Source organism: Anarhichas minor, unplaced genomic scaffold (assembly GCF_050575085.1).
Source record: "Anarhichas minor isolate MPS153535 unplaced genomic scaffold, ASM5057508v1 ptg000003l, whole genome shotgun sequence".
NCBI lineage: Eukaryota > Metazoa > Chordata > Actinopteri > Perciformes > Anarhichadidae > Anarhichas > Anarhichas minor.
Window position 1 is genome coordinate 10143421 of NW_027466449.1, and position 134080 is coordinate 10277500.

At 39.8% G+C, this 134080-nt stretch overlaps 4 protein-coding genes across 4 annotated transcripts in view; 3 read left to right on the top strand and 1 right to left on the bottom strand.

Annotated features, from left to right (window-relative positions):
- The first annotated feature begins 17746 nt into the window (after positions 1-17746).
- On the top strand, positions 17747-72703 carry oprl1 (opiate receptor-like 1). The gene is made up of 5 exons (XM_076091433.1): positions 17747-17940; positions 56547-56634; positions 58778-58960; positions 60023-60113; positions 72159-72703. The coding sequence occupies exons 1-5, from the start codon at positions 17747-17749 to the stop codon at positions 72701-72703; spliced, it is 1101 nt and encodes a 366-aa protein (XP_075947548.1).
- A 20819-nt stretch (positions 72704-93522) lies between these two features.
- Positions 93523-97350, top strand: LOC142950865 (Ig-like V-type domain-containing protein FAM187A). The gene is made up of 5 exons (XM_076092532.1): positions 93523-93720; positions 94663-94940; positions 95384-95746; positions 96438-96664; positions 97124-97350. Exons 1-5 carry the CDS (start codon positions 93523-93525, stop codon positions 97348-97350), a joined length of 1293 nt encoding a protein of 430 aa, XP_075948647.1.
- A 19685-nt stretch (positions 97351-117035) lies between these two features.
- Positions 117036-121476, bottom strand: LOC142960584 (uncharacterized). Its single transcript, XM_076102492.1, has 16 exons — positions 121454-121476; positions 121319-121374; positions 121085-121236; positions 120612-120884; positions 120462-120530; positions 120204-120374; positions 120036-120132; positions 119744-119952; positions 119240-119599; positions 119034-119148; positions 118746-118951; positions 118524-118641; positions 118268-118440; positions 118099-118178; positions 117895-118013; positions 117036-117810 (listed from the first exon to the last, which is right to left on the bottom strand). Exons 1-16 carry the CDS (start codon positions 121474-121476, stop codon positions 117659-117661), a joined length of 2373 nt encoding a protein of 790 aa, XP_075958607.1. The 3' UTR covers positions 117036-117658.
- Positions 121477-131861: 10385 nt separating this feature from the next.
- rgs19 (regulator of G protein signaling 19) overlaps positions 131862-134080 on the top strand; it is a 26246-nt gene continuing 24027 nt past the window's right edge. The window contains exon 1 of the mRNA XM_076097096.1: positions 131862-132164. Coding sequence (XP_075953211.1) covers positions 132108-132164 — 57 coding nt within the window. The 5' untranslated portion in view covers positions 131862-132107. The remainder of the gene's footprint in view (positions 132165-134080) is intronic.

Genomic DNA, 134080 nt, shown 5'->3' on the forward strand with positions numbered 1-134080 from the left:
ACTTAATAATTTGTTGCTGGTATTACACTTGCATCTGGGTGTATTGCAACTGGCCTCTGTAACACACTGAATTGCTGAATTGAACAATTGGCTCAAATACATCGGACATTTTAAAATTGCCTTATTTACAGTATCTCTGTGGTTTATTTCATCCAAATCCTTGACAATTGCTTGATAATACATGGCGAAATAAATCAAGGTCCAACAATTGGCATTATTACTGGCTGCATTCTGTTTGGTCTGCAAAGTCTGCTATCAAAAGCATCTGTTGCCTGGTATGACTGTACCAATCTGAAATGTCTACCAAGAAAAGGATCTCAAGATTTTCCCCGGGGCGCCTGTCATGGGCAGCTCACTGTTCCCTATAAACAGGGATGGGTCAAATGCAGAGACAAATTTCCCCCTTACCGGGATGAATATAGTATAATAATAATTAAGAAAAGATTGTTTTCCCTGCTAAACGTTTGTATTGTCATCGCAGAAAAAGCCTAATTGTAACTAAAAACAGTGTGACATTCACCAAAATTGGGATTGAAGCACTAGCACACTTTTTTTGCAATTTATCCCCAGTATCCCTATTATTAACTCACACACTCCCTTTTTTCCTCTAGTTTACATTCAGTGAGAGACACTTGGCATCTATTGTTTGAGTGTTTTTGTGTGAGTTCTTTCTTCACAAGTCTGTCTTTGTGTTCATTTCAATTCAGCATGCTTATTCTCAACTCATTTGGAATCAGTTACTTTGGAGGAATGACTTACAACATTGACATTGCAGTTGAGGATGTAATTGTCTTTCTCACTATTACTCTCCTGTCATCGTAGTCTTCTCCATGGACTCATCCTTGTCTTTATCCTATACTTCTCTCTTCTCTCTCCTCTGCAACATAACACCGCCTCCAGCCCTTAACAGCTGGTAGTGTCTATTTTCAGGAGTATTATGGACATCTGGGGATACGTCGGTGTTGTGTTTTAATAACCCTGCTTGTCAGAATCAATCGAGATCTCATCAGACCGAATAAAAAGTGACAGGGAGACGTTTAGAACCAAGAACTTGTTTACACCTGTCTGGTAGCTGTCCAAGACAATCCGCTAAACTGTCCCGGGTCAGCATTCACCTCATTGCTTCGCCTTCTCTCTCAGATGTTTCTCCCTCTCTGTTACTCTGTATGAATGCTCATGTTGCTCATTGTCATTTTTGCCAAATTGTTTCTGGCTTCCTTTCATCTTTCCTGCTGTGCTTGAGGCAACAGCTAATTGAGCGAATCTGAGGGTGTTTTGTTGTTTTGCTTGAAAGAAGGCAAAAAAAACAAAAACATTCAACACTTCTAAATGGAACAAATAAATTGTACAATTTGATTTTATTTGGACTACTTTATAGCGGCACACTGAACTGAAGGTTTATTTTGAAAAGACTATATGCATGTGACACACGGAAATTGACACTTGTCGAACGAAAAATGAGGAGTAACTTTTTGTAAGATGAACCATTTTTTTTTCTTGTTATTGTAACAGTGAGGACAATGACTCATTTCAGAATAGCTTTATTGTAACTTTAGCTGCCATTGTCACAAGGGACAGACCCTGTAAGTAGTTATTACCAAATGACGTAGTCACATCTGGGAGGAGAATAGATTACGTATGCATTTACACCTCTTCAACATCTGGATAGAATGTGTCTCCCAGGATTCCAATCTGCCCAAGATGTGTTAAGTGACGAAGTGTAAAAGGGCTCTTTTAGTTTGTATTGGGATAACAGCTGCCAGACAACCATCTTTTCTTTCTCTGTCTTTCTCTTTGCTATTTTTCTCTCTGCAACAAAATCCCATCCGGGTTTTTCTTTTTTTCTGTGCCTTTTATGCATTGCATTTAATTTCTTTAACGCTTTGATTCTTGGGAGCAACAAAACACACAAGCCTCTCTCTCCTATAAAAAACAATCCATAATGCAATGAGTTCCAATAAAGGTAAAACACTCTCCTATTGTCCTCTCTTACGACCGTCCTCTTTCAGTAAAACACTCCTGCTCTCGGATTCCTTTTTCATTATCCACCCCACTTGAGTTGCAGCAGCAATAAAACGGTCTGTTAGTTTACTCTCTCTTTCTGTCTTGGACAAATAGTCTCTTGACCCATCTTTCACTGCAGCATTATGTTTTCTTCCTGAACAGCAGAAGCAACAAAAACAGTTGTTTCCCGTGTCCTTAACTTCAGTTGTGGAAAGTCTTTTATTTTCTTATGTATTTTCTTGTCGTAGGAAATCTTTAAAGTTGAATTACTTCACCAAGGTATCCACACAGCCAACTGATACAATTTTGCCATATGTGCGTGTGTGCCCTAATATGGTAATCAGTTTGAATGTTGAGGCATCCCAGACAAATTTAGCACCAACGCAGAAAACAACAAGCTACATCTCCAGGCTGCAGGCCTTCTGATAATCCCTCCACTCTGCTCTTCCTTCTTTCTCTCTGATCCTGTCTCCACCTCCCTCATCTTTCGCTCTCATTTCATCTATTCAGTGCTTTTTCCTGCGGCATGTTTACAACCTGCAGACATTATAATATTTTGTTTCTTTCTCTATTTGTCAATCTTAATGCCTGATTTTATTACTGTCATCGTAAGCAAACAAGATCATACTTTTACTGCATTTCACACTATGAGCCACTGGGTGGTAAATATGCTGGACTGATTTATGGTACATACTGTATGTGTGAATGGAACCAACATAGTTTCTTGCTCTGAAAGATGGTGGAAGGAGTGAAAGGCTGAGGGTGAAATTAAATCAAATACATATCCGTATGTGATGCGATAGGGTCTTCGCATCATTTACTGTCAATCAAGTCCAAACCCTCTGGATACATAGGCTTCTTGTAATATGTCTCTTATCCAGTGTACTAAGACCTGGTGTTTAAACATTGCATAGAAAGGTATTTATTGTAACTCCAAGAAGAATCAGTCCACACGCAGCCCACTAATCCAGGATGATGCCACAGGCAACACTTCAGCTGCCGTCGAGCACATTTAACACTGAAAGAGTCTGAGAAGACTGATGTTTCATAATTAATAACCTATTAAATACAGGTGTGTTCACTTCTTCACTTTGACATAAGGAAGACCAGCTGTGGCATTTTGCCTTCATCCATCTACCATCTAAACAGCTTTCCTAGACTACTGCGATTTCTGGCCATATTTTGATTGATTTTCTGCCCTGTGCTTCTAGGGTCCATTACCTTTATATTTACTATTTTGTCAAATAGTCTTCATCTTGAATTAACTCTATTTTATTCTTGTTTATGTCTGGGAAATGGGTTCCTGCAGGACTAATTAAAATGATAGGGACAGTGTGTAGTATTTTGGGTGCTATATTAAAGAAATGGAATATAATATTCAGAACTATTAGTGTATAATCACTTGAAACTAACATTGTGTTTTCGTTAAACCCTTCATATAGGGAGTGAGTCCTCTTTCCGGGGTCCGCCATGTTGCACCGCCATGTTTCTACAGTAGCCCAGAACAGACAAACCAAGCTCAGGCTCTTGCAAAAGCCTTTTTTCAAGTTACCTGAAGGCCACCGTAGTTATCCAACACAGGAGTGAAGTAACATGAGCCTCCTGGCAGTAACATGGTTCGCACTCTGCTGCTCAACTTACTGCAGTCTTGGAAAGGGAGCAGTGAGCGGAGAGGTAATCGGTTGTTGGTAATCTGCAAACACACCGCTAGATGCCACCAGATCCTACACACTGTCCATTTAACCTAAAACACCAAGGAGGCAGGCTGATGTCTACCAGAGGGATTACCTATGTTGTAGATGTCAATGGACATCAGACAGACATTCAGTGAATGCAGAGCTCCCTTTCTGAGACCAGAACTGGATCTCACGTCTGCAATCTGCTGTAACACAAGAATATAAGTTAAGCATTAAAACCAATTCATAAAACCCTGACGTTCTGGCTTCCCCGTCTGAATCGTGACAGGGAACACAAATATATAGTTCAGCTTCTTGTTTTCCTCTTACCACCATGCATTATCACTCCTTTCACTCCACTACCAGAATTATCAGATTTTAAAACGACACAATATTTTTCTAATAACCAGTTATCAGACCATTCACCACAGTATCTCTCTAGCAGTCTCTCCTTGTTAATGGGTTTTTTCCCATCTCTCTGTCATGAATAATTTACGCAGTTATGCAAATATAAGTCACAGCAATACATTAAAAAAGGGGTCAAGGCTACAGTTGGTTCTTAGCAGTAGTGTACTGGAAGCTGAGGGGGCTAATACATTGTTATCCTGCTATTGAAGTCAATACAAATCAAGCTGATCGGTGGAAACCAGTAGAACTAATTCACTCTTGCTTCCTGCAAGTATATCATTGCATATCGTGTACCTTCATTTGTAATATTTTCACTATATAAATTGAGATATATGCTGCCGGTTTTAGCATTTACATTTTGCTCCAGTAGGACACCACTAAAAAATACAACGCGCTCATTGTGTGACGGTTATGAAATGTGACATTTGTGAAGTGAATTATCTTGACATTTTGCATCTTGTCAACCGGTGGCAAAAACCGAATTATCTCCGAATTCCTTCGTCCCCTTTGTTCAGTTCTCCTCCCAACACTTGTCACTCATGTTGATCAACTGTCAAGTTGCCTCATACTGAGGCAATTTCTTGAAAATGTGAATTTTAGATTGACAAAACATTATTATAAAAAAAAAAATCATACTAATTCTTCAATATTTGATCGTAAAAAAAATAAAAGTTGAGGTTATCGTTCATAAAAACCCATAGAGTCCCATCCTTGTGCTTGAGCTAGACACTGCATCTTTGTCTACTCCCCCTCTGCACTTTAACATGTCTCAAATGCATGTAAGAAATGCATATTTATGTGATGTGAAATAACTCATACACAGCTTAATATCATGTTAATGGCCTTGAGGAGTTGCAGTGTTTATTACACGTCACAGTGTGATGTAAAACAGAATAAACAACATGCATATTATTTCACTGTTTTTTTAGAGCCTGCAAAGTGCAATGTTTGTCCTGAAGGGCTGGGGCTAAGGCACAGGATTGTTAAATCAGAGTAGAAATTAGTCTTCAGGAACATTTCTGTTGTGCAGATTTGACATTTTTAGTGTGGCATAGAGGTTAGCTCTTTGCAGGGATTCAGACCAAAAAACAAGTCCTGTGTTACAACAGCACGGGGGACTGCATTGTTGGGAGCATGTTAAGTTGGGAGATACACCAAATTCGCCAAACCTGACTCGTACGTTATCTCAATCTGAGCGTGTAGTATTAGCATTTGTTTATATCTTAGTTAAGTGATATAATATCATTGTTAATTAAACACATTTTAGTTCATTATTTTATTGTTTGTATAGTTAAGTAAGGACTTCAATTCTGCCACAGAGTAATTACATTAATTGGCCTTTTAAAACCAGTGTAGAATTCAGCAAAGATTGTATTCTGCAGCTGAGGAATCAGCAGGACATGCTGTAGCTGCCTGCTCACTGTTCAGTTCACACGATGACTGTAATGAGTTGTGTTAAATGCTTGATGAAGATATTTTACACAGTGCTTTTATGTAAGTGTTGCAACCCAGTTAGCTTTCTAATCGTATTTCTCTAAAGGCTGGAGCTGATGCAACTGTCTGATATACGGAGTCTTTTATCTGGTATGTTGATGATGCACAATAAGCTTTAGTACATATTTAATGCAGGTAGTTAATAAAACACAAAATACTATATTTGTTATTACGCTATATTAGAGTTGAGGATTGGATTTTATAGATGAAGTTCGGATGAGTGACAAAAAATGTATAGTAGTTATTTCTCACTGACTTCCTGTTGTCACATAGGATGTAGACTGAAATACACACGTTTTCATTAAGTTAAATGTGCAACTACATCAAAATAAACGGCATTTTCTTTTTATTGTGACTGCAATTGTTTGTATAATGCTAAATTATACAGCTGCTGTGGCCTAGAAGATGAACATCAGAATCATTCTACATTTTATATTAATTGACACCTGTGAAACCAATTACAATTATTAAATGGGATTAATTGTTATTGATGGATCTCTTTGACTGTCTTCTGATATGTAACAGATTCATTTTTTAGTAAGCAGATTCTGGAGATAGTTTAGGTATCTGTTCTCTGTTCTTGTCTTCAAGTGACACAGTCAGATGAACCAAACATTGATGACAGATGCCATGTTCTTCTGCCCAGAGAGGAATACGATTGGACTTGAGGGTAACATGGTTATTGATTTCCCCACATTGGCTGACTCATTTGTCATGCATTTTGCACTGATTAATGCCACATTTGACTTTATCCAGAAAGTCTTGACGGGCCTGAAGGACAGAAACCTGCAGCCCCGGATGCTGAACCTTAAAAATTATGTGATTGCAGGAACTGTATGATGATCAATTTATTTTTTAAAAGACAAAAAGTGTGTTGATAAAACTACAGCTTTGCTTCCACTAATTGAATAATGGGGTTGCATTTACTCCACTTGCTCAATTGCCCCGTCACCTATAATGACAACTGTGGTTGGTTAGTTCACAGCTGTAGTTAATCAGCGTTAAGTCTGTGAGTTGACTGTCTTTTTGTTCTTATGTGTTTTTTTCTGCATTATTCTAGTTTAAATTAGAGTTGCATTGGTCAGATTTTCTGATAGTTTGTGTTCCATCTTTGCCATGGCCACTTCCACAATTGCTGACATCACATGTATACCCTGCCAGTATATTCATAAATACTTTATTCATATTTAAGACGATAATATAAGAGATACATTAGGACAAGGTTTGAGGTCGGGTCAGCAGAGGTCCATCTGTTGATTGTATTTAATGAGTCCTCAGCACCAATTAATAAACCACACTAAAGCGCCATCTTTTCAGGGAGAAAAAAGATTCGATATTTCTTGTTTTTTCTTTTTACATCTGTACCCAATCCAACTTTGTCCTTGCTGCTACCATCTCATCCACATTGTAATTACTATTTTCTGGTGTCTTTTAAAGCAAATTGCAGTTTAAAAAAAAAATTATTATTATACTATATTTATCCCCGTAAGGGAGAAATTTGTCTGTGCATTTGACCCATCCCTGTATATAGGGAGCAGTGGGCTGCCTATGCATTGTTACAATCATTAACAAGTCAAACCAGTATGTACAAACATTCAGTATACCTTCAGTAGCGTGTGTAAAACACATAGAACACTAGTAATGGTGTGCTAATGTACTTCGGTAATGTTAGCTCCACTGTTTTTTACGTAGAAACATAAGGTTTTACAAACGTATAGCTCCTTTCAAACTACTCCAAGTAACGACCAAGGTAATACCTTTTACTTATGCCCCAGGCACAACATTTAACCATAAATTCACAAAAGCAGCCTGACATGTAAAAAAAAAGAAAGAAAATGAAACTATTGCATTAGAGTCTATGGAGCAGAACCGGATAGCTGTTGGACTGTGGCAGCCAGCCAAATGCTACACTATGATTGCGTTCAACAGGAGGGACTTAGCAAAGGGGCAATTTTTTCTCAGCCAGAACCTGCTTGTTTTTGTGAACTGAAGGACTTAATCTGATGCCAGAAAGTGAACCCAGCAGAGAACCCTGAGGAGTCCTGACATTACTGCTTGACCAGGCATCAAACTGTCACAGTTACAGCTAGGAAATCATTTAAGACTCTCTCTCTCTCACACACACACACACACTTAGTTCTACACACAATAATTAATTACCAGCAATTTGGCAGATTGGGTCGGCTAAGGTCTTGAAAACAACATATGACTTATGTCACTGTGACAGTGATAAAACACTGCTGACCTCATCCCTGATTCACTTTCTTGTTTGGTTATTTATCTTTGTCCTGTGAGTAAGTGGTGACAAACAAAGAATGTAATGTGATGCTAACTTATTTTCAGGCACCTTCAGTGGAGATTTATAGAGTAAACTCTAACAAGAAGTTTGTTTTAGTGTTCCTTTGGTACAATAAATGACAACTTTCTCTGTGTGTGTGTTTGGCTGACTTCCTTCTTATATATAATCTTGTGTTTTGGTGTTAGGCTGCTTATTTCTTTGTTTTTGTGCACATAATACAACAAAAGAAAAGAGAAGATACATACAATAGCCAAAGAAAATGCATTGGTGAGTTAAAAAAACAAAACTGAGGGCTTGTATAAGGAACCAACCTAACATTAAAATAATAATAAATACTAGAGATAGAAAAGACTAAGGAAGAAAGAAAAACAAGGATTGCAATAAGAAATATTTGTGTGGTTTTCATATATTGTATCATACCTCATTTATAAAGTACTGTACTCATCAAAGAGAAGTTGTTTAATCATTTCATATTAAACAGCAATATAAGATGGGCAAACAAATATAAAACCAATCTATGGTAGAATGGTCACCAACTGGCTGGGATTCTCATACTGCCCCATTATTTCAAATTCTGGAGTTTTTAAACATATTTGACATAAATCAACTTCAGATAGGTGCTTTATATTTCAATTTCTTTGCAAATCACGACCCATTTCAAAGTGTCTTTGTGACCAGGTCTCAGATCCATTGTTATCTCACCAGATCTTCTGATCTTCTATATACAGTCAGTTATTCGGGCCTAACCTCAGCCAGTTTTCACTTCGGTACAGCTATGTGCAACAGCTTTCCTACTTCACTTCACAGTCGCGCCTCATTTCTGATTGAAAAAGACCAATCTTAATCATAGTTTTTTTTCTTTACAAGATATGTCTTACACTGTATAAAATGATATTTATAATATTTATATATATATTATTTATTTATTTTCATTGGTGAAGCAATGTGACAAAAAAAATACATAAAGTGACAGACGTAAGAAGACAGACGTAAAGACAAAACACCTTTTTTTTTATAGAATTTGGAGAATTAGACCTGCTCTTATCATGGCTGCCACTTAAACACTTCTGAGTCATTTCACTTAGTTAGGAACCTTCCTATAAGCCAAAGCAACTATTCAACAGCAGCCTAAGTAACAAACAAGTAGCTCCTGCAAGCTGTTAATAACTTATTTATTGTTCCAGCAATAAGGACGTGATTTCTGTTACTTAAGCTTGTTTCCATCAACTGTTCATGTGTAGCAGGTACCACTTTTGTGTATTAAGGAACAGTCACATCTCACTTGTGTTATGGGAATATTCATTCTGTTTGACAAGTTCAAGCATACAGTATGTTTTCTGTTTCCTTCTCCAGCCAACACATTCTCATCCCAACTCAAAGTCAAATACTGCAGCTTGGTCAGTGGCACTAAGCTTTGAACCTCGAGCATCAGTTTTGGACGTGTCAGGGACGGCGTGTCAATATACGCTTGTTCCATGCAAAGTGTCTTTTCCAATATATAACACACCGTACACAGTGTAGCCTACAACTTGCTCACTGTATTTATACATGACCTATTTTGGCCAAAATGTTTCATTGGAGACAGAGAGCTAATGTGAAAGGTAATGTGATTAGAGTAAGACGTTGTAGGCCACTACTCTGATGTATGCATGTGTTCCTCTTTGGGTTCTGCTCTAAACACCAGGATCAAACACCAGGATCAAACATCAGGATCAAACAGTGTTAATACATACAAATGATTGCACATGCTGGATATAAGAATGTCAGAATGCACTCTCACACACACACACACACACACACACACACACACACACACACACACACACACACACACACATACTCAAAGAGCAGTTTGCATTCCAGACCCAAATACACATACAAGATGGGTTACTAGTGCAGAGAAGAAGAAAAGAGAGGGGGTGTTGAGAGACCCCTCATCGATCTGCCCGAGGGAGAGAGAGAGAGAGGGAGAGGGGGAGAGAAATCAGTCAAGAAAAGAAGAAAGCAAAGCGCAGTGCCTGGCTGCATCTTTATCGCAGCAGACCCCTCCTCTCTCTTCCCCCTCCTCTCTCTTCCTCGCTCCCTCTCTCCCCCTCTCGATCTCTGTCTGCCTGCCAGCTGATGCTGACTGGAGGTGAAGCTGTTCCTCTCTCCCCTCGTCATCCCGGTGAAAACCTGGACGGACTGACGGAGATTTTGGATTTTGACACCGACCAGCTTACTACCTGATGACAGTGGGAGGAAACTGCGAATTTAAAGAAAACAAACCCAAACCAAGAAAGAGAGAGAGAGAGAGAGCCGGTTGGATAAGACAGTGCCCAGTAACGCAAGGGGGGGGTGGGGGGGGGGGGGGGGACCAAACAACTTCCAAACCGTTGTGTCCTCTGGGCGGTCTGCGGGGAGCTCTGGAGCGGTTGCCACCAGAGAGGTAAGACAATGAACAGCCTGCCACGAAGATGCAAGCACGTGCACGCAGCCTTTATGTGCATATATGTACATATGTGCGTGTGTGCCCTGGATCACAACAGTGCGCACTGCGCTCTGTCCATCTGCACTCCGTCACTGTGTTTATGTTGAGCTGAGAGGCTGCCATAACACACTGTATAGATGGCGCTTGGCGCGGCGCGTGCGTGACGTAGATGTATTTTCGAAGTGTTGGATCTTCGCATTAATGCGTTTGCCGTGCGTGTGGTACGTTTAAACGTGTTTATACTAAATCGCTTCATCTTGCGTTTTAGTAGCAGGTTGCATTGCGAAGAAATGGGAAGTTTGTTGCATTGAAGCGTGTACAATTCGAACACCTGCTCCGATTGAGATTCATCAATTGTGTATGAGTGTACCTATGTGCGTGCGTTGCATTTGGGGGTCTTATGTGAAGTGGAGGCTTTGCTCATGGGCTTTTTCGAAACACTTTCTCATTGTGATTTTACTATGTGTGTGCATATGAGTGGGTGTGCGAATCTTGTGTTACTACTGAGAGACGTTGCAGCAGATCTGTATGGAAGTGTGTTAATGTCAAAACTGCACCAATCCAAGGCCAGGTCTATGAGCGCTCACACAGATCAGCGTTGTTTTTTTAACAGATTTGGAGAACTTGAGTTGTATAGGTGCATTTTTTTTGGTTAACAGGTTTTAATAAGAGGTGCCCTATCTTAACTAATCAACAGGCTTGAATTTATTTCACAGATAACGTATCCACCAGGAGCAAATGACCTGATGTGACTTAGAAGGTGGAGTCGAACAGAACAACGATTGACATCCAGGTCAAACCCAGTGGCGTTTTGCTGTCAGGTGAACTTTGCATGTGAGGTACATAAATGATGAGCTAGCAGTTTGAATGTCACATAAGGAAGGATTTTCACGCATAATTAGTAAAACAATTCAATTCTGTCCTCAAACATTTGATATACTCATGACATTTTCCTCACATGTTCTCCAAATAACAAATGTGACCCCGAGTGCTTCATTTTGTTTTGAGCTTTTTGCACAGCTTGTGCATCATTTGACTTCCATAGCTTTGTAGTAGTAACTTTATTAAAAGCAAGTCTTGGCCTAAAAGAAGAAATGTAGGAAACAAAACAAACATAGGCAGCCAACTTAAAGTCACAGTTTTAGTTTGTTTGACTGAAATGAAATATGGATAGATATTTGACCAAACGATCCCAGCACAACAGCTACTTCGGCCTACCTGCGATTTTAACTAAACATAAAATCTCAGATTTCCTCTACAACACATCCCATTTATGATTTAATATTTGTTTTCCTCCTTTAAAACAAACTAGGCCTTGACAAGTCTTTACTCATTGTCATAAATCTGTAGATAATCAACTTTCTATAATTTGGAGCTGCTTTTAGGTCCTTTATACACCGGGGGCGTGATGAGGGACCAAAACGATTCATACCATGAATGACGACAGTCTCAACACTTTATCAATAAAAGGTTTGAATACTTTTGCGCAGGCAGAGGGCTAACTACCAGGATCCTTAAATGACTCAGAGCTGCATCTGCTTTTATTGTGAAAGGTAAGAACAGAAGGTTTGGATCTGGTATGTGCTGCCTTTGTCAGGATTGAAAGGAGTAATATAGTTTGCTCTCTTGGTTTGGAGCCTCCATGTTGGTGTACAATACATTGTGCAATTTGAACACGTCTGTACAATGTGATTGTTTGATGCCTTTAATCAAGGTGCAAAAGCTCAGTGAAATGGACCTTTTCCCCCCAAGAAAGTTACAACGGCGTAGTATTTGCATTCACATGAAAAAAAAAGCCCCCAGTGTGTAAATTCCTTAAGAGTTAATGTCCATGTTGGCTTGAATGTCAAGCTTTTAACAACACATATATACACCATTCGACACATATTCAGGCAGCTCAGTTTGTGATTGTTTGTGATTGTTGTTCTGTCTTTTCATAGACTGGGGGTTGTGCTTTAGGGGTGTGCAAAAATGTCTCATTTAAATATAAGATCACAACCATTGACTTTTGTTGTTGTCTCTGTTCTTTGTTTCACTGCCAACTGTATGTGTCATGTGTCAGCCAGGTGTGCCCTACAATATATTGTTATTGTCAAAACCGATGTGTTAGGGGTACTCAATAATACTTTTTTTTGCATCCAGAGGGTTGTATCAGCTACACAGTATGACACAATGTTAATCTGAGCAACATGCAGAGTTAAAATCAGTGCAAAACAAGCTTATTTTTGCAACAGTACAAACAAAAGCAGTGTAGGACATTTGTTATCAGTGTAGGCCAACCATTTGCCGCTACATAGAAAAATTGGACCAGGACTGTCTTATTTATATAACTAGCCATTTAGACCACCATGAATAAGCTGGAAGGTTGAAAACAAGCAGAGACTACACCTTCCTCCAGAGTTTACCTGAACTGTATGAGCTTATTAACAGCTGTTTATATTATAGGTTTCCTCTGAGGGGGGTTGGGGAGCCTGCAGGTATCTACCACAAAGGATTGTGAATTATTGCGTGTATGTTTAGTAAGTCATATTTAATAACTAACAATTATTCCATTCTGACGGTCCCTCTCAGTAGACGTTCACACGATTTGTGCTGTTTTGTGTTCCTACCGAACTCATTCTGGGTATTCTTTCTCATCAAATCTCATTGAGGGTCTTTGGCTACATTCAGATCGCATTGGATGAAGAAATGCAGCCTCCTCAGTCATTTGAAGAGACCAGTATGGAACAAAACATCAGTCATCCTGCAAAAAAGTTGAACCCATGGCTCAATGTTTTGTGTTGTGGTGGGCAAGCTGACTGGATAAACAGGACACTGCAGGGCCGTGATTAGGGCTGTCACAGTACCACCAATTTGGTTTGTGATACCAATACCAGTGAAATTCCACAATCCTCAATAGCCAAGGCTATACTACGACTAAAAACAAAACAGTAACTCCCATGTACTTCAACATACAGTCCTTTATTACCATTTGCATACAAGTTTTGCCAATTCATTATTAATAAGTGATGATAGACCTCAAGTTTCTTGCTTAAAACTAAATTTTACAAGAATACATTTGAACAATGATGATAATGTAGTCATTTATTTTACCCTGTACTCGTTTTTTTACTGAATAGAGCTTGAAGGCAGCATAATGTAACTCAATGCAACCTCTGTTAGCTCCGTTATTTCGCCAAGCAGGACTGTTAACGTTCTATCAATTTTAAGATGCATTTGTTGTCCTCAATGCAGCATTATCAGGGGATTCTCTATTTTTCTCGGGGCGATGGTTTGAGGTGAGATTCAAGCCCTAATCCCCGGTACCTACGGGGTACCTGTGGTACTGGAGAAATATTTGCATTATGACATTTAGTTCTTGTGACATCCCTGGTCTAGATGTATTCTAGGGCTCTACACCGTAGATTGCAAAGTTACCAACAAAAGATAATGCTGTTTGACAACTTTACAAAAAGCAGCTCCCTTACTCGACAACAACAAAACTTACCTGCTAGCTATAATATTCAACTCTTTCCTGGTGCCTCTGCCGCCTGGGCGGTAAGCTATAGGTTTACATAGGTTTATAATAGCTATAGGTTTACATAGGTTTAAATGTGATACATGACTCAGCATAAAGACTCCAAACAGACAGAGTATAATGAACAGGGATGGTTTACCTGGATGTCCCCAGTTTTTCAAATTCTCACCCCAACTTTCTACGACCATAGCAGTTGATGAAAACACCACACGACACGCATGAATCGGAGAAGACATTCATTTATTGAAATAGCACAATTGCCACCTGAGTTTGAAAACAATGATAAAATACAACAATCAATCAGAGTTCATGTTGCTCAATTAATTGTGTCATTTTGTTGCATCCTCTTGCATGTATTCACATTACCATCCGGATCCACATTATATTTTGCAGACATTTTGGCTTCCATAACATGTCGTCTTCTAGAGGAAAGAAAACATCCAATGTACACCAGTGTTTCTATGACCATTTGCGTTTTTAGATTTGTCCTATGTTCACAAAAAGTTAGCATAAGATAATGCCTCATTTGTATTTTCATACATATCAATACAAGTCATCAACTCGGTCATTTTCAAGGTGGTATCAATCAGTTAAATATTGTTTTACCCTATTCAGCTGTAGTCTTGCAAAATGTAGGCAAACACAAATCTAATCTATATTTAAAGGGCTTTTTCTTAAAATGAGTTTTTTTTCTCACACTCCAGCACTTACATACACCAAACCTTCCAGTAAATAGATTTGAATGGCTGTTGAGAGTATTTTCTGATTTATGGATTGATACAGAGATATATAAATTGATCTCAGTAAAAAAACAAGGATTTTTCCGCTGGCTTCATTCAATGTTTATATTTCTCTTCTACAATTTTGTGCAAATAAGCACATACAATTATAGAATTCCAGAATTCATGATAATTGCCTTAATGTAAGTGCAGTGGTGAAGTTGATATCCGTTTTTTTTTTTACCCTATTCATCGGTAGGGTCTCCCCTTATAACTCAACGTTTGGATGGACAAATAATTACTCAAAGTACTTAATAACCTCTATACTCTATACAGTCAGCAAACACAGAACAGTTGCTGTAGCTCTACTTTCCTACATGACACCTTGCTCAGTAATACGTCAGTCTCATTAGTGCTTCTTTGTCCTCTCACACATGGTAGAGATGCTACAGTGGCCCACCCAAATTGCAACTGCAGCCTTACATGGCCACACTTGAGGCTCAAGTTTAACTGCTTATTCATCAAAGCTTAGGCAGCTAAAACACACACACACACACACACACACACACACACATACACACACACACACACACACACACACACATGCTGCTGCTGCAGCAGAGATGAAACCCGCAAAACAAAACACACTGTCTTAGATGTGGATGTGAGAAGGGAAGGAGGAAAGGAAAAAGAGGTGTCAACGGGAAGGGAGAGATGAGGAAGAGATAGAAGGAGGAGAAAATAATGAAAGAGAGATATTAGAGCATATATAACCCATGTGTATTGAGCCTGGCAGAAGCCCCGGGGAAATTCAGCAGCACAGCAGAGTTACTTTGCTGTTTTGATTTGATGAATATTCATGATCAGGCAGAGAGAGAGAGGGAGGCAGCCTGGTTCATGGCAGCATTTTGATGTGTTGCTAGCTACCAGCTAACAAACGGAGCCCACATATTACATTTGTTCAGCAGTATGAATAGATTGGATGTTGTGCCCATTGGTGGATGTTTCCCAATTCACTCTGATTGGTCGAAACAGTGGACCATTTAGAGCTTATTAAGTGGGAATCTTTTATCAAACCTTGTGTACTGTATCTCCTCACTTACCTTTTTACATCAAAGGCAGCAGATTAAACCGGCAGGAGCTAGTTGTCGTGAACAGCTAGATTGAAATGTTTGGCTCTCTGCAGTTGCTATCTGCGTCAAGCCAAAGGTTGTTTGTGAGGGATAAGACACATCCCTCTGTAACAACAGTTGTGTGAGATGCATTTAATTAAGTATTATGCTCATTTACTGTTTGTAGGTTCAGGTTGGGAACATTAATTATGTTGCAAATAAAGGTGGTGCTTCTGCTTTCCCAGCCAAAAAATGGTAATTAAACATCTTTGAGTTGTTCGTTGTCCAACGTTGAACTACTTGCATACTTTGAAAAGTAAACCTATTAACATTTGAGGAGCAATTCAAAAGGATTAGATTCAAACACTACATGTGTTTGTGACCAGTTTTAGGAACCAGTGGGCTTGAGAGCCTACGGCCGCACACAGAGGTCAGAAATTAAGAAATGTGTTGTTGGAAAAAAAAGTATAACACAGACCTCTCCTTTAAATGGAGGAAACAGTTTTTGTTGGTGGTAGATATTCTTTTGTCTTGCTTTCGAATAATTGCTGATCTCTCTCTCTCTCTCTCTCTCTCTACTGCATCAACACCCATAAATATTGATGTCATCCCCCCCTCTCTCTCCCTCATTCTTTCCATAAGTCTCTCTCTCTCATACATCTTGGCGTTAACATATTCCTCAAGGGGCAGTGCATTAATAGCAAATTTGATGCTGCCAGCTCCTCTCCTCCTTTTTTGCTGTAGTACTCATTCTTTCAGTTTCCTAAATCCCTCAACTTCTTTTCTACCTTACCGTCTACCATCTAATCACTCTTTACCATCTCTTTTACTTCATTTCCGTGCTCGTCAAGCATCTTCCTTCCTCCCTTACTGTCTTTTGGTCCTCCTCTTTTTGTGCTCTCCTACACATCCTTTTTTTTCCTGTTCATATTTCAGACCCTTTTTACCCTCTCTTCTTTACTCTATTCTCTCTAGCCCCTCCTCTCCCTTTTGTCTGTCCTTTTCCTTTCATTCATCCACCCTACCACTGAATACAGCAACCTTTATTTACATTTAGCCAAGCAGGCAGCAGTGAAGTTAACGTTGATTTCTCGAAACCATGAAGATGATCTTTCTATGACCTTAAACCACTGAACCACAATAATATCACAAACACATTGTTAATATATTGGAGCTTTACCTTTATTAATAATTGTGTTCTATCATCAAAATAACACTTTGATTAATGGCATTGTGGCATGGCTCGCTAGTTTCCTCCACTCTATGTTTTTAAAGAGAGCAGCACACCCAATAGTGATGTCCCAGGACCCAATAGTACACTGCAGCAAGGTGAGAAGTTCAAGCAACCATAACAAATGATCCTTTGCTAAGCCCCTCCCCCTTTGGTAACTGTTGCTAGGCCTGTCAAGCGTTCGCACTTGGCATGTCAATATGGCGTTTTCAACAATATCAGTGAGGTATATTCCAAAGGAATAATAGTTCTGAAATATCAGTGAGAAGTAGACAGAAAGGACTATTTGAGAGATACTTTCACAATATAATTTGTTGGCGAGTATTGTGAATAAAGAGGCCATTGAAATGGGGGGAAAAGCTCAGCAGTCCCAATGAAAGCTTCAGACACCCCGCGTCTTGTCTAGCGATCGGTATCTTTAGGATTTTATCGATACTACCACTCTTATCTAAAGTCTAGCAGCTGCATTCGAACAGTGTTGAAAATTCCAAGACTGTTTCTAACCTCTGACCACACCCAGCATCACTTATGGGTGTGATCTCAATTGCATCTTCAACATCTCCCAGTAATGTCACAGGGGCTAAGAGTACACCTGTACATCACTGCAGCAATGTGAGAAGTTAAACCACTTGATATCATGGAGTGTTAAGTTACTCTTTAATTTGTACCCACAATTAAATGCTGGTTCAAATTTACAATAAAAAGTGAGTCATTATGGCCTCATTGTTTACACTAGCTTTATTATGACACTACATGTGACACCACACTTCTTCCTTCCACCAGGTGGGTTTAAAACGTCCTCGTTCTCGGTCAGAGATGGAGTACTCCGACGACTTCCTCCTTGCTGAGCTGGGCCACCTGCAGCTCTACAACGACTTCAATGGTACCTACTACAATGAGACCGAAGCCTTACTGCCAACAGGCGTGAAGGTCACCATCGTGGTCGTCTACATGATTGTCTGTGTCATCGGCCTGGTCGGGAACTTCCTGGTCATGTATGTCATCATAAGGTAAGGAGAAGATGAATTTCTACAGGCGCAAAAATTAAACCTGTTTAAACCTATAACACTAGCGTCCACAACATTCTTGAAACATTCGCCTGTTCAACAAGTTTAGTTTTGAGACATTGGAGGTGGGAATGGAGCAGACAGTGGCTGTTGTATCCACTGCGGCGGAGGCATCAATGATAAACATCATCATGCACTCGTATGAATGCGAGCACATACAATTTTAACACGCACGCTCACAAAATAGGGTCGCATATGCAACCGTCTGAAGCCTTGCTTTGTTTTAAAGTGACAGTGTGTCGGACTTTATGGCATCTAGCGGTGTGGTTCCATAAAGCAACCAACTGAATCATCCCCCTTTTCTGTCTTTCTTCAACTATTCCAATAAAAGCAATTAAAGCCCTAGAAAACCCCAAAAATCTTTAAAAAAAACGGTGGTGCAATACTGCGTATCCACTCTCTATGTTGATATGAACGGCTCATTTTAACTTAACTGAACACAACGATACTTAGTTCCTGGTTATTATTCAATACAATATTCTGTTTTTTGCTTATAGATCATCCTAAATCCTACACACTCGACCGTTAACGTTTCAAAAGCCAAAACCATTGATTAAGAAAAAAACATTAGTTAATGTTCAGAAGTTGCAGCATGAGAAGGTATCTGGCTCCTACAAAGTAAGTTTGCGACCACTCAAGGTTTTCTTTTAAAATGCACAAGCCACCCTCAGCATGTGTCTACCTGTTTGTGTATACACATGCCCTGTTGAGTAGATATGTGTCTTTTGTCTGTGTGTGTGTGTGTGTGTGTGTGTGTGTGTGTGTGTGTGTGTGTGTGTGTGTGTGTGTGTGTGTGTTTGCAAATATTCTCTGTGGATTTGATTTGAAAAAAGCATAGTTGAACATCTGGAGTATTTGTGTGCACTCATGGTTGGCCTGGCGGACAGCTGCTGTCTGCTCATGTATGTCATGTTAAACCAAAACACTATACACACTGAATAGGTGTGTACAATGTGTACAGTGTGTGTGTGTGTGTGTGTGACTTTGTTGTTGGAAATCTGTTGCTCTGTATTTAAACTCAATATTTGTTTGTGTGAGACAGACGGCTGAAAGCTCTGTCCTTGCTTCTTGTTTTCAAACTGGAGACTAATGGCGGCGTTATGGAAATTTCTCCCTAAAAATGGTTAGCTGTCCATTTTATATCTACGTGTGTTTTTGCTTGAGAAGCAGTAGCAAGCGCTTGGACCTGAAGTGGAGAGAAAATAATTATATGTTAGAAATGTGAGCTAGTGTGTGTGTGTGTGTGTGTGTGTGTGTGTGTGTGTGTGTGTGTGTGTGTGTGTGTGTGTGTGTGTGTTTTTGTGTTAGAATGCTGTCTCCATATTACCTCCATCGTTGTAGATAATTACTATCCTTGTTAGACCTGTTCTCACTCTGACATCTACATGGAGTTCTGTAGATAGACATATAAGTTATGCACACATAATGGGAATCATTCCTTCTGTCTCCACCTCTTTAGCATTCCCACCCACATATACTCACACACAACATTTCACTCACTGGGGCGACCTTAGCAGCGGCCTTGGTTTAATTCCAAACCGCAGACTTTTGCTGCGCGTCATCCGCTCTCTCTTTCTCTCCCTCCATTTCTGTCATTTTCCAGCTGCTTGCATTAAAGGCAATAAAAGCCCTAAAAAAGAATCTTCAAACCAGAAGCAACAAAAGCTAAATTGCATTAAAAAAAACCTAAGCATTGACACACTTCTGAAAACACACACACTCACTCTCAGGTATTCAGTCAACTGGCTTTCCTGCTTAACCATAATGTCAGCTCTCAGCCATTGCCCACAGTGAAGATGGCTGCCCTCGACAACTTGCCCTTGTCAAGGGTGTCAGAAGGAAGCAGCCTCCTCATGTAAAGCAGGTGGAGGCTAAATAACATCATATCACTAAGCCTTCTGTGCATATTTTGCAAATTTAAATCTCAAATATTCACAAATACTAGCGACTAGATTTGAGCTGTGCAAACTGTGTCCACCCTTTTGGTCAGAAGTTTTCTATCCATAAACAAAGAAGCGTTTTTATAAAAAATGCCTCTGTATTGGCTGCCCAACACTTGATCTTGAAGTTGATCATGTTTTTTTTTCCTTGTGTATTTTATTTCCTTATGCTAACATAAATTAATGTATTTAAGGTAGTTCAATACATATAACACGATATAAATCTGTAATTCAATGAGTAAAGCTGTGGATTGCTGACATCTGATTAGCACTGTATTAAAACATGTAATTGAATCACACACTGTAAAGCAAAAATTAAATCTGAAGATATGTATGTACAATATGTATACATCACTCCCCAGGTAAGTTACACTGGTTTTCAGAGGCACCTTAAAGAGCTTGACACCCTTGGAGAATTATCTCAGACTCAGTGCAGGTCTGAGCATCAACAGAGAGCTCTGAATTTAAAGATATCCAATTATCACAAAGACTTAAAGAATGGGACTCAATGGGACTCTAGTAGATTCGGTATTAAAGTGATGGGTTGTGGGTAATTGCCTTGGATGGACTTGCATCTTATCCAGGAGGTATGTATTCAGGAGCCCAAGTACCAAAACAGTAGGCTGCCCAACCAACTCTCTTATTCATGTAGAGAGTCAGCAGAGAGAAAGAAAATGAGATTAAGTGTAAATTAAGTCTGCTTTCACTGTGCACCAGATGTGCCATTTGGATGCAGTTTTTAAGAAATAATCACAGCTAAGAAAAGTCTGAGTCATTTTTTTTGAGGCAGATGGGAAGAGGTGACATTTAACCTACACAAGCGCAAGCCCACACACTCACAATCTACTACTACTGTGTGCCGATAACAATTTTTCTTTTTACATAAATAGGCAAAACTGCTCTCTACGAGTTACTGTGTCCTGCCGAGAGACCGTTGAAAGATATAGCAAGATATCGCTCAAAGACGTCCAAAGCGACGTTATGAATTTTGTAGTTTGGGTGCATTCTGTTTACTGCCACCATCTTTGTCAATTACTAAAGCTGTACAATCTTAATTTGGCCAGCAGGGTGAACTTCAGCAGGGTCAAGCAAAGGGAAACTCACAAGCTTACTGGGATAGTCTGAGACAAATGTTATTCAAGCAAATGTGCCACAAAGTATACCAATTCTAAAGCCTGGTTTCTTTTCTCATTGAAGTAATAACCCTTTAATCCATTTGAGGGTAGTCTACCAAAATAATATGTCCATTGCCCATTTTCTCACTGTTGGGGAGTCTTATAAATGACCTCAAGTGATGTAATTTGAGGCAGAAATTGAGTGTGGTTTGAGAAAGAAGAGAGTTTGCCAGACTTCTGGTTTGAGGGTACATTAGCCACTACTAGCGTAACACCTCAGAATTACATTCTGGATAATGTAGGCCCCAGGTTTTGACAAGGAACAGGAATGAGTGCAATAAAAAAAAAGTGATATCTCTGCTGCAACGTTTTGTTTTTTAACTGTTTTTTGTGATTTCTCTGTGAGAGCTGATATAGCTCAGAAAGTCATTGAAATGAAGTGGCTTTGAAAATCCAGATGCTTTAATACTACATGTTTTATACTACACTTACTATACTATACAATTACTATACTATACAATGCTACACTTTTTTTGTCTGTATTGGAAAGATTGATTTTATGTTAATAATACCTCCCTAACTTGTCTTTGTCCTTTACACTGTGCACAGTGTAAAGGACAAAGGCACAATTTAGTCACTCTTTAAGCCAGATGGAATTATGTGACATTCAACCCACAAAACAAATTCACACCGTAATTAATAAGTTACTGTAAAATGTCTCTACTCTTGGTGGAGCTATGGATGAGAGAACAAAAGACAGGCACAGGCTTGTGCTGTTCACGTGTCAGGTGTGACAGAGCGAAGCAGGGACAGTGGGAGGCCGGCAATTTTAGAGAGCAGAACAAAGAGAAGTTTGACAAAGACACGGAGGAACTCTGGGATTTGTCCAGTGGGTGGTTCGCTTTGATATCGGGCCCCAAACAGAGATGGAGATGGATTGAAATGTGACTGAGACAGCTGAAGCCTAATGTTTAGCTTGGCTTAACTTTTGAAATCATTCTGTGGATTTTGTCCCCAATCTTTTACACTGTACTAATGTGGAGAAGGGATGAATTCAGGACCAGAATGGACTGGAGGAATAATAACAGCTCGAGGTACATTTGTCTTGTGTGTGTGTTTTGACAGACTTGAAAATATCCAAACCATTAAACATTCATTGCTATTTCGTCAAGGGATTCTAGCTCATCCATACAGCATCGTCAGCAGCTGTTTTGCATTTTCTCTCCATTCACTTTCTATCAGTGGGAATAATCTGAGTTACATCAGAGGATCTTGTTTACTGTAAAATGACCTGAACGCCGTCCTCTGGCAGCAGCAGCTTTTTGATGCTTGGTAATACAGTTTAAACCAGGTCACTCGTTTAAAAAAAAGAAAGATTAGCAAGGGGTTTTAGCAATGAAACTCAGTAAAATAAACAATAATTTGCAACCAATATATGCAAATGTGGACACACAAACTGTGTGTGGCTCGAGTTTTTCTTCAGCAAAAAACTTGAAAATCAAAGTGAAGGTGTCTTTTGGAAGGGAAGAAGAAGAAAAAAGTGCTATTCTTCACGGATAATCCATAAATCTTTGTTTAAATAGCAGGGTTGGTGACAGATGGTAACCGATTGGGGCTGACAGCAGCTGTCCAATCCACCACTTCCTTGTAAACAATAACAAGCGATAAAAGGCACGGAGGAAAAGCAATCGAGCAGCATTAATTGAGGTTGCATGTCTGTAGAGAAACTCCTCTCACAGCATCTTTTTGCTTTTTGTTTTCCCAGACATGCCCTAGTGCTTTGACAGCGCTGCAAGCTTAGCGTGTTTCCCGCGTCGAGTGCTGTCAGAGGACAGTAGAGGAAGAAGAGTTTTAACTTCCAGCAGCAGAGCACCGCAGTGCAGCCGTGTTTTTGGCTCGTAGCAACAACAACAGCTAAGAGCAGGGATTTCTACAAGCATCTGTTTAGTGCTACAGGCCCAAAAAAAGAGCAGGTGGACCACAGGGAGAGATAAACATCATGCTGAATTAAGCAGAGAGCAGCCTTGAGCCAGAGAGAAGAGAGGATGGCAGGATGAAGCTGTGTCTACACGGAGCAGGGTTTTCTGTTTTTGTTGAGAGGGAAAAAACTGCAGGAAAGGATTTTTGTAAGGGGCCTGTTTCCATAACAACAGACCGATCCACGTAGTACGTTTTAGGACATCGTCGGGCCTTAGCATCAGTTCTGAGTCGAGTTCTCAGAGCTGATACTGAGGCCTAATGATGTCATCATTCCTTGGAGCAAAAAAACAAAAAAATCAGGCAGTGAAAAGAAGGAACACAAATTGTGAAAATCGAAGGTGTCATCCAACTGAACCAACAGGCATTGGAACCAACAGGCTCAGAGGAATCTGCTGCTGTAGACCATGTAAGGTGAATGATAGTTGGAGCACTTTCAAGGCTTGGATGATGAAACACTTCTTGTTGAATAATCAGTACAAACGATGAGCAACTGCCTTAGCAGACATCTGGGTCCTTTGATAAAAGTATAAACTAGTAAGTAAATGTACTCATTTTAAACCTAGTTTTGCTAATCTTTGATTATAACACATTTTAGTTTGAATGAATAATTGTACTTGCAAGCCAGCCTAAACAAGTAATCAAAAAAGTAACGAGCAACTTTATTTTTTACAGCTCTGATCTTCTGGCCTGCTTCTTCTCCGTTCAAATGGTTGCTGTTAGACATGCTTTCTTAGATAAAACACTGAAATAACTCAAACCTGGCCATAACATAAATCTTCTTTATAGTATTGTTAAATTGTCAAGGAGATTTATTTAAATATTGCCTCCAAATTACAGCTGTGGAGGAGTGTTTTGACAAGCATGTTGTGCTTTTACAATAAAAAATTACATGACAAGTGTCTAACTATGACAGAGCTCTGAATGGCTGAGTTTTGTGTGCATTCTTTTTCTGAGATTTAGTGGGTGTGAGGACAAAATACAAATCAGAAATAGGCACAGAAGAAGGATGTCAAGTAAATATGTATTGTCCCTGGAGAGCACTGTACAGCACACCAAAACAATTAAGGGCCGTATACTGATTGGCTAAGTTGTCAAAACAAAATCAGAATATTGCTGTTTTGTCCCATTCGAATCCCCAGATTATGAAAACATACAACCAAGTAGAATTTGCTACAAAGGAAGTAAACATACTGTCAACTGTATTTAGGAAAATAGATGGAGGGAGGATAAAGAAGATAAAGAAGGAAATGATTTAAGGTACAACGTACATCTTTCATTTTCTTCCTGGTTTGCTCATTATCAGAACATATTAGCATGAATTAATTCATGTTAACTCATTGTTTATATGCATGTCACCAAGGCCTTTAGTGTGTGTGTCTTGAATTCGCTGCTCTATGGTGTTAAAAAATAGAAAAGTATTTCCAAACTCAGCTGTTTGATTGTAATCTTGGAAACATGTCCAGACTTTCAGCAACAAAGTCAGTTTGTGTCAGATTTGACCATCTGCTGTGGAGCAAATTCTTTCTCTCTCTTTTTCTTTTTTAGAATATTGTTTTTGCCTGTTTGCCTTTATTTGATAGTGATAGTCAGGGAAGGGGGAGAGAGCCTGTGATAATCTGACAGTTTTAGGTGAACAAATGTCACAATAGTAACTTTCATGAACTGAAAACACACTGTGAAAGGGTTGAAGATCTAAGACTCAAAAAATATATAACACCAAGACCAGACAACGCCGTGTTAGCAAACCTGTCAATCACAAGGGTGCCCGCCCTAATGTGTACCCTGCTTTATCAGCTGTTATACTCAAAATTCAACCACAATTTACTAAATGAACATCATTCTGTATTGAAGAAGTATTGTCATTTTTCTCATAAACTTCCTTACAATTTTACTTATTTTTGCAACCTGGAGAATTTGCATCCTGCTGGAAAAATGCTGAAACAATTATTTTTTTAAACTGCTGCCTGGGAATGACGTGTGTAGTGTAACTGGAGCTGCAATGTTGGAGGGTTGAAGCAGACGTTTTAGAAATAAAAGGGATTAAGTCCGCTCAGGTGCTCTCTGGGTACGCATGAATATAAATGTAAAATTTAAGTAATTTAATGACACGGTCTGCGTTCCTCATATTTATTTTTCGTATAAAATGTATTCCGACCTACGGCCAACCGCAGAAGCCTTAGTGAAACTAATCAAGCCTCCTCAGTTTGGTTATCATGCACCAGCTGTTGAGCCTTTTGGTAAGTGCAGACCAGGTTTTACTGCACGTGTTTAACCTAAAAATGATTTGACGCGATATGACGCAGTGAGCTCTCCTCCTCTTACAGCCGCATTGATCACATGGTAACAGCTAGCAAGCAAAAACTAGCAGAAAGAGTTATAAATTGTGTACTTTCCTTCGGGCTGCTATCTGCTGGTTAACTGAAATATAATATATTGATGTAGATGGAACAGAGGCAAAAATAGAGAGGTCAATAAACAGAGAGAAGGAGAGACAAATAAAGGGCGAAGTGAAAAATAGATATGAGATGAAAGAGATAGGGTGCATCCAGTGTCACATTATCTGATATCCTCTCATATTTGTATCTCTTCTATAGTTGCCTTTACTAAACAGAATGTGTGTGTGTGTGTGTGTGTGTGTGTGTGTGTGTGTGTGTGTGTGTGCGTGTGTGTATAATCTGCATTCACTGAGAGCCATTATGATCCTCCTGATGAAATCGGTTTATTCATTAGTTTGTTCCTTGATCCGTCGCACAGGTTTCTCTGCAACATCACTTCTTGATTCTTATCAAATTGGTAAATGCTGCTTCTGCACATGTACATGTCACTGACTGGTGATACACTTTCAGGTGTATAGTTAAAAAAAAATAATGAAGAAATAAATAAGGGTACATCGTTTATTATTTAACATTTTGTATTCGTAGGGGTGAAAGTAGATCAAAGTTCTTGCTGGTACTACCACCCTTACCTTAATCGCTTCATATCATTCCTCCCCCCAACCCCAGCTTCACGCATCCCTAAACACATGAATTAAACATTTTTAGACGCTTGTATTGTGTAGAAAGAAATAAGAAACACTTGACATTATTATTTATTGAAATGGTTTTAAGTGCCACAGAATAATTCGTGAATATTGACAAAACCTTCCAAATAATTTGTATTGTTTTAAATTAGAAGAAAATTACAAGAAAATGTGTTAACATCAAGAGTTTACAAGCATTCAGGAAGTAAACACCATTATGCCAGTAGAGTAAACAAAAGGGACATAGCTTGTTTGACCTGCTGTCTCTGTTGTTGGAATGACACTGAATGTCATGAAACATCATGATCTTATTGTATCATTTATGTTTTTTTCCCATCTTACTTGGGAGATCTTTGTAAGAAACGATTGCTAAGAACCCCCAGCATTCGATGTTTTTCAGTAAGCTAACGAAACTATTTTGGAAAAGCAGCAGGCACATAAAAACCTGTTGGTTTGTGCTACAGGCACAAACACACTGACACTGGAACAACAATAAAGCAATTTATACTAGGACGGTGCAGACAATGGTGCATTCATGTCCACCTTGGATGGTCTCATTTCCGAAGTTCGAAAGTCATTCTTCCAACTTTTGGTGTGTTCATGAGCGTCGTGTTCATGATGTTTTCTGGTTTGAAATGCGATCCTGACACGTTGGATGTGGGTTTTGGCGAGCAGCTGCTGCCCCCTCTTCTCGGTACTGCATACTAACTCGTTTTCATAACAACTCTTAACATACTAACACTCGGTCGGGACCCTTGGAGTCACATTGACATTAGGTAGCCGGTCAAACTATGTTTGCTTGACTATGTCCCCAGTAAACATTAACATTGTTAATTAATCATTTACATGTCAGGTCACTATGCACTTTACTCTCCCTGTGCATTCATATGGTCACACTCTGCCGCTATTCATTTTATCTGACTTTTTTTTTTTTTTTTTTTAAAGATGTTATTACCAATGTTGTTCGACTTCTAGCCCATTTGTATTCAGGTCACCTTCCCCTTGCTGTACTGTATGTCTTTGTTCTTTCGTGTATTGTACTGTGCCTTACTGTCAAACCAATTGCTCCTCGGGAACAAAAAAAAGGATCAAATGAAAGTTGCAAGATGGGTTAACGTGTAAAGCCAGAGGGGTTGGATGAGGACTGCTGGCTCGTGTATGTCTGTGTGAATTCAGCAGCGATGCAGCATTCTGTACTTCTTGGAGCTCTGATCTTCTGGCCTGCCTCATCTCCATAGCAACAGCTACTGGGATACATGATTTCTTAGAAGACATGTCTAAATAATTCAAACCTGCGGCCATAGTATAAACCGTATTTTTAGTATTGTTAAACTATCTAGAAGACTCCAGATGTTGTATGGTAGCCAAGTGTAATTATGTCCATATTTCAAAATTCCGCACCAAACTATTTAAATCCTCGAGGCAGCGTGCCCTTTATGTAACAATGCACAAAGTAAGTGTGAGTCAAACAGACTGCTGGCTAGATTATATGTGTGTTTTCTGTGTGTTAGAAAGAAGACCTGTCATCTCATATCTTTGACAGAGAGCGAGAGAGAGAGAGAGCGAGAGAGAGAGAGAGAGTGAGAGAGCGAAAGAGCTATACCTATTATGTTATATCTGCTAGTCCTTGACCTTGTGACTTGAAAACTCTGCAGCTAGATTGATGGCATGTGTGTGTCTGTGTGTGTACTTGAACATCGACCCCATCTTTGTGAGGACCAATTAGACCTCGACAGTGAGAACTTATTTTGAAAAGTGATTCAGCCTGTACTCGCCTTCGGCCGTATCTTCAGAGGCCTGTTTGAGGGTTCAGACTCGCTTTTAAGGTTCAGGTTAGAGTTAGGTTTTGGTTAAGGTAATGGTTGAGGTTGTTCTCACAAGTATATAAGTACAGGGTTTTGTGTGTCTCTGTGTGTGTGTGTGTGTGTGTGTGTGTGTGTGTGTGCGTGTGTGTGTGTGTGTGTGTGTCACAGGCTAATGACTGTGCCTTCCTCCTTCATAATGACCACAGTGAATTATAAGGCCATTACTCTGCACTGCAAATTAATCTGTTGTACTGAGAACTGAGTGTGTGTGTGTGTGTGTGTGTGTGTGTGTAATATACACCCCAATATAGCTGGTTGTCATATAACTTCTGTGTTTATGACACAGACACACTCTCATCTGCATATTTTCGGGGCATGCACACTCTTTAGCCCTCCCTGTAGCTCTTCCTTCTGTCTTAACCCTCTCTCTTTATTCATAATTTAATTCCAATCCACTTCATTGTAGTTAATGTTCAAATTAACAGCCTCATCAAAGTGCCTACATACATAATATGGCCATTATATGTATACATTAAATCTTTGACACTTTGACGACATTGTGCAGGGTAAATTATCAAACACATGAAAATAAATACATTCTTATTGCATGCAAAACTACTTAAATGGTTGTGTGATTCATATGCCATTTAGTGAGAGTGGGCTGGACAAGTTCCTTCTAAATTCTGGTCTTAACACTGACTTGGCAGTCAGAGCCAGGCTTAGACCAGTCGGTGAAACCCGCTCCTGAAACTCAAAAGAATAGCAACTCCTTCTAAAAACACTGGATATTCAGGACAGCTCTCACACCTTCAAGGTTGTGCCATCAGGGCGACTGTGACTCAGAGGTAGAGCAGGGTTGGCCTTCAATCAGATGATCGGCAGTTCCACCCCCGGCTCCGCTTGTCCAGTCAACGTGTGACGAGATGTGGTATGAATGTTTAGTTAGAGTCCTGATGGGCAGGTGGCACCTTGCATGGTAGCCCCTGCCATCAGTGTATGAATAGGTGGGAACAGGTGAATAATGACATTTAGTGTTAAAGCGCTTTGAGTGATCGGAAGACTAGCAAAGCGTTATACAGGTACAAGTCCATTTCCCTTGATAAACAGTGTCCTGCAGTCTGAAGTTATGTCTGAGGTGATTGGCAGGTACTCTAAATACTTGTGCAGCATGCCTAGTATGTACCCTGAAGAGTTAGTTCACTTTGTATTTAGGTGGATGTAATTGCATTGGTGCCAGAATAGGGTAGAAAAGGGTTAGTTGCCCCAGCTTTCAGGAGTTAGGGTAATATAGTGGTAACGTCTAAGCCAGGTGGTACAGTCACAGAGGTTTGCCGATAAAGTCTAAGCCTATGGCTTCTGACATGTGGGACCATTTTCTAATCATAATCAACTGCTGTGTAATTTAAATAAAATCCAAGTGACCTGATGCAGCCGTTTTCTTGCAGATTTGGCCAAAGCAAGATAGTGCAAATTCAAAGTATATCGTTGGGCATCTCAATCAGATTCTGTGTCCCGTGGCTCCTTTTAGTGAGCTCCTGAAAGCACCAGGCACTTAATGAATGTCCCATTTATCCTTAACTGTCACAAGATTAAAGTTCCTTGTATAAACTTTGAATAACCAAAACCCATGAGAACATTACAAAGGAGCTTTAGTGTCACAGATATCTGATTGAAATACTCTGTTGCATATTCTCTTCCCTTTCTACTTAATTTATATACTAGACAGATGTTCAAATGATTTAAAGCAGTTGTGACTTCTTAATATTGAATAATTAACTCTTAAATGATCTAGTGGAAGCTGTCCTAAGCTGAGTAAATTACTTTTTTGTTATTTTTTGGGGATACACTGAGTTTTTTTGTGACTCTTCAGTAATGGTAATGGTATCTCAGTAACTATTAGGTGGATTACCATGAAATCAATTGGACAGATATTCATGGTCCTCAGAGCGGGAAAGGCAACCTAATGACTTTCATGATCTCCTGATGCTTTGGCCAGTAACCTATTCAAAGTGTTCAAGTATTCAGTGGAATATCGCGACATCCTCTAGGTGGATTGGCAAAAAATAAAAAAATAAAAAAATAAAAAAAATTTCTACAGATATTTATGATGCCAAGACAATGGGCATTATACATAATTTCCATAATCCTATCCTACATCTCTTTTACGGTTCTGTGACTGATTAAACTGTCTTAACTGCACAAACCTGTCCTAAATTGCTATGTTCAGCCTGATGAACGTCACCTCTTCATGAGGAGGTGCGCGCTTGAGAGATTTGACCATTAGCATAATCAACAACCTTAAAATTGCCTTATAAGGCTACCTTTGAAGTTTCCAAAAAGTTCCAAGGTTTGTTTTACTCGAGTAAAATTAAGATTTTTCACAGTCTAGCTTCAAACCCTGTAGACAGAAATCAGCAGACAAAAAGATTAAAAAAAATATCTGCAATGTCTGTTGATCCAACTATTGGACAATATGAATACAACTGACAACGTTGTGTCATCAGAGCAGCGCCGTCCTGTGATACAAATGAAGAGTGCATGTGCTGACATTGCTCTCTAAAGCAAAGCGACGGTTAAGGAGACGTATCAGACTATAGCCTACAGCAGGGGATGTTACACTGTCAGCAGCAGAGTACGACACTAGACAGAGACCTGCATGAACACACAGTGGCAGCTGACTGAGACACAACTGAACTGAATTGTGTGCCAAAATATGCCACTCAAAATTGTAAAATAATTCAAAAAAAACTACTCTAATTCAAAAAAAACTACACATTATATTTGTTACTTTTGGTATCAAATTTAAATTCGAAATCATTCAGATTAAGGCTTTATGATTCACAGGTTAAACAAGTGGCAGACTATCTATACTTGACTTGTAAGATAGATCAGGACCCCTCATGAATTCTGTTGTAAGAGAAAATTCAAAGAATGAGAAAATGATGAATACCACAAAAATAAAGTATTTTGGGGCCCAATGGCATCATGTAACAGACAAGGCAGCTGTAATTCCACGGTTTGGCCACAACCAAACCTGGCTTGGCGCTCTTCCTGGGGGCTTGGGCGAACCTGGTTAATATCGCTAACATTACTTCACATTGACAATGTGAGCTCGTACGCTGATTACCATTTAGCTTTAATTACATCCTCTCACTGAATATGTTGTCGTCTTTTCTTTTCCCAGCAAGGTATGGGTGTGTCTGTGAGTTCGGTTTTGAACGTCATCTTCCTGTATTGAAATGTCATAAAAGGCTCCCATTAAATAAGACATCTGCTCGTCCTCAGTGAGGGTGCAGTTAATGAGAATCAAACTATAGCTGTGATACTAATGAGGAGCCAGCTGTGATGAGAAGTACAGTGCTTTATATTCATCTTCAATTGCCTTTTCTTCCCTCTTGTGCATGATAGTTAAGTGTTATGATGATCATATGGTCTGAAATCAAGTCCTTTGATTAAATTCAAAGTGAAAACATTAGCTTAAATGGCTTACTATTTATCAATTATTCTGGAAATATATTTCATTAATATCTGTCCGATTTATCTGTCGTCTTGGTCTCTCCAACATGACTTTAGTGAAGGGAGGAGTCATTTTTTTCCGTTTCTTAATTCTTTGAGTCTACCCCTGACCCTCTCTCCGCCTCTCCTCTCTCACCATCTGTTTATCTCTGGCTGGTTTAGCAGTATAATATAATGAGATTGGGTCCATTACCTGAATCTGTGTTAAGGTGAATTTCGACTTTACATTTGACTTAAGTGGTTCAACACAGTCAGGCAGTGTAAGAGAACCAATTTTTTACCAGGATTTTCTTCAGTGTAGGTTTTTACTTTGTTCCAAAACAAATGACACGTCTTTTTTTTTTAAATTTAGTCAAAATGGTTGTTGTGATCAAGCTGTGTGCTGTTTTACCATATTCAAATTAAAAATAAATTGTTGAAAATATCAACAGTTTTGATGACAAAAGTGACCGGCATAGACTAAAATCATGAAATTCCTCAGTTGTCTAGCCTTAGGGCACGGCCACTCAAGAAACTAACATTAGCCTACATGCCTACACTTGCTTTCTATGCTAGCGAATGCGTGAAAAAAACACTTGCCTTAGGTGGCGAAGTAAATCTGCATCCTCACTTTTGGTGAACTTTCGGCGCGATTATGGCCTCGGTAGACAATGGTCACTCGCCTGCCTTCATGTATATGTAACCGCAACCCAGTCGCCAAAAAGAATGTTAAGATTGTACGTTTCTACAAACCACGCGGTACGTTTAATGTCTGTGTTTCTGAATCAGACGTACGTTTTTTAAAATAGTTTTCATATCAGCCTTGTGTCATGCTTGCAGAAATGCACAATGCCATGTGGTTAACATTGTTAAACAATTAGTTAGTTTAAGGCAACGGATCAGTTTGTGTTCAAAATAATAACACAACATCGTAACGTAACAACAACAAGGTAACTTAGGTAAATAAAAGATAAGGTTCATAAATAGCAACATACGTAACAAGGCTCTATGGAATCTGTGCTTTAGCTTTTTTTAAACAAAAATATATACATAATATATAATAAATACATTTAAAGATATATGTATAGATTTTTAAAATTCACATTTCCGTGATTCCACCTGTGATTCACAGAAACATGACACAGATCACAGAAACTATTGGGCCATACCCGGTTTGAAAGGTGGATGCTCAGCATAGAAATAGAATGAGTAAGTCCACCACTAGGGTTAGTTTGAAAGTGAAAAAAGAAAATACCAGTCTCACTAATTGAATAATGCATGATTGTCCCATATAATCAGCTCTTTGAACAGTTAAAACATTATTAATAAAAGCATAACTCTACCACAAACCTTTTGCAGTATTGAGATGATTTTATTTAGGTCTTTTATTCAGTCTACATACATTTCTGTGGTTTAAAATAAAACAATATTTGAAGAGAAAAACTCAAATTAACACTTATTTTTCAGGATGAGGTTAAGCTTATTCCAAATATTGTGAATTTACAGAAGCTATGCATACACTGTTGCTTTAAATCACACAAAACGTGTCTGGTACATGTGCTCTGCACCCGTCTGTATTACTATCTTGCCTATTCTCTCTCTGTCAAAGAAATGTGCAGCTGATTGCTTGTTAAGACCCGATCAGAGGAGCTGTGACATATTAGAGTGGAGACACGATGAAGAAAACAGGGAAAGAGAGATCAGATGGCGGATAGGAAAATGAGGAGAGGCTTCTTCAAACCCTCATTAGCCATTTTTATACTTTGATCTTCATTGTCATCTTCATTTTCCATCTCTGCAGTTCTCCGTCTCTTCTCTTTGTTGTCTGCCATTCTTTCTTTCACTGCATGTGAGTTAATAACAACTATGGACTACGGAAATAACAAGGGCTTTCTCCCAATGTTGTACATTCAACCTTCATTGCACAGTTCATTTATGTGTCTAATATGTATCAGCATAAATACCATCATTGACAAATGTTCTGAATGAGGAGATGAATTCGATTTCAGAACAGACTTTGGGGCAAAAAAGCAGATGTCTGCATTTGGCCAGAAGCAAGTGTTTCACCAGGTATATATGACAGAGCAACGTGTGGTTTTGGCAGCGACGTCACCCCGGCAATAGATTGGACTCGGCTGGGAGGTTGATTTCTCACAGACGCACAGGACACGGCCGTGGTGGGGTTACGTCTTGTGCAATCATCCCTGCTCTGGGCGACTGTGAGCCATTACCCTTAATGAGGGCCTCACGTGGTGAAACAGAGCCAAACCATACAGCATCATCACGCCACCACTTCTCCCCTTGATCTTGCCTTTTACCAGCAAGCTTCTGGACACTCCTTGATTTCAAACAGTAGACAGAAGGTTGATGTTGGACCAGGGATTGCTGCATTTGCCTTGTAGTGGGAGTTTTGGTGAATGAATGGAATTGAATAGAGAATGAAGGATTGGGCCGGTATAAAAATGCAGTATCCCACTTTTTCAGCCCCAATACCGATACCTGGGCTCCGATACCAGGCCGATACGGAGTACCAGTCCTTGGTTCTGGCTCAACTATTTTCAGAATGGCGGCGAGGTCACAAATGTTCTCATTTTAAAGCTAAGCAGTACACTAAAATGTGGGTCTGAAAACATTTGAGGTGAGAAATAGGCAATGCAGTAACAGGATATCCCTTCATTTTCATTTGAGCCTGCTCTGCCTTGGATGGTCGGACCTAATTTGTAAAAAGTTGAGGTCAAGTGGTGACTTTGCAACTTACGGCGAATGGTCTGTCAACTTGCCGTGTTGTATCCATCATGCAACTCATAGCAGGCTTTCTTGCTCTACAAAGAAAATGAATAAGATCCTTCAAATTTACATACGACAATATGTGAATTTGACATCTGCATTTGACTCATCCTAATAAGCATTTCGGTGCAGTGGGCTGCTATGAAGCAAGCACATTTTGAGTTTAATGTCCTGCTCCCGACCTTGTGATTAAATAACGACCAGCTCTAGCTCCTGAGCCACAGCCGCCTCAATTCTATTGCTAATTTCTTAAAATTTTGATTGGCCCTCACATAGAGCAGCGATCCACAGTTTTACGGGACATTTGTGACGTAAGCTGTATGGAAACTTTTGATTGAAAGTAAGCTTTTTGTGCACGTTGCAATTGTTTCATTTTAATTATGTAGCAATTTTGATGTTAAAAAAATGAAAGCACGAAGGGAACAGAAAGACAACAGGGTTATGGAGAATGGGCTTTTTCTAAAGGAAATGTGCGTGAGGGGTGTAAGCTGTTAGCTGCCGCTGCTACTTCTTAAAATCTTTTAGTGCCAACTGCAGGTAAAATAGTATCAAATGCTACAGACTTAAACGAGAAGAAAAAACGATCTTGAAGTCCAGAGCTGAACTGAGAGGAGCCAGATGAGAGGATCGCTGGTTTAATTGGGTACTTGTTGATGTAAACGGGCGAGCTAAAGACCGAGACGGGTCTGCGCAGTGGCACGTTCTTTACTGTTAGAGAAAAAGGCTTCCAATAGAGGCAAGTGACAGAAGATAATTAAAAACATAGATCGGGTGTGACCGAGAGAGGGTGTGAATGTAACGAGAAGGTTAATGACACGGGATGCGTTTGAAAAAAAGAGCAATGAAGGAAAAAGAAAAGAGACCAAAAGACAAATCAATTGGTAAGAAATATGGTGAAAGAGGATTTTCTCCATTTGAAGGTGCTATTAGGCACCTGTGGCCAGATTCACTTTACGTTTTTTTTGCATTCAATTACATTAAGGTCCTTGCAATAAGCCACCAGTCACATTTGGAAGCACTACTAAGAAACTTGTTAGTCATTTATCGACCCTTTAAGAATGTTAATACAAGCAATATCAGCCTCATAATTGTTTTTAGCATTTCAAAAACATGTATTGAGTTAACTAACGTGCTTATGATGTCATTGTGAAACCTTTACTAACCTTTTTTTGTAGCTGATTATACATACTTTAATATGCCTATATCAGCTGTTAACTATGCATTTCTTGACACTTGCTTTTTGCAGCTGTTGGAACTAATGCAAGAGCAATGCCATGTTGGTTAATAAATCCTTTAATATGCAGAGTTAACTATATGCTTTTTAACATTCTAAGGCGGTCTATAAACTGTTTGCAAGTTAACTTATAAATGTTTTATATCTAACAGTGAATGTGTTTACGATGCTATCATAAACCCGTACAAAGTCTTATCAACACAATAATGTTGTTCAGCATTTTAAAGACTTAGATCAGAAGAAAAAAACATAGCTGAGAAGAAGGAAGACTAGGAGAAGGGATATATTTGCAAATATACATTTTTTAGAGACAACTTTGACTTCCTGTTTTGTTCTGACTGACTCCGCATCTTTTTAATATCTTTTTAATATCTTTTAAATGTCTCTTTTTCATTTAATGAGAAAAATACAAGGTGGCAAAGAGGAATCAAGAGATAAAAATGGAGGATAGAGGAAGAAATGAAGAAGGAAAACAAACCATTAAAAGGTTAGTTTAATGTTATCCAACTCTGCATTGTGTGGATGGACAGAGAGACGAAGGAAAGAAATAACAGTAATAAGTATTTTAAAGAGGGGAAGATATGAAGCAAGAGGTGGAGGCGAAGAGAGACAGAGCGGGCAGAGAGAGAGAGAGACTACATTTGAGGAGGGAGGAGGCAGAGGGGGAAACATCAAGGGAGAGAGGAAGGACAAAACAAGGAAGATAAAGAGGTGAGAGGACGGGGTGGTGATGAATGGAGACGAGTGGGGCTTCTCAACGTGTAAGGGTCGCCTCAGGAGGGTGAAGATGATTCACACTACTACAGGAAAGCTCTGCAACATGATTTTGTTGAAGTGGATGAAGGATAAGGTAGTTGAGAAGCTAAGAGGCAGACTTTCTTTTAGACTGATACAGCAAAGGCTGGGGCCATGGTTACACTTTTCAACGGGACTTTTGTGATCAGATATGTCAGATGGAACTCAGCTGTGTCCGCATGTGTGTCCACACTTGACACTTAAATGCAACCTGCCTGATTGGATAGTAATCTGACATAAGAAACATCTGTAAAACTGTGGATAAAACATATTTAATTTCAATACTTCCCAATAAAATGACCCCACTCTTTTTGTGGCTAACTCTTCCTCCCTGCAGTAATGGTGGACTTGTTTGTTTGAAGATAAGCTGCTAACAAAGCCCTTCTATGAACACATTTTCCTGTAAATTCTTCGCAATAAATGTCCCCCATTACTTTTTATTTAAAAGCTTTTATTTTGAAGCAGCAGAATCAGGTATATGTAACACTATTTAAACTGTCTGCTCTGAACTGGCTGGAACTGAACTGAAGTAATCAGTCTCCACCTGAGTAGACCCGAGCACACCTGCAGTCACTTACTCCAATCAGGAGGGTTATGTAAAAGATAAATGGTCTCTAAGCCTTCAAGGGGCAGTGTTCCTCAACAGCAGAGGGAATTCAAAAGAGTAACGGTAAAGTTAAGCTACGCTGCATCCTCTTTGTTTTGTTTTGTTGCATTTGTTGCTTACTTGTGGCTTCATCCCTATCTGGACAGACATTTCTATATATGTGTATATTTGGTGGCATGGATCGGGTCAAATGTGAAGATGCCGTTGATCTGTGGCCATGTTCTTTGGGTCAGCATCTTACTTGAAGTTTGGGATTGTGAAAGATCGCAAAAGATAAAATTGCTGAAGATAAAATAATTGTTTATACAATAAATAAAACGGACATAAAATAAATGTAAGAATAGGAACATAACTCCGATAAGGCAGTCTGGAATTACTGATTCCTACCTTTATCTATACCCCCTTAGTCTGAGTCTAATATAAAACCTGTTCAATTCATACCAGACATTTTCTTAAAATGTTTAGTTAGTGCAACAGCAATAAAAGGTGTAACCTCTACAATCCTGATTTGCATTTGTGTAGCTCATTTGTGTCATTGACATGTGATAGGCTCCCCTGGACCAGGGGCCGGGTTGATCGACCGCCAAGCTTCTCATGCTTGTAAAACTGCTGGAAATTGAAACTCGGTGTCAATTCCTGGCAGTTCCCGGGAATTTTCTGTGCTGCTCATAAATTCCTGTGAACAACCATTTACCTGAACTACTACGGCAATTCACAGTCCCACTCACTGACGGAAGTCCCACTTTTCATGCATTGTTGGTCTCTCCCACTGCTGCTCTGGGATGTAATTAGATGGCCTTTGAATGTATCCATGGAGACGCAGAGCACCATCAAAACCTATCCAGACTAATCGCACACATGATTACACCTGTGCCCTCAGAACAATAGTGTGGTGATAGGTATGATGATGGCTTAGAGGGAATGTAGACTCGGAGAGGAGATAACTGGGGATATTTCAGTTTGCACAAAGACAGGTCAGCTTGTTGCACAAAAACAAAAATGATCCCAGTAGAACCAATTGCTTTTTGTATTATTTTTCTTTTGTGCTTTGTACAGCCCACTGTAAATGTACAGCCAATTCAAGCACATAGAGAATACAATACATTAGCTGATGGATAAATGTTTAGTTGTTCCGACTTGAGGGGTTGTTCACATTCATTTTCTCAGTTGGGAACTGATTTGTTTCGATTATTTCGACACCACGTGAATGCAGCACAATGCCAAGTAAAGATGTTTACACTGAGCTGAAATTAAACAAGTGCACATAAATTGGGTATATAAAATATTCAGTTTCTTTCTTTGTCCCCCCCAAGGCAATGGTAGGTGAAACACTGACACAAATTTCAGATCTTAAATCACAAATTCTTCCTTAAAAAGTAAATATAAATAGGAAGAAAAGGCAGTTAAGGAATGCTGTGAGCTCTACATAAAGTTCAGTGACCGAATAAGAAAAAAGTGCTGTATTGCACAAATCAAATTCTTGCAGAATGACATTTTTCCTCCCTCTCTTTTTTGTCAAAAGCTATCTGCCACACAAACAATACCTCCTGCAATTAACAATTCAGCCACCATGCTGACAACGGTGCTGCAGATGTTTTCACCTGCCTGTCCCAGATCGTCAATCAACGTCATTGAAGTCGAGTAGTAAATGATCATAAATACTTTCTGACTTAAAACCTCCCCAGTGTGAAATTGGTATCATCTAGCCCAGCATGGCAGTTATCACATCCACTTACCTTACCTGGTGACATCATGAATAAACATATAAATAAAATGGCTACCATCAAACTCCTGTGAAAGTTTCTGAGGCAAACTTTAAAACCATTGCTGGCTTTTCCCCCCCCAAAAAACTTTTCAGAAAACTTCCGGAAACTGCAACAACCTTATTTCACCCTACGCACAAAAAAAACCCCACACTTATACTGACAAACACATACGCATGAATTAAAAGGTACTGTCTTTTAGGTTCAGATCTTGCATGCACTGCTCAACTGCAAAACCCCTTTCCAGATCTGCTAGTGCCTGTAATGCGTTTCAAGAATGATGACGTAACTAGAAATTATGGGAAATTAACAAAATGTAATGAAGTAGTAATCGCAACCTTTTGTTGTCCGATGCTAATTATTAATGTTTATACATTTCCTAATGTACATTGATTTATTTCCTGCTGCTGCACGTCTCCCATCCAAGCGGACCAATATGCTTTCAAATACAACTACACATAATTTGTAGCTTACTATTTTGCAGGCTTCAGGTTAATGTATTTTGTATATCTCTTTTGAGACAAGCAACGGATTACATTCATAACTAACATACTATTCCCATGGATAACCTGATTACTTTAAAAAAATACTGAATTGTATATATTTTGAAACACAAATACTCTACGTCACAACACGACAGCTGTACGGTGCGCTGCATGGAGTTTGACAAATTTGCAGTGCAACTACTTTTGACTTTAGAAACATGTGATAAGTGATAAGAGGTTAATAATAGAAGAGGAAGGAGCTTGTTCAGCTCGAGTTGAGACAACACAGGTGAAGAAAAAAACGTGTGTAGTTGAAAGTGAAGGCGTGAGGTGAGAGGATGTTAATGGCTCCATATTCTATCCTGAAACAAAAAGGTGATCAGGTCTCCATCAACAACTTTGATGAGGCCCTTTACCTGCTCGTGGGCTGACAAAAGCCTCTGCTGTAACGTGCACAGGAGTTGAAAGGTTTCATGATAACGCACAGTAACTGCCAGGAGACGGCAGTCAGCAATCATGTAGCCGGCATTCTAATGCTTTTGGCAGAGCTGTGAGCAAAGCTGACCTGCTGGCAGCAGCAATGGAAGGCTGTCAAATGAGAAGTTGCAGGCTGACCAAGCTTGCTCAGTGCTTCCACAACCCGCATCAGGATTTCTAGAAAAATCATTCATTATTTACCAGGTGCTGAGGGCTGCCGCTGTACGCATGCTGCACCGCTGTGTGGGAGGGAGGGGTTGCATGACGTTCGCACATATGCAGCTGCTGACAGTGGCAGAAAATGTGGCTCTAATGAACATCTCATCCCAGGGTACAGTCTCCTTCTGTCTTTAATGTCCTCAGATCTCAGTTCGTGACTCTCTTTTCAAGTTAACGAGGACAGTGTTGCACCTTCTCTTCATGGGGACAGTTACATCGATCTGTCGATTGAATTAACTAATCGATTAGTCGACAAAATGTTATGAGTATTTATTGATTACGATTTACTTTGGTCGAAGATAACACTTCCTCAATACAGTCCTCAAGGTTCCTTGACATTGCGAAGGATTGGAGCTTCATTTACCTCGTAGCTCGGTGGAGACTAGCATTAAGGAGGCATGGACTGTAGATAAAAGCTGCAATGAAATTAAGTGCCGCCACAATTCACAAAGGGATATTTATATGAGCCAGGGATGAATTTAATGATGTCAAATTTCTTTTAGCAAACCGTTTGAAAAGCTATGCGGGTAATTTGCTGCTGAATTACATGATGATGACTAAGGATTGGAGATCAACAACCTTTTCAAAAGCAGGTTCATCCATTATAGCGGGTTTACATTTCCATACTGAGCAAGCACCTGTTCTCCATCATTGGCTTTGAAATGTCATATTCCTGAGTAAGTGAGGCCCATTTATATATTATTTTTTTGAAGTTATAATATCCATTTAGTAATATGAGCTGAACCAGGGATTAGCTAAAATATTTTGTGATTTAATTTGAAGGTTGAACATATTTGATTCTTTTTTAACACAGTGTAGTGAAGCTTTTCATTGGAAGACTAATGAACATGTATTCCAAACCCCCCTACGGTGGGGGGCTCCACTGAGAGAGTGGCCCCTCCAACAATGTGTTTAGCAGAGATTGGGCCCTTGCGGGTGATAAGATTGCCACCTCTGTAATACACCTGTGTTTAAAGAATAATTCAATGTATTCAATTAATTAAAATAACGTTGCCACTTGCTATATAAACCCTTGAGTCAGAAGCAATCTTTAACAAAATGATACGTTTAATCTGTTGAATTAAATTAATATTTTAGTCATACAGATACCACTAATATATATATATATATATAGATATATATATATATCTATATATATAGAATGTATGTACGACTAATGGCATATGTGTATGTGTTTTTGTAACGATAGATAAGATAAAGGGGTTTTTATTGTCATTGTAGTGATACAACAAAATTTTGTTTGGTAGCGCTCAGCCAGCCAGCAGCAGCGAACAACAACGATAAACAATACACAAGATAAAAATACACAAAAGGAATAAAAACGTTACTAAAGTAATAATAAAATAAAATGTGTGCAAACAGTGCAGTGTAAACATACCTAGTTACTTTGGGGCACCAGGAGCCATCATAATAACGTGCACTACCAAATGCCACTGATTTAGCTCGATGAAGGTAATATAATAATCACATATACATTAGACTTGATGACTTGAAGTGGCAGCAAGTGTCTTCTAGTAATCCAGACATAATCACAGCGTATCCAAGTAACACACCTGATGCTGATGTTGCATCAACTTGGTCTCCTCGACACACAAGCAGCCAGTGGTTTTGTCACTCCGTCATGAAACTAACTTCAGCTCAGAGGTTGTTATTCTGTGAAAAAGACCTTCAAAGCAGCTGTTCACATTTGGAGAACGCCAACTTGAATGACGTCGCTGTAGGAGTCTAATTTATTGATTACGCACAGTTATACATTAGCAACAGGCCTCATTAGACAACAGTGATATATAATCTGTGGTTAGAATAAATCAAGGCTGGGGGCATAATGCTGATATCATCACAATAAAACACGTTTAAAATGTTCCAATGTTCCAGATAGGTTTGTTTCTTTACACTTGAAAAAGGGTTTTTTTCCTCACAAAGTGGACAGTTAACATTTTAAAGCAATGAAAAACACTTTGCTCATATATGCTGAAAGTGACTAACACTTGAGTTCCACTGCATTCTCTGCCTGTCATAGCTTCCTCCTCCTGTTCTACAGTTTAACAACATAGAAGAGGATTTCCTGGCAAACAAAGATCGGAATAGACAAGAGAGAGTGTTTGTGTCATTGTTTTGAAACAGAAAGAGGACAGAAAAAGAGAGGGTGTAGCAAAAGAGACAAATCTCGCAAACAAGACAGTGAGACAGTGAGATAAATGTGGACATTGGTTGTGAGAGGTCAAACAAAGCTCAAGTAAAATGTTGTTTTTTTTCACATTGCTTTTCATAGTCGGTAACATAAAGAAAGGAAGGCAACAAATGTAGAAAAGCCTGAAAATAAGACGTAACTTTATTTAACACATTTGTTTTCATCAGCTTGGTCATCAGAGGTGAGAGTTTAAACCTTTCCCTCAGTATTTGGTGGAGACCAAACCAGAGCTAAAAGGTGAGTAAATGATAGGCTTGAATAAAAATCACTTCAAACGAATACAAATTTTACTTGTCTGCTGGATGTTTAAAATAAACAACTATTTGCTAACAAGTGTGCAAGGTGATGATACAAGGTGATGATAAATCAATGTTGTGTTACCACCTGGTTATTGTTTGAGTCTCTTCAACCTACAGTTTTACATCACACCCTTCTCTGGCATAATTCCAGCTTTAGTCTGTGAACATATACGTCCAGTATGCCAGGTACGTAATATCTTACTAAATATTAATATAATAGGCATATTTTAGTTTTTTGCTATATAAATAAACAATATTTATAGATAACTATCTGCTTATTACTTGACTTTCATGTAGTCTATTTCCAGACTTCTTAATTGTAGCCCATCTTTCTGATTTGGTAAGTGATTAAACCCCACAACCCCAAACACTTCAACCCCACTTAAAACAGCACAAGGTCACTGTGATGATGCCAAACTGTAGAAGGGGGAACTCCATGAAAGGGCTTCAAAATCTAGGACAACTGTAAAGCGATGTCAGTGTGTTTTCAATTGGCCAGTCTGTGATCTTTTACATCAAAGAAAGAAGAGTGGGAAAAGATCTAACACTGGCAAGTCCAGTCCGGTTGTCCTTCGATTTTCACCTTCTGATTGGAGGGAAAATGTCCCATCGGTGTCCTGAGCCGACATCAAAATAGTGTAGCCAGCAGGGCCAATCTTCCACATCTCAGTCTGTGACGATGAGAGCAAGCTCCCCTCCTCACAGCCGTCCTTGGTGATTTAAACAGATAAGATCAGAAATGTTGCATTGTGCAGCTGTGGCTTCCTCTCTAGAGATGCTCACTTCAGAACAAAAGGCTAAAAGTGATGTTCTCGAAATAAAAGGCACCACGAATCAAGGTTTTTAAGCAGCTTGAGTTTGTCTTTTAAGGACTCCAAATGTTGGTGGCAGGGAATTACTAGAGCTAAGACAGAAGTCGGTAGAAGAATCTGAGTGTAAACTGCTTTTAATGACTCTCTGCTCTGCTCAGAGCCTCTGTGGAGCTGCAGCCAAATGGATCCGTTTGAGAATGTCATCGGAAATTTACAGTTTGTGTTGTTTTTCCAAGGCCGAAATCTAGGAAGAGTTCCAGTAAGACCAGACCAAACAAACAAGATCTGACACATTTTGGTCAATTTCATTGAGAGCATCTTTTAGTATAGTTGGCGTATTCATTTTAGTTTGCTATATTTTGTATGTGTGTGTGCTATTTGTGAAAGTGCACGTGCATAGCAGTGAGTGTTCAATATCCTGTGAACCTGATTTTAATCCTGAAGTGAGATTGTATCAAACCTCAGGAATGAAAAAGACATCTTTCAGTATTTTTTAAATGTTTTGCTTATTGTCCTGCGGTAGAGAAAATGCGGAGTCTTCTCTCTCCCTGTTCTCACATTTCATTTTGTCTCACAGCCTTAGCTAACAGCATCAGGGGAAATTACTTTCAGTAGCTTTTTATTGAATTTACTCTGAGAAAAATACGTCAGTTTATTATTAACAGTTACCAGTTGGCATGTTGATATTTGATGTCTGTGTATTAAAGAAAGGAATACAGAGGAAGTCAGTGCTGTCCAACCTGACATTATACCATGGACTATTGGCCAAAACAATGACTTTGGATTTCTTTGTACACAAAAGGCTTTTTTTGGGGGGGGGGGGGGTTTACAATCAAATGAGTTAATTGTTAGGCAGAAAAAGCACATACAAAGAACAAAAACAACACAAAAAGCTATGTTTGAGGAGAAACTTTGGGGTAATTTTCAGCACCAATCTATACACAAATACAAAACGTGGAACATAAACCTAAAGACATGGGTAACACTTTATAATAACCACACGCTTTGAAGCATTAGTTAAGTATGAGTAAACACTTAATTAATCGTTTATAAAGCATTGTTCCAACACGTTATAAATTATGTTATTAATCATCTACAACTGCTTTATAATTGGTTTGCAATATATATAATACTTAATTTACAAATGGGGAATCCATCATTTATAAAGGATGAAAACATAATCACGAAACACATAATAGATAAGCTTATTAATCAAGAATAAAACATTTATAACTGTTATATATTGTATACTAATGAGTGTTTAATGTAGGAACAATACTTTATAAATGATGAATTAAGTGTTTACTCATACTTAATGCTTCATAGCGTGTAGTTATTATAAAGTGTTACCATGACATGTATCTGTGGTATGGATAAAAAGTATGCATTAAAACACCTGCACATTCTGTTTTGTTTGTGATGTGGCATTCATTTTTTACATTAATGTATCAGGTACATACAGTTGTTGTTTCACCAGGCCTGCCGACTGCAGGGAGAGCGATAAATGAATCCTAGATCTATCACTGTGAGCTTTTAAATCTGACTTATGCGTCTTTTTATCATCCTTAAACTCAGTGAGAAACCACTTTTTTGTACACCTACGCCCAGTTCCTGGACCAAAAGATCATTTTAGCAGGAAAAAAAACCTCTTAAGCGGATCATCTTTGGATGACTGACAGCATATGTGCCCTAAAGAGGGATTGTCGTACGGGAAGAGCAGAAGTAGAAAGCCTCCAAACCAACAGTGCACAAGACATGCACAAACATTTGCATATTTTTACAAATATTTTATATAAAATCACATCAAGACATCACTGTCGAATTAGCGTTTTAGGGACACTAATGTTTTGTTATTGAAGAAAAAATACACCGCCATTGACATTAATAGGAATTACAAGAAGGCAAACCTATTAGTTGAGTTTCAGGATGAGAAATACATTGTGACATTTAAAACAAACAAAGTGAACAAGGAGGTATATAATCAGTACAGTAGACATCATTTTTGCTTCTTATATCTTTTGAGATATGTGTTATGTAGGACAGATGATTCCAGAGTGCAAGGGCACTGCAGTGAGACGAGAAGTGGTTTTAAGTGTGTTGACCTGTTTGACCCGTGTTGTGGGGACTTTGTCATGTGTTCTTTTGTTGATCCTCTGCATGGTGCTGACACACAGAATAAAGAAATAATTCAGTCTATGTTAAGAGAACATGGAAACTTGGTCACCCAGCAGCATCCTCCTCTCAGGTTTAACAGTTTGAATGTGTTTGAACGTTTCTCACAAACACAACATCCATTCAAGTATTTCAAAGTATAGCAGTAAAGTTTAGTCGGTCGAACAACAATCATGAAATAAGTAATTGTTGGTTTCGTCGAGATTATCATCAGAATTGCAGGAACTTTAAGGCCTTTGTACATGATTAATTCGCACGTCAATATATATTTTTCAGAACTGTTTGTGTCCTGAATTCACACAGAGCGAGAATATTACGCATCGAAAAAGCAACATAATTTCTTCGCACTGCAAATTAAGGCGCATTGTGTGGAAAGTGTTGAGCCGATATTTTTATCAAAAAACTCTAAATATTGCAAAAACTGTTTTTACACTTGGTTGAGGTGGAAAAACTTGTTATGATAACAATGAAATGAACAAAAATTGGTTGAAATTTGAATGGAAACCTAGCTAGTCCTTTAATAAGTTGTCAGTTAATTGATTCGTCAAGTGAAAAAAAAGAATATCAACCTTGTTATTTGTACAAGTATAGAAGTGTCAAAATAATAAATTCAATCTGTGATAATCTCTGAAGAGGAATTCCCCTCATGGTGTTTGTGTTGATGTGTGTGTGCATCACATGGGTTGTGTTGAAGCTCGAGTGTTTGTTGTGTCCACTCGTGTGCTCATCAGTGCTTCTCAAGTCTCCTTTCCTCCGGATTGAATTCTGATTGGCTTAATGAAGTGGACTTTTGAATAAATTACCTTTGCAATTTCAAAGGTAATTGAGGAAATGACGCATTACCATGGGGTTTCATTACATTTTAATATCCTGATTGTTGTTGCTGGCATTTTATCCACAAATTTTCTTGTGAAATTAAGAAAATACAGAAGAATTAAAGCATCCGTTCTGACTATAGTTGGTAAAAGAAATGTGTCAACACTGTCTCACATTTTGGTGTTTTTTTTTTTTTTTTTTTTTACAGTGGGCTTAGAATAATGTACGTAGTCTTTTTTGTAAACAATTTAACATCTTTATTCAGCATTTCAAATTTGAATTAAAAAAACCTGTGTGTATATACCAGCTGCCACTGGTACCAGGTTAATGTTATTATTGTCATTTTAGGTATTTATAGAAGGCCTGGCTTCAATCAAATGTAAAGATTCACAAACACCACGTTAAAATCCTGAACCTTTTGGATGCAACTGTAAAATTTTAAATCAAAATGTAACTCACGTTAAAGTGGGTGGCAGGACATGATTGATATTCTGAAGGCTTTTCTTGACGTGATCTTGCATCAGTGTTCAGTCAGGATATGAAAGAACCTGTACTGTCTCAAGACATGCCGCACTGTAAATGAGAGAGAAACCGTTTTCAAGCTCTTTTGACACACCAGGTCTTCTGAGTCTTTGTTTGGATTTCCAAAGTGCTTTATCAGCACTACATGACCCACCTGGATCAGTACTTGTAAGTATTATTTCAGGAGTGAAAAGCTTGGAAAGCCTGAAGCCTCATCTCTCTGACATTCTCCTGTTCAATATCAACTCCCTCCACTTGCTCTCTTGTTTGAAGATGAAAAATAAATCTTTCTTTCCTCGCCTTAGATAGAACTTATTTAGAAACTGCAAAGTCTAAGGGATATTTGTTGGCATTTATGCATGCCATTTATCAGCATCTTTACAATTATATACTTGCTGTTCTCAGCAGATCACTGGAAATGTCACAGTCATTGCAGCTATAGTGAAGTTCAAGCTCATGAAAACTTTGATATCGTTCAATCAATTTATTTTTTAATGAAACATTAGAGATGCACGGATTCAGTTATTAGGCGGGTCAGGTCATAAAAATGTTATTTTGATTAATAGAGGATTGGTTGCAGGTGGATGAAATAATAAATTGTAAATCAGGAAAATATCAATTACAGGACATTCTCTAAAAATGTGAACAAAGCAGAAAGCAAGCTGCAGAACTGCAGCTGAGAGAAGCTGAATAACTTCATTGATTATTTCAAATGCTAAAAATGTTGTTCCGTTTCCTCCGTAGAGTTTGTGCATTATTGGTCAGCTCAGGCCACCTCCTTCCCTTCCACCAGAGTCTCTCACAGATGAAGAGTCACATGGTTGAACGCCTGGTCCACTGGCACTCCAGGATCCAGCCAAGTCTCGGCAACACATAGCACACCACAGCTAATTCTAATGTCGACTAACATAAATGGTGTTCTTTGGCCTTAATAATTATTAATAGCACCAAATAATACATTAAAGCAGTCAGGTTGGAAACCCATTGGTATATGCATATTTCTCATTGTGGCATTTAGTGTTGCTTTAAATATACCTGATGCGTTTTCGCTACAGCTGAAGTTGTACTTTAGAAAGAAGTACATTTCCCAGAGATTCCTAGGAAAGTGTGCTTCTTCTCTCTAGAAAAATAATTCTCATTTTTAGGCAAAATATCCTTTCTATGAACCAGTGATCGTCCTCTTGGAATCTACCGTATCCAGACCAAATGTTATGGTAATCCTTCTACAAGCGGTTGAGATTTCTTGCTTTGGGCACACCGGAAAAACCTCAACTTCCATCACCACGGTGTAGGGGCACTCCAACAATGTAAAACACCAAGATCAATTGACTAGTCATGATGAGTATTGTTCAACAGTTGCATAATGTCTTCTGTGGCTTTGACAATTTTGTCAATCCTGAGAACCCCCTACTTGGAGACTTTGGAAATGATGAGATAACTTTGGTTATATACTGAATGAATGTCTCACATGAATATGCTTTCACTCAAGATATTGCGGCTGCTCTTTTACCCAATTTGATGGATGTGCAATACTAAATCAATTCATGGTGTGGTCAGATTGAACATGATATTTTGTCACTCACCAGAAAGAACCAACCGGAAGTAACTGCTTATTATCAACATTAAACCTATTTCATGCTTCTTCATGTGTGGTGACCATGCACGCCATCCGCACCACTCCGACTGCGCTGACTGCAAGAAGCATGAAACAGGTGTTATGCACACAACTGTGTGAGTGGAGTGTTTCTATATGACAACGGGGATGTACACGCCCAATTTAAATGTAACAATTCGATTTTTTTTATGCCTTATATTGACATGCTTCTTTTGGCTGCCGAAAAGCAAAAGACAGCTCTGTAAGCATTCATGACTCGATTCCTAAAGTGTTTAAACTGTAATCATTGTAATCCTCACAATACATGCCAACACCTGACTCTGATGTTCTATATCAGCATGCATGTTTCCATAATCCTCCTTGCTGCGCGCTTGAATCCCCTTTCAGCAAGGCAGAGATAATCATACATTCGTTGAAATGCTTTTAGAGACTTTTATAGACTTTGAAGAATGAAGATGATGTCACCAGAGGAGAGCTGTGATAATAACACGGTCCCAGCCCCTCTGCAGCAGCTGGCGGCCGGGAAATTAGATTGTGTGTCATCGAGAAAGGCTTTCCTCCAGGAGCTCTTCCCTCTGAAGACACACATGGCTTATACTGCAGAAGGATAAAGGTCCTCGGGAATCTGTGCCATTAAGGCACAGAGGGAGGGAGTGGATGAGACAAAAGAGACACAAAGAGACAAACGACAAAGAAAATAACTCAGAGTCAAAGAGCTGTTCATTCAGCAAATTTGGCAAAAGATTCTGCTCTATAATTATGGTTTTGGGAGACTGTGTTACCTGGTGCTTCTTGAACTTCCCTTGGAGATGTTAAGATTGGGAGCATTTTGATTGCCTCTCAATGGCTCACGACATGGTGACGGCTGAGCCGGCGGCTCACAGGTAACTGCTAACAGCCCACACAGTGAAACCAAGGTCTACTCACAGTACTACTTTTTTATGAATCTCATACCTAAGTATGAATCATCTGCACAGACTTAACTTGATTAACTGCCCGAGAGTTCACATACAACATTTAAAGCTGTGTTGCCGTAATAATAAAAGCTATGAAGCTGAAAGAGGAGTGTGGGCAAACTAGATTACATTAAACTCATCTTTGTATCCCTCTGTGTGTACGGTCAGGTCTGCTGCACATGTTCAGCCTATATGCTGTAAATTACAGCTGTAAGTGTTATTCCTGCTGTGAAGAGGCATTCACATACAATGAAAAGCCTTAAAGACGCTGAATGAAGCTCTTAAGGGCATATTTGAGAAACACATTTTCATTTAGAGTGACTCATTGTGATCTTTTGGTTTTAGATCAATACACTTACTGGCAGCAAAGGGTCACAGACCTGCAGAGCTCTGAGTGTAGAAAACATTTCTTTGACTTTGGAAACATTTGTGCAGTAAGTGAAGACAAAGAAACCTGAGGAAAAGATTAGGTCTTAGTCAAAGAAACAGAGCACAAAGGATGAACAATATCCTTTAGATGTCAGCATTTATTTAAGTTTCTGTCGGTGATAAGCAGCGAGTTTTTCTTTGGATTTTTTCTTCTGCCCGATGAGCCTTGATGGAAAACAAGAGGGCCACCTCCATTTTGAAGAAATTCCGCAAACTTCTCAAGCTTAGCTAGTTGTCCCTGGGAGGCCATTCAAGATAATATCTTTGTGCACACAGGAGTCCTGTTTCTGTGATGCAAAGAGGGTCAAGCTCTTTTCCAGCTGCTCTTGAATTTAGCAGAATTTATTGTTGTTTGGAATATGTATGTGGCACATTGTGGTTACATTTGACCTGTCTGCTGCTCACGTGCACTTAATGTAAAATATATTTAGTTTAAAATATAGCTTATCTCTCCAAAGTGAAATGTTGAATGATTAACGTGTTGTTTAGTTCACACATAAGCAAACATGTACGTTTTTTATAGTGAACAGTGATCGAAGTCATTGCCACCATCGGGTTGCCAATAAATAGGTGTAACTCCCCTTTAAACTATATGTTCTTGTTTTTACATGTATGCCTGTGTACAAATGTATCTTTTGAGATTTGAATTAGTGGGGAAGGGGAACTACCCTCATTCTCAAAATCTATTCATCATTCCTATGGTTTAAAAGCCTTTGCACACCAAGTCCATATTTTTCGTCAGAGATTGTTGCATGTCTAAAAATCAATATGACCTCACAATAATTTCATCACATTTACACAATGACTCCGAAGCTTTCATCCTTCAATTTTCGGAACAGGACAGAGCCCTTGCAAACGTCATTATCCCAAATGGCTTCTGATAAGCATACACTTAGTCTCCCAGCAAAAAGCACTTTACACTAAAATAAGTACAAATTACAAAGATGCGTGATTGTTATCTCCGCCAGGAGAATTATGTGATACTTGCATGTGTGTGTGTGCGTCCGTGACTGACTGCCTCAACACCTCCGCGCATCGCCGACACCCAGTCGCTGCTCTGCGGACAGAGTCACAGAGGGGAAAAATCAGTGTGTTTGTGAAATCAGTGCGAGTGAAAAACACGTCTGATATACTTGAGGTCTTGACAAAAATACCTTAAAATAGTCTACAATACAATTCTCTACTAAATCCAAGTAGTCTTGTCATCACTTCAATAAATTGGGAAAGAAGTCGGGGAGATGTTTTTAGAGCACCCAGGAGAATCTTCAGAAATGAGAACACTACAATAGAGTAAAGCCAATGTGGGTATAAGAAAGAAAAAAAAAAACATGTGGATCCACAAAATCAGTCTCCCTTTTATTGTCTGAGGAGCAGCTTCAGACTTTAAACCTGATGACATCACATGGTTGAGACTTCTTTTCTTACTGGATTTGAGAGAGAATAGAAAGAAAGAGAAATAAACTATTGATTTGCAGCCTAACAGAGTAAATACCTCCTTTGTGCCCTGCAGTGGTATCAATCTTTACACCTTAACCCCAACAAGACCAAAAATATCTATTATTCACTCCGACCATCAAGCGGAAGTAATAAGCAAAAGTCACTATTCCAACCCCAACTGAATCTTAAATAAGGAGGAAGAAGTGTTGCCCTCTGGGTATAAATCAGGTCAAGATATTTACCTCATTTATTGGAGTCAAACCTAAATGTAACATATGTCTCTGGACCACAAGTGTTTAGAACAGGAAATACAGAATAATTCATGAACAACATTTTTGCCGTTGAGAAAAATTCATACGGCACTTATTTCCTTTCAAATATCATGATTACTTAATTGTGTGCTTTGTACTGTAGAACGTTGACACTGTAATCCACACACAGGAGCCTATTGCATAGCAAGTCAAGAATAGGTGCACGCGCTGACACACACATTTCTACCAGTGTGTGACAGCTCATTGAAGTCGACACAGTGCAGACCGGCAGTGTGTGAATAATTCAAAGTGATTATTAATATTTGAAACGAAACAGCATGGCAGATGAAAGAGTCATCTGATTCACTCATTGCATCCTCTACCTCCCTCCCTCTGTAATTGGAGAGAAGAAGCAGAGTGAGAAATGGAGAGAAAGAAAAATCTGTGGGAGATACACATGGAAGGAGATGAAGAAAGGATGGGATTGTGCTCAAGGAAAGTGAAGACGGGAAATGAGCCTCGCGTGGGACCCCATCTTTATAGTCAAAAGGACAACATCATCTGCAAAGAATGATTCACACAAGTGATATGTACCCTTTATCCATTAGTTACCATGGATTATCCATCCAAACACTAAAATTAGGTCAGTTGGTGGATAAAACACCTTGACGAAACAAGGCCTTCCAGTTACTTGGATCAAAAAGTCATTATGTTAACAATCCATCAACGTCGCAGTGTAAAAACCTTCACTGAACCTTAAATACTCATTGTACACCATCTAGTCTAGCAATAGATAAGTGAAGATCTAACCTGAAGTACCAACATTTATCAATTTTTCACCAACATCCATTTAAAAACCCCACTCTTTTTTGAGTAATTCATTTGCACATAATATTATGTCACTGTTGCGCTGTGAACAACGCAACGTATTCTTAGCGAAAATAAAGGCATTAGCCAACCACATTGTGCGGAAAGAAAGTATTGAAAAATATACACTATAGTGTAACCAAGGATTATGAGTAAAACACTGAGTCTGAATCAAGACGGCAAACTTTATTACTGCTTTCAGCCTTGACAAAGGCAGCGCCTACCAGATCCACTCCATCCATTCTTACCTTTCACAATAAACAAACTAGAAATATAAACTTCATCAATTTCTACCAGAGGCAAATTAATTTAAGCATTTTGCTGAAAGGAAATTCAATAAAATATCTTAATAGTAATAACAGTCACCTCGGACAGACTGTTCGACTTTGCTCTCGGTAAATAGGATATTGGTAGTTGGTCCTCTGCAAGCTAGTAAACATGGATGTAAAATACTTTAATAATTGGCTTTGCAAATGTTTTATGGTGAAAGAAATGCACTGGAGAGGTTTGTTAGATGTCAAGGATACAATCAGCAACACTGAACAGAAACATGACATTTGCTTGTTACAAAGGAAACTACAGGGAACCTTTATAGGGAAACTCAAGGTCTGAGCATTTGTCCAGTAATACAAAAAAACTGGTTGAGAGATGAAACCACATCCGTATGATGAACACCTCGACGCTGCGTCGACAAGCACGGCAGCTACGGCAGCCACGGTAGCTTGGAAAATAACGTCACAGCACGGGGCACTGAATTTGATGGATTTACTGTTCAGGCAGGCTGTATCAGACTGCAAATGAGACAAGAATTACTACCCGTGTTTCCTCTACCTCACTTCCCGCCACTGGGAGACTACTTTGCTAGGGGAGAGCGGGCGCCAGCTTCAGATACAGACCATACCGGCTGTAGCAACTCAAATTCAAACCTCTACCTCTGCCTCGGAATGGCCATCCTCTCTTCTGCCTGCTGTAGTCTCCCAGCGGTGGGGAGCAGGGACCCAGTGTGCAGTAAAATCCAGTAGTGCTTTTGCTTTACAGATATTACCAAGTCAATGACTGATCTGGAATTCAAGTTGTGTACAACTAAAATGCATCCGTTCCATGGGAATGAACAGCGATCACATTCCTTTCCGACTGTGCACTTTGATCAAAGTCCTCAGGGTCTACTACATTGGAGAAAAGTCCAGGACCTGCATGATTGCTGAACACACTACATTATGCTGACAGTGTATATTATGCCATATCCCAAGTAGCAGAGCTGCAGAAGAAGGTTTATGTACAGTTCCAGAGGGCCAGTTAACTCTTCAATCCATGGGTCAAACCTCAAACAACATTGAGGCCGCACTTCCTGACCTGTTGGATCATGCAAACAATGTACTGGACCTGGTACTGTCACGGGAGTTCAGGATCAGGACCCAACAGCAACCACAGGACACAGAATCCGGTACAAACTGATTTTATTTCTACCGGACAGATGACAGGAATGGCTGTGTGGAACCCGTGGTCCGACACAGGATTGCAGGCCGGATCGACTGTGTGATTCCTCTTTATTTAACTATTTCTCTTCTCTGTTGCTGCCTCTGTTGCCAGGAGCTTTTTTAACTCAAACCTGTAATGCAATTATACTTTCACTGAATCACAGAAAGAGAAAGAAAGGAAGGGAGAAAGAGAAAATTAGATAGTGTCTGGAACAGGGCTGAATATCAGGAGACCGCTAATGTTGAAATAAAAAAAAAGAGAAATAGTTCTTGACCCAGAGAGACAGAAGGCCAGAAGACAAGTGAAACCTAGAGACTTACTGAGAAAGAAGAAAGTATGTTCTGGAGAAGAAAGACATATATGGAGGGTTTGGCTGGATTGATTTGGTCCCTGATGTGAGGAGGGGAGGAAAGCTGAATAGCCATGAAATATTCTCTCTGAAGACTCGTCTGCCAGCAAGTATTCAGTACGCAGAGAGAAGTATGGGGAGGAATGTAAACAAGACAGAATGTAAAGGAGGACAAAAAGGCAGAGAGAGCACAGTAGGATTAGAGGCGATGAGGTGAGATACAGATGGGATAAAGGGAAGAATAACGATGGTCATGTAGGGAGGAAAGGGGAAATGGGGGAAAGAGGCTAAAGAAAAAGTGAGAACAGATGGAAGACAGGATGGGAGGATGCATAAAAAGGAGACAAATGGAGAAATACAGAAGGGAGGAACCAAGCAGAAGAAGTGATAAAGACATGAAGAGACAGACTCAGTTTAGAGACTCTAATACAATAATTTCTCTGCAAGTTGAACTGCAAGAGTGAACTGAAGCAATGATCATGTTGTGTATGGTCCATTGCATTACGTTTAGCTGATCACAGTAAGATTGACCCACAGGCATGTCTACTAACGAAAATAATGATTTTAAGATTTATCTGGATTAATATTGTGAAAAAATGTTTTTGATTCGACAGCCTTTCAGCAACTGATTTCCTTTTGTCCTTCTAACTTTGATTACTTGAGTTCAATTTGCAGCTGTTCTTGAGTATTCCTTGTCCCTTTGTTTTTGTCTTATCATTGCTGTCGGGAGGAAACATTTTACGTTGTCAGGAAATGAAAAAAGCCTGTGTTGGACACTTATTTTTAAGTGTTTAAAGAATTGAACACTTATTTTTAATATGTGGACAGATACTTGCATGTGTCAATATGTAAGTAATATTTTACAAAAAAACAAGCTGAAATGGAGTTACATAGTTTTTAACCAGCAAATGTCAAGAAACGGCTGCTTGTGGCGCAGTAAGTGCAATGCAATATGTTAGCTGTAGCTACACTAGTGTCCATAGAAAAGGGATCACAATGTCTGACACAATCACATTGTCAACGTTTACTTTCAGCTCTCTAAGCGGCATTTTAGCCAAGGAGGCGGGGTGGAGATATGAGGTTTTGCCAACGGTTTGAGGATCAGATGGAGTTTTGAGATTTAGTGACGAGCTCTTTTTATTACTTTTCATTGGTGAAATACTTGTAAAAACCCACAGACAGAGTTACAGGGTGAGCAAAAGCATTAATCTATTAAAATATGAAGACGCATCAGCGACGATATTTAATTTCAGGCTTCCAGTATCATACAAGTATTGAGGATATCCTGGAACATGCAGATGCAACACAGACAAATACAGGAAGGATGGAAGGAATCAGAAAGAGCTGAGGACTTGGAGATGGGTTACAAGTGAAGAGGAGGAAAGATGCAGAGAACTAAAAGTTAGAGGGAGAAGTAATGAGAAGGATCAAAGGATAAAAGACTGAAAGACAGATGTTGAGATGCAAGGGAATAGATGAGTGAAAGACCTAAATAAAGAGTCGGGTGTTGTGTACGGTGAATGTTATCTAAAATTGGAGATGTTGGGGGGCGGGGGTTATGAGGAGGAAAATAAGAGGCAGAGGAGGCAGAGAGAAAGGATGAAAGAATGAAGGGGATGTTTTGAGGAGAAAAGGGAAAGTGCAAAAGAGCTTGAGGCCAAACTGAATGAAGGGGGGAGGGGAGGGGGAGAGAAACGCATTGACTGCAATGCGTTTTTGTAAAGTTTTATCCAGGGCAGCAGAAGCAAAAATCTGCAGTTACAGTAACAGACACACTCATAACATTAGTATTTTTTCCAGTGGAATTAATTTTAATAGATACATTTCCATTTTTTTACCATTATTTAAGATTCACGTAAAATGTTATAAGGATATTAATTGGCTGCAGTGACTGAATTCTGATATTTTTCAATGATAATTTATCATTTATACCAGGATATTAGTTGTATAATTTAAACATTGTCTAAAGACAGAAAGTAATTATTTATTTATTTGTGTGTGTGTGTGTGTGTGTGTGTGTGTGTGTGTGTGTGTGTGTGTGTGTGTGTGTGTGTGTGTGTGTGTGTGTGTGTATATTAAAAGAAAAAAATCATGTTAAAAAAAGTTATGGAGCGAGACAAGCCAGCAAGATAAAATAGGAGGGAACCCTCAGGGCAAGACATACACTGGACCACCACCTGGAGTACTCTCTGCAATCCACCAACAGATAACTCAGAACTATCAGAAACAAGACAGCGGAAACAAGAAGACCACAGAAAGTAGCAACACAGACTACAGTTTCACATCAGGCTGCTGCTGAGTCCACACCTGAACAAGACCACCTCACCTTTTTTTTTTTTGTAGTCTGATGCTAGACCATCTGTTTAGTCTCAAAACCTGCACACATAAAAGGCAATTTTAGCAGCAGCACCTCACAAAGACACTGTGTAATCTAATGGTACTAAGCACCTGCCGCCCCACAGATGTCTCTGTCTGTCAAGCAGGCTGGACTTGGCTGCAGACTCTTGATTAAGGTGTTAAATGTGTGTGTGACCTACAGTGAAGTGAGCTGCCGTGCTCAAGCTTCGTCATTTGACTGAACTTCTGTGTTGCTGTGCTTTCTCTCTCCTCAGATACACAAAGATGAAAACGGCCACTAACATCTACATTTTTAACCTGGCTCTGGCTGACTCTTTGTTCCTGGCTACTTTACCTTTCCAGGTATGACTTACTGCTACTTTTAAATACTTGTGTAATATGTGTATCGCCCTTAACTTTTTACACTGTTTCCTGAACTATTATTTTTGCCTAATCTTAAAATGGCATTAAAGTTAACGTCTGTAATTTTCAACCTGGACCCATTTTTTTACATTTTTGTGTCTAAGTCGCTTGATCCTGTTTATTATTGTGTGTCTTGCTCAAAGAGAAGTCTCTTTCTCAAATCTCAAGAGGGGGTTAGCCCTCAGCCACAACATAGAATGTATTTTAGATGATGCTAAGCTACACTGTCTGTACTCCAAGACAACAAAGTCTTTCGTGCACATTCTCACTCTCTCTCATGCAAGATTTCCGAATGCGACTTTTCCTCCAGTGAGATTAGGTTAGCGTACTGTACTCCATAATTTTTACATAGTAACATGCACACAAATTGTTCTATGATTTATATGAAAACATCATCATCATTTGAGGGATTCATTGCTTTGTACCTTGTCAAGCAGTGTCACTGGTCAGTATGTTGTTTGGTAAATCTGAAATTAACCAGTCAATATCTGGTTGAAGTGTAGACTTTCAGCTTTAATTTAATGGATATAACAAAAAAAAAATCACAATAACCGTTTAGGAATTACAGCCATTTTTACACAGCCCCCCACATTTCCAGAGGCTTGAAAGTAATTACAGAATTATCTGACAAACGGCTTCATAGACAGGTGTGGCCTGTTCTGTCACTATTTCATGACAAATGATGCAGATAATAGGTCTGGAGTTGATTCAAAATGTTTAATTTGCATTTGGTAGCTGGTCCTTGGAACTCTCAGCATGCGGACCAAAAAGGTGTCAATGCAAGTGAAGGAGGCCATTATTAGTCTGAAAATTCAGTCAGATAGCAGAAACATTAGGATTGGCCAATTAAACAGTTTGGGACACTCTTAAAGAGAAGGAATGCACTGGCAAGCTCACCAACACCAAAAGGCCCAGAAGACCACGGAAGACATCTTAAGTGGATGGTTGCAGAATATATAACCTTCATAACTTCTTCCTAAGTCAAGAACACTCTGGAGGAGGTAGGCGTGCCATTATCGAAGTCTACAATTAAGAGACGCCTTCATGAATCTAAATACAGAGAGTTTACAACAAGGTGAAAACCACTGGTAACGGTTCAATTAGACTTTGCCAGAAAACATCTGAACAAGCCTGACCAGTTTTGGAAAAAGATTCTTTGGACAGATGAAACCAAGATTCACTTTTACCAGAATGATGGGAAAAGAAAAGTGTGGAGAAGGAAAGGAACGGCTCATGATCCGAAGCAAACCACATCATCTGTCTAACATGGTGGAGGCAGTGCTATGGCATAGGCCTGTATGGCTGCCAATGGAACTGGTTCACTGGTGTTTATTGGTGATGTCACAGCTGATAGAAGTAGCAGGATGAGGGTTTGGGGCTAAACTATCTGCTCAGATTCAGCATAATGCTGCAAAACTGATTGGACGGCGCTTCACAGTGCAGATGGATTATGACCCAAAACATACTGTGAAAACAACCCAAGAGCTTCTCAAGGCAAAGGAATGGAATATTCTTCAATGGCCAAGTCAGTCACCTGATCTCAACCCAAGTGAGCATGCCTTTCACTTAATTAAAATAAAACTGATGGCAGAAAGACCCACAAACAGGCAGCAGCTGAAGAAGGCTGCAATAAAAGGTCTGGCAAAGCATCTCAAGGGAGGAAACTCAGCGTCTGGTGATGTCTATGGGTGCCAGACTTCAGGCAATCATTGACTGCAAAGGATTGTCCTCAAAGTGTTAAAAATAATGATTATATTATTTCACAATTATTTTAGTTTGCCCGATTACTTTTGAGCCTCTGAAAATGTGGGGGGCTGTGTAAAAATGGCTGTAATTCCTAAATGGTTATTGTGATATTGTTTTGTTATATCCATTGAATTAAAGCTGAAAGTCACATATTGACTGCTTAATTTCAAATCCATTGGAGTCATGTAAAGAGGCAAAATTAGAATAGTTGTGTCACAGTCCAAATACTTATGGCCCTGACTGTATATCGAAAACTGCTAACTGTCCAAAGTCATATTACAGAGGAGTTGTTCTAGCTTTAAGCTGTATTCATATCTTCATTCTTTGATATTTCCAGGGAACCGATGTGTTCCTGGGCTTCTGGCCATTCGGGAACGCTCTGTGTAAGGCGGTGGTGTCTATCGACTACTACAACATGTTCACCAGCACCTTCACCCTGACAGTGATGAGTATGGATAGGTACGTGGCAGTCTGCCACCCTGTCAAAGCGCTGGACATGAGGACTCCTCACAAGGCCAAGGTAAAACCGTTTTCATTTCAACGTGCGATATCCTTATTGTCCCTGAAATGACTGCTGATGGCCGGTCAGATTTCAGTCACATCATCATACCAATCCTTTAACCTGACTCTGTGTGTGCTGTTGTCATGATGGGAAACTGAAAAAAAGATAAACAGATACAGGGCCTGTCAGTTTTTTTTTATATTGCATGTGTACTAGTCACCAGTAAGCACATTTTCAATATAGCATTGTCTCGTGCATTTACTGCACATGAAACAATTGATTTTTTTGCAGTAATTATGGTAAATAAAGACTAAATCTGGAGTTACATGACCCACAAGTTTGTGGTCTATTTATACTTCTATATATTGCCATGAACTGTATTCTGTGTGGATATCTATGTATATGAGGATATGAAAAAAAGAAAGTGTATGCCATTTCATTGTGGGTCCAATGGTATCACGTGATGGACCCTGCTATTCTGATTCCACGGTTTGGCCACTAAAAAGATTGGTTTTAAAGCCTGGCCCTTTTTTGGGAGCTTTGTGCAGAACACAAGCTTGAAAATGAGGTGTTGAGTTAAACAGAAGTTAGCTTACCAGACCACTGTAGTCTGCTCCTCATCTCTACTTACTCTACATCATAGCTACAACAGTCAGAGGCCTGTGTGAATTGTGGAAAATGAAGGCCAGGTTGTTCTTGTTCATCACGAGTCTGACAGTGTAATAGGTGTACAATGCTAAATTGGTAAAGCGTTCCATCCTTACTCCTGGTGGAACATTTTGTGGAATCAAACTCAAACATAGAAGCATTCCATTGAGGGTTACCAGTTAGAGGGTACTGGTATTGTGTATGCTGGCTAACTCTCCTGGCTTACTGGAATATCCGAGTGTAACAGAGAAATTGTTAGAATAATTAAAGTTATAACTGAGCTTTTCCTGCTATGATAGTGTTGTGATTGCTCACTGATGTGCATTTGAACAGTGTTTTTAATTGCTCAGTAAAGTAAGAAAGAAAAAAAAATACTACCTCTAAAATGTTTAAGCTCAAGTGAACATCACCATCATGTTATCTTGTCCCAAGGTGGTGAATATCTGTGTGTGGGTGTTGGCTTCAGCCTTTGGCGTACCGGCCATGGTCCTGGGAAATGTCGAGGAGGAACAAGAGCATAACAGTAAGTAATTTATAGTTATAAACACAAATACACACACACACACACACACACACACACACACACATGCACCTTCACCACATGTGCATTTGAAACAAACAGCCATATATCACCTTACAAACTGTACCTTACATGTATTTGTTCTGCGATTGTGTTCATTTTAATGTATAATTAATATGCAAAAAAAAAAGCCCAGTGCAACACAGTTTCTGCATATATATCCAAGTTGTATTTCAAGAGATTGTTTCGGAAGGTGTGATGTTAGTGAACCCATTTACAAGTGTTGTCCCAGTTTTTATAGCTTTTATCGCACAGTATCTGGCTAATAGGCTCAACACACATTGTTGCGCGATGCCTCTTTCCTATCAAATAAAGTGCAGACATTTCAAACCGTGTCCCTGCCATGTGACAAATGATACTCCACATGGTGCTTCCTGTTATGAACTTTCACACAGCAGGTGCACATTTATTTCTACCAAACTAAAAAGAGATTTCCAACTCTTGATCTCTTTCATTGAAACATTCGGCAGAGGTGACGTTGACAGGCCAATGAGATAACAGCATGAGCCATTAGCTGTTGTGTTTTGATTATTAAAAGCTTGATGACATTGGAGATTAAATGTAGTGAAGGTAGAAAACCTTGCCTTCTAACACCACTGTAAGGAATACATCACAATTTATATTCTCCTAATGGCGTAGGGCATAAGAGGTAGTAGTGGTTTTGTACAATCACAATAATCATCAGAAAGTGCTCCTTCACCATATTTAAAACTCTCATTAATGATTATCGCACATCAGCAAAATTAATGTTATGTCATTTTATGCTTATGCACAGACAGACATCATATAACAGCCAGCAGATAGTCTCTGTCTAATAAATGTTGAAATTGATGAGAAAATTGATTCGTGGATTTACAATGAGGCCAAGTGTCCCTCGCAATTACGACAGTTATTGCTTCCATACTATTCAACTCACTGTCCTCTCCATGTACCAGGTGCCAAATATTCTGCAAGCATTGAGGCTACTTCTATAAATGTCTTGCCATGTCTGAATAAAGGCACAATGAACATTTGTATAATGGACACTGATACATGTTTCATGCATTAAAACTGCCTTTGAACTAACGAAAAGCTGCTGCAACTTTCTGCTGCATTCTTACCAAATACCTACGTTTATATAAGTTTGTAACTGTTGCAAAGTTTGACTCTCACCAGAAAAGAATGTTGTCTTTGCATGTTTCTGCAAATCTGTTGAATGTTTTTGCATTCGGTCAGAGCCAGTTATGTAGTATTATGAGTGAAGTGCAGAACAAGTGACTATATTGAGCGAGCGTTATTGAAAGTTATGTGGTATTCTAACGAGTATACCGCGCGAGAAAGTCCACTAATGGCTGGTGGGAGGAGTCAAACAAACAGGACTTTCACAGGAGACTGCTGTCCCTGCAACGTAATAATCTTTGGTTGTTATTTTTTTACACTTGTTACATTGTTATGGTTGTTACTTACGGTTGATGCATTATTATTTGAACACAAAACAAGTTGATTTGTTGCCTTAATCGTTTCACAACCATGTGACATTGTGTGTTTCTGCAAGCTTAAGAGGCTCATGATATGAGACATATTTATGAAATGTATATTTACTGTACAATGCCAAAAAAACATGTTTTGGTTAGGTTGTGTATCTCAGTCTCTTTGATACCCGATTTGATACCCGATAACACCTGATGGATAACTGTAGCTTCATTCTCAGTTTGAAATAGACTCATTTCATTTCTCCTCTTATAGCTGCTTATCAGTTTCTGCTGAGAGGATCCAGCTGGGTTCTTCTTCTATTCACATGATAAGCTCTCTGTGTGTGTGTGTGTGTGTGTGTGTGTGTGTGTGTGTGTGTGTGTGTGTGTGTGTGTGTGTGTGTGTGTGTGTGTGTGTGTGTGTGTGTGCTTCAAAGCAGGGCACTTGCCTTATAGGGTTGTGTGAGAGTGATGATGAACATTTGTGTGCTTGTGTGTGATCTGATCGTGCTGGCAGCCGGGGATGTCATGACACACTAGCTGTTGGAGTTTACAGCTCACAGATGGCAGCTCTTCTCCTAAAAAGGCCAAACAATTCAAATGATTCTGCTCAGTTTATATGGTAACAGGTGCACAAAGAATTTCAAATGACCTTAAAGGGGCAGTAGGGTGTATAAAAAGCCAAAGTAGAAAGTGAACAAATATGCGGTCAGCTGTTAATTGTCAGGGCTGTTAATTGATAGGCCTGCTAGTAGCTCGAAGTCTCTGCTGAGATTTATGGCTCGTTAAACTGCATTTCTGGCCTCTATTCTGTTTTGGAACAGTAGAAATCCTGCCCACTTTAACACACTGCCTGTTGAGCTGAATTACTCATTTGTGTTATGACAGAGGGCCCAGAGGGAAGTTAGAAAGGGGAGGATGAATTTAATGTTCTAATTTATATTACAATTGTTGAAATTCTTAAGAAATCATAAAGCATTATATTATATATATACACAAGTGTAGTTTATTTTTTGGTTTTATTGGCCAAAAGATAACGTTTTACATCTTGAAGGTCAAATACATCTAGAAGTCGAGTATAGTTTGAATTTATTTAGAAGCTGTCATTAGAAACTATTTAAAAAAGGGCAGGAGTTTAAAAATAAATACGGGGCAGGTGATCTTATGAACCATCTGTCAATCAAACTATTACCGAAGCGAATCAGAAGAAGAGCAATAAAAAAGCCTTTAGTGCAGTTCTTTGCTATTCTTTCAATAAAGAAATACTTTCCAGTTGTGTTATAACTTGCAGCATCTACGCTAACCTCTTCAGGAGTCGTCACTGTTATTTGAAACGAACATTCGTCTCTCTGTCTCTTCTCTCTTCTCACACCTAGCTGCCACTAGCTCCTCCCTGGGCACCGATTGGTCAGTGCGTTGGCTGACAGGACACAAACGCATTACCTGAAGCCTGACAAGATAGACTTTTGTGTGATAAGCGATTCCGTTATTTTCATGTGAACTCCTGACATTGTCATAATCTTGCTGCAGTGCAGGGTAAACAAACCTATATTTCATAAAAGGTCACGAATGCTTTTATTTCCACCAGGCTCAATTTAAGCAACTGAAAACACACTGTGAAAGGGTTAAAGTTGTTAGGCGAAAACACAGACAACCCCCAGACCGAACACTGCAGTGGTAGCCTCACGTTGTTCACAAGGTAGCCACACCCTGAAGTGACTATTTTACTCTAAATGGGACCGTAATTTACTGAATAAACATCTTGCTGCATTGAAGAGGACTTGAAACGAACAATTGAGATCATATATAGATGAGATCATGTTTACAGTTTTAACTGAGGTAATCTATCAAGTGAGAAGTAGGGACATTCTCTCATAGACTTCTATACCGTCTGACTTCTTGCAAGCAGCCGTCTCCTGCTGGCCATCAGAAAGAATGCAAGTTGAAGGCACATCCACATTGGTTTCACTTTTCATAACAGGAGGTTGCTGCCTGCTTCTAATTGCAGCTAGTCCAGAAACACTGATTTCTAACATGCTCCAAGAGAGGTCATCTTGGTATTCCACACCGTTCGGCTCTTCACTGCCTGCCTGTCAATTTCAGAATTGATCATGCAGCTGGATTTTAAAGGTTTGCATGGACAGGGTCTTGCTTGTCCGTGAATGTATTTCCCTTTTGATCCTGATCCGGGCCTGAGAACCTCCAGCAGCAATTACTGTTCCCCAGTTAGTAAGCTCGTTTAACTCCATCCTTAAGAAGCCATTTTAGCTTAAAGCTGTCTCCTAATACTAATTTATACTTTCTGTGTAATACTAATCTGTTTGTTGAGAATTATTACACATAGAAAATAAATGCTGACTGATTAGAAGATGAAATGGTTTGGCACAAAGAGGGGAAAAACAACAATAATGCTATTAATATTTATATTATTCTTAAACATAAAGAAAATCACTAACTTAAACAGACAGTGATTTTCCACATGCCCACACATGGCACGGTATAATCAGGGCTATTTTGCAGTTAAACCGAGTAATATGCTGCAGCTAGCAGGGGAATAAGAGGCCCAGTGGTTAGATATTGATCCAGTCTCAGCCTGCAGCTACAGCCTAATCCTATAATCATTTTTATTAGTCTACTCGACAGCTGAGCTATTTCTCTGCTCTCCGGTTTGCTTCATGCATCTCCTGTTTTATCTCATTCATCTCTTATTTGTTCCTTTGTATTTTATTCTCTTTACCTTATTTTAATTTACATCTTAACGTAATCAAATTCATCTCATGCTGATCTCTGTGATCTTATGACTGCCATTATCATCTCAATTCCATTCTCATCTAAATCATTTCTCCCTCATTTAATTCTCAGCTCATCCATTTCAGTTGTATCCGCTTCGTTACAATCTCATCAAGTCAATTTCATTTTAATTGCATTCATCTTTGGCATTTCTTTCTCATCTTATTCCATCCCCTTCATTTCATTTGTATTCTATTCTCAACTCATCATGTCGTTCTCATATCAGTCTCTCTAGTGTCTCTTCTGTCACTACTTTCCTTTTATTCTCATTCTCATATCTATCATTTCATTTGAATCCATGTGTCATCACATTATTTTCATTCATATCTCATTCTCCTCCCTTGTTGTATTATCTTTCATTCTCTCTGTTATCCTCTTCTTTTTGCCACAACTCTCCTCTTGCATACTCTCTCCATTCTTCTTATCCATGTGTTGCTCCTCTATCACCTAATTTATTTTTCCTTCCCATCTTTCCTCTTCTCTGCTTCTTATGTATATAACAAAGTGTTGGTCTTGTCCTGTAGCTGTTTGTTTATCGTCATTGTGACTACTAGCTGTACAAAACAATCCACTTATATTCCTCTTTTCATCTCTTCCTGTCGCCATTTAAACAAACAGAGCAGCTTCATAACCTGACAGCTGCAGGGAGAGTCACGGCATGCCGCTCTCAGTAATTGGGGTCAAAAGCCTTGCCCAAGGACATGGTGGCAGGAAGGAGGCTATAATCAGCAGCCACCCTGCTGTCACTAATAGATGCTCTTACTAATCCATCCAAAAGACTTGTAGGGAATGTGTCAAAGTGTGTTTCCTGGCAGCACAGAAATGTGTGCTGCAGTTTTGAGGCACACATAATTTACACTGTTTGAGTAGCTACATAGCGCTTGGTTTGAAAAGTATTGGTTCTGCTTCAGCACACAGTGGGTTTGGTTTTGTTTACATTTTAAACTTGTAATCCAATTTCCAGCCCAGCAACCAGGAAAAAGATTGGAATTGTACGTTTCTGCAAACGACAGATAGGTTTGATGCCGACGTGTTTGCATTCAGTCAGAGCTAGTAACGTAGTACAACTAGCGGCGCACAGAGCAAGCGACGTTGTGACAGACCTAAACTTATAGCGCCACCATCTGGAGAAATTGCAGCCCTCCCTTGGGTCCTGAGCAATATACCTGCCAAGTGTGAAGTTGATCAGATAAATTGCTCTTGAGACATGAGAAGGCTATACAGATCGACTGATATTCCTTGCTTTGAATTAGATGTCACATGGAGCATAGCGTGCAGCTTGTATTAGCTGATTGGCATCAGCTGTTTCCTTCATAGGCACAATCACAGGTTCATTGATGAGCTGTTTAACTATCAGATATCCAGTAACATCCAGTCATATTCATAAAAGTGTGCACTGTGGTAATTTCCAACACTATTACTCTGCACCCTAAACTCCTGCTCAGTTCATTAAATGCATGCAGCTATCTGAAGGCAGCAAGACACATGTGTTATTAAATCTGCCTTATCAACACCTTTGAATGGAGATAAGCCACACCAGAACGCAGTGTCATTACACACAGATGTCCACTGTGTTCACCTTGATTACATCAAATGCGTGCCTGTGTTGCTGCTCGAATTATTCCAGAGCTCCCTCGAACATATAGCTTTAAATGGTCAATTGATAGATCCAAAGTCCCGCGCCCCGTACTGTACAAAAAGAGGCATGGCAACGCCGGCTATATGGTTTCGTTAAGCCTGGTGCCGCAGTGTGTATTTGATTTTGGGTATCAGACAATATACCTTCAAGAAGCCCACAGCATGGACGTGGACTTTTACCCATCGGGGTGTTTGACTTCCTGTACATCTAAAGAAATATTATCATTATCATCTTTGAAAGGAACTGAACCTTGCTGACGTTGGCGAGCTGACATTAGGCCAACTCTTCTTGATGTAGCATTAGCTATTCTTTAGTTAGCCAGTGTTTTGCTACCATAAGCTAACTTAAGATGTGACTGTATACAATGTAAAGATTGTGACACCAATGTAATGTGACTCTATTGGTAAAGTAAGCTTTGAACAGACGAGGTTAACCTTGTTGATGTTGTTTCTTTTCATCTGATGGTGAGGTCTACTGCACCCAGCAAATGAACTCTTATCATCAGACAATTTGTTTTCAGTTTTGTGAGTGGAATAAACACATCCTCCACATAGTCAGGGTATTGAGTGCCGCTTTTAATATTCCCTCAGCCACACCTTTTAACCATCTTTAAAACGTTGTTTTCTTTTCAATAGAGACTAGCAAAGCACATAATGTATAATGTTCTGTTAGTACCAAGGTTGCTCAACAAAAAGAGAAATAATAATGGACCCCTGTGGAACCCCACATATTAGTCTGGCTTTGTTGGAATAACAACCCTTAACACAAACAAACTGTCTTCTTTTGGAGACATCATTTTTTAACCATTTGTATGTAATATTATTGTAACAATATTTATCAGACTCAGCTTTATTGGCCATGTATACAAGGAATTTGACTCCGGTTTTCGCGTTGGAGTCAAATTCCTTTTTCATTTCTGCAACTTTTCCAATAAAATATCATTGTTTACTGTATCAAAGGCTTTTGAAAGGTCTATGAAAATACTGCAAGCAAATTCATTATTATCAAGTGCAGAGATAACTTTATCAACAAGGTAAAGTGATGGAAGAGAACTGTAACTGAGAAATACCATTTGGAATGTGTGCGTGTGTGTGTCTGCTATGTGCCCCCTCTGTTGCTTACACAACCTGATAAAACTTTTTATGACAAGTGCTGTATTGCCCAAGGACACACACACACACACACACACACACACTAACTCAGAATACACACATTGAGAAGGCTCAAAACTCTTCTTCCTCTCACAAACACGAGAACTGTGAAATGAACACAGAGCTAACAGTCATAGAGAGCTGATGTTGTGGAGCAAATTCCAGTCCAGGTGACATAAACATGTCTTCAATGTATCTTTATGAAAGCTGTGGTTGTACTGAACATCTTTGAGTCGAGACAATAAGCAACAGGGAAGTGTCTGTAAAGAACCATCTAGAGCTGCAAGGTCTGCATGCAAGAGCAGGTCAACAAGAGCAAACATGGCTCATGTATAAGCCCAGCTTAGCAACTGTCGGAGCCATTTGTCAACCAGGAGCTTAAGAAGCTGACACAGCTGGAAGCCACAGAGATACACTTCATATGTGATAGGTTCACGTATAAACAACTGGCTTCAGGCTCATTTTGTACATGCCTGAGAACACAGCTTATACAAATGCACTTTCTATATATGTCTGTCCTTGGCCTTTTTTTTTTTATTTGGCACTGGAAAAACTTATTTTATCTCTTGTCTGAAAAACAACTTCAGTTACCATTGCTCTAGGCCTAAATAATGGCAACATAGGATGTCCTTTTCTCTTAAAAGCAGGGGGAGGAGAGGGGCAAGAGAAGAAAATAAGAACAGTTCACTTCAAATACCTGTCTGAGAACAGAGCCACAGTGCTATGTAGCCCAGGAAATATGTGACAGTAGTTGTATTGTGCAGCTTCGACTTATGAGCAATGGAAAACTGGTATCCCATCACAATTGCCCATCGTATATTACCAGAGCCCAAATTGATGCCAGAAATACTGGCTTCATGGCAATACTTGTTAGAATCAAATGACTTACATTGACATGACATTTTGTACAGACATTCATGGTCCCCAGAGGATGAATACTAATGACTTATAGCCAATCCTTAAAGGAGGCGCTTTTGGAAGCATTTTAGACGTCCCCACATGCAACATGAACAATTACGCACCTATTTTAATCAATTTGTCAATCCATAGTAACCCCGGTGTTTTAATGCTTCAAGTCTATTTTAATCGCGTTTAGTGAGGCGTTATCTGCACAGATCTATTTGAATCACACAAATTTGCCGAGTAAGTTACTCCCACTGGTTGGCTGGGATTTCAAGTTTCATTGAGGTGGAAACTGTCTGTAAAATCCTTTCTCCTACAGAATGATGCTTTCACACAGCTGAACTACATTCTCAATTACGTTTCAAGCAGTGTTCATTTTGCAGCTATTTTAGATTCAGTCTAAGTCTTCGTCTTTTGACAAGAATGCTTCCTAGTTTTAGTCCAGTTTTAGTCAGCAAAACATTTTGGTCAACTTTTAGTCATTACTCTTAGTCAACATGGTTTATCTCTTAATTTGGTCAAGTATTTCTTTAGTCCTGTCCCTTTTTAAAAGTCCCTTGTAAAGTTTTTATGCTCATGATGTAGCTGTTTAGAAGCTGAATCTGTAGTTATTCAGGTCTACATGTTGTGGTGTGTATCAGTATACTGACAAGCTGTCAGCCTGTCTCTGAGCAGAATGAGAATGAAGTTAGAGAGAATAAATCAAAATGTCGACAAGGTTTGCTCTCAGAAATGTCAGCAAAGTCTGACGAATGGAGGGAAAGAGACAAAGAGTAAGCAGTTTCCTGAAGATCAAGACTGATGAGAAGGGGAAGATGAAATGAAGGTAGAAATAAGAAGAGGATCTGGTCACGTTAGCATCCCCTTGTAGAAACAACACCAGAAAACAAAACTGTTGAATGGATTAAAAATGGAGCGGCAACTTTGCTTTTCTTTTATACTATTTATGTCGGCATGCCCTCTGACCCTCCATGAGGAATACCATTATTATATTTGTTGGTGCTGCTTTCCTTTAGGTTTAAGATCAGATAGCGATTTATAGCCATTTTTATAAAACACATAAACTTCACTGCCTTGCAAGTTATTACTGTTCCTGTCCTTTCACACAGCCTTTTACTGTGCTTTTGATCAATGGCTGGAACGTGGCAGTAATGGAGTGGAGGCTACGGCTTCCATTTTTACTGGGAACACCCACACACTATAAATCATGCACACTCATGGCCCTGCGAGATGCAGCGGATAAAAGCATCCACCAATTGGAATAATAGATCAACTTTTTCTTTCAACAGTCCCTATTCCTATTTGTTTGATCTAGCTCCCTCCAGTATTTATGCAGTCTATTCTGCGGTGTATGTAGGTACATCCTGTTATCTTACCGGTGCAAACACAGTTCAAGGATTTAACTCAAAACACGATACTGCATTTATGTTTCTTTTATAGCCAGAGCCACTATATCATAAGTATAAGAAGTTACTTGTGTCTTTGGTGGGGGGGAAAATAAGACAAAAATACCATTTAATTTATTGATTAATTAGTTGATTAAAGGTGCTAAATTCCAAATTCAGAGCATTCCAAATTTCGAGCATTAATATCGTCGCAGCAAACAAATATATAAGATATAGTAATGACATCCTGAGCAGAGAATCACTTTCTGTCTGTGTGTGTTGTAATCCAAGTTTCTCCGTGCTTTGTTTACGTAGCTGGTCCAACAGTGCGTGCACACCCGCTGCTAACGCTGTCGCGACCAACAGCATCCTAGCAGACGCGTAACAGCCACCCTGTGGTTTTCACTTATGAACTCTGTTGGCTGTGTCAGCACTATTAACATTGTTTACACATTCACCGCTGTTAGCACGATCAACTGCTAGCACGATCAACTGCTAGCACGATTAATGGCTCGCTGCCGGCTCAGCTGTCGCCATGTTAAGAGCCTTGTGGAGGTAATCCCTCATTAATAGATATGCTCTGAATTTACTTCAAAATATGGAAACCATCACAGCTAATTGTAGATATGGTAAGATTATCGTTTTAAAGCATCGCTTCAAGTGGGACAATGATTTATTGGAAGTTGTGCTCATGAGGGATTGTAAAATTAATTTAAGACACACTTCTTAGTGCAGGATAATTATTATAATCACAGTAACTAGAAGACGCACAGAGAGTGGTTGAAGAGTTCTCAACACCCTGCTACACTTAAAAGCCTCATTGCTTAAAGTGTTGTTGGTAATTGATTTCTTGGCCTTGCAAACAACCTCAGGGAAAAAAAAACGTTTCTTTTACCTGCGCTCACTTCAGAGGTGAAACACAAAATGTGTCTAGCGGCGGATATCTCAGAACCAGAACATGTCTAAAATGTAATATATAGTTGTTTGGACCATTTTTTTTTTCTTTGACGAGTGGATTGTCAGAAAATAAGTATGTACGTGAGATGTTTTTTTCTTTGTCTCATTACACGTGGCTCACTAAGGAAGACAGTATTAATTTGCTGCTGGAGGCAGTTCAATGCTTTAATGCTTATAAGTTCCAAATGGCAGATTTTCAAGTTTTACAAAATTGTATGCAGCCATGAAAGTTGAATACTTAAATTTAAACAATGTAAAATGTTACCAATGTGAAACATTTTCACATGAAAAAAAATCAATGTAAGATTGTTAAAGTCATGAACTGATAACCCAAGATGACTGGTATTTCAAATCTGTAAATTTATCAAACTTCCCTGTATTGTAAGTGAGAATTGATTAAAAGAAAATTCTGTTTATAACCTTGCTAGCAGCATCGCTCTAGGAATGGCATTGTCTGTTTGTCGATGGATTGCCATCAAATTTGTTACATACATTCATGCCCTCCTTGGGATTAACTGTAATCACTTTGATGAAACCTTAACTATTTATCTAGCACCATCATCTGGTTCAAATTGTCCAAAACTAGTTAGAGTGAGCATATGTGTATTTTTCAGGTTCATCATATCCCAAAGAGCTAATGAGCTAATCGGTAAACACTGCCCCCCTTGGATCTGCAGGAAATCTGTTCTTATTATCTGGAGGTGAAAAGGCTTACTGTTTATTTTTTAGCTTTCGCACACTGCTGTTCAAGAGTCAACTTTATATTTTCTCTTTAATTTGTGATCCTCTGCTTCCTGCATGATAAGAGGATTACCTTACAGTGTCCAAACCCAACAGCTGAGTTTAATTTGGGTAAACAAGGTGAATTTATTCAGTCTTATCAGGAGGACTGGGATGCTGTTCTCTGTTATGATTTAGGCTGAAAGCACAGATGTGTTTTTGTACAGATGTTGTATAATGTATTCTCCCATCATTATTTGAATTGATGATGATGATGAGTAAACCGATTAAACTATGTGAAAACTGACTCTCCTATCATAGTTAATTTATCCTGCCACATGTTTGCGTCTACGTATGTACCTATATAATCATAGCCCACTATAGATGCAAATTAGTTTTTATTCTCTGTAATTATGCATGCCTGTCTTCTATTATTAGTATCACTGCCTAATCTACATTAGTAATTAGCATTTTTAATGAACAATTATTATTCAGACATCATCCACATCGTTCCCTGTAATAAACAAAGTAGGCTTTATCCTGGTTTAATTGCAGTGTGTGAAAAAAAGGTTTATTTTTCGAAATACTCATCAGTCACATTCGAAAACAGATATCAATTTCCTCTGCATCAATACTTTGTCTAGCTTAGCACACAGACAAGAAGTATAGGGACCAGATTTGTTACAGCTGTTTTGATAACTATCAAGCTAGTCACCAGGAGTCACCACAGCTTTATTGGTCAGTGACTGCTCAAGAAATAGTTCCAGTGGAACCGATTATATGATTGATATTGTTTGTTTCACTTTTAAGAGAGCAATACTAGCAGTTTCTCCCTTCTTCCAGTCTTTATGCCGACTAAGACTAAAGACATCCTGGACTTACTCTGTTGCTACAAGGCTGTAACATACATGTTCAGTCTGCAATTACAATTTTTTCCTCACCACATATTTAATATTTTTATTTCATCTCTTCCTCTTCTCCAATACATCTAGGCGTTGAGTGCATCATGGTTTTACCTGAACCAAGGACTCACTGGGATCCTGTCTTCGGTACCTGTATCTTCCTCTTCTCCTTCCTCATCCCCGTTGCTATCATCAGCATCTGCTACAGCCTGATGGTCAAGCGCCTGCGCAACGTTCGCATCTTGTCTGGCTCCAAGGAAAAAGACCGCAACCTGCGGCGCATCACCAGGATGGTCCTGGTGGTGGTGGCAGCATTTGTCGTCTGTTGGACACCTATCCAGATAATGGTCCTGGCTCAGTCTCTGGGCTTCAACCTGACCAGCTTGTTCACAGTGGTCCTGATGCACTTCTGCATCGCGCTGGGCTACGTCAACAGCAGTTTGAATCCTGTCCTCTATGCCTTCCTGGATGAGAACTTCAAGCGCTGCTTCCGGGAGTTCTGCAAACCCTCGCCATTCCGCCTCGACACCCAACAGTCGGGCAGGATGAGGAGCATTGCTAGGGAGGTGGCGGCTGCTTACAGCTGCAAGGCTGATGGCAGGGGGTCAGGAGGAGGGACACCTAATCCCGCATGACTAGGCGTGGAGCTCCCCTTGGTGGGGGTAGACCCCAAACAGAGGGAAGAGAACCACGGGACAGGGAACTCCAACACAGAATTGACTCAGATTACAGCTCTCTAGCGGCACGAGCCCCCCCGCCCCCCAACTAGAAGACTGGCTTGGGGCGGGGGGGAGGGCGATGAGGAGGATGGGGTTGAAAGGAAAAGAATTTAGGAACACATAAGGATGGTAAACATATCGTGCTTATAGTATATGGGTGGAGGGAAATGGAATACGTTGAAAGCTTTGGTGGGATGGGTGTGGACATCTAGGAAGGAGATAGTGCCAGATATGGGAGAAGCTCAGACCATTCTGGACCCTGGATCAAGGAATGACTATGGTCCTAACTCCACTGAGGCAGTCAGATATTTTGGAAAGTAAGACTTTCATCCAACTATCTTGGTGGACGTAAACATAAAAGAGGTAACACCATTATTTGACACTTCAGCTCCAAAAAAAAGCCTGAGTCTGGTATCTGTTGCTGCATCTCTAGAAAGATGCCTGACTCTGTACTTGGGTATGAGAAGGCAGAGGTTGGGGAGAGTCATTTGTAGAGACCATATTATAGATGTAATAGAGTGGGTGCATATACCAAAAAAAAAGAAAAAACACAATGCCCTACTTGGTGCTTGTAAAAAGAATATACTCAACATTGGAAGCACAGATCTTGGCTATCTGGCGGTAAGGACCACATACTGAAGAAGCCAAGGAAGACTTAGGCTTTCTGGAACTGTGAAATAGAGAATAAACACTTTCATTACAGTTAATTGTATCTTTATCCGTTGATGTTTCAGAATTACCAACTCCCTGTGCTCCACACTCATCCCAGTACGGGGTATATGTTGGTTTCTCTAAAGATGGGTCTAGATAATGGTAATATGCTGCTGTAAGCCCTTATAAGGACTGGGCAATCAAAGTATGATATTATATTTCAGCCTTTAGACATGAAGTTGGATGTAAAACAACAGCTGGCATAAGAAAAAGAACTATGTGCTGCAAGCTGCTCTTGAACAATATTTCTTAAACTGTGTGTATGGACCCTGAATGGGTCACATGAATGTTATTTATCGTAGGGGCAACTTTTCTCAATGTGTTCTGAAGCAAATCAAGCCCGAGAAACCCTGTCAAACTAGTTTCTGAGAGTTTTCGTGTTTTTTTTGAAAACTTACTATGATCACCTGTGGGGTGTGGGGAATTTAGGAGTTTGGGGCTGGGGAAAAACTGGTGGTATTGTAATCTGAAAAAACAGCAAAAAGTGAACAACAAAATCAGTGTTTGGGACAAGCCCAGGCTGGGTATTAATCCTTCTTCTTGTTCTTGCTACATAAGATGAATGACAGTGCCTCGCTGTGGTGTGTCCACAAATGAAATGTAAATTAGCCTGTCTAAGGGTAGGTACCCAATTTTGCACCTCGGACTTGCAAATTTTTGCCACAAACATCATCTTTCTTAATCTATCTACATGACCTGGGCAAAAAAAGGTATTCATAAAAGCTGTTTCAAATATTTGTTTCAAGCAAATCTGAAATGCAGAAGTTGTCAAATAACAATTATGAGATTAGTTGTAATGAATTAGTTCTTCTTAATTGTAATGACATTTGAAAAACAATCCTCATTTTTTGAAACACGCTTACAAGATGATATTTACAATTGAACCAAACATCTCTTGTGAAACTTTTCAACACAATTTGTTTAAAAATGAATACAAGGAAATAGACATTACTCTAAACCTGATAGCTAACTACCTGAGTCATTCACCACACTGCAGTTGGCCAGTTGAGCCAACATTTCCACAGTTAGTTGAAAAAAAAAAAGAAAACCTGAATGTTTGCTAGTAATGATGATAAGTAGGGCTGCCTATCATTTACACTTGATATGTTTGGATTCTGCTTAATAATTCTAGCTCTTATTGAATCCTAATTTTTAAATCTTTGTATTTTGTTTGAGCACAAACAGAAACCAACGTAATGTTGCAATCCTTAAGATTTCATTCCTAACAGCAAATGCTGTTTAATACAACAATCCCAGAAGTTTGGGGGCAGCAGAGCAAACTGTTGCTGTTTCAATAAAGAAGTCAGGCAATAATTGATCTTTTCCGTCTTTCTGTGAACAACCATCATTGGATTGTATGCTGCACACGGCATGATTCTGTGAACAGTAAAAGTGAAAGTAGTTGGTTACCTCACTTTGCAACCTATCGCCTACAGCTCTTCATCTAAAAAAATGTTCAAATATATTACTAAGAAGTTTATAAGCATAAAGAAACCAAAGTTTGCTTTCAGGAAAGAGGAATCTTAGGGATATTTTTTTAGGGAAGGTCTGGTTATTTTAAATTTGTGTATAGTTGGAACCATATGTTGATATCCAGCCCTTGAGATCTATTACGGGCTCAGTTGGTAACTAGCTAACACTGTTCACTGTTCATCTATTTGACAACAGCCATTTAATCTGACCCACTGTAGAAAGGAAATGTCTGATATAACAATGAGAATATCAGATATTTCTCTAAAAACAGTTATGATACAATCTGAAATACCCTGTTGAAATACTATAAGCATGCTTGCAGCTTGCGTTTTAATTTCCCATGACCCCTACATACAGAGGGAATATAATCAGCTTTGAAAATCAAACACATGGGTGTGCGGGTTTTTTTCCCAGGTCTGTAGCTGCTGTCAGGTTTGGGAAATCAGAGGTGAAACTGATGGGGTTCCAAGACATGGTTGGGATTGGGAATGTTGGCGGTGAACTCTGGGTTTGAGATATTTTGAGGTGGGGACAATTACATTGGGCGGAGTTGGGAAAGAGTGCTGTGAGATTTTCATTTTGACTCCCAGCACCACAGTGGCAAAGCAGAATATCGGGGTCACAGTGCTTTGACCCCACTTCAAGGGACAAAGGGGCTCTCTCTCTCTTCTTCGTGTCTTAAAGTGGAAATCAACTCCGAAACAGAAACCACATCAGGTATTCTTATGTTCCTGTACAGTTTGGGAAATAATACTGACAGCATTAGACTAGATGCAGTATTCCAACTGTTGGACATCTTCTGGGACACTTGATACTTGAACTGAAAGAAATAGACAGTTATGAAAAATATGAACCATTATGATGGAATGATGAATATATTATGATTTATGTCTGTTCTTAACTGGAAATGTGTCTCTCACATAAGTCTAACTGTGGCTTTTCCGTAGTTCTATTTGTAGCAGTTTTTATATGAGCCCTATTGTGATGACCAAAAACTACCTACCTACCTTACATTTTTTTACTAAATGGTTGCAAAATGTTAGGAAAAAGTCTTTACACATTTTCCTGTTAATGTTCATTACAAATATAAAATAATCTCACTGTTTGACTTTAACATAAAGATAAAAAAAAAGTTGAAATGTCGGTTGCATTTTCTGATTCATAGCTTAATCTTAACATTTATAAATCAGTTTTGGTTATCGGTCCATAAATAAAATCAGCTACTCATAAACAGTGAATAGTTTCACTCCAGAAACTGGTTCTACTTCAATGTCTGAGTCTACTGTATATTTAAGATTATGGCCAATTTTGGTATTCATTTGAATTCTTTGTTTGTTAAAATCAGTGTTTGCTTTGAGGGATTAAACAAATGGAAATTTAATTTCACATTTTTGCAGTTACACACTTTGGATTATACAATGTTTGGCTGCAGCTCTAGTGAGCCAGATAGCGGTTAAACTGCCCGGGGCTTAAGAATTAACATGTGGATTCTGTTTTAGGGTTGGTGTCCCCTTTCATTTTTTCAATTTGTATCTCTTCATATAATTTGCTAATTTCTGATTGGTTCAGATGTCCTTACTTTTAATTTAAAATGTTTGTTTGTTTGTTTTAAAAAATAATTTACATTTTGATGAATTTCACGATAGAAAGATGACACCATTTGCTGTCACGAACGTTTGTGGATTTGCTGTCGATTGTATTGTTTAAGTTATGTGCAAACCAATTTCTTTCCTGCAGTTACTCTTTGCAGCATAAATAAATCCTAAATAATCTTCTTTTGTTTGAGAGGAACCATTCTATGAACTTACATTGCCTTAAATATTAAGTGAAGTCTGCTAACTGAAGCTCGCTCTCTGTCTGGATAAGATGTGTTCTAGTTTTTACTGGTGCTTTGCTGTTAGTTTATACTAGTCCAGACCTGTATTCATAAAGCTGCTGAAGCCAGAGAAAAATTCAATTTTGACTTTGTATTTCTTAGAATAGCTGTCTTTCGCCATACATTGAGGGTGTAACTACTTTATTACTAATTGCTAAAAGATCAGTGTTAAATCTAGTGTCATTGACCCTTTTGGCATTTTAGGAAAGTGTGTTTTTTTTCTTTTTTTCTTCTTCCTTAAACTTTTTACAATAAAACCGCATGCTGTCACTTTGGTTCTTACCTTTGAGTGTGAAGGTAAAGCACACCTAAACAAATTTAACAGATGTCGTTTGTGCTCAATGCGCCGTTCGTTGCAGTATTCTGTGAAACTCCAGAGGCCGTACGAACAGAAATGTACTATGAAGAAGTAAGAAAACAACGAGCGTAACCGGCAGAACGCCATAGACCAACCTCCTCAATGACAAGAATAAAATTGTAATATAAAAAGACAAAATTGCTTTATTATTATATTACATGTTTTCAGTAGTTTAAACATAATCTCCCTGATACATTGTTTTGTATATGGCCACAAAGACAACTTGTGACATTTGGTTCATGGAGAAAGCTAAAAAGAAGTTTGAGTCAACAGTTTAAGCATTGTTCTAAATCAGTGCTCAAGGTGTATTAAACAACAGGTAACCACTGTTCACAAACAAACATTGAAAAAGCTTATATGACTTAAAAACAGCTCCTTTTTACTTTAAGCTACCCTGCCATAAGCATGGTAATAAAACACAACACGTAACACACTCCAAGGTGTTCGGATATAGAAAATAATGGACCCGGCTTTGCTTCCACATTGTGCCATTTTCTGATTCACCACACATTATCACATACTAAGTGTCTAATAGTGCCTGCAAATCCATAACTTTTGAAACTCAAAAGTGAAGTGGGCCATTAGGTATAAAAAATCAGGAGCTGAATCTTCATTTAAAGAGTTGTTATTTTCAAAATAGTCTGGCTTTGTGAGGCTCATCTTTGCCAAGTAAAGTTTCATAAATTGTCGGAGCTCTACAGTTTTGCCATACCTCTGGTATCCTTGATGATTAAGTCCGTCTGTTCTGTTCTTAAGATAGTTTTATGAATACTGGTCGTCTTTTGTACAACCTAGCAGACTTTGTGTGGTAAAAATGTTCAGAGCATCGAGGACACTTGCTTCGACATGATTCACCTTAATCAAGGCGAAGCTATAACGCAGCTGTTAGGCTCTTTGTGCTTAACTATTTATGTTTAAACTGAAGGCGCTACAATATTTTGTATTACTGTTTGGTGTTTTTTTGTAGCACAAAACTACATAAAAAGGACTCAAAGAGGGCAAAATCCTTCCGTTTAACAACGCAGAGTGAGCATAGTTATACTGTCTGTTAGCTCTGTACAAACATTCTGTTTTAATATTACACTTATGTAAAAGTATGAAATTAGTTTAACGTCTGACCTCTTTCACTTGTTATTCTTGGTGTATAAATACAAACTATTTCTTGCTAACCGTAATGGTACGTATTGTTACCTCCGTGCATCTGAACGCAGGGAAATTCCTTTCATTTGTTTACATTTTACAGACCACATGAATGTCAAATGAAAAAACTGTTGAAAATCCAAATCGAGGAAAAAAAAACATACAATGTTGATGTTGTTGTTATTACTATTATTGCCATCAAAAGAGAAAAACAGTGTCGCCTTGTGTTTTTTGCTGTGTGGGAAACTGTCCAGTATGTATCTATGTATTACTTGTGGACTGCATTTTGCTCACTGCCTGAGTTATGAAGTGAAACAGTTCTTAGGGCTCAAAAATGAGAGACATTTTTGCTGTTGTTGCTGTCAAGGCCCCACTCCTTACCTATTTTCAACCACAAATCCGCTGACACAATTTGGCTTTGATCACAAAAGTTGGAAGTCGTCTCTACGGTTCTTATCTCATGTTGGGGTCGGGACTACGTCAGAGCATCGGCTGAATGCTGAAATGTGATATCATTATATTGATTTAAATATTGGCTGATGCTATCCGGTCACAATTTGCTGTTAGTGGGATTTGAGTATCGGTTGTAATCGGTTGGAGTCAGGTGACAGAGCTGTTTATATCACATCACTCTGGCTGTAGCTACATACACATAATGTTCCTGTTCTGCAGATGGCAGACTGAACTACCATGCTAGCTGGCTTGTCGTTAAAGCATAGACTTTTTGCTGAAGCTTGAATTTTAAATTGTATATTTTTCTCTGCATATGAAATTAATAAATAAATTATGGCCATGTATGACTCATTGTTATTCTTTAAATGTGTTGACTCATTTGGTACAAATCACAATCAATGCTTTCAATAATGATGTAGTTATATTTTGTATAGTTTCTGTCGTAGATTTTCTTGTTAGAAACACTAGACTGACCATTTAAATCCTATATTTCTACAAGCTTTATTTACGTATATAAATTATGTTGAAGAAGAAAAAAGCTTAATTAAGAATTAATAAGAGATCATATGTGTTAAGAGCTTGATTGACCAGATTTTGCCACAAACCCAAACTAGTTTGCTTCCTCACTCTCTAAATAGTTAAGTTAATCAACTTCCTAATGTGCAGGTTCAGTGGAAGATGCTTGTATTAATCCACAGATTCACTAAATATTCACATTGCCTGACAATATACATTCTGGAGATAGAATGAAAAGAGATGATACATTCCATATATTATCTAATGCATGCATTTCCTTTTTTTATTTTCTGGAGGGCACCACCTGCTAATAAAGAATGTTCAGAAATATTTTCTGCCATTGGATGAAACAGTTTCTGTTACTCAGAAGGAGGATGGTACCATTATGGCATATAACCAACTCTGGACAGGGGGATTTGGCCTACCATATATCTAAATAAATGAAGCCAGCCCAGCTAACAGCCAAATGTGTTGGCATTGTACATTTCTGCAAACCACGGATACGTTGAATTTGGAGGTTTTGTTATTCTTTTATGTGGTATTTTTGCATTTGGGAAGAGCAGGTGACATGTTACAGTTAGCAACACGCAGAGAAAATTACGTTGAGCTGCCGTTATGGAAAGTTATAATGTAAATATAAAGATGCAGAAAAGTCCACTAAGGGAGGATAGAAGTGGTGGAGGATGGATGAAACAGATACAGGACTTTCACCAAGGAGACCACTGTGAAGAAAAAGTAAACGCTGACTTTACGCTTGTTATGCAACGTTGTGAAGCTTGTTACGTAATGTTATGTAAGAAAGTCCTCTGTGATCAGTTGTTATTTATTTACGTTTGGTGTGCATTGCATTCCGTGGTTTGAAGAAACATACAACGGCAACTTTTTTTGATCACTGGGTTGATGAAGCCTACGATATGTATCAGTGCACATCTTGCAGAGCAATACTGCAGGTAATCATGTTAGAATCTTTGGTCAAACTTTATAATAACGACACACTATGAAGCATTAGTTATGTATGAGTAAACACTTAATTCATCATTTATAAAGCACTGTTCCTACATTATATTCAACGTCATTTATAAATGCTTTGTAAGGCATAAATAGTCCTCACTTTAGATGAGGTCACATAAAACACTTTACTAACGAGTAGTAACTACCTTAATACATCATGAATTAATCATGAATTGCAGTATTAATATGCGTTTATAAAGCATATATTAACATAGACCCTAACCATTATATATATAAATGCATGAATAATGTACATCTAAATAAGTTATTATTCATTTACTAACACTTTATAAATGATCTTATTAATCATCTACAACTCCTTAATAATTGGTTTGTAAAATATATAATGCTTCATTTACAAATGGGGAATCCATCATTTATAAAGTATGAAAACACAATAATGAAACACATAATAGACCAGCTTATTAATCAAGAATAAAACATTTACAACTGTTGTTATGAACTGCATACTAATGAATTATTAATGTAGGAACAATGCTTTATAAATGATGAATTAAGTGTTTACACATACTTAACTAATGCTTCATAGTGTGTAGTTATTATAAAGTGTTACCGAATCTTTCATGTAATTTGTGGCATTGACTGCGTGAAAGAGAAATTTGTTCCCTGACTTTAGCCTTTAAGGTATTGCCGCCTCCCAGGCAATATAATTACCTCCATAAAATAGCACCAAGCCTCAGGACAAACTCAGGGATCCATTCCGTGTCATTCCGTGATCCAGGAGCTACATAGCGGATGTGAGTAAATTAATGAATATAAATAACAGACTAGTACATGGCTAACTGACCATGCACACAAGATTACTATTATAAAGTAAACAGACCAAGACACATTATTACATTTTGTCAACAAAAATAAACTGTCTCACAACAATAACAGTGAGGACACTTAGGGGCAAGAGGGATAAATATCTCCAGAAGAAGAATATGAAAAATAAGAGAGTGAACAACCAGTTGACCTTTTAAAATCAGTTTTTCAGAGCTGCTGCTCACGGGTTTCAAAGTAGTTCTGAGAGGAAAAGGTAAAACCAATTTCCCAATGTCGCCCTTTCAGCACTGAGGGTCATCTGTTTTCGGCCTTTAGATATTTCCTGTATTTGTGGCACATGGATACTATAGATGGCTGCTTCTTGTGTATTGAGTTTCTTATGTGGATTGTTTTTGACTAGCAGTCTAAAAAGGGCACTGTCAATTGGTTGCTTTGTCGATCTACCAGACACTGGTTAAACATTACAAGATCAACAACAGATTTGTAAAACATATTTATGGTTCCCAGAGGACAGATACCAATTATAATTGTGATCCCTGTCCTTTGACACAGCACCATGTCAGGTTAAATCCTCATCTTGACAAACACTTTGGTCCTTTACAATACCCTGACAAAATTGGTCAGATTTGCACTACATTTACTTTGGATCCTCATGCTCCCCACAGGGTGATAGTGAGGGGATCTTTCCTCTAACATCAGCATTAGGACACATTTTCCATTAGTACTTGAGAAATATCAAACCCGAATGGGCAGTTTGCTATGAAATTTCCCATCATCGGACATGCCCCAGAGCTCTTATCTTGCAGTCTGGTTACAGATTGTAACCAAGACTTTATTAGACCTATTTTGCACATTGTGTCATGCATTGAACTTGTTTGTATTGTGTGTTTCTGCAAGCATGATTCAAAACTGATACGAAACGTATTCATGAAATATATTTTAGTTCAGAAACATTAACATTCTTAAGGTAGCGTAAAGCCAAGTCAAGGGCATCTGTGATACATGGGCTGGAAAGCAAGTTTTGAGGGGCGATTATAAACTTCAGGCCATTAACTGTCACAACTTTTGCTTTAACCTCAGCCATATCTATTTCCACCTTTTGAGATATTGCAGATAATCTATTTGCGAGCAAAGTATTAACATCATATTTTGTCTACCTATGAATAACACAAGTGAACTACAGAGGGTGAAGCAACCGTATTAACAGACAGTGAGCAGGGCTGTTCATAGACAGCAAAAGCAACTCTCTGTTCTCCACATGTGATCTATTATATCTGGGTCCTCTTTATGATACAGTCATTCAGCCACCACAGCAGGAGGCTGACTCTGTGGCCGGGAGATCTTTTCACAGCCACAGTGTGACAGCAACATATAGTATCAAGGAACAGTTTGCCATGATATCTTTATGACAGCACAGTGATGAGCCTTTATAACTACATGTTTGCACTACAGTAACCGTTGTTTTTGCCTCAGCAGGAGTGGTGCTTTCACTGTCTTTGTGCATGCTGGCTTCCACAGAGCAAACAAAAAAAGATTGTACACGTATCACTGCCTACGTCACATGATCTTGGCTCTGTTTGAGAACGGTAATGATAAAGCCAAGTTGACGCCATGACACAATTACAGCAATACAATTACACTGAAATCATTTCCAGGCAGCAGAGGAGGACGGTCATTCATCTAGCCCTGCACAGGCATACACAAACATTATCATCACCATCATGGACACACACAAACCTTTAAATTGAAACTGGAATCCCTAACAGAGTTTTGCATGGCTGCAACTAATGCAAACACTTAATCTGACTCACATGCAGTCACAAACAGCCGCATATGTATTTGTAACTAATTAGTAACCATGCAATTAGCTGATCTAGAAATAGAACCAGCTATGACTAATGAGCAATGATTAGTGGCAGAAGGGTGAAGAGATAGAATTAATGATGGAAGACAAAATGGGAGGAGGCAGAGAGACAGACGCTGGGGACGACTGTGTTGTCTCAATGTAACTATTGTTTTATTAAAATAGCATTTGTTCAGGGAATTTTTTTTTGCCATATTAACAGAATAGCCTCGAGCAGAACAGCCATTAGCAAAAAAACTAAAAGAAAAACGTCTATTGTTTAACAGTAAGTATAATTATAATATACTGCATCGAACTCAATGAGCTGCACCTGTGCTGTGCTGGTGTGGCTCTCCCCTTTAAGGCCTTCTTCATTTGGCAGCCTGGCTCTCTGGGAGAGGAGATCCTTTCAGCCACCAGCATTACACTCTTCTTTTGGGTTTCTATTCTATTTATCTCTATGCACTGCCACACACATCCATGCATGCACTTCGGGACTGACAACTGATACCTACCGTTTGTATTGTTTCATTTGTTTGTGGGAAAATAAAATGCTTTTCTTAGCAGCCAGCTCGCTTGTCTGCCTGTTTTGTGGCAGTCTGTGAGCCGGGCTGTGACATGATTAACTAGATGTCAAGCCTGTATTACGTTGCCTGCGGGCTCACATGAGTGCACAATAACAGGCAAGATGGTGACCCATTTATAAAAACGTTTCTTCATGGTCAGAAATTCCTCTACCTTTAACACCAATAATAATTGATTAAACAATTTGATGATTTTTAGGCATGAGGATGATAATGGAGGTCTGTCTGTCCAAATATTTGGTCCAAAATCGCCACTTGTCATGAATTCAATCCTGAAGCATAGCATTCATATTTATTAGTTCTGGAGAGCACTGAAGTCATGTTTGCATTAGCAGATCGGTATCACTAGTCCAGTCATATTTATACAGGTGTACAGGGAGGGCTTTATACCCTGAGCCTTTTCTCTTCTGAGCTTTCGTGCTGCCAATAAAGGCATCAACCAACCACCCTGAGTGCAACCGACCTATTCAAAATGTACACAATAGTGTTCAACTACACGAAGGCTCCATAGTCCGAACGGTAAACTTTATTACTTCTTTCAACACTGAAGAAGGCAACGCGTACCGGAGCCACTCTTTCCATTCTAACCTTTCACAATAAGAGCCTGAGACATACACTGCTTAACTCTTTACGAGGGGCAGTGCAATTCACATAGTTGCCATAATAAACAGTTTTGATGCTAAATATTCGAAGGTGATAATTTTGCATTGGTCACGACCACGGTGTGAAAATAATTTTTCTCTGCTGATACTCTCGGGCCAACTCTGTTTGCTGCCTCAGCTTTTGCAATTTTTAGCACATACTTTTATCCATTGTTAATATATCCCTGAATTCAATATAAAATACTGTTCATGTGTTTTAATATGATTCGATATGATGTGATTTCATATGATGGGGCAAATTCTTGTTGCAGGCACATCAAATTCTTTGAGAGCTTCATCAAAGAGCAGAATTGAATTCCTGTCGTACTCAGATTAATGCTAAGATTGTGTGTTAACTGTCCTTGCATGATGGTTCTAGCAGCAAAACCTACACATGACTCCCAGTGTGTCATTCTAAAATGGCTGTGCAGGACTTTATTCCCTTTGCATCCCCTTCCTACAGGTAAAGACTTTCTTTGTCAAGCTTTACTCCACCACAGACAGAGAAAGAGCAGAGTAAACGAAAGAGAGACGAGTGGTAGATATGCCAGACAAACAGACAGACCTCTGCCACTGACATCCACCCCTCTCTCTCTCTCTGTGTAACAGCCTCAGAGACCTCAGCCTGCCCTGAAGCAGCAACACTAGTCCCACAATGACCTTGTAATTGGTCTCTCCTCAGAAAGAGCTGCAGAGGAAAAATGCCTGCTATCATTTCTCAAAAAGATATCCATGTTACCTGCCGATTATATATTGTGTGTGTAGGAGGGAAAAGCAGGCAGGGTTTGACAAATGTGTCTGGCTACCTTGCAAGGCCTCCTACCACCACAAACCAGAATCAGATAAGCGGTGTAAACTGGATTGATGGGTGGAACTCGTTTTCTCTGCACACCCCACACCAATTTTCCTCCACACTACACACACTCAACATCCCTTTACTCTACCTATATAAAGCATTTGTCCCTTTTTACCAAACAACATGAGAGTCCCGATGAGCCCTCTTCAGTTATATTTCAGGACATCTCGTTGATCTTTCTGTTGTTACATTTGGTCACTTTGTCCACTGACCTTTGCTGTAGTCTTATTTGTGAATGCTGATTTTTTTTTGGTGTGAGCAGCATCCAGTTGGACAAATGCACATGGATCAAGTGAGATGCAGGTTGAATTTCTTCTGCTCCACTGTTATGAATAAGTAAAAGAAATGGCTCTGGAGCAAAATTTGGTGCATTTTAAACGCTAAATGTTGTTCCTCTTGCCTTGTTGGTTAACTGCATATAGATAATATATGATTATATTTATAATTACATTTTATCCTTAATTAATTTGATTGTGCCTTTTAACTATCGTACTGTGCAATACACAGAAGGCCATGGGCATTCTTTTATACTTTATAAGTTTGTAAAAAAGCGTGATGATCAAAACTTGCTTCAGTTATGACCCAAATCCACTGAAGATGGAACAAAGCTTCCAATGAAAAGGTGATCACACAGGTTTGGGTGTACTCAAGTGGTGCTCCAGACATTTACTATTAAAATATAAGGTCATCAGAAAAAATGTTGGCCTTGTATAAAAAAAAACAACTAAAAGTCCTATAGTTTATGGAAAAATTAAAGATTGCAAACTTGACCATGCAATTTTATCATTTGAATTGTATGTTTTCACAGCTATTTTAACTTAATTGTAACAAAAAAAATTACTTTTTGCACTATAATGGCTAAGATAAGACACGTAATCAAGTGACTAAATGTATATTATTATATTTTAGGACACTTCGCTCTATCCTGGTTAGGGCTGGGTATCAGATAACCCAGTAACAAGTAGTATCGAAACTACTCCAGTCAAACAAAAGCTGCATTCGATCGTATTTGTACCCAGATCTAGAAAAAAAAGTCTATTTGCATGGTTTTGCCAGCAGCCAATCACCGCAATCGATCTAATGTGATGTGTGATTGTCCCACTACCGCAGCAGCTACAACCCATACGTCCTGTTGTGTGGTGAAGTCATGGTGTGAGTCATGGCGGAGCATGGTGTACAAGACGGAGCTGGCAGTTCAGCGTCACCAAGCGTTGGTATTTGACCAGCTGGGGAGCGAGACTGGGTTGGAACGACAAACCTCACTCTCCTGAGGCAGTTCCAGCCATGCAAATGAAATCCCCTGAGGAGCAGGCTTCACAGGACCAGCTGGGAAATGGTAAGTGTAGCGAATTAATGAGTAACACCACCTCCTCCTCCTCCTCCTCTTCCAGCAGAACCTCTTCACCGGACTTTGATCGAAGCAGCTCAACTGCCAACTGCTCAAGTGGAGCAGCTCATTCGCCAACAGTGGAGGGCTGTGTTTGGACTCGGGCAGAGTGCACAAAGTCTAACAAGTGTGAGCGTGAAGGAGGGCGATGTTGAACAAAGTGTGTGTCTTCAGTTGGCGTTGAATGAGAGAGGTTGAAAACAAAATAGAAAATGTTAAAATGAGGCCACAAGGAAGAAGAATGTGTGAAATAATAAAGAGGATTTCTCTGGTTCTGCTACATTGATTGTGATGACTGAAGGCACATTTGTGGACGACTGTTTTAATGCAAACAAAATAGTTGTTGTATCATCTTCAACAATCACATTTATATGGTGTGGTAATATTTTTTATTTTTTAAGGACTTACTCCACACACGTTTTAAACTTTCAGAAGTACTGACCAAACAAAGTTCCTGAGGCGAGGGGAGCAAGGACTAACTAGGGGAAGGGCAACGTTCAGCTCTTTATACCAAATGATACGGATAAAGACTGTGGAAAAACATCCAATATTGATCAGTCCGGTTTCTCTGGACACACAATGCTATGGACGGTCGTATTGATTCAAGTTCAAATTCAACTGTTTCTGCATGCAGATCAGATGTCCTGCCCTTCCACCAGCACTAGAATTTAAATTCAGGAAACAAAGCGAGGCTGAAAGTGGTACAGCTTTAAAGGTGACGCAGCATTGTCTGAGACGACCCGATTGCATCTATTGGCTACTGTTTGAGTTGTCTGAGTTTGTCCCCAGACTCCCTTCATTGAATCTTAAAGAACAGCTGGAGGTAATAAATAAAAGGCTGAGGGAGGACAGATCAATAAAAAGAGTCTGGCGGTCCAACCAAAAATCGTATTAGGCCCTGCTCTAAATGCACACTCACAGGCAGGTGAGTGTTTGAGCAAACTCTCTCATGAATAAAATATCCAGACAGAAACAACTTTGATGGAAGGCCACTTTTAACAGTAAAAGCATCGTTTCTAGTACTCCAGAGGGCTTTGACGATTTCATTGAACAGGGACAGAAAATGACAGATGGGTTAGATGTTTTATTATGAGTTTTAGAAAGAAGTTTTCTTTTCCCTTCTAGATAACGCTGACCAAACCGGTGCTTCCTTACATTCCAAAATGGATTTTTCTGCCTTCAATACAGCAGTTATTTTGGGTTCATTTCAGAGAGCTGAGGAAATCATTTTGCAGAGCTTTGAAAGTTGCTGGAGATGATGAAAGCTTTGTCATCCTTTTGACAAGAAACAGTCAAGGAGAGGATGAAGTGACGCAACTTTCCACAAAAAAGAGAAAACGATGAATTGAGCATGAAAATCAAATCTCAACCGAGGAAATATGAGGTTAACGAAAACTTTCCCAATACAAGGTCCATCTTACATTTTCTTGTGGCCTTTCTATTGTTAAATTGTCATGGAGATGAATTATTTGTGTTCATATGACTGTAAACTGTAAACCAATTATTCTTCAGATTGATAAAACAATCTTTAACTTGCACTATAGCTTTTCCACACAGGTCAAGAATAAATGTAATGCTCACTTCATGATCATCCTCCCTTTTCTGTCCAAGGTTACAGTTCTGAAAACTCCCTCATGGTGCATTTAAGGACACCCTGGCATCTGAACTGAAAAACAACCGTTTCAACTAAATAAACAACCAAATTCCAAATACCCAGGTTTTATTGTTTATTTAATAATCTTGTACATGACATAGCTTGTCAATGTAATACTTTTTCACCTCTAATGGTCAATTTCCTGGAATTGAATATTCCTAGAAAATGATTGAAGTCAGTGGTTGTCTGGAAGGAACAAAATCAATCTGAAAACTAATGGTATGATAGATTAAATAACTCATATTACAGAGAAGGTAGTAGGTACAAAATACATTTTCCAATAAATCAGGACTTTCATTTTGGGTTGACATAACATTCAAGTTAATTGTGAAATCCAGCAGGAAATCTAATTAAGTGTCAGTTGTATAAACATGTCTGTAGGAGGCCTACGTTTGGTTGTTCTGTGTGTCTAGCCTCTACAAAGTGTACACAAGTCACAGGACGGTGCAGAAGAGGAAGAGGTTTCTTGGAAGATAAGTATAGGAAGGGGAAGAGGTGAAATGCATTTGATGCTCCAATGAATGCTCTGATTTCATGGATGAGATGATGGGAAGATCAGGAAAAGTTGGGCTGAAGAGTGGAAATAGGAGGGGGAGGGAGTGAGGGAAATGGAGGAACAGTATGTTGTCTGTTTTAGAAAGCCAAAGTGTTTTGGTACCAGCATATTGAAGCAGCCAGACCAAGAGTTTAAGTCTAATGTTCCAGACTCCACTGTGTTTGTAATGTGGTTCTATTGGCACACTAGTATTGACATCAAAGTAAACATACAGTAGCTGGCAAAATTAATAAAAACTAAAATACATTTTAAAATGCACACATTGATAAATGCAGATTACAGTGGTACAAGCAGCCTCCATGTTGTTTTTGGATTATGTTCACTTGCGTCTTTATAGAGAATTTTAACATTAAAAACGAATCAAACAACGAAAAAAGCGAAAGACAATACAGACTGTTATATTTATTTGATATTTGTGTAACCCTTTACTATGACATGATTCAATGAAAAATATATGTTGAGGGAATTATTTCGCTTTTTGCTCTGTGTTGCATTTCAGTGTTGTCTATCAGAGAGCAGCTTAAACCTGCCAAAACCAAATGCAAAGCACTGTGATTCGTTTCCATAAACACACAAACACACACACGAGCATCTTCACAATAATAAAAACATACCACACTCACAACCTTTACGCGTTCCGTAGTATGTGCTCCATAAGTGCATGTAGATTATCCAACAGATGAAAGCTTGTTTGAACAAACTGATGAATAAATGATATAGTTGATGTGTATACATAGTGGAACCATAGCCTATAATTCCAGGTTAACATTGCACATTTTTGCAAAGGACCATTGCCCTGATGGTGGTGGTAGTAGAGGAAAGGTTGGGAGATCACAAAAAAACATTAAGATGCATCCTCTGAGCACCATGCATTTCCACTACACATACACACGTAAATGCCGACATTGGTTGTTGAAAATGTCTCGCTCTGGACCAAAGTGTTGGACAGACAGATTGATTGGGAGACTATCCTTGAGTACAAGAATTGAACATTATAAATTGCTGGTTATTTTTTCCGAGGAGGGAAAAGTGCACTGAATGAGACCTTTAATGGACCTTTGTGAAAGAGGGGATAACAACAGGGGGATAAATGTTAGAGGACTGGGTGGCATTCAACATCCAGCTTCAGAATGGATGCTATTAAATGGAGTCGATAAGTAGGAGGAGGAGGAGTAGAAGGGGAAGGAAGGACAGATGATGAAAACGATAAAGAAAAGGTTGTTTGGAAAAATACCTTTGTGCTGATTTGAGGGACTGAATGCACTTGTTTAGAAAGAGCAGAGGATTTATTTAATGGATGTTTGGAAGAAACAGCAGGAGGGCTGGGTTGTGGGATCAGGGTTGGTAGCTGCTTAGATGTAGTGAACGAGAGGAATAAAAGGTTGAGATGGAGTCTGATGAGACGTAGATGGTGTTGTAAGAAGTACCTCAGAGTGAATTGTAAATGATGTTTAGAATAAGGCTACAGCTAATGGACAAGAAGAATAAAGACAAGTGACAGAAGAGGGCAGGAGGAGAAAGAGAGTTAAAGATAAATAAATCAAAAATCAACAGTAATGCAGTTCTGTTTTAGTTTTTGATGCATTTTTGGAAAGTTGGGAAATTCAGTCCTATCGGGGAGTCAGGTGACGTTGGAGTAGAGAGAATCAGTTATCAGTTTGTTTCCACCATAGTGGTGATAAAACTGATTTATTTTATAACAATGATTTGTAATGGATGGAAGGTGCAGACAAAAGATGGTATCCTGCAGAAAGGGAAGGGAAGGTTTTCTCCTCATGCAGGAGGAGAAAACGCTTGTGTGAGTCGCTCTAAAAGGTTGTTGAAAGCGACATGTATTTTTGTCATTTCCTTTGCAGGACTTACATAAGTAGAGACACACATGGACCTTGTGTGCCTGTATTCTCGTTACATTGTGGAGACAGTCTGTTCACATTGCAGGGACTCGGCATCTGTAAACAGTAAATTATTTGCGATGGTTAAAGCGGTTATGCTAATGTTGTTTTCATGCCTCTGCGACAGCGACAGCCATGGCTGGGTGGCGTTATGATTTTGGGTTGCCCCTCCGTACTTCCGTCCGTCTGTCTGTACGTATGTACCCTTCTTGTGAACAAGAAACGCCTGAAGGGGATTTATTCAAATTTGGCACAAACGTCCACTTGGACTCAAGGATGGACTGAATAGAATGTGTTGGTCAAAGGTTAAAGTCACTGTGACATCACAAAATACATTTTTGTAACACAAGAAATAATATACTTATCATGAAAACTTCACGCAAATGTCAAAAAATTATGAAGTGTTTTGGACAGTCATGGATGTAAACTGCATCTTGACTGGTTGGCAGAGGCATACAACCAAGAGGACTGGATTCTAGTTTCATAATAAAATCAAAATGTTATAATTGCCAACAAATTATGAATTGCCTGCTCTTTTCAATGGTGTGCTGGACACAATGTATCAGGAAGTTGTGTTTTCTTTTTTATTCTTTAGAAAAAACAGAAAGTTTAAAAACAGTTATGGTGCCAGTATGCATGAGTTTTTGGTCTACACACTTCATGCAGCGCACACAAAATCTTGAACTTCTGTTCAGGATATTGCTATTATGCAAATGTATTTTATAGAGATGTACTGTCAGGGTAAAGGTTATAGTTAATCATCCAGGGAAGTAATGTAAGTCAATACAATTTACTCAGCGATGACAAAAAAGTGTGTGTATGTGTGTGTCAATAGGAAAAATGAGGTAAAAATAGTTGACAGAACTGTTTCCTTATTTCTTCACAGCAGGTAAGTACACATATTCCCTACCCAAAAACATTTGTGTAATCACTCACAAAATGCAGCAAAAAGAAGGTGCTTTTTACATGCTTAAGTAAGCCGGGAATATACTGTATTTAATCATCAAACTGTTTCAAAAGGGGGATAAAACAAATGTCACCGTTCTTCAGAAAAACAAATTGTGTAACATTTTGAATAAATGTGTTTACACTCTGACATTTAGAGATTTTCAGAGACGTCTTTAATGATAAAGCAGCTTTTGAAAATATGAGATAAATGTGACATTTGTTATTGTGGTTTTTTTTTATCGGTGTTCGATCAATTTATTCCCAGTTCTAAACATTTTATGTCTTTTAATATTGTTACACAAAGACACGTTTACTTGTTAACCACACTGTCCTTAAATGCTTCTCCAACTTTTGTCACTTCTAATTCTTGAAACATTTGCAAAGGACCGCTGTTCTAAAAGTCGGCCCGGTCCAGTGGTTTGGAATAGCTGATTTAACTTGTTGCATATCAGCATCTTTTACTTAAACTTGTATATTTTTATATATTTGTGTGGAGTAGCTACAAAATGACCTGCCATGAATGATATGGCTTTGCCTCTTTTTTCACTTTTTCTATTTAAGTGCAAACATCTACAGTAACAAGTCCCCTTAGAACCACGAATTACAAGTGAATATCAGGTCTGCTGGTGTCATTGGGTCTCATTTTAGGACTATTAGTTTATTTGTGTGTGACTGTGACATGTTTTTTAAATGAGGCATTTGTTAGCTAAAAAGTAATAAATTAAAAAAAATAATGATTGTGATTACTAAATGTGCTTGTCAAAAACAGACTGGGTCCAACACAGTGTTCATAATGCCCATATTAATGTCATTTTTGTTGTTTTGGAAATTAAATTCCATTTTGTTAATGGAAAACAGGAAAGTGTAATCTGAAGTGTTTACCCCTCTGAACATGCAGTTAGTCATCCTGCTGCCCTAACACATTCTGTATTACCACCCTGCAACTACTGTACCTAATGGTTACACACAACCACAGTGATCATCATTGAGTGCGTGCCTTCAGCTGAGGCTCCCAGCTTACATCACAGGAGTCTTGTTTTTGTCTCCAGGCAGTAAAGTTGATCAGAAGCGTGTTACGTTCGGTCATTTTGCCGGAGGCCTGATGATTCACAGAACTGCAGCTCAGCAACCGCTTCATTGCACTCATTTATTTCTACTTTGTAATATTACAGCAACAACCTCCTGCAGCCTAACTCCTGGCGCAGTGTTGTGAAGGCATGCAGGATGAATGAAGTGTATGAAGCAAAGCTCACCTCTCACCGACAGACTCCAAAGTGTGGCTTATGAGCTGTGTGTAGCTACGCACTGGATTCTTCCTGAGGCAAAGTTTCTTTTTATTTTTTTCCAGGGTGATGCAGCAGACTGAAATATTGGTACAGGATGCTAAAGAGATATTTCAGTTTGGACCACACTGGTGCATTGACCAGCTGCCATCATTAGAGCCTAAAACCTAAACAGAATTAAAGCCATGTTGTATATGTAGCCTCCTTCTTTCCCATGGGTCTGAAAAATGTTGCAAATTTTATAATAAAGGCTTTTTGGCCAACATAACTTTATATTTTAAGCAAGTTGCATGTCATGGCAACCAAAGGCCGAGCCTTGCTGAAGTTTGTCTACATAAGAAACAACACACGATGAAATGCTCAACACTTTTGCAGACTTTATTGAGAGGAACACTTTATAATTTAGTCAAAATGTCCTCAGAACAAAGTAGATACCAGAAAGATTGATTCTGTTAATGCAGCCAACAATAAAGGGAATATACATCTTTGGGAACTTCTAGCACACAAGCAAAGACTAGAGTTGTGCCTGAGAGTGTCATGAGACTGGTCGAGTACTTCAAAACGTTTGTGTTGACAACAGAGGACTGGTCCTTAGTGAGCTCATTAGATTCCATTAAAGCTGTTGTGTTTTGAAAATAACTTTGTCCGAGTTTTATTTTTCAGATGTGAAATATGTCAGAACCGTCACACTGGAGGTTTCTCTGTGTTTGCGCAGAAATATTTATCTGAAGTAGGAACTTTCTTCGTCCTCAGTGAAGCCTATAATGCTTCCTCCATTCTCCTCTCCAATCCTCCTCCCCCTCTTCCTCCTTCTGAGTCCCGGGGTGTGGAGCTACGAGGCTCCTGAGGATAAGCAGGATGCGTTTGCTAGAAAAGCCTGTCCTGCTTTCCTGACCTTCACCAACGCTGCCTACCTGGCTGGAGTCACAGTGGAGTTGCCCTGCCACTGCAAACCACAACAGGTAACTGGACCAACCACAAAGTAAACACGTCTACTTAAACATGTTGATATGCTTTAATGTTCAAGGGTCCTAACTTTCTGTCAGTTGATGTCATTCACACACACCACAACTAAGGTATATATAGGAGAAAAAAGGGCCATTGCAACCGTAAAACATTCAGTGTTTGTCAGTCTGAGGACAATAGTCAGATATTATTATATCTTATATATTATTTATGTAGAATCAGCATACAATTTTACTTAAGATTGCTACCGATTTACACACAAAAAAAGAATACAATGATGGAGATAGGTTTGCCTTTTCAAGGGTTCATGTAGCAAATGGCACCATTGCTTTTAATTCATTGAATTGACTGAATGTTCTTTGAACGAATGAGTACTGTTTTGAAAAAAGATCCAAATAAGAATCGGTTTGGTGAACTGCAGGTCTAAAGATGTGTCATACAATCCTCCTTTTTGCATAAATTTAGTCCAGCATTTCATGACAATACTACTTTTTATGGCTTATTACAAAAGACATAAAGGGAGGATGAGATCCTCAGAAGGTATGGCATGGTTAGGTGAGTTGTACCAATCAGAAGCACGTATTTGATCGATGTAATGAGCATAACATAACAGTGCAGGAAAACCCGTCCTATCCTCTTTTCTTTGTACAATACAGGCTGTGCTAATCAAAGCTGCTCTGTTGCTGCAATTCACAGCCTCTCGTCAGCTTTACAGACGAGTAGGATATGTTTAAGATGGACAAATATGCAGAGGAAGATATCAAGCAGTTAAATGGAGCTGGGCAAAACAGAAGAGGAATAAAAAAGAGGATGAGAGAATGTCTTTATTCACAGCATCTGCTGAAGTAATTTGAGTTTCTGGTATTGATCAACTGACCGACATTATTGACCGTCAGAAGATATATTTTAGTTATCATTAAGTTCTCTGTGTGTTTCAGATCAAATCCGTTGTGTGGTTCTTTAGGAAACATCACGGCGGCTCCAAGGAGACTAGAGCCCTGACAGATCACCATGGCAACAGGCTGCTGGACCCTAATCTCGTCCCTCTCGGTGGCGAGCTGCGGAGTCGATTCTCCATCCGTCTCTTCAGCCTGCTGATCTTCAGAGTGGAGCCCGACGACTCCGGCATCTATATCTGCGGTTCCGCTCACAAAGACTTCTTCTATGGTTACGACCTGGACATCCAGGAGGCCCGAACGCTCAGCTTCCTCCCCAGGTGACAATACAGACGCGTAGTCAATGACTGTGACTTTTATTGGACATAGGATATCAAAGCTGTCAAATTGTTAGCATTGATGATGATGAATGTGTTGATTTACTGAAAAGTACAATTGTCTCAAATGGTGTCCAGTGGACAAGAATCAACACCCAATATCAATTCTGGTTGCACATCCCTAGCGTGTTTCTGCAAACCTTATGGCTACATCCCATTAACACCGGAGACAATATTTGATTCCGTTCACTGTTAACTGCTTCAGATTTTACCTCCCACATGATCACGCCGATGGGTGAAAGACAGAGAAAAACAAGAGGTTTATGAACAACCAATGATCACAAATTGGACAGTGTTATAGTGTGTCCTATTTTTATCTTGGTGAATGACAAACCCATGATGAACCACTGATTTAAGTGACTCTAATTCAAATTTGACGCTACTAGGACCCCTTCTGAAGGAATGAGCAAGAGAAGGAAAGAAACAAAAGGATTCGGCTCTACTGAGCCGCTGTACCGAGTCTTCACCAGCTTCAGGCCCTGGTCGGTCTGTGATCGCTGTGGAGTACCTGGAGAGCAGGTTCGTGCGGGACTCTGCTATGTCCACTCCCAGTACCTGCATTTACGCTACAGACGGGCCAATCAGACAGTCACTTCATGTGGCTCAGGAGCAGTGCCCAGGGCGTTTGGACAACTGAAGCAAAGCGGCGTCAGAGCCAAGCTGCAGGTCAAAAGCTGTCAAGTAACTTGTCAAGCTCAAGCTCCGCCATCCTCCAAAATCATTGCTCTGATGGCATTTCTTGGACACAAGTAAGCAAGTAGATAACTATATAGAGGTTCACATAAAAGACAGGATGTGGAGGCTAGATGGGTGATTGAGCAGCTAATTGTAAAGTGCTTTAGATAAAAGCATTATATAAATGCAGCCATATTATTTAGGAAAATGGCTGCAATCTAAGAGAACTGGGATTTTCAAAGTTCCAGTGTCAATGCTGTTATTATTTAATCAGTCCATATTTAAGCCTAAAAGTGTCAAGCTGCAAAATTCATTGGAGAACTGGAGAAAAGCCTCTGGGGTTCACCAAAAACAACCCACAGTAAAATCCATCCATCCATCCATTTTCATTTAACTTGTCATGTCATTAGTAGTAGTTTGCATAGAACTTTTTTACCTGATAAAAGGACCAACATCAGCAGGAATTATGCTCTGGGGACCATGAATCTGTCCAGATATTTTCTTGTAGACCCAAGTTTGTTGGAGTGACACATTTTACTACCGGCAATGTCAGAGTTGATTACTGCTCGTAGGTCCAGAATGTGATTCATGATATATCCACCACCCAATGCCTGTTGAGACCATACCATCAATATTTGCTTAAAAAATAATGATCTCTTATCAATAAATAGAGATTTTCCTGTTGAACTCACTCTGTGTAATTACAGTTTACAGGAGCACCAAAACCTCTCTCTAATACAAATTATCTCTGTTTCTGTGTTGGAGTTCTGCGTCATTGCCAGTGTTCTACCTGAGCCACGCTGCGGACCGTATCCTGACCCTGGGCTGTCCCGGGGCACGTGCTAACATGGCCGTGGCCTGGGACAGAGGCGTTGAACCCATCTATCGATCTGAACGCTTGACAGGTCGTAACCTCAGCACCACGTCCCCCAGGCTGCTGATAGACACCGGACACCACCTGGTGTTTCAACCTGCAAAAACTCAGGACTCTGGTACAAACTACTGATTAGTGTGATGAATTACACCTGTGTCACTCAGTCAGGACAAGTTTTGTGATAAACGCACACGCTGTTACGCTTATATTCTATTATGCTGCTCTCCAAGTGGTGTTTTGTTTACTTTCCTCACAAGCTACTTTGCATGATACATTTTGATGCAGTCAAACTAAACCCCTTTGGCACAAAATGGCACCCTCTTCTCCCAGTGTTTGTTCTTGGTTTATATTTATATTAGTTATATTCCTTACCTGCCCACAAGTAGTCACTATTGAGTTTCCCTCCTCAGTCACTTGGCTGCACAGCTGTCTCTCATCACATGCTAGTTCCAGTGTATATAAAGCAATCCCTTTGCAATCAAACTATACGTCAATTTCTCTCATTTCAAAATGATGTGACAAGTAATAGGCAGTTTTTTTGTTTCATTTAACTAAGATACCCATTTCTGTTAATTAGGTGTCTACTACTGCTGGCTGCGGGGTCACCAGGCTGCTGAGATACGTCTGCTGGTCTACGCCCATTTGGGGCGGGGACAGTCGGTGACATCACATCCTGACTTCTGGAAAGCTCTCAAGACTGTGTTGAGATCATATGTTGTCATGACAGCTGTATTTTGCCTGCTGGTGTTCGGCAGAGCTGGAGTCAGACACCTCAGAGCCACCAGAGAAACACACGAGGATTAAACTCATTTAAATAGTATTACTTAAATGAATGCTTTAAACTCGTCTTTATCAATTTTCCAATTAGGTGAAAGTTGGAAGGTTTTACACTTTGGGGGAATGTCATTAAATTCACAAATTTTAACTGAAAGCATATAGATAATCCTTTAAGTACCTTTAATAAGGCAGGTTTACTGTATAGTCAATAATATACAGGTGAAGGATATGATCCGCTCCTCTATCACCTGCAATCTGTTGAACAGCCTGCAAACTAAAACACTAGTGACAACAAAAGCAGCCAAAATGTTACAAACTAAAGTAATTTCCAAGTATCCTTCATTATCCCACAATGTCACACCTTAATGCACCTTAATGTTTTAACTTCATTATCTCATATATTTCACTTTCATATACACTTATTTTTGTGGTTGCAATTCTTGATTACGGAAGAATAGAATAGATCAATGCAGCTCGACAAAAAGCAGACTCAACTTGTTTGTAATGACGGTCTGGAGTTGTGTAGTACCTGCAGGTGTTGAAATCTCCCTTGAATAACTTGGCGCTGCATGAAGGCAGACGAGAGATGAACAGAATCAGAGACAAGATATCTGGGTTCCTGCTGTTAGACAGAGGGGCCGTCATATGTGTCCTCCTTAAGACTTCTCTCCACCCTGAGAGCCGGAGGGATGAATACAGAGACACTTGTTCCTCCACAGCTATGGCCTCCACTACACTCCCTCTCAGTCCACTTTCTTTCATCCCACCACCCCCTCTCTCTGAATCGAGTAACTAAATCTCCATACGATTTTTTTTTTGTTGCCTAAAACCTATTGTTGTTGATTGATTCAGGTCCAAATCTCAACATTTTAGTGCAAAGTATTTGAATACATATGTGTTATGAATATGCATAGCAACTGCCCTCTGCTGGGTGAAATCTGACTATTGCAATTAAACTTTGCTATTGGCTGATCTGGAGGCAGGTGGATTATATGAAGGAAGCCCTTGTCATCAATCAACACCCCCTCCTATAAAACCAACGTAGCCTGACATTACAGTCTGTGGAGAGAAGAGTAGTTGTTACCCTTTCAATTAGCCTGTGAATTGCTTATACCAATGGCTAGCAACCATGTAGCTAGCGTTAATGCTAATCGCAAGCTCACACATCCCAGCCTGACACAAATTCACTCAAATTCACACATGTTTATAATATTTTACTGTATTTTGTCACTTTAATTCCTTTACAGCACTCTCACCCATAATTCTAGTAATTGTCAGAATGCCAGCATGAGCTAATTAAATGGGTAACAATGATTCACAAGAAGAGAAATATCAAGTCAAGAGTCTTTTACACAAAATACAACTATTAACCCATTTGTGGCCATAGCTAATCATAAAATGTGAATGAATTATAGCCATGTCTTCAGTCAATCAGCTATAAAGGACCACTATTTTATGAATGATGGTTGTCTTGGTCCAGACCTTTTAATCCAACTACTCCACCTCAAGCCGTTGTCGGAAACAAGGAGTAATAATAACAACAACGGAGACCACTACGGACAATATTGGCCCTGCTATCGAGGCTGTTATCGAGCTGTGTTACGCGCAAGCTAACATCACACAAAGGACACAGCTACAAAGAAACTGCCTTATATCCTTCATAATGTCTGGTTATATAACATGTTACATCTGTCCTTTTCCCCTCCACATGCTTTAGTCCTATCGACTGCAGCATCAACCGGGAAAGTTGTCAGAGGAGCCAGTTTGCAATTATAATGGAAACAGTAAAATTATGGCATTCATGCTACAAAACAATCCAACAGGATGTGTGCTTGCATGCGTGCGATTGGGCGGTTGACGTTGTGTTGTAGCAACTTATTTTAGAGGAGCGGACAGCATATATTGAAATGAAGGAGAGGGTTGTGTTTTTCGCACACAGGTAATTTGAAAAAGTTGAAAATAGTGGTTTGACAATAAAATTCCAATTCAACCATATCCACCTATTTACTTTTATTTATTTATTCAGAGCTGTCATATCACTTGGTAAACAATATTTTTTTTCAGTTAACTTACTCGTATGAAAAAATACTTTGAGAGCATAGTAGTAATTCAAACTACTTTTACTTCTTCAACTTCTTCTTCTACGGATTAAAAATCACGGATCGCTGTTGCTCATGGCAACCTACTTCACCTACTTCCTGAGCTTTTTTCACATGTCCGTCACATTTGGTCTCCAAATTACATAGTGCTACTGACGTGGCAGATATTTTTGCAGTTATTAGTCAGAAGGTGAGATTTACCGTCATTATTGACACGGCGGTGATGCTGTAAGGACCGAGGCACGTAAGCAAAGCTCGCCCTCTGGAATATTATCGCTTGATCCAGTCTGAGCTATAGGGATGCCTTGGTATCTCTCAGAAGGAGCTGGAAGAAGCAGGGAGGGTGAAAGGTTTCTCTACGATACTTTGCTAAGCCTACTGCCACCACAACCGGGAGTAGAATAAGAGGTAGAACGGAACCTGGACATTTGAATCATCTTAATGTTTTTCTAAACAGCTGTGCTGTCGAATAGTGACAGAACACTTACTATAAAAAACTTTACTGTACTTCCGACATCATTTAAATCACCAACAATGTGACAAGAAAGCGAACATTAATTGCTTATGTGCAGAGATGGAAACAAAAAATGCTGTAAATGGGGGATGCTGCACTCTGGATGCAGAGACATTGAGCACAGAATAGGCTGTTGTACTGTATATAAGCACATTATTTATTGCTCACAATATTGCACATACTGTGTCTTTTCTCGTCACGTGTCCTTGAGCAAAAAGTAGAAAGCAACCAAACTCTAATCTAATCCTGCGCAAAGAAATATAACTGCTGATTTGTGTTGGAGGTGAATGAGACGCCGTCCTCTCCCTGAGCAGCACCACACTGCTTTATTTGCTCCTGTAAGGAAACTTTACTTCATCTTGAGCCGATTGTAGCTGGCAGACGAAGGATGGAAAAAAAGCGAAGGAGACAAATTTGGACCACGCATCACAGCCATTAATCAACTTGTTAGTGCATCCAGGCCAGCAATGTAGGATGCCGGATGTCTGCTGGATGATGAATGAACAGAGACAAGTGCCTTAACCTTGTTTTGCCTCAGGAATACAGACAGAATGTTTAAAGCTTTCTGCAGCAACGGTACCTGCCCGCTGCTTTGCTGCTCCACCAGATCAATGAGAAATAATTCCAGTTATTTCTCATTTGCTGCCACCTTGTTGATTGAAGTAATTGCCAAAAAAGTGAACACACTCATTGCAGCACTCTGTAATAATAATAATGCCCATCTGAGCCAATAAGGCGGTAGAATAGGGTCCTACCACCTCAAATCTATGCTCCCAATGACAACTGAAAACTGCCACCCGCTGGTGGGAATGATGGTGGTGATGAACATTTGAAGCAGGTGTTTTCAGTGCCTTCCAAAATGACCAATATGGCCCTCAAAATGTCTTGGGTAATGTAAAGGAAAGATTGTGGTAAAGTTTTAAAGAAGCTTTTGTTGATAGGGGACGGGATGTGAAAAGTGATCTCTCATGTTGTTCATCCAATCGCTTACCCTTACCTCTACCCGAGTATTGTAGCGTAAATAGAAAAGAGTCGTATCAGATGCATCAGCATGGACCATTCAGCCCAGATCCCCATGAGGATGATTTTGCCCAGGTTTATGGAGGTGCTTTATTGCTGTAGAACAATTCTTTGCCACATCAATCTAATGCTCTTGTTATTTGTTTTTTTTAATGGAAGGCTGTACATCTTGCCAGCTGTTGTACATAAAGACCAGGTTTCATTAGATGGGAGACATTGAGGAAAAAAGGAATGAAATAAATTGCTATAACATTTTAAACTGAAACGACACGAAGAAGAATTCCAAGTCGATATGCGAATCCTTCGTCAAGAAGATTTCCACAGCTTGTTAGGTGAAAACATGCTCCTAAACAGAGCAGAACATTCTGTATCTTCACAGTCACACAGAATGTGACACAGAGTGCAATGCTGATAGTTTTCCCTTGGTGCATTGTACACTATTTTCCACTTTTGCTGTTGCGACAGTATTGCATATGCACCTGTCCTTTGAGGACTTGAGGCATTAGGTGATAATAAATATGACAAACTATGCTACAGAATTTTCTCTCATACCCCGTACGTAGCCATTTAAGATGCTAAACGCAAAATTCAGAGCATTTCTAGTGCCTCCACATGGCTGTTAACATGGCGACGGCTGAGCTGGCAGCTAACAGCTAACTGTGCTAAGAACAACAGTGCTGACAGAGCTAAGAGTTTCACTGAGGGAGAAACGAAGGGTAGGGGCTATGCTTGTGAGACGATGCCGTGGGATAGCGTTATCAACTGTAACCACTGTATGAGCATAGGGCAGAGCCCACTCAAATGCACTAAAATGCACTAAAAAGGCACATGTAAACAAAGCACAGAGAACCTCAGAGCACAACACGCCCAGAGGGAGAGTGAGTTCATTGTCTGATCAGGTAGACATTATGCTGTAAATATCATACAAAGAACCTTTAATGAAAGATTGTTTTGGTTTCCCTTGTCTTGCTTTTGAAATGTCTTTTTGTCAGACTTCTACTCCTTGGAGATAATATTTAGTTTTCTGTGGTGCTCACCACATTAAAAAAAAGCTATTTAAAAAGTGCCTTGTCATTGTGTCTTTCGAGATAAACACTATCAACAACTTCCATGGGGACTACTGCAGTAGTGCCAATTCAAAACTGGTGACAGTCTGTGTACATTCAAAATAACTGGGACTGGGAGCTTGCTTCCAGTTGCAGGCCCCAATGATTCAAATGTTTCGATTCAAAACATGACCTAAAGTACAAGTGTTTTTGTAAGAACGGAGAGTAGAAGTGGCTCGTCGTACAGCTGCAGGGAACAGAAAACACAAACAGTCCCATAGTCCCATTTGTGATGATTGTTCATAATCTGCTCTGTATGAAATGTATTTGAATGTGACCCCACCTCTCCATTTTGATCATCGGCCTCCAGTTTATCTCTGGCGAACACAGTAACATCATAACAGCATTGGAAGTGCTAACCTAATCTAAGATCATTCATTAGATATAATACATATTGTAAAATTGAATCTCATTTACGAAAGGGGTCCTGGCCGCAATAGCAGTGTAAAAGATTTACACGGGCACCACAAGTAACGAAAAAAGGAAAACGGTAAAGATAAAAACCAACATAAAAACGTAAAGAAAATCCCACAAAAGAGACCTACATTCAGTGCATAAATGATCCTTAATGCTGTGTTCAAACAACTTATGCTTACAAAATAATCTTTTTAATACTACAATGATCTGGGCGGAAACCTGAATCACAATATAACAATCCCATTTTGATAAACTGTAACACACAGTGTGACCGCATTAGCTTGTTATTACTGTAAAGGGACTAAAGACACATCTGTTACTTTTGTCTAAGTAAGTTCTAAATACTGTCAAATGATTATAATTATGACACTTGAAACAATAAACCCATTTGTCATTCAAGAAAAATGATTACATGAGTGAATTTACTTTCCATGATTCGAAACAGCTTTCCATGTAAAGCACTGCAACAGTATGACGTCTCCTCGTGAGTTTTTATGATTCTGGGGGTTCAAGGATACAGTATTGTGTGCTGTAGGTGCTGACATAGTCAGACTCTTATTGGTTTGGAGAAAATAGCTGCCATGCACTATGTTGCAATACAGAAAATAAAGCAAAAGTACAAACCGGTCTGAAGAGCAGAGTAAACATCAGGTGGGAAGAATAGATGGAGAGGGGATGTTGAGGTTGAAAAGGAGATGAAAGAGTGCAGCTGAAGCACATTGGAGAGGATTGCTCATAACTGGCTCCAAAGGTGGTCAAGGCCATTAATGGTCTGTGCGGATGTTTACAGTGGGAAAGATTGACAAAGTCAAAGATGAATGATGGGAGTCTCACAGCTAGTCAGCTGTCAGTGTCACGTGTGTTGGAAAAGAAAAACCTAAAACTTATTTTATTCAATCCAGCGGTCAACACAGGACACATAACGGCTCATGTTATATGCCCATAAATGCGACCCCAAGTGTATTTTTACGCTCCAAGTATATTTTCTTCAATACAGTGCCTGTCTAGAAACAGATGAAGGACTGAAGTTACCGAAATAGCCCAGTATCAAGTAGTATCAGTCAAACAATACCTGCAATCGACCCTTTTTGTGCGACCATCATGGGTATCGAAGTCCTGTATATACTGGAATCATGTTTTTTTTAAAACCATCTAGCAGTGACGGTTGAGGGTAAGCAGAATGTTTATTTTGGTCATTAAATCTGACAGCGGTAGAACACATATTTACAGCAGTTTATTTTTTCTCCTTTCTTGTCAGGTTATGGGTTTTTTTCTAATTTATTTGGGAAGGTGGTCCTAAGAATTTCTTTTTAACTATCACAAGTAAATTCAGGAGTTTTAACCAGCCCTATTCATATTGAAGTGGACCAAAATGTATTAGAGAACAATATAAACAGATGTCTTGGCTAGTTTGGGTGTATGATTAAATCTGTGGTCCCACTGAGTTGTCCTTTCAATTATTTTATTTTCAGTTCATACAGGTTACACACTAGATGTTGCCCCTTAAAAAGAATAGCACATATCATTGCACAACGGCTAACAATACAAACAAGCAGACTCACAGGCCCAAAAACAAAGGACCCTTCTGGCTGAATGTTAGCACCTTGACCTCAAACTCACCCTTTCATTTTAAATCCTTTATGCTGGACAAAAGGTGAGAGATGCATCACTGTCAAAATACGTATTGTCTGTACTGTATACCCAGCGGACTGGAACAGAAACTATGACTTAGTCAAACAGTACATCTGTTATCCAGAAAACATGGAAAGCAGGAGCAACTTCACCTGCAGTGTCATCAAATTCCAAATAAGAAGTGTTGCAAAACAAAGTCTAACTGATGTAATTGGCTGCAAATGGGACTCATGTGGCAAACAGCAGTGGTCAATTAGGTAAACATATGGTTAGTTCTTCTTCTCTTACTGAGGCCTTGGTAAGATAACAGTCTTCATCTTTCGGCCTGTTTCTCCTAATGAGGTGACGAGTAAGTGAGGCCAACAGCTACCCTCAGACCACACACACACACACGACAAATATCACATGCAAGTGATTTGCTGCAGTGATTTGCTGCATTCAAATGCCATTCTATCTGGTGTGTGTGTGTGTGTGTGTGTGTGTGTGTGTGTGTGTGTGTGTGTGTGGAATCTGGGGATATGATGCAATAGTCATGTTGTTTATGTAATTGTTACTGAAATGTTGTTTCCCATTATTCATATTGTAGTTATGTAACAGGTATGGTAAGGACCCAGAAGCAGTACGACGGACACACGGAATAGTTGGAACGAAACTTTATTCGAGGCTGAACACACAACAGGCAAACAGTTTTGGATCTGCACACGTGTAGAAATCCACTCGGTGGAATGCCAAGATATCAGGGGAGAAGGCAGCCAGAGGAAGCAGAGGCAGAATCTCGTTGTCGGGGACAGAAGGCTGAGTCGTTCACCGGGGCAGAGAAGTCCAAACCGGCAGGGTCGGCGGGTAAATGCGGGAAAGTCTGGCATAATGCGGATCACGATCTGGCAGTGAGTGTGTGTGAGAGACTGGGGTCTAAATAGTAGGTGCCGCAGAGTGAGCAGGTGAGAGTGATTGAGCTGATGAGGTGGGTGTGACTAACAGGGGCCCTGAATGAGCTGATTAGGTGAGTGAGAGATAGAGTGACAGGAGAGAAGGAGTAGAGCTGTGACAAGTTATTATGATTATTTTGTATTATTTTGTAGAAAAGCTGGCAATCTTATTCAAAAACATTTTTTTTTTTTTTACATTTGTTGAATTTCTCATTACATTGTGACAGCAATCAAGAAATCAAATGCTTCAACAACAAAACAAAAAAAATCAAATCTGGCATCTGTGACAGTCACTGTAATAAGGCTACCTGCCTCTGCCTGCATGTGCATTCACTGTGAGTCTCCCATAAGCTGTTAGCTTCACAGATGTTAATATGGTGAAAACCTTTGGCGATAGTGCTGCTAGCTAAAGAGTTGGCAACACTGGGATGGGTTTTTCAGTTGGGTATTTTTTCTAGAATCCAGCGTACTCCTGCTAGTTTCTCCAGATTACAAACCCTAGCTTTAACACGGAGCAACATTATCCAATTATTCAGCCGTTAGCTGAAAAAAAACAACCTTTCCACCAAATGTTCTGTTCTGGACACTGTGTTCCATGCAATCTTCACAACATCGTAATACGTCTCTAAATAACACAGTTGATCAGTGTTGTAGCAGCATGGCTGGTGTTGCAGATGCATTAAGTCTTCACTAGTGCTCCCATGTGAATGTCAAATAATTGCTTTCTGTTGACCGACCATCATCGAACACAAGGGAAAGAAGAGCGGATTTAATTGCCACCATTATACATCCCTGATCCTCTGCCGTGAAACATGGCTATCAGTTTCTGCTGAGAAAATAACACGGCGTTTGTTTGCGACAACAGAGAGGGACAGGGTGGGAAGGTGAAGCCTCGCAGCCCAGAGAGGTAATTGCTGCCTGACTTCATACCCAGAGTAGCAGATCTGAGATCTTAACAACTAATTGGATATTAGGCACACCTCACAAGGGAAGAGTGAGCATATTGGGATAGATGTCCAATATAGAAAAACAATACAAGTGGGTAATAAGAAGCATTTTACTGCAAAGAGCATTAAATGACTGCTTGGGGTTGGAGGGGTTGAATGACCTATTAAGTTCAGATTCATGGTTTCAAAACAGATTATTTTTAATTAAACCAGTTTTTTTTCGGTATCCTTTGCAGCCTCAGCAGCCCAGAATCCATGAAGCAACAGTCAGTGTTTGTGCACTGACTGGTGCATTATGTTTTTGTCCGGTAAAGTCCGAGAAAATCATGTGACACAGCTCAGTGTCTCTACCAATTCATACTGTTATGATCTTGGTTTTGGTTAAGTTTGTTTCCTGTTTTATTTTGAAGATCCCTGCCTCTCATGTCCCGTGTTTGTTTGACTTCCTGTCTTTGTGGTCTTCCCTTCTTTTTTTCTGTGCAGCGCCTCTGTTTGTCATGTCTCGTCCTGTTTCCTAGTTAAGTTCCTTTATTTTTGTCATTTCAGTATTTCCTGTTTTATTTAGTTGTACTCCCGTCTCCTTTCATTGCAGATTCATTGCACTTCACCTCACTTCTTGCCTTTGTGTGTTTTCCTGCCACTGTAATGCCCTGCCCCTGATTGAATCCACCTGTGTCTAATTGCCTTCACCTCCCCAGTGTACTTAAACCCTGTTCCCCCTTCTCTGTGCCAGTTCGTCTTAGTCCTCTGTGTCTTACATTCCAGCGATTTTTCGAGTGTTCTTGTTCCTAATTTTGATATCTCAGCCTGTTTTTTTCTTGACCATGTTTTTAGCCTCATGCCTGCCTGATTCGTTTGCCTGTACTGCCTACCTGTGAACCAAACCGGATTCTTTAAGTAAAGCCTGTTTTTCTACACCTATATTGCTGTTTGGGTATTGCAATTAACGCCCGTTTATCCTGTGTTTCCACGAGACGCAACACATACTGTATGTTGGGCAATTCCGAATCTTACCATTTACTGCCAATGTTCAATACCGGTGCAGGAGGTACACTTAGTGAGGCTGAAAGTAAGGCTGTGGAGGTCGATGGGTTTGTATCTTTTGTTTCCTAAACCTAAACACACCTCAGACTTACAATTTAAACTCTGGTCTACTCTACAGTGTAAACCTCCTACACTCTTTACAGCCAACAACAGCCCTGACCTGCCAATAACTTCCGTGTGATACAAAAATTAATCACGTTATTCACTTGAAAAAAACCATTAACCGTGAACATAATGACAGTGATATTGGATATGAACATGTATTTACAGTGTAAACTGTCAGTGATATCACGACTGTCTGGGTCAAATTGATCTCAATAAGCGGATGATTATTATAACCGTTTTTTTTTCATCCAGATAACCAACTATTGGACATTTATATATTTATTAGATGAATACAAGGTTATGACGGCTTTGCTATTTACTGGCTCTGTGCCAGTTGTTCTTTTAGCTGAGGGTGCGGCTTTGTCGTTTTCATGACCGGCTGTATATCATTGCAGTGAAGGAGGTGCATGCAAATGAATGGCGCCCCATTATTAGGGCTCCTTGATCGCAAACATGGAGGGGACATGGACCAAAGCGATGGGTGCCGTTCGCTTGCAGTTGAAGGCTGGATTCCATATGAGGCCAAAAAAGACAAGCAATTGGGTAACTATGCCTAAGACAGTATGACATAATCATAATCACAGTGTTTGTATAGAAATGATTCTGCCCCAAGCTTTATGATCCATATAAATGGTTGATCGCTATAACCTTAATCACTATAAGTGGTTTCCACTGTATTTTAATGTAATTTCTTGGAGACCAAAACTATTGGTGCATTTGTGAGCACCTTCTCATGTTATAAACTACAATGTCAACAAAAAGTCCAAGTGAAATGTGTTGTTTTAAACTGACCTGCTTGTATTGATTGCAATTTAGTAAAAATCTAAAATGAGGACCTTTACGTCCTGTCTATGATACCTGATACCCTATTCTTACATGCATGATTAGATGCTGAAATTAAAAATCTGTCTTCCAACAGGCCAGTGTCAAATAAATCCTCCGCAGAGACAATAAATGTCATGGACTTTCTTATTGCCCTGGATTAATAACCAATCCTCCTTTTAAGCTTATCTGAAGGAGCTTTTCTTTTAAAATCTCATCAGTGGCTACGCTCTTGCTGTTTCATCACTCCCAATATGATTGTCAACACCTTTAATTTCCTGTCTGTCATTCCCTCTCTCCCCTCAGTTAACCTTGGCACCATCTCCTATTCATTGGCCGTTTCTGTCTTCCTTTCCTTTAGTTTATTGAACAATCATCTTGTCAATATTTTCTCTCCTTTCCTGTTATCCAAGACAGTTTTATTTGCTTTATTTGCTGTTGTCTATTCTACTTATTTTTGCCTTCTTTTGTCCTTTCACCGCGGTGATGCTGCAGAGTAACCGGATTTGTCCAATAAATTCCGGTGACAAAATCAACATTACCAGCCAAAATATATAATGTTTAAGCAACTTAAGATAATGTGAAATAACAATATTTCTCGATAATGAAGATGTTTAAATTTGAACTTTTCAATCAACAACTTGCTGTGGAATTCCTTACGGAGTTAAAGTGGGTTTCTCTCATTCTTTTTAGGAAGTGAGATAATTAATTTCTGTCGACGGAGTTTCTTTCCTATGATTTATTCTATTTCAATATTGTTCTCTGTAATTTCTTTTCTTTTCTCTGTCAGTCTTCTCCCTGCTGAGCTGCAGCACAATAAAAAAACGAAGGGAAGCACAGCTCAGCAGCAGTATAAAAAGGAGATAAATTACGGGAGGAGGGAAATGCTTTGTTGTCTCCCTCACACATGATTACATCTGTTATATGGGCTTGAATATAGCATTGGTCCAGTTTAAAAATAAAACGTGTTTTCTTGTTTTTTGTTCTTTATTATATGCTTTTTTCTGACATTCTTTGTCCACTGTTTTCTTTTTGATGTCTTCTGTAAAACTTGGAGACATTTTAAAAGGACATACATCTGTTCATCCTGTTCTCTTGTAGTATTGTGTCTTGACATCGCAGTTATTTTTCTCTCATTTCTTCGCTGTGTCACTTCATTCTGTCTGCAGTTGTCTCAGTTCTTTCTCTGCCTCTCCATTTCTTACCATCCTCAGTTTTTCTCTGTCATTTCTTTCTCCATCCCTCTCTTCCCCCCCGCTCCGTCTGCCTGCAGACATTTACAGCTCAGTCACGCTTCTTACCTAAACGTGATTCGAAGTCCAGTTTAATAAAAATTATCCATTAAACACGTCTCTCCTGTATGGCCCTCCCTCTTTTATCCACGACGTGGGTGTCGTTTCTGATATTTAAGTGTTTCCTCTGGGCATTTATTTCCTTTCTCCTTCCTGACAATTTGCATCTAAATTAAACATCCTGATAGAACACAAGGCAGTCATTCATTATGCTGCTGTTATTTGAGGGGATTAATAAACAGGCAGAACAGAAGGGGGGCAGGGACAACCGTGTTGAACTGATTTTGATTGTCCTGGATGCTTTCAGAGTAATTTGATTTGTTTATTTCCTTTAACACATAAATAGCTTTTGCTCCTGCTCTACATTAATGGTGCGCCGCTTGGCAGATGTTTACCCACAACGTGATAAAGCAGGTATCCTTTTGCTGTAAACTGAGGGATAATTCAAAAAATCTGGCCTTATCTTTCCTTCAAACCCAGTGAGGCTATCAAATTGTCTAGTAGGCTCCTAGACTGTGTCAATGCTATTAAAGACTGGACGGTAGAAAACTGCTTACAACTCAATGGAAATAAGATGATCCAAAAGAGTATTGGTCCGCTCTCCTCTGCTGCCCAGTACAACCTGCGTAATCGGGGTAATATTTGATCAATCCATGTCGTTTTACCCCCATGTTAAGCAGCTGTCTAGATCTCGTTTCTTCCACCTAAGAAATATCAGTAGACTGAGATCTGTATTATCGACAGCTGATTTAGAGATGATGATCTTCTCGCATTGATTATTGTAATGCATTTTTCTTAACCTTTTGCAGGTAATCCAGAATGCTGCCGCCAGATTACTCACTATAGGACAAATAGACGGTCTCACATCACCCCCACACTCTGATCTCTTCACTGGCTCCCTGTAGCATATAGGATCCACCTTAACATTCTTACTCTCACTTACAGAGCACTACACGGTCAGACTCCTGCATATGTGGCTCAACTACTTCTCACTTATTCATCCGCCCGCGCTCTCAGGTCAAACGTGTTCAATTATCTGTCGGTCCCACGCACTCGCCTTAAGACCTGTGGTGAGCGAGCTTTTGAGGCAGTAGCACCAAGGTTGTGAATGCATGTAGGACATACCTGTTTAGACTGGCGTTTGGGTAAAATTGCTAGGCCTGCTTTTAATCTGTTTTAATTGTGTATTCTTTGTTTATTGTGCCTTCATAAATAGGTTTCATGTTTTACAATCTGTTCTTGTAAATTATTGGCCCTTGTATGGTCACATTGTGTTATTTATGTTTGAAATACCGCTCCTGTTAAGCACTTTGTGACTTTTGTCTGTGAAAAGCGCTTTAGCAATACATCTTACCAACTTACTTACTTAACATTTGCTGTGAGCTTTTAACCCGAACCTTTCCTCTATTCATACTTAGTAACAGAATTGACGCCGTCCTTGACGCGTCCAAAACCAATGCTAGAGGGTTACCTAGAGCATCATAGTATATAGTAAGTGTAGGACCACTGACCAAGCGTCAGTATTTGACTAGTTGGGAGTGAGAATGCGTTGGCATAGCGCACACAGCAACATTCATGATAGATTCTAACTGGTTCAGTGAGTGAGAAGTGTGCGTGTGTCTGTGAGTGGGCGTGTGGGCGTGCTTTCAAATGTTTTCTCTTCAATGTTGGGAAGTAAATAATGGAATTTAACTGTGTATCGATTTGTGAAATCGACTGAAGCATTGTAAAACAATGGCGAGTCTGTTCAACACACCCACACACATAGACATCTGTATTCCCCAAGCCAATTATCCCGTGTAGTTCCTGTTCTCTTACGCACACAAATAAAACCATGCCTATTTATCTTTTATTGGCTGACAGCACTGATGGGCGCAGCCCCTGTTGGCTGCAGGGCCTCCATGTGATGGTTTAAGAACAGCGAAATCTCCGCAGAATTTAGGGAGTAATTGATCCAGTGGGACATTGTTTATTACAAACAGTAGCATTCATTCTGGATCTGAAATTATCCTACACTCATGAAATATGATTTATTTGCATTTTGTACCACTCACAATGACCCCATCGGGAGGTATTCTGGGTATGTCCAAGAGAGAGGATATCCCAGGGCAGCCCTAGAACAAGATAGAGGGATTAAATATCGCATCTGGCCTTGCAATACCTCGGCATCCCCCAGAGAGAGCTAGTGGATGTGGCTGGAGAGAAGGATGTCTGGGGGTCCTTGCTTAGTCTGCTGCTACCAAAGCACAAACCAAGATAAGCGGCTGAAAATGAATGGACAGATGGATTGGCAGAGTGCCTGAGTACATTCATGCTTCCCAGAGGATGTACCAGTTCCATATTGGGAGATGAGCTTCCACCTAGCTTAAACATATCCCATTGACTGAATGGCTATTATATTTGTTGCAGTCATGAATTCTGCCTTGTTGTAATAATCCATCTGTCTGATTAACTTTGATTAAAATTACTTTAAGTTAATCTTCGTTTTGTGTTGATTTTGGCAGAACCTGTGGACAGAAGTGGTAGTGTTTCCAAGTGCACTACGTCCTCATACCTTTATGATGTGTAGCTGCCAGAATTCCCTTTGAAAACATCTCATTTCACTGCAGTAGGGTCTGACAGTCTGTCCCGCAGCGTCCTGGTTCTGGTTCTCCCGTGCCTCCCTTCCCTCCAGCGGGCCCAGCAATACGGCCTTGGCCACCAGCAGCGGGGTGTCAATGTTGGCTACTGAGAAGCAGGCGGTGAGCTCCACGTCATGCAGCCGCATACAGACACTGCTGTCACTCTACAGTTTCTCTCCGGCCGCCGGCACACAGTGGAGCCACAGACGGATTACCATGTCCAGGGTCCCTGGAAAACAAACACCCCACAGACCCCTACCTACACACGCAAATAGTACATGAGCACTGGACAATAGCACAAGGCAACCCACAACCACACAGTTACATGTATTTTACTTGAAAGTGTATTTGTTATTGTGACATGTTAAATTACTGCCATTTTTGGCCTTTGTGGTAGTTTCATACATGCCATGTGCAGCAAAGTATATCTTTAGATGTGACACACCTTAATTTAAATAAAACCACTAACAATAAAACGTGAACGAATGAACATCAAATGAAGTACAGAGCCACAGCTACGTACGATCACTCTAGTCAAGTTGTCACTACGACATAACATGATTTAATTGGCTGATTTACAAGAACAATTTCGTAATCATACTGTATTTTCAAAACAAAAATACTTTATACAAAAAAAGATAATAAAGAAGCTTAAGGCCAAAGACCCCGCATTGGCTCAGGTTCCTGGGAACTCGCCCACTTTTCCCAGTGATCCATCTATGAGTGGAGCTTCCTGCTGAAGTTCTTGTTTTGAGGCCAAGACCCAATTAATTGTGTTATCTTGGAGGTATCAACCTACTCAATTGCTCTCTTGCCATGTTTCTCTCTGTCCGGTGCATCCCTGTCTCTGACTTTCTGTCTGTCTTTCCATGTATGTCTCTTTGCCCTTATCTTCCTCTGTCAGTCATGGTGCTGTGTGGCGCCCTGTTTAGTATTCCCCTCAGTCATGTCTGTCGGCTTACACTCAATCACACACGCACGCACACACCCACCCACCCCACACGCGCACACACACACACACACACACACACACACAGGCTGGTAATGACTTATGTTTTCCCACACAGGCTACAAATTAGACGAACAAATAGATACAGACATGCAGTCGCATACCCACACACACAGCTGACAGTCTGACCTTGGCACCATGGTTTAATGTGCAAGAGGACACATGTTCATGCCAGACCAATGTCACAGTCACTTTATATTAAGAGGAAGTTTTTTGCCGTCATAACGCAAGAGCATCTGGGTCATTTCCACCAAGGACATTCAGATTCCACATCAGACTGTCCCTTCCAAAGGATGTGGCCTTCTGAATGATGATTTGGTGATGGCCAGCCTCTATTCACTCTACCTTGTTACTTTAAATGTTGCACACCTGGATTAAATAATTACTTTCCGTATACCAGGGGTTTCACAGAAATGTTGACTAGTCTAATATCAAAACCACTAGACGACACTGTGCATCATTGTAAAATAATATTTTGGCGACACGGCACTGCATGTCAAAAAATGAGCTCTTGGGAGCATGCTGCAGGTTAAGTAATCTGCTGCCTGAATTTTCCTTAATATAAATAAATACATTTTTCCGCATAAAATTCATCAGAATGCAGGAAATTTAAGTTTTGTTCTTACTGCAGTCAAACATTACCTCCTCAAGCTTACTGGGTTTAGTCCAATCAGATCGAGGCTCATTTGTAAAAAGCCTGCCTGCAGACCATGACAACCTCTTAGCTCAATGAATGTTTGCAGGGACAGTAGCTGCATGTGTCCATGACCATGCACGTAAAACATAATGTCTGCTAACTCTCCAAGGGGGTAAACTGTGCACAGTTGCTTGTTTTGAGCATACTCTGCAGTTGGTATCAAGCAATTGTTACAGCTGGGCAGCTTGTTAGGCACCTCAACCACAGCACCCTTCGATTAACAAGGGTTGGCTACCGGTCAGAAAAAGAAAAAAATCTAAAGCAGCATCCTTAAAACCAGACGTTGCCAAAAAACAGTCAAAACTACAAAATCTTGACTGACTGAACAATTAAACTTAAGCTCTAAAGACAAAATTCTTAAATAAATGTAATTTGAATCTTTACTTTTGCCACAACAGTAACAATTTTCCAGCACAGAAGAACTGATCAGAAAAACACTAACCGTTTGCCAACCATATGCAGCTAATGAGGCTGAAGTGAAGGATGAGCGTTTTGTGCCTGCTGGTTTGCTGCTCCACATAAAGACATCAGTCAGCAGATTTAACAGGGTTTCTGTTACATAAAGATATGGTATTAATGTTTATGTAGCGTAATACTGCAAAGGATTAGGGAGTCAGGGGAGGGGAGATAAAGAAGGGGCGAGAGGAGAGGAGGGACTGGGAGGTCGAGGAGGTTAGAGCTGTAGAAGAGGAGATGACAGGGCAGAAAATGTGTCAAGTTAAAGAAAGGAGAGGTGGTGAGTTTAATGGATTTTTGCTGAGGAGAAATAGAGGAGGAAGTGAAAGCACAGGGGTAGAAGTGAGTAAGATGACAGTATTAGGCCATGTTCAGAAAACATCAGGGGCAGCTATGTGCATACTGGGACAGGATTTTTAATAATACAGTACATCTGTCTAAGTTAGAAAGTAATCTTTATTTCTCTTTTATGGCTTGGTCTCTGCCTTCTCCTCTGTCCCACATAGATCGATAACAACTTGTTGAACCAACAGAGAAGAAGAAGAGAATTGGGCTTAGGTTCAGGCAACAAAACTACTTAATTAGGGTTAGGAAAAGAGCATGGTTGACATTAACTTGACTGCTTAACGACTCATTTGACGAGTCATGTCACTAACGACTCACGTGACAAAATAAGTCAATGCTGAGTGAAAGTGTGTTTGTTTTAATCGGTCCATCCTCCCATCCCGCCCGCTCTATGCAGATTTTCTTGGAGTAAGCTGAAAGCCCGGTGCATCTCACACTGTTGGGATTGAGAACAGAGTGGCTATACATCATTATAGCACTTCTTTCTACATTTCCTTAAAACAATGTCGTGACATGTTTAAACGAGATGCTTACCCTTGCATACATTTTCTTTTTTTGCAAAACCCCAACATGCTTATTGTAATTTATTCTAAAACAACCATAACTTGAGCATGAAAGTTCATTCTTTAAGTGTTAAGGGGACTTTTGAGCTAAGATGTTACGACTCATTCTGTTGAAGAAAAATAACTATATTTATATTTATACTGAGGAATTGTAGTACAATGAAATATACATACCTACCAAGTAGAAGTGTAGATTGATTGATATGTTAATTATACACATGATAAGATATGATATGATACCGTTTTGCTCTGCATCTCCCTGCACTCGGACTTTGACTTTCGTTTGCCGAAAAAGAGACAAAACAAACAGTTGACAAAGTTCAATATTTTTCTTCTTCAAATTTTCTAGATATTCTGATAGTATGGATATCGTGAATTGCATGACTGTGAATTAGAGTTGGTTGAAAGCCTTGTGCGTCGCATACAGACTGTTGGGGAGTTGGGAGTGAGAGCAGGTTGGTTTGTCATGCCATATCATTATCATGTCACAAGACTGAGATGAGAGAGAGCCTCCTGCTGAGACAGACTGATCGTATTACAGGACGTTGATGGTATGAAGACAATGTCCTGACAGAACAGATCCGCCAGACTTGTGCCTTGTCACAAACCAGGCTGTCAGTTGTGACGTTCCTGTCACTCAAGTGTTCAGGCCAACAACACACTTCGCCCTTCTACTGGGGAGTCATGCAGATATATTTGCAGACATTTGGACGTCTTCAAAACTGAGATTTCTGCTTTCACACAAATACAACACTCATTCATTTTATACACCTCTATTGCATCACGACGATGTCAAAAATCTCAGTGTCTCCCCTGCTTTGGAGAGGCAGCAACATATTGTTAGCTAGCCAATGCCTGGAGCAACTGATATTTCACTCACAATGCAATACAAATGGGCAACTCAAAGCCTCAGTGAAACGGAAGTTAGAGCATCTTTAGCTTCTGTACTGTGACATGTTTCACAGAGTACGGAATAGTTGAAGGGTGTACAGTCACAAAAAGGACATGAATCAAATCCTTCTCATTTAATTGGACCATTAAAAAGTGGGCAGGCTTAGAGGTTAGCATACCGAGTGAAAAGGACCGTCAACTCCACACACAGACTATGCTCACCTGCTGTTAGAGTAGTGCCTCCCTCCATGCTGCTACAGCGCTTGAGCTCCCTGCTCACCCGCTGGCAAACCTCTGCAGGCTGTCTGGTGGACGTTTGTCTGCATGTATTAACCGTGCAGTGAATAACAAACAGGGTTGAAAAGTTTCCCTTGAATGAATTAGAACTCCGTCGCATTGTTTTGGAGGACAAACATTTTTTGCTCACTTATTTCGAAATACACATCTTCTCCATATCTCATCGTATTAGTCTTTTAGCTACTACGATCCATTTACATGCAAGACGTGGCTAGCTAGTCACCCAAGGTTTTTTCATTGGACTAGTTAGTGTAAATGCTTCATTTGAAACCGTAACAGAAGCTAGAGACGCTATAACTTCCGTTTCATTGGGACTACAAAAGCAGAATGAGTAAGATTCTGTGTGTAGACAAACAAATGTCCCTCTCAATCATCACTTATGACCCACTAGAAGTGTGTGGTAGTGTCTGTATCTGCAGAGACCCTGCCCTCTGTCTGCATTTTGCTGTGTTCAGGCTGTTTCTTGGCAACTATGTAGCGACCATTTGCCAGATCTTAAGCATGCATCCAGGAGGAAGCCACAGAAATGGACACAGCACAAAAATAAATAGCTCGTTCCAAAAAATGAGTGAATCTTGGGTTGGCCTTCACCCGCTGACGAGCACCCTAACCGTGGTCAGGGGCATGCTCCTCTGGTGTCGATCAGCCGGGGGCCGACCTTCAATGTTGCATTTACAAACCGCAAGTGACAAATATTGTCTTTCAAAAGTTGGCTACATTAATCTAAAACAAACCTCACTCAACTTTTTAAGTAACATTATTTTGGCCACAGCCAGTCACAGATATATGTTACCTCACTTGAAAAGTCAGAAAAACCTTCAAGATTGCCCAAAACTACGAATCAGAATCACATTTATTTCATTAATTGTTCCTAAATGTCATGCTAAAAAGTTGAGTTGTTCCTCATGTCCCTGGTGAGTCAAGTGCATTGTCCAAATATACACCAGGCCTACACGTACGGAGGGGGACGTAATATTCAGATGGCGAGAAGTACCAGTAGAATTACTCCACTCAGAGACATTTCCTGTATTGAAAATAATTTGCTTCTGCGAGGTTGTTTTAGTTGTTGCCGACCCTTAAGGTGACGCCATGTTTAACTACTCCGGAGTAATTTCTGCAGGGCTTTTCGTTACTTTAGCGATGTGATAATTTGGTTAAGTAGTGCTTTATTTCCCCTATGAGAGTGGTAAAGCATAACATTGTTTCTTTAAAAAAAAAAAAAAGTGTGCAGTAACAGGTCTACCTCACTAGCCAGCTTTAACACAAATCTAATACTCCTTACAACCCTCGCAGTTTGACAACTTCCTGTGTCTAAATGCATGTCTGTAGAAGTTGGACAAGTATTTAACAGACAATTTAAGAAAACAGCTTTATTAGATAAAAAAATTTCCATTTAAAAATTACACTTCCTTCAAATTAGGGCAGGATTTACTTTGCTTGGATCCTTGTGCTCCTGTGAAGAGAGGTCAAGACATTTAACATAGTGACACCATAGTGCAGTAATAGAGGTTTTAAATGATAAAAAGCTCTCACTTTCTCTTCACAACACTGGCAAGTTTGTGAAAACTAGGAACTTTGATGTAGCGAGTAGAGGGGTGGTCAGCATGCATGCGTAAGCCAGCTGGAATAGCAGGTGTCGTTTGAAGCGCTGCAGTAGGCTTGATGGTGAGACTCTGCATATCTACAGCACAGAAAGATGAGAAATGAGCCAAATCCAAAATTAGTGATAACTGTCATTTCCCAACAAGTGAACAAACTACTGTACCTGATATGGGCTGTGCAGTGTGGATGATGCTGCCGATACCAGCTGTGTCAGACTCAAACCTAAACGTTGTGAAGAGGCGATGAAGACTAACCAGTGGATATGTGCACTGTACCATCACCCTGTAAGAGAGACAACAATTAAATATCTCTCTTCTTGTGCGGTACAGCATTTCTTTACAATTTAACACTGTATTGCGACACATACCTCTCAACAGCATCAGTGTGTACCCGACTGCTCCCGCTATAGAAAATCTCATTTTGATAAGTCACATTTCCCATGCTGAGCTAAAAAGAAAAAAGGCAAAAGACAAATTTAGATTTGTCATCCGTTTGGTCCAATAGCAACGTTGGTTTTAAATCTGTAGCAGCAGTACCTCGATGGTGGTGCCACAGGTGTTGATTGGAAAAGAGAACAGAGCCCTGGTGCCGTCCTTCTCTTTGGCTCCACAGAATTTGTCGACCATGTTGAATGTTGTAGGAAGTACTCCGCTTGGGATGGCCAGAGACATGTCAGCAACCACAGTCAACCTCCCTAGAGTCGAACACACTAGAGAAAGAGGTGTTCGAGAATTTTATCAGCTATACAGAGATCCCCACTTGCTCTCGAAGTAAGTAACAGGATGTCCTTACAAATGAGTTCATTAGTAGAGAACAGACAACTCTTGATGGTTGAGCTCGCGACCTCTGATGTCTCATGATCCCGCATGAGGATCTTGAAGGTGCCACAGAAGCCCTTCAAACTAACTCCCTATAAAAAAAAAAAAAAAAAAAACACAATGCAGCCTAGTCATTCATCGCCATGTTCAAATCGTCTTAAGGACACAAGAAGATGCGTTTAATGAGTCAACTCACGTTGTACTTGTAGCCGTGAGAGAATAGCGGCACCATTAGCCGCAGACTCTGGCTATCGTTGCTCATGATGTAGCCGTGTTTAGCTGCCAGCTCTGGTGTCAGCAGGTCTGAGCCGATACTGATCTCCCAGAGGGAGTCATAAGGCCGGTGGTCCCGACTGAAGCTGATGCCAGACTTAGAACAGACGGCATCAAAGGCTGGAGGAGCTGTCAAACACAAAACAACGATTACTTTTCTTCATGCACAAGTAGGATTGGCAAAGTCTAAAAATAAAGGTTAGAGACTTACAGGCATCAATGAATGCCATGACTGATGTCAGGTGGTAAAAAGGCTCGTTTTCAGGCAGGATTGTCAGTGTGTAGTTGATGTTCAGCTCATAGTGAAGAACTGCATCGTCAGAGAACTAAGAGAAAAAAAAAAAATATGAAATGATGTTTTGCGCTCACATGACAGTTGCAAGACTTTAGTCGTTCTTCTGAAAGAAGAGTCTTTACCTGCAGCAGGACAACAGGGTCATCAAAAGGCACCTTCAGAATGTAACCAAGAGTGTTGTTGGGGTGAACAACTTTAGTGATATTGTGGCTTCTCGTGTTCATAAATTGAACTGTAAATTCGTCTCCATTCAAATAAACGGCAACCAACTCCATGTCTTCAGGGACGTCTCCGAGGTAGACCGTGAATGAGAGTTCGTCAGCAACCGTTTGGTTTTCAGTGAAAACGGGGTGTGGCAGCAGGGGAGTGGACAGAGTCCTTTGGAATCGTACTCTGGTTTCTACGCGATCCTCATCCGCCAGGATTTGCTCCAAGTAGAGATGAAACACATAAATCTCAAAGAGATCGCCAAGCACGAAGCTCTGAAACAGACGCAGGGAGAATACTTAGAGAACAGGTAAAACATGCCCAAAAATTCTGATGCTCCTGGTTTTAAGTTAGATTGTTATATAGAGTTTAATGTCTTTGTCCACTATGACAACATCTACTCCTAAGTGTGTTCTGACCTTCCTGTATCCTCCTTCAGCAGTTAAGGGGACGCTTATCTGGACTGTGGCGTTAATGTTCCGCACAACAAAGTGTCTGTCCTCTGCAACTGGCTGCGCCACAAGTTCACCATTGAGACCAATGTTTAGTTGTGTTCCGTAAAGACTCCGGTACGGCACCTCAGGAGTTTGCCACACCATGTAGCCGCTGTCATCATAAGATCCTTCATCTGTGGACGTTACACTTTTATTAGAGCTTTGCTCATCCAGCAAGGGGAGAATAAGCCACAGCAGAATATATTGTAATACTGACACATGGAGCAAGCAGTCACCAGGTCGACCATGAGGACAACCCAGCTTTGTCTGGAGAACAGCGTTGCATGGACCTCCTCTACTGGAACGCCATTCACCTGGAGAAAGACTCATTAAAAACCTGCTTTAACTCAACTTCACAAGACAGATTCATGCATCAGTGGTTTACCTCAGTGCTGAATGATTCAGGTTGCCCGTACGGAGTACGAAACACCAGCCTGCCATCGGTCACGCCAAACGCGTAGCCCTTCTTGCGAGCATCAGAGAGGGCCATGGGCGGCAACTGCTCCTCATTTCTCTGAAACGTCACCTGCCAGTCTGAGGTGGTGGAGCTATGTGCCTGGGAAGGGATTTAAAGTCTCAAAAACAAACAAGGTGACACTATACTGCACAGAATGCGACATTTAGTTGGCATTTTTAAACATACAGGTTTAAGAGCACTCCAGTCATCCTTTACTGTCCGAGCGGGACAGGCGACTTCACTCCTCACAGACACCTGGGAAGAAGTCAGAATTTGTAAACATCTGAAACTATTAAATGAGGAAAATGTAAAGAGGAAAAAAGAAAGCCAGCTTACCTCCATGTAGTTTTCCTCACAGGTAATTTCTCTGGGAGACCAGGGGAGAGAGGGAGAACAGCTCTTGTGCAGGGCATAGCTGTCCTCCCGTCCTTCACGCGTCACAGTCAGGTTGAAGTTAAACAAGAAGACCTCATCATCCTGAAAGAGCAGAGTAAAAAACACCTCGTCTGTACAGTAATAGTAAAAAATAAAAAAAGTTTCATATGCAAGTTGTACGCACCTTGTTGTCAGTGTGACAGCTGAAGTAAGAGGCTCGGAGCTCCACGTGGCCTAGTAGAGGGAGAAGTCTGATGCTGTAGCCACACTGAGCTGCATACCACCTAGTGATGGCGTACACACCCGTCCCATCTGGAAGACAATTACATGAGCAAGGCAGCTTAATATGTCCAAACCTGTTCTTATTAAAGCATAGAAAGGATAGATTTTTAACTAGAGACTAAACTGATTTCATAGATGCTTAATTCCCTCACAGCACATGTTATCCCGTTCCAGACAGTGATGGCCCCGCATGATGAAGCTGTGCAGGACTTACCAACGGCCTCAAAGAGAGGTTCATCCCCAGTAAAGGAGAGATCAACGGCTAGCACGAAGTAACGATCACGACACTCCATATGAAGAGCTCCTGTGTGCACAAAAAAAGTGACGGTCAAAATATGGAGGTTCCATTAGTTATTGTGGATCAACGAGCCAAATATTTCAGTTACCTTCGGGGATGCCAGAACATGTTGCAGTGGACCACACAGACAGGAGTAAGGAAACACTGCAAGACAACAGCACGTGTCTCCTGCATGCAAAAATAAAGCTTAATAGACTGTAGGTTGCCACAAAAAAATACTTACCCAAAGCAGAACACAAAAGCCATCGCAATGGATGTGTTGGCAGAGTTTAAAGCTAGCTGCTAGAAAACTACACCTGCCAACCAACACGCGCTAAGGTGAACCACTTGCTTCGTGTATATCCTGGCTGGGGTGGCACTATGTCTCTGCTGTCTGCTGCAACAGCTTTTATAAGTGTCCTTATCCATTAAGGCTGAAAGGCAACCCCATCCTCATCACCTGCAACCGATTGAACGTGAGCTTGATTGCTAACGAGATACACATGTGGCTGTAAAGACTGAAGGCCTCTGATTGGTTGGTGAATAAACCGACTTATAAAAGCTGGTGCAGGAGACGGCAGCCACTTGATGCCTGTTTGGCCAGAATATACACCGAGCAAGTGGTTCACTAAAGCTTGTGCTGGTCTTTTTCAGGTCTTCTCATTTAACTTCAACCTTATTGCAACACATGAAGGAAAGGACAGCAATGCTCTGAACAAGACCTGGTCTCCCAGAGAAATTACCTTTGAGGAAAACTACATGGAGGTAAGCTGGTTTACTTTTTTTTCTTCCTCTTTACATTTATTTTCATTTTACTCCTGGAATAGTTTCATTAATTTCATGTTTTTTTCCAGCAAGAAGTTGCCTGCCCTGAAGAATCCAGCAGGGTCCGGCAATAATATTGACAGGTATATCTTCAATCCCAACTCTTTTGGCTATTTATTTCTCCCTCACCTACTTATGAATGCAAATGTATCCATCTTATCCTGCAGGGTCACAATACTGTGTACATAACCTCTGGTTGGACTGTTTCTCCTCTTTTCACTGTTTAGGTTTGAGTTTGACACAGATGGTGTTTGCAGTATTGTGCATTATGCAAACTCCACTGACGGTAGGGGATTCCCCTGTTGACCTGAATGAACCACAACCGCAATATATACGTGCCGACAATGTTTGTTTGTAGGTGTACAGTCTCCCACCCTAGAGTCCACTACCAGACGCGCACCAGAAGACCTGGTTACCTTAAATACTCTGCATTTGTCATTGAGACTTTAACATGTTAGGACAAAGGCATGTAACTATGTGGAGTAGCTCAAACAACCCAAAGTGCAGATTCACATCTGTACTATGGTGCACAAACACCTGTTTTAACTTTAAGAGGTGTGTCAACCTGCTACAGTGGCAGAAAACTTCCCAGAGCAACTCTAAAGGACGGGAAAATAACTTTTACCTTTAGTGAGGTGTGGTTGACCCTGTTTCTCAGTATGGACTCTTCGGTGGTTGGTTTATGCAATAATAAATTACACTTTGTGATAATGGGCATAGAATAAACTGTAATTAGTCTCTATTCAGACATGGTGTAATTATATCTACCATGTATGCAAGGAACATCTCTAATTAAAATGTAAGCCATAGGCATTTTAAATGTAAAGTAATTTAAGTTCTTAGTATATTTGCTATTAATGGGGCGAAATGGCTCCGCTTTGTGCAGGTCTATTTAAGTAGTGTTGTTGGTTGGCATGAGAAAACCCTTTAATTTATCCAGTTGGATCCAGGATCTTGTCTTAAACTGTAATGGGAATTCTTTTCTGGTAGTTTTGTAATTCGAAACATTTTGGCAATAGGAGCAACTGTTTGTATTGGGAAGCTGTAAGAATACAGCTGCAGGGTGCTGAAGCTGCTAGGTTGAAGGCTGAAATGTAATCAAACCAAGTTATTGGTTGTGACTAATTCATATGGGAAAAGTTGTAAAGCCTTTTGTGACTGCAGAGAAAGCTGTGCCAAAATCTGAAATCATTTACAAGACCGCTGACTCTGTGCTGTCTGAGGTACATTAAGTTATCTAGATGGTTTTGATGAATCTGTGGAATAAAAAAAAACAGTTTTTGTCTAACCGTCTCCTTTTACCTGAATCATAGAATTTCAGAGTGAGAATGATCTCAAGTGTATTTTGATGTAATGCATGAACTCTGGATATCTTCAATGCAAAATTATTTAGTTGGTGCAACAAGTTAGTGTATGTTAATAAAACTATAATTGTTCGTGGGTTGACATTAACCTTGTACAAGTGATTCATTTTTTACATCCATGTACAGCGGAATAAAAAAAAAAAAGACCCAAGTAGAAAATGTCAGATGCAGCAAATTGTACAGAAAAAGTAAAAAAAAAGGTAATTTGTATGCCCCTTGTCAGTAGGACAGCTGAAGTAAGAGGTTTGGAGCTCCACACGCTCCGGTAGAGGGATGCTGTAGCCACACCGAGCTGCATACTGCTTAGTGACAGCATACACACCTGACCCATCTGGAAGACGAATTTTAAGTTGTCTGCTCAAACCTGCTTAAACACACATCACAACTTCATCAGTCTGTTGGTCAGAGCCTCTAGCCTTTTGTTTAGCTCACCACTGCTCCGCAGGAAGAGGAGCAGAGATTAGGTTTTGCTGTGTATCTGCCAGATTTTTGTAGATTCTTTGCCCTGTGGTGGCCGAAATCAGATTAATGCAGCTTTAAAAGTAATGTTGATATGAAATGTATGCTGAAATGACTAACTGATTTCTCATAAAGCAATGTACAGCCTTTCTTTCTCAAATAGGGATCCCTTCTGTTCCTGAGGTTTCTGCATCTTCTTTCCTGTTGAATGTTTTTCATAATGAATTTCATTATTGTGAATTGTCTGAGGGTGGAGTGAGTGAAATTTGTGATTCCAGTCTATATTAATACAATTTACTTGGCTTCACTACTCACAACAGTTTTCAAATTTGTAAATAGCAGTTTTAAGTATAAAATTAAAAACTATAACAACGACTTAAACTCAGATGTCCCCCTTAGTCTGATCTGTGGGAGTAATTTGATTTTAACACTGAACCATGTTGCACTGAGACTTTGTCTAGACGTCTATTAAGTTCTTCCACTTTTGGTAGCTGTCTGGATTGTCTGTCAATCAGAGTCCAGTTTGCCATCGTAATTAACTTTCTCTTTCTGTCTCTAGTTCCTCTCTCGCCCTCATATACCCACCACTTCTGTCTTTCTCTCTCTCTCTCTCCTTAGAGAGAAACTGGAGGAGATAATGGAGGCTCACCACAGAGGACTGACATCGATTTATAGCTGAGACCTGATAATGAACATGGACACAACGCAAGCACACACAGGGATTTGGTCTGAGTGAGTCACACTAATGGCACTTGCAGCTTAATGTGGCTCTCCAAAGGTAAGGCTGTTCTAAGAAATACATGTTCAGGTCTGACAGACAGGAGAAGAAGTGACATTCAGAAGCCATCCTTGGATTTATTCTAAACAGTTTGACCTTTTGAATACTGAATTTCATGTAGTAATAAATTAGACAATATATAGCGAAGATGAGCATCAAACGATTAAGCACATATAAACAGCAAAATAACGTAGATAAAATAAGGTTGAGGTAGTTTTACAACCGAGTGTCTAATGAAACGACACCAAGATCAAATAAATAATTCATGGTCATAAATCTGAAAGCAGGACTGTTTCTGGGCACCAGAAAGGCTGACATTTCAGGGATACTTTTCACTTTACAGTGATGGCATATCTTCACTTGGATCCTCTAAAATGTGGGTAGGATTTAGTGGCAACTATAGCTGTGTGGTTGCAGATTGCAACCAACTTTCCGCTCCTTTTCCAAGACTGCGATAACGTGAGCCACTGAGTCCAAAACCGTGGGAACTCCGTTCGCCTCTCGCAGAGGCCATCCTTACCATAATAACACTACTTTAGGCAAGAGAGAACAGACGGCGGCTGACGGTACCACATTTTTGTACACGTACACGATGAAGAACTATGGTGGCCTTTCGGTAAAAACATGTAAAGCTCTCCGTAGAGTAAGCGTGTGGTTTGCTGTTCTGGGCTACCGTAGCAACATGGCGGCATAACACGACAGAAGAAGATCCGCTCCCTGTAGATATAAAGGGCTCATTCTAAGCTAACCAAAACACAATACTTAGTTTCAGGTGATCAAACAAAAATGTAACCCCCCCCCAAAATGCTACACACTGGCCCTTTAATACACAGATGTAGATTGTTGTACTTGCACATCTTTAACCCGCCTCTTTTTCTCACGCCCATTCACAAGACCCATATCACATGTACGTATTTGCCACTTCTGACACACGTGCAAAGTTTCACAACTTTTCAAGCACCATAAGCCCCTCATACTCAATACTATTAATATGAGGCATTAATAATACCTTTAGTTTCAATAGGGCCTCTGCTGGCCGACCAATGGTTGGTGCTCGAGCCCTAATGAATGAGATCTTATTTGTAGCTGTATTTTCTCCCTGTTAAAGGGTTTTTTGGGGGGAGTTTTTCCTGTCCCGATGTGAGGGTTCTAGAACAGAGGATGTCGTATGTGTACAGATTGTAAAGCCCATTTGCAAATTTGTGATTTTGGGCTATACAAAATAAACTGAATTTGATTTAATTGAATATGACTAAAAGGCTAAAAATATATATTTTTAGCAAAGGTTGCATTATGAGGAAACACCTTTTCCCTGAAAGGTCACACTATTCAAAAGGTTAATAAAGTTGCATCGGCCTAACTGCAAGATAATCATGTTATGGTTGTTTTGTGTTCCCTCATTAAGCTAAATTGGAGCTGACATTTAAATGCTTCCAGGCACCAGGGAAGCTGTTCAGACATTTCATCTTGCTCAGGTCACCCTAAGGGTTTTGTCCACATCTATAGCAACAGAACTAACGAGCAGTCCTCTTGAGCAAGCTGCAGTGACGTCAGTGATCTTATATGTCATTGTGTGCCACATCATAAACTCCATTCAGACGGGATTAGTGTCTGTAGAGGGGGGGTTTGGTAATTTAATTTCAACAGTGTTGATATTATACCCGTCCAGATCGGCCATGTCACCTTCAACCTTCAAGTCACTTCAGCCCCAAACCCCTGCTTTGTGCAGACAAACTTAAATGCTGCAGTGATTATTAAAGCTGTTTTCATAACAGCATCTAGTGCTGGGTGAAATGGACAAAAGACAAAATGTTTTTCACATTTTGTGTGCTTTGATGGATTTAAACTGAGCACCCTCCAGACTTCAAGTCAAGTCCCTACAGAATGAGCTACTACTGCCGCCATTTGTTGGTCTGCAATTTGTCAACTTGTCCGTGTGAACATGTTTCAGTCTGTAAACTTTTATTTCCCTGCGGGTGGATGAAGATGAAGATTTTGCAGCTGCCATCTGATCTTCTTTATTTCTACGATTAATTGTGTTTGTCAGCACCGGAGCCAGCAATAAGGTTTGTGAGACCAGAATCGGCTCCTCCGACAGTATTCATGTTGCGGCACTGCCACAAACACACCTGGATGCTCCTTTCGACGATTCTGAGCTGGCTGTGGAAGGATAGGTTATACAGAAGGGATAAGGACAAGTATGATGGTGGAGTGGACTAATGACAGATTCAGAGATTCTAGTTTTCTAATTGGTTGTTATAGGCCAACCGGTTTTAATGCAAAGTTTTGGTCAGAATGTGTGACTGATGCAAGTATCGTGCTTCTAGCTGACCTGAATACTGGCTGGTTTTCTAAAAGATGTCCAGTGTGTAAGAAGTTGAATCTGATCAGTGATGATTCATACGGTTGATATGATTCCCCACATTACCCAGAGAAACTAATCCTGTCTTCATGAGATCAGACACGCATTCAGTATTCTTGTAAATTTTCAAACTTGACATTGATTTAAACTGAGAATCAAAGAGTTTCAGTTGGAAGGAGAGCTCTTTCATCTGCTTGATCAAAAGACATGTTATGCAAACCTGCATTCAAAATTATTGTTTGTGAGTGTGTACTTATGTGCCTACTGTACATATGTGTATGTAAATATTTATATATGCAGTATAGGGCTGTGAGTACAGCATATTTGTTATGTTATGCCTGGGCTTGAAGCACAGTACTGCATGTTCATGTGCATTATACGTGACACGCTGTCGACCTGATTCAATAGTTCAAGATTTGATCTCATCCCTTGCCATATAGTCTCATGTGCCAGATTGTCTCATGTGCTTTCAATTTAGCATCCCAGCCATCATGAGTCCCGTCTGCTTTTTGGACATCTGTCCCTTTGCCTGATCCATAACTGGAACATGTCTTTTTAATGTATCTTGTTGTGGCTTATTTGCCTATGAAGACAAACAACTGTATGCACACAACACATCTGCTTTCTCGTTCTCTTTACACTAAATGCGTACCATGAATATACAGCAGCATTTACTCCTTTAGTTCAGTATGTTTGAACAGATGACAAAGGTGTAATTTGAAATGGAGCACCACCTGTAAATGTGCCAATTCTCACCTTGGAAGGAATTTTGTATAAGATTTAGACTCTTGTGATTCTGGTCAAAAATGGTTGCTATTTTAAAGCGGCTATATCATGCACGTTTTCAGGTTCCTACTTGTTTTTTGCGGTTTCTACTAAGACATGTATATGCCATAATGTAAAAAACATGTTCTCATACTGTCTGATCTAACCTCTGTCTGAAATGCTCTGTTTCAGTGTCTGTCTCTTTCAGCCCCCCTCCTGAAAAAGCCCAGTCTGCTCTGATTGGTCTGCCAGAAGAACATGCTGCACATCTGCAAAATTAGTTCTCAAGCTGTGGGTGGAAAAACTCAGATGGGAGCAGTATAAGCTAATGAGCATGCCTAATGAGCCTGAAGGGTCGCCAAATCTCTATAGCTTGTTAAATCACATGTTTTCTGATCTAGACAGCCCACAACAAAAACTGCCTGGATTGTCTTATTTCATAGGTTGTGAGTTGGTAGCCACTCCAGATACCCCAAATGTATGTGCACATTATTGAAAAAAGTGAGATTGTCATGATATGTCCCCTTTAGGTGCAAAACTGCATTCATTAAATTATTTGCCACTAGGGGGCAGCAGAACTCCACAACAAGCTGACAGACGTTGAGATAACGTTGGTGAGGATAAGAACATAGAGCAAGAAGACATTCATTTGCCTTTGTGTCCACCTAATCATTAATACATGTAAAATATTCAGTCTCTTTTTAGTTCTGGTTTGGTCTCCACCAACTTCGAGAAAAACATGTGGCTCTTCTTCACTTTCTTTATCAGCTATTTGCTAAATTTGTCTCTCTGTTGTTTGGTGCTGGGCAGGAAGTGTTCAGTGGTTTTACCAGAGCTAGTTTACTGAGAAATAACTGCCTGCTGCTTGAAACAGAGTTGATGAGAGTGCTGAGACTGAACCATCATGTGAAGGTGCCATAAAACCAAACTATGATTTGACTACGATGATATTAAAAAGGTAAACATTTGACCTTAAAAGTGAAAACATCTGTTTTTGGTGTAATTTAAATAAGTTTAGCTTCTTTTCTCACTGGCAAGTCAATCTTACCTGAACAGCACTTGTAGAATATTCATGTGTAGTCAACACATTGCATGGCTTGTATCCCATCCCCAATTTACATAACCAGCAGGGGCGGAGCCAGATGTAAACGTTTAGCTCAGCCCAAATCCAGGTGTGTCTGTGGTCATCCTCCATCGGGGAGATCTGGTTTCCATTTATGACAGCTATACGCACTATTTTTCAAGCCATTTGATAGATTGCCTAGAAATCTGTACATCATTTGGGAAAAAACCAACGAAAAGAATCATCCTGTAGAGCCTACATCATATTTTGTATCTAATTGTTCTCTAACGATCTTCATCATTCTGAAACTGTAACACAAATTTTGTAGCAGAAGACTTATTTTCACTCCTACCACCTGAAAAGAGGCAAAAATTGTCTGATATTACTAGTTTTAAGGTACATACCATGGGTAGTGAAGGAATTTGGCATAACCGACAGTCTATTAATCATGAAAACAGTTTTTGCTGAATGAATGTTCAGCTGACAAACCTGCTACCTTTGAATCAAAATGCCATAATAATCTGGGTTGTTGTAATTGCAAATTAAATTTTCCCCAATAACGCCAAAGGAAATGTCAATATTTGATTTGAATATTCTCCTTTCCTCTTTTCTTCTTAATTTAACTGTCTTGACTCCACACATTTATTCCTTGAAGATAAAAAAGTGCTACCCCATTGTCAATATGCTTCTTAGCTATCTAGCAAGCTTGCTCACTGAGGTGACACAACTGAGTGAAACACGACACACACAAGACAACAACCTCCCATAACATTGTTACGGTCGACACAGAGGGCGATAGTCCCTCAGTGATGGGACTTTTGCTCCACTGAATTGCCAATCCAGCCAGAGGGTGCCGGGGTTTGATCCCGGGCTGGACAGAGTTTGTATGTTCTACCCATGTCAGCGTGGGTTCTCCCTGGATTCTCTGGCTTCCTTATTATAAGGAGATTATATAGCGATGTCACTCATAGACTAATGGAATTGTCTTTACAATTCAATACATTCATTGCCCCAATACAAACCATTGATTTGTTATGTCACACCACCTACTGAATACTTGTTGGAAATACATCTTTGAATTGGATTGCTGTGCTTAAGGTGTTTTTCTCGGGCAGTTTGTGTTTCCCTCCTTCCATATGATTCAGTTCCTGAATCCTCTGCATCACCTTGTTTTGTTTTTCGACTTGCCAGATCTCTGTAGGCTGTTTCTCTGTGATGTCCTTCGAGACTAAGAGAGAACTTAACTTGACATGGAACTTAATGAGACACATTAAGGGTCCCCTTAAGAATGACTAGACCTCCCCTGAAGTACAGCAATTAATCCCTAAATCCTCATAGTGGAGCTAATCACTATTAGATTGTAGTTTCGTAGGCAGCACTGCGGTGTTAATTCCAGGTAATGTGAAAGTGAAAAGTGAATCAGGGTGTTGTTAGATATCACAGGCTCAGTCGACCTTACCTGGATCGCACAGTTGTAAAAACAACACAAACTGCTCTCAGCTTAGGTTCTTTGAGTAAAAACAGTTTGGGGCAGAGGGAACATCTTGAAAGCAACTGTTGGTCAATATCTGTCTGTAAAGAAAGAGACTATCCGCATAACCTCAAAATGCCGTCTATCAATGACTTGATATGCAGCTTTAGTGCTCCCCTGTGGTGACAGAAAGCACTGCACAGGACATTCAACAAGTGGCAGGTTTAGTATATTCCATGGAAACATCAAGGGCAGCCACGTGTTCTGCGCTGTAAAGCTTTTTAGCATCATTAAGGCCTATTATAGACAAACTAACTTACAAGAAATTGGTCACAATTGGTCAAAATGTCCCACTATGTTGTGTTTTTGCCCTGTGTTGCTGTATTAATGACATTTACGATACATCAAGGTCTTTCTAAATGTTTTCATGTCACCTACGCACTGGGCAGCTGACATGCTTTCGGCAGCGGGAATGCATTTGATAAGACTTCACACCTCCTTCACATATCAGATTTGTGCCACCAGATATGATTCAGAATTGTATAACCGATCAAAGGTTAACCTCTGATAACATACGGTGGTGGAGACTAAAGCAAACTACTGTCAGTGTCAGTGACAGTGTACCTGCAGGGGGGGGGGGGGCCCTCAACTGGAAATAATAAGAAAAAAAAATACGTCCAATGTTTAAATTCAGCTCCTGGGTATTTCCTTAAACTCCAATACCCCGGCCATCAGTATTGCAGGCAGCTGACTCAAAGGAGGTGAAATGTTGATGGTTACAGCGCTCTGGCTATTCCTGTAACCCTGGGACAGTGATTTAATCAGAGAGATATGCCTTTAGATAAAGAATTATTGAGCACAGATTTTGTGTGCTAATAGAAGTATCAGGTTATACCCATGCAGGAAGTGCCAATTTACAATACCAGAATTATAGCAGGACATGTACTTTTGTTAGAATTTAGAAACTCAAATGCAAATGTCTAAAGGCGAAATTCTCAAATCTCTTTTTAGATAATTTGACCCCTCCCCCCCCCCCCCCCCCCCCCCCCCCCCCACAACATCCTCCTCCTCCACTTTTCTCTCTCCCTTTCCCTCTGCTTGGTGTATGGCGCCCCCTCCTGTTGCTCTTGGTCTGCTCACATCATCTGAAACAGTCACTTGCAAAAACACACGAAAGGTCTCCTGGAGAAAACTCAACAAATTACCCATTTAAACAAAAGAAATTGGTAAACCCCAAAAGACTAATTAAACTACATCTTTCATCACGTATCCACGTATATGTGAAAAAAATATATGTATTGAAAAAAAATATGATTATCTTATATGTGTGAAAGAAGTTTAGGTAAGTAAAGTAAAGTGGTGTAAAATAGTGCATGAGTTATTACTTTAAACGATTTATGATGTGTAATAACATGTGAAACAAATAAAAGTTAATATATAGCCTGCAGTATATAAAGTTTTATTATAGAGAACTCCGGGTCTCCTGCTGCTTCGATGGACGGGAATCCGCGCATGCGCTCTGTCCGCCAGGGCGGTGATCTCTCTCCCTCCCTCTTACACACACACGCACATGCACACACACGCTCTTTCTGTCTGTCTCTCTATCACTCTCTCTCTCTCTGGGAAAAACCCGAGCAGGAGGAGAGCAGCAGAAGGGGGAGGAGGCGGACTCCTTCTTCTTCCGATACAGCGGCGGCAGGATATTTAGAAAAATAAATAATTTAAAAAAAGAAAATCCACGCACCAACCCCCCCCCCCCCCCCCCTCCCCCGGTGCGGAGCTGCAGAGCAAGAAAAAAAAAAAACACACGGATGTGCCTCCGAAAGAGCAGCGGATACCGCCCTCCGGACCTTATTAATGCCAAGATTGTGAGTATCTGATCGGCTGCAGAAACTAGTTTGAACACGGGGAGGGGAGGGGTGTCGGTTCCCGTTTAATTTCCCCTTCCCTCGTCTCCAGTCGGCGGCGGGGCTTTTTTTTTTTTCCTCGCTCCGCGGTGTTGAGGAAAAGGTCGGTCTCCGCGATTCCTTACCTCCCCTCCTTTCCTCACCTTACCTCCTTGATTCCTTCTCTCAAGAACGGGAAGCAGTCAAGTCAATATTTAGGGGGGAAGAAGGAGTCGATTCTTTTAAACGGTGTTCTTAATGACACTAGCGAAGGTGTCTCCGTCCTCTCAGCCGTTATTTATTTGCTCTAACATTAAACGGGACGCGTAAAACACACAAGCAGCTTATTAGTACAACACCGAGGAGACAGTCAAACGGGGTCTTTCCTACTTTATTTAAGTTTTCTTTCTTTCACTTCACGTCCTGTAAGTGAGTTGGGCGGAAAGAAACGACAGCACACTGACTGTTAGCTTAACGTCTCTGCTGTTGATAACCGGCGAACCTAGAAGGCACGGTTCACAGGGGAGAACGGGTTCAGTTGCAACACAGGTCAGCCATGACAAACTAGCACGTATGACTGCGAATCAAACTTCATTCATTATGACATTACATACTTGTCTCTATTTCCACTTTCACTTACTTTGGCCCCATGTTTTTTTCTTTCTTTCTGTCAACCCATTCGGAAGTTGTCTTTGCTGCACTTATATTTCAGGATACAGTCAAAAAAAAAAGGATGGAAGCTATTTGTTATTTATTTTTAGCTGATTCTTCTCTGGATCAATGGCAACTGCAGTGATGATGAGTTGTGGTACAGGTTCAGTGGATGGTGGGCTCTAACCTCAACAACATGCAAATGTTTCTTCTTCTGTTGATTGCTGGAGTGACTTTACTTTAAGTTGTCCGTTTTTATTATTACTTGCAATGGGAGCGCTGCGTGTTTACAATATAAAATAGCCGACCACAAAGACGTGAAACGTGTGTTTCATTGTGAGCATGTTGTGGTCTTATTGCGGCTCCATCCCCCCCTGCGGCCCTGCATAGAATAAGCGGTTGGATGGATTTATTGTTTATGTTGTTTTGACTGTGGACTTTCCTCTGTGTGCGATAATAAAGTTGATCTGAATCTGAACAAAGCAATGGTTAGTTGCTCACCGAGATGTTGCTTCACCCACAGCATCTCATTAGTCACATAGATGGTCAGGTCCGTTCTCTCTCCCTTCGTGCTTCATCCAGATCAACTAGGGCTGGACCCGAATACTTGGTTATTTGTTGATTGGGTCGGTATTCCATTTACAATTCTGGAATTTCATAACTAGTCTTTAACTCCTTGGAATTACAAACATGCAAAAACACACCAAACCTTTTGGAATATATGCACCTTATTCAATAACAAATGGAGATACAAAACAACATACAAACAAAATAATCCAAAAGATACGAGTTGTGGCCCTTTGCCATCCATGTATCCATGTATAGGAATGTCTGGCCGAGTCCTTCCCGAGAGCCCTCGCCGCCGTAGCTTACGTCGGAGCGTAAAGTAACCCACGGGGGGCTCCGGCCCAGAGGCCAGAGCGGAAGCCTCCGCAGGCTGCATTAACGCACAGGCTTGCAGCTGGACACCGCTGGAGAGACGGTGTGTCATGCACAGCGGACTCAAAATGCAGCTGTTGAGGGGGACGAGGGCCCAGCAAACGTGACTTTGAGGAACGTCAACACATTTGGCCACACAGGGAGATGAGGAGAGGAGACACTGAGCGCAGACAGAGGCATGTGTGTGTGTGTGTGTGAGCACCGTCCAATCGAGGCGTAAGAAACAGCACACATGGGCTCATCATGACACATTTTGTTCGAAAAAAACGCGTGGAGGAAGCCTCTGAGTGTGTGGTAGAGGAAATGCT

Coding starts and splice junctions, on each gene's coding strand:
- oprl1 (XM_076091433.1), top strand. CDS start 17,747: ATGGAGTACTCCGACGACTTCCTCCTTGCTGAGCTGGGCCACCTGCAG. Junction 17,941..56,546: donor GTCATGTATGTCATCATAAG/GTAAGGAGAAGA, acceptor CTCTCTCCTCAG/ATACACAAAGATGAAAACGG. Junction 58,961..60,022: donor GGACTCCTCACAAGGCCAAG/GTAAAACCGTTT, acceptor TCTTGTCCCAAG/GTGGTGAATATCTGTGTGTG.
- LOC142950865 (XM_076092532.1), top strand. CDS start 93,523: ATGCTTCCTCCATTCTCCTCTCCAATCCTCCTCCCCCTCTTCCTCCTT. Junction 94,941..95,383: donor ACGCTCAGCTTCCTCCCCAG/GTGACAATACAG, acceptor TGACGCTACTAG/GACCCCTTCTGAAGGAATGA. Junction 95,747..96,437: donor ATGGCATTTCTTGGACACAA/GTAAGCAAGTAG, acceptor TCTGTGTTGGAG/TTCTGCGTCATTGCCAGTGT.
- LOC142960584 (XM_076102492.1), bottom strand. CDS start 121,476: ATGGCTTTTGTGTTCTGCTTTGG. Junction 121,375..121,453: donor GCTTTTGTGTTCTGCTTTGG/GTAAGTATTTTT, acceptor GTTGTCTTGCAG/TGTTTCCTTACTCCTGTCTG. Junction 118,179..118,267: donor CCTGTGGCACCACCATCGAG/GTACTGCTGCTA, acceptor TTTTCTTTTTAG/CTCAGCATGGGAAATGTGAC.